Here is a 144,179-nt window from a genome sequence, read left to right as displayed (position 1 = left end):
ATATATTTATATTTAAAAAGACACAAAAATTTATAGTAAACTAAAAATATATATACTCATATTAATATTTTGCATCATTTTGAGGTCTTTCCATTACAGTTTTCCTTAAAAGAAAAAGTTTTTGATTAATTTTTATAAAACAAAATAACCACACCATACGTCTTTGTTTGCAAAAATATTAATTGGTACCATGATGTGATGTTTGTTATAACCCAACTACTAGGACAACTAGTGTCAAACAGAGAAAACAAAAATATCATTATGCATGCAGAATTTATTTGTTGAATAAAAAGTAAGATCAAAAAAAGTTGTGACACACAAAACATATATAACATATAAAACAACAACATACAATTAAAGACAGATGGCACCAAAATTGTTGTATTCAAAGATACAAGATGAAGCATTAAGAGCACGCTAGAAAACAAAAAGGTAAACAGAGCATTCAATAGGATCAGTGTGTGTCTAGTCTATTGCGTGATTAACTGTTACGCTTTTTTATACTAATGCAGCCTTTATGGATTATTCTGCTGCTCTCACTTGGTGAAATTTGCCTCTGGACAGAGGGCCAGGACATATTTCCCTATGCTGAATACAGGACAATGGTTAAAATTACTCATATTCAAGCAAGTTCAATGGCAATCAATGAGAATTATGCAGTACAAATGGTCAAATTAACATCAAGTTAAAAAGAAATACTGTGTAGTTGGATTCTTTTTATTTATTTTCTTATCTTTAAGGCTTTAGGGTTTACATGGGGAGGGGTGACACACATATATTCCCGTACACCTCTCTCACACAGGGAGGGTCACTGACCGATCCGACCCCCCCTGCAAGGCACTCTCCGCCCTCCATGCCTGGCTGGGCCCCAGGGAAGGACCCGCCTCTTCTGGTACCTGGTGCTACGTCTTCCCGAAGCAAAATGGGTGGGGGGCATGTAGGATCACATCCTTCCCCCAGCCCTGATTTCTGCCAGAGTGCACACTAGAATGTGGCCAGCAGCAGCCTTTCTGCACTGTGCAGGAGGGAAGGGATGGGAGCTGCTTCCAGCTGCAGGGAAGGAGGGGGGAAGGTATGACCTGGCCCATGTCTTTGCAGAGCTCATCTCTCCTCCCCCTTCTTGCCCGGTGGTCAGAAGCAGCTTGTTTCTTCTTGCCTGCACAGTGTCAAAAGGTGGCTAACACTTCCAGGCTGCTGCTGGATGTAACCCAGCTGCCTCCTGTCCCTCGGCTACAGAACAGGCAGGAAGGGGTTAAGCCCTAAGGATGCATTGTGCACCAGGGCCCAGGGAACCTGACTGCAAGGGCTTCAGCAAACCCAGCCAGAGAGGTGGCTCAGCAGTGGAGGGTGTCTAGGGGATGGAGCAGCCCTGCCCCCCCGGTGGCAGGACCCAGGGCGGGGGGGAGGGGGCGGGGGCTGGTGAAGAGGGTGCTAAGCCCCTTCCTGGGGGGCTGCTGTGGAGCCTGCATGGTTTTGGCATATGCAGGGCTCGGCTCCTCCTGGCCAGTGCCTTGGGCTGGAGGGTCTTGGGCTTTCTTGGGGCATCAGCCCAGCCAAAGGCAGTGAGAGAAGGAAAGAGCCTGCTGGCCAGGTGGTTCGTGAGCTTAGAGCTCCGACCATGGGCTAGTTCTCTGTACAGCACTGGGAGCAGGACGTGCTTCACCAGGGAGGTATGGAGGAGCACCGGAGCCTGGGGTGGGGGGTTTGAAGGGGCAAAGCAAGGTGAGGACAGTGAGAAAGGGAGCACATAAAGGGCCAATGGGTGGGCAGCAGAGGCGACATGTAACTGGGCACCGCCTGGCACCTGCCCACACTAGCCACCACAGCTTGCAGTGTGCAACCAGCACCTGCCAAAAATGGAACAGGTGGCAGGGTCCTGCTGGCCGAGACCCAGCACTCAGTGGGATCCGCACTGACGGACCAGCCAGGGGAGCGGCCAGCGCTGCATGCTGCATCTTCGCCCCACCACCAGCCTTGCACACCCACTCACTTCTGATGGTGACTGGCAAGCAGCTGGTGGACGGTTGGCAAGCAGGGATCCGGCCAGCAGCAGGACCTGCCAGTACTGATAAGGGGGGAGACAAAAAATATGGGAAAATTTGCCTGTTTTTAAGAAAAAAGTCGGACACCTGCAGGAAGGCTTAAGTATGGACCATCCCGTTGAAAACTGGACGTCTGATCACCCTAAGGATAAGACCTATTTTACCATTTAAATTCCTCTGTAGCTCTAATTTTTGACTGACACTCATAGGAGGACTGAATTTCAGAACTGTCCCAGCTCAAATTGCCCTATAAATTGCTGTCACTCTCCTTCCAATGACCTCAGAAAAACCCACAACATATATTTTCCAAAAATGCTTGTACTAAAAATCTTAAATAAGTAAATACCAGAACAGTTTATATTTTAAAATGTATCACTTCAAATTGTATTTGTCCATGTTCTTGTGGAAGAATAGCCACATTCAGCAGAAAAAATTAAGAATATCTATTTCAAAATCATTGAGTTGGCTGAAAATTAGAGACACTTGGGAAGCGCTTTACACATTGCATACACATTAGATGTTGTAAGTCAGCAGGATTATTATACCAGACAGTCCCAGAAAAGCAACCAAAATGAAAGAGAGATAGAAAGCTCTCTTCTTTTTTAAAATAAAGAGTGTTTACTTTTTGAAGGCTTAGACTCTTGCAGGAATGTTTGGCATGGTTCAGTGTTCAGTTAACTTCTCTTTGTGTTCTTCAGTCATTCTTAAACGTCTGATTTATGGGACCCTAATATAGACCAGAATATCATTTGTAGTGCCAGAAAAATCATTCAGTTTGAAATTTATGACAAATTTCTGTGACCATTAGCTAATGTGCTGTAATTTAGGTAAATTTGGCCGTGTTTCTGCTTCACACAGCAACAATAAATGGTAACAAAGTTCCAGGGAAAGAATTTGCAGAAAAACAGATTGAACTATGTTGTGTGATTTTACAAATCACCACCACATGTCATAGGGAAAAAAACCACAGATCATAAGGAACCAATAAACCCCAACCAAGCAAGCAGAAACATGTCAGCCTTTTCTGGGAGATTGAGAGAGAAATTATTAAGGTCCATAGTCCCAATTCGGAAAGCCAGTGAGCCAATGATCTATATGAAATTACTCATGTGCTTAATGTTACACATCTGCTTAAGTACCTTTCTGAATCTGGGTAGATACATTACACAACTTGGTGCACAGAAATACTATTGAAAACCTAGCATGGAAAGGATGCAAAACATAAAGAAAGGGCAACAATATGGGGTGTTCATGCTTCCATATATGGCAGCTTGCATCTAAAGCTTCACTGACAAAGGAGAAGAGGCCAAGAAATGGGGAAGGAGCCAGGAAACAACAGCTCTAAGCAGTTTTGTCTACTCAGAATTAAGTCTGCCTAAAAATGGGGTTAACTTCATGAAGGTCATAGCAGCATTAACTAGCTAGGCACACATATACTTTGATTCTATCAGCAGACACCCTGATCAGAACTGGTAGAAATTTCTTTTTTGTCAAAAGAGTTTTGACAGAAAATTTGTTTTTTGATCAAATAAAACTTATCACAGAAAGTTTCTGCTTTTCATTGAAATTTTAACTTTTTGATGACAATCTGAAAATTTGAGAACTGAAAAGTGTTCAGTTTGGGGATTTTGGCCAAAAACATTTCATATTTTGGGTTGTTGATAAAAATTGAAAATTTTCCATGAGGAAAAAAATTCTGGCTAGTTCTACAAATGACAGCATAGCCATGAGTCAGCAGCAGATTCACATGGCTGTGATATAGCCATTGCGGTGTGTAGAAGGGGCTTCCATTTTGAATGGTCACTAGCAAGTCTTCTTCATCTGGCAAGTATCAATACGGGAGGATTTCGATTTCTTAAATCCATCGAACTGCATCTTCCTACCTCATTCATGGTCAGCCTCATGCTCTACTTCTTTCAGCCTTCACTCTATAAGCCTTATGTAAAATGTGCTTTCTTTTGCACATTGGATATGACCTCACCATAGCAGTCATCTTGTTCTCAACTGATACAAGACTTAAACTTGCTGGGATCATCTAAGTATTTCCTCATTTGTGACAAAATCAACCCAACAGATGTTAAGAATACACCAGAACTTTTGACACTGAAAACTGTTTACTTTCCTCTCCTCATCTGTTTTTAACTGCCATGTTTTGCTTCACATAACAGAGTTATCATCACTACCACATTGAACGCTCATATCTTAGTTGTCATACAGACATCCTGCCTCCCAAACAGAGACCTTTGAAGATGCTTAAATGCCATGGATGCAAGACTAATATGACATGTTACTTTTTCAGATATAAAACCTCCTGCAGTCAACTGACTACCCAGATAGATGAAATTCACCCATTCAGAGTCATTGCCATCTACATGTAGCATTGGCAGGTCATTCATTTCCATTGTATAAGAAGCATACATAGCTTTGGTTTTTTTCACTATTGATCTTAAGTCTGATAGATTCTGTAGTTTTTCAGAGCTTTTCCGGAATTAGCTGTAACTGATCTGTAGTATCTCCAAATAAGGCAATATTACCCACATACCGAAGATCCTCTAAAGATTAATTTTTTAATTTCACTCCTTTTCTGAAAAGGGATGATGTAGTCCCTTTTCCAATTTTTGGAATGTAACTAGTTTCTCAATCTTGAAAGACAATTCTGTGAAGCCAGTGAATTAAATTTGGGCCTCTGCTCATTAGCAATGATGAAATATTGTCATGACCATATACTTTATCATTATGTAACTGTTTAGTGCAAGTCTCACTTTCTCTAATGTCACCAACCTGTTTTCTCCTGGGTTCATTTTTGGATTAAGTTGTAGATTACATCTTGGTGCAAATCTGTTCATTAATTTAAAAAAATGAACAAATAAAAATGCACAGAACAAGACATAAATTGTACATCAATATCCTAGTAGCATTCTCTATTTAGTAATTTAAAAGCATTATTAATATCTCTAATAATTTTAAACATTTAATATTTGTCCTGATTGTTTATTTCTCTTTAATCAAATCATTACATAATGGTTATCGTTATTGTATTTGATTTGCTTGCCTGTGTGAGTTTGAATTATTTGTGAGTTCAAGTGTGGTAGCCACTTCCTTAGTTTGGCTAACCCCTTGTCTCACTGGAGGCACCTTCAAGTATGTTTAGTCTTTAGCACACTAGAAGGAGGAGTCAGGCTACCCAGTAGAATCAGGAAACTTTGGAACTGTCCAAAGAGTGTGAGGTGCCCCTTTCCTGTTTGCACATCATATAGGTATAAGCTAGTTCCAAAAGTGGGATAACACACATAAGAAATAAAACACTGTGCAGGCCCTAAAGTTCCATCCCACTAGATTGTGTTGTCGTGGTTCCCTTTCTATTTCCCATTCTTTTCCCATTTCTCCCACCTTCCATCTCTCTTGCCTTTGCTCTCTCTTCTTTGCTTCTGTTGGTTTCCCATCTTGATCAGTGTCTCTGTCTCCACTCTTTTCATTTCCCTATTTTTTTTCACCCATTTTTTCTGCCCACATTTGTTCATTTCTTTCCTTTTTCTCCTTTTTATTTTTAGATCCAACTATAACTCTTTCTTCAGACATTCTTTTAAAAAATGTTTTCCCCATCCATTCCTAAGCAGTTACAGTAATTATTCTGATCATTCACTGCAGGTCCACTGCAAGTTTCTGTAATGCAAAGCCCTGCCAGCAGCATAATTGATCCAGTAACATGTGCTATCAGAACAAACAAGGTGACTGGTAATAATTATCTCTTTCTGTTTTTCCATGCTGCAGGGATAGTCGCTGAGTTGCACAATCCATGTGTGTATGAGTATGTGAAGCAATTGATTGAGATCCTGATATTCAGTTACTGCTAACACCACTGATATAGAATATCACATTTTGAGTACTTTTAAAAAAAATTCTGCTAAATTTCATGTTTCATTTGCAAGGATAAATGTGAAATTTCTACTGGGGACACACATATATAATGATGGTACTTTGGGCTTTATGTAACAAATAGAGACACAGCAACAGTGTAGAAAGCAAGTATATTCACAGTGTTTTCTGATCATCATTTTGAAAGTCAGGAAGGAATTTTTTCCCAGGTCAGATTGATAGAGACCATGGGTTTTTTTTGTTTGTTTGTTTTTCTTTTTTGCCTTCCTCTGTAGCTTGAGGCATGAGTTGCTTGCAAATTTCATTTGAATATATGTCACCAAATCATTTTTCTGCCATTACTGGGGCCAGAGGCATTGGTGCACCTCAGCCCCTCCATTTCTCTGCCTGTGACACCAAGATTTTAGTCTCAGTGGCCTGTAATACTTTAACCTAACGCAGGTTATGCTCTCAGTGCAGAGGTAACGGGGTGAGGTTTGGTGTGGCCTCTAAAATAGAGGTGGTCAAACTAGATGATCTGGTGGTTTCTTTTGGCCTTAAACTGTGACTCCTTGCCTACATTAAGGACTTTTGCATATATTTATGACTGTTGCAAACACTGGTGTAAAGGGGCCATGAAAGCCCATTTTGTGAATACCCCCAGCTCAGACACTGTGGGGCTGCCTTCTAAGTATCACCTCTCACATATCATGACATGGAGGATATGCCAGAAGCAAGACTGAGGGCTTGTCTACACTTATCAGGGGATTGACGAGCGACGATCGATGCATCGGCAGTCGATTTAGCAGGTCTGGTGAAGACCCGCTAAATCGACCGCAGATTGCTCTCCGATCAAGTACTGTACTCTGCTGGATAGAGAAGAGTAGGGGGAGTAAATGGGAGAGCACCTCCTGTTGACATTGTGTAGTCTGGACCCCGCGGTAAGTAGATCTAAGCTACGTCAATTTGAGTTACGCTATTCACGTAACTCAAATTGCGTAGCTTAGATCTAATTTCTCCTGTAGTGTAGACAAGGCCTGAGGATGTGAAGGATGTGTCTTGGTTGGACTACAATATCTCACCCCATAAGGTCTCGTGTAAAGAGATCATTAGTTGAAGAAGTAGTTTTAAGCATTGTGTTGATTAGTCCTGTTATAACCTGCAGAGTAATATGACATAAAGCTTAAAACACTGGTACCCTATATATTGGATTCCCAATTTGGTCTTCCTCTTGCTTTCCTATATATTTAAAATGACTTCTTGTTACCCTTTATGTCTCTAGCTAGTTTAATCTCATTTTTTTCCCTTGGCCTTTCTAATTTTGTCCCTACATACTTGTGTTGTTGGGGGTCTTTTTATATTCATCCTTTGTCATTTGACCTAGTTTCCACTTTCTGTATGAATTTGTTTGAGTTTTAGGTCACTGAATATCACCTGGGTAAGCCAGGGTGATTTGTTTTCATATTTCCATCTTTCCTGCACATTGGAATAGTTTGCTCTTGTGGCCTTAATAAGGTCTCTAAAAAACTGCCAATCTCCTGAACTCTTTTTTTACTAAGACTTGCTTCCCACAAGATCTTACCTGCCACTTCTCTGAGTTTGCTAAAATTTGCCTTCTGAAGCCCTTTGTCTTTATTGTGCTGTTTTCCCTGCTACAATTCCTTTGAATCATGAGCTCTATAATTTCATAATCCATTTCACTCAAGCTGCCTCCACCTCCAAATTCTAAACCAGTTCCTCCTTGTTTGTTCAAATGAAATCGAAATTAGCCTCTCCCTAGTTGTTTTCTCCAATGCATTCCAAGAACTTGTTGGATAATCTGGGCCATTCTGTATAATTTTTCCAATGGATGTGTAGGTAGTTGAAGTCCCCCATCACCGTCCTGCGCTTTGGATGAGTTTGTTAGTTAAAAAAAAAAAAAAAAAAAAGCCTCATCCACCTCTTTTTTCTTAGGTGTTTTTTAATCGACACCTAGCATGACACCACTCTTGTGTTTTACCCCTTTTATCCTTATCCCGAGACTTTCAACAGGTTCATATATCGACTTAATTCGTGTTGGGCTCAAGAAGTCTTTTTTGCTTTCTTTCTGTTTCTATTTTGGCTGTGACTGTATCTAAGCTGCATAGAAATGTAACTGTCAAATGTAAAAGCAAACCCCTCTATCCAAAATAAAAAAATTAATCTGACTAACTTAGTTTTGTGTACTGGAGATGCATAGCGTGTGCTGTAGTATTGTGTCTATGGCAGTTTCTTATGCAATTCCTCAGCATAAAATTCAATAACCCAAAGACAAACCTTTTAACAAAATTGTTTAATTGTCAATAGAGCTCTTTTTGTTAAACCTGAGTAACTAAGATCAGAATCTTGTTGTCATAACTATAAAGGGAAGGGGGTAACAGCTGTCCTGTGTACAGTACTATAAAATCCCTCCTGGCCAGAGACTCCAAAATCCTTTTCCCTGTAAAGGGTTAAGAAGCTCAGGTAACCTGGCTGGCATCTGACCCAAAGGACCAATAAGGGGACAAGATACTTTCAAATCTTGGGGGGGGGAGGCTTTTGTTTATGCTCTTTGTTTGGGCGTTCGTTCGCTCTTGGGACTGAGAGGCACCAGACATCAATCCAGGTTCTCCACATCTTTCTAAACAAGTCTCTCCTATTTCAAACTTATAAGTAAATAGCCAGGCAAGGTGTCTTACTTTTCCTTTGTTTTCTCAACTTGTAAATGTACCTTTTACTAGAGTGTTTATCTTTGTTTGCTGTACTTTGAACCTCAGACTAGAGGGGAGTCCTCTGAGCTCTTTAAGTTTGATTACCCTGTAAAGTTATTTTTCATACTGATTTTACAGAGATGATTTTTACCTTTTTCTTTAATTAAAAGCCTTCTTTTTTAAGAACCGGATTGATTTTTCCTTGTTTTAAGATCCAAGGGGTTTGGATCTTGATTCACCAGGAGTTGGTGGGAGAAAGAAGGGGGGATGGTTAATTTCTCCTTGTTTTAAGATCCAAGGGGTTTGGATCTGTATTCACCAGGGAATTGGTGAAGGTCTCTCAAGGCTACCCAGGGAAGGGAATTAGCCTTGGGATGGTGGCAGCGGACCAGACCTAAGCTGGTAGTTAAGCTTAGAAGTCTTCATGCAGGCCCCCACATTTTGTACCCTAAAGTTCAAAGTGGGGATACAGCCTTGACACTTGTTTAGAGGACTTGGAAGGAAATCTGCAAAAATCACATATGTAAGAGGGATATGGCTTATTGCTTAGACCATGGGTGTCAGAGTTAATTCATTACATTCTGTAACTGTTCTGAGATCCTTAGATGAAAGGTGCTCTGCAATATAAAAGAAAAGTACTATTATTTATATTAACATCATCCCTGAGCAGAAAGCCAACGTAACAGTGAAGTCCCATGTGCATCCTGTTTTGAGGAACCTGGCTAGATCTCTTCAAAGGGGTGAATTTCATCTAAAATAAAGGGAAATATAAATAAAACTACAATGCTTACGACACATCTCATATATATGTGTATACTTCTTGATAATGCATGACACCCAACAAGTCTCTTACTCTCTACTTTAAAAAAACAAGCTGGATGCATTATGATTTTGCTGATTCTATTTACTGGAAAAAAGTGAATATGGTGAGTTTCCCAAAAAGAAAATGTATGCATAAAGGGCATAAATGGCCCTGCTTATGCATAGGTTATTTAAATTCTACTCCTATGTAGAGCTTTTAGTTTTTAGGCCAAATTCTCTTCTGTGGGAAACTGGCAAAGCTCCACTGAAGTCATGGAAGCTGCACCAATTTAAATTATTAGAGAATTTGGCCTTTTATAATTAGCAGCACCTTTCTCCCTCTTCCAAAGGTCTCCAGGGAGTCTTACAATACTCATCTTCTCCTTGACAAACTATCCAAAATAGCAGAATCTTAACTGCAGTATTCCAACTAGGTAATGTGTGCCACTGCCTGATAACTTGGGACGCTGTGGTTTGTACGTCAAGAAAAAAAAACATGATGAAGCTTCATAGACACAAGGTAAGAGGTTTTCTGCTGTCACCAATAGGGAAAAAAAAGGAACTCTTAATTTGACTTCAGTCTTCATTATTCACACTTGTCAATATAAAGGTGAAGAGCAAAGGAAATATTAAGTTCCCCAATGGAACTCACCTAGCAACCATGCCTGTCTGGAAAGAGTGTTGTAAATATTGTAGCTAACCCAGACATTTGAAAAAAAAAAGAATGCACTGCAGATGATGTACATGATTCTTACAACTGTTGTTAAACTGATTGTGTTCACAGATGAATTGCACACACTTGTTATGTTATTTCCTCTTTCTATCAGACTATCTATTATTTAAAGAAACAATAAACTATACTTAAGTATGCTTGCTGAGTGCTCTAAAAGGGCACAGAAGGATTTCTTTCTGTAATTTCTGCTATTTTGGAGAGATGGTAAAGTGCACCCACAACCCCATATGAATCATCATGACTTCTACAAATTGCCTCAAGACTCATGACACTCTTACTGTCTAACTGAAACCCTACTGCTTGCCAGTTCCTGAAATGAATTAATGTCTGTGAATGCTAATACTGCATATCTTCACCTTTTAGTCTTGATATTACTGATATATTAGAATAAATCAATTATACCACACCAGCACTTGGCACAGCTGAGGGCAGGGAGTGGCTTTCCACTCTTCCCCTAGTCTTCAGGCTAACCAGATGGCAGTTCGTCCCACAGTAGAATGTAGAGCATCCTGAGTCTTATCAACTGTCCCATAATGCATATGCACAAAAGGGCTAAATTAAGGCACAGGCAATCTTAATTCTGGCATTTCCTAACATTTGAGTGCTTGAATTTGCATTCTTAATAATGTTCTTTTAACCAAGATTTTTGTGTGACCAGGTTGCCTCTGCAGTAACTCCACCTGGCCCATAAGGGGACAACTCACCCATCCTAAAGTTTCCATTGATTCTTGTGAGGTTTCTGGCCAAGGCACACTTCAGTCCCACCCCTGCTATGGTCCAAAATAAATCAGAAACAGAAAACCACAACTCAAAACAGTGTCATCCAACAAGCCCACAGTGGGACTCTACTGTTCTTAGACCGGCACTGGAGGGGCATGAGACACACACTTTGCCAGTGGGTTTCACAACTATTTGTTGACAGCAGAAGAATGTTGGACCTTAGAGACTAACAAATTTATTAGAGCATAAGCTTTCGTGGACTACAGCCCACTTCTTCGGATGCATATAGAATGGAACATATAATGAGGAGATATATATACACACATACAGAGAGCATAAACAGGTGGGAGTTGTCTTACCAACTCTGAGAGGCCAATTAATTAAGAGAAAGAAAAAAGAAAAAAAAAAAAAAAAAAAAAACTTTTGAAGTGATAATCAAGCTAGCCGAGTACAGACAGTGTGATAAGAAGTGTGAGAGTACTTACAAGGGGAGATAGTCAACGTTTGTAATGGCTCAGCCATTCCCAGTCCTTATTCAAACCGGAGTTGATTGTGTCTAGTTTGCATATCAATTCTAGCTCTGTAGTCTCTCTTTGGAGTCTGTTTTTGAAGTTTTTCTGTTGTAATATAGCCACCCGCAGGTCTGTCACTGAATGACCAGACAGGTTAAAGTGTTCTCCCACTGGTTTTTGAGTATTTTGATTCCTGATGTCAGATTTGTGTCCATTAATTATTTTGCGTAGAGACTGTCCGGTTTGGCCAATGTACATGGCAGAGGGGCATTGCTGGCACATGATGGCATAGATCACATTGGTAGATGTGCAGGTGAACGAGCCCCTGATGGTATGGCTGATGTGATTAGGTCCTATGATGATGTCACTTGAATAGATATGTGGACAGAGTTGGCATCGGGGTTTGTTACAAGGATAGGTTCCTGGGTTAGTGGTTTTGTTCAGTGATGTGTGGTTGCTGGTGAGTATTTGCTTTAGGTTGGGGGGTTGTCTGTAAGCGAGGACAGGTCTGTCTCCCAAGATCTGTGAGAGTAAAGGACAAGCCATTTACAAGACAAACTTTGCCTCTCTACAAAGGAAAAAGGACACTAAACTATCTAAACTGCTACATGCCACAAGCAGCCACAACAGTAGTTCCCTTAACCCACCCAGCAATATTGTTAATCTTTCCAGCTATACTCTTAGCCCAGCAGAAGAGTCTGTCCTATCTCGGGGCCTCTCCTTTTGTCCCTCCAGACCCATGAATATGATACAGTTCTGCGGTGACCTAGAATCCTACTTTCGACGTCTCCGACTCAAAGAATATTTCCAACATACCTCTGAACAGCATACTAACCCACAGAATCCTCCCTACCAGCACTACAAAAAAAAGGATTCTGCATGGACTCCTCCGGACGGTCGAAACAACAGACTGGATTTCTACATAGATTGCTTCCGTCGACGTGCAAAGGCTGAAATTGTGGAAAAGCAACATCACTTGCCACATAACCTCAGCCATGCTGAACACAACGCCATCTACAGCCTCAGAAACAACCCTGACATCATAATCAAAAAGGCTGACAAAGGAGGTGCTGTCGTCATCATGAATAAATTGGAATATGACCAGGAGGCTGCTAGACAGCTCTCTAACACCACATTCTACAGGCCATTATCCTCTGATCCCACTGAGGATTACCTAAAGAAACTACACCATCTGCTAAAAAAACTCCCTGACAAAGCACAGGAACAAATCCGTACAGACACATGCCTAGAACCCCGACCAGGGGTATTCTATTTGCTACCCAAGATCCATAAACCTGGATATCCTGGACGCCCCATCATCTCAGGCATTGGCACCCTAACATCAGGCTTGTCTGGTTATGTAGACTCTGTCCTAAGACCCTACGCTACCAGCACTCCCAGCTATCTTCGAGACACCACTGACTTCCTGAGGAAACTACAATCCATCGGTGATCTTCCAGAAAACACCATCCTGGCCACTATGGACGTAGAAGCCCTCTACACCAATATTCCACACAAAGATGGACTACAAGCTATCAGGAACAGTATCCCTGATAATGTCACAGCTAACCTGGTGGCTGAACTTTGTGATTTTGTCCTCACCCACAACTATTTCACATTTGGGGACAATATATACCTTCAAGTCAGCGGCACTGCTATGGGTACCCGCATGGCCCCACAATATGCCAACATTTTTATGGCTGACTTAGAACAACGCTTCCTTAGCTCTCGTCCCCTAACGCCCCTACTCTACTTGCGCTACATTGATGACATCTTCATCATCTGGACCCATGGAAAAGAAGCCCTTGAGGAATTTCACCATGATTTCAATAATTTCCATCCCACCATCAACCTCAGCCTAGATCAATCCACACAAGCGGTCCATTTCCTGGACACTACTGTGCTAATAAGCGATGGTCACATCAATACCACCCTATACCGGAAACCTACTGACCGCTACACTTACCTACATGCCTCCAGCTTCCATCCAGGACACACCACACGATCCATTGTCTACAGCCAAGCTCTAAGATATAACCGCATTTGCTCCAATCCCTCGGATAGAGACAAGCACCTACAAGATCTCTATCAAGCATTCTTAAAACTACAATACCCACCTGCTGAAGTGAAAAAACAGATTGACAGAGCCAGACGAGTACCCAGAAGTCACCTCCTACAAGACAGGCCCAACAAAGAAAATAACAGAACACCACTAGCTGTCACCTTCAGCCCCCAACTAAAACCTCTCCAGCGCATCATCAGAGATCTACAACCTATCCTGAAAGATGATCCTTTACTCTCACAGATCTTGGGAGACAGACCTGTCCTCGCTTACAGACAACCCCCCAACCTAAAGCAAATACTCACCAGCAACCACACATCACTGAACAAAACCACTAACCCAGGAACCTATCCTTGTAACAAACCCCGATGCCAACTCTGTCCACATATCTATTCAAGTGACATCATCATAGGACCTAATCACATCAGCCATACCATCAGGGGCTCGTTCACCTGCACATCTACCAATGTGATCTATGCCATCATGTGCCAGCAATGCCCCTCTGCCATGTACATTGGCCAAACCGGACAGTCTCTACGCAAAAGAATTAATGGACACAAATCTGACATCAGGAATCAAAATACTCAAAAACCAGTGGGAGAACACTTTAACCTGTCTGGTCATTCAGTGACAGACCTGCGGGTGGCTATATTACAACAGAAAAACTTCAAAAACAGACTCCAAAGAGAGACTACAGAGCTAGAATTGATATGCAAACTAGACACAATCAACTCCGGTTTGAATAAGGACTGGGAATGGCTGAGCCATTACAAACGTTGACTATCTCCCCTTGTAAGTACTCTCACACTTCTTATCACACTGTCTGTACTCGGCTAGCTTGATTATCACTTCAAAAGTTTTTTTTTTTTTTTTTTTTTTTTTCTCTCTCTTAATTAATTGGCTTCTCAGAGTTGGTAAGACAACTGCCACCTGTTTATGCTCTCTGTATGTGTGTATATATATCTCCTCATTATATGTTCCATTCTATATGCATCCGAAGAAGTGGGCTGTAGTCCACGAAAGCTTATGCTCTAATAAATTTGTTAGTCTCTAAGGTGCCACAAGTACTCCTGTTCTTCTTTTTGCGGATACAGACTAACACGGCTGTTACTCTGAAACTTGTCAGAAGAATGTTGAGACTCAGGAATTTTGGGTTCCATTCCTGGATCTGGAGGGGAGAGTGCTCTAGTGAGCAGATTCTTCTGTCCATTTCTTCCAACCTGGAGCCTTTCTTTGTTGTCCCATTCATCCTGTTCTTGTCCCAGTCCTGTCTCTTTGCTACCCATGGCTCTGTGTCTCAGTCTCATTCTCTTAGCCCAGCCAATTCTAGTCTTCCCCTCTGGACCCACTGTTTGAATCCCAGTTTCCCCATCAACTTGCAGTCTCTGTCCTCCCCACACCAAATCACAGTCTCCTTTTCCAGCCTATCCTATTTCCCCCCTCCCACCCATCTTGCCTAGCCAGTCTCAGTTCTCTCTTCCCAGCTCCTCGTCTGATCCCTCTTTCTCCCCCCATCCCACGCAATGTCTCCCAGTTCCAGTCACCTTCCCCTGCTTCTTCAGTCTTACCCATTCACCTCTTCTTAGATCCTTTTCCCAGTCCAAGTTCTCCTCTCACCAACTCCCATTCCCCAGCTCCAAGTCAAATCCTTCTCTCCCTTTTTTCTGACCCCATTCCCAGTTCCTAACTTCGTATCTAGCCAGTCCCTGTATCACTCCCTGCACCTCATCTCATATCAGTGTTTACCCTGCTGCTAGTCACAGTGTTTCCCCATGGCTCCAAGTCCCAGCCTAGTCACTTACCCAAGCCCCCTCCAAGCCCAAATTACACTTGTGATCCCCAGCTACCTCAGTTCTAGTATCACAATAATCTTTGTCCCAATCTACTCCTTTCCCTTCCCATGGTCCAGCTTTTGTCCCTCTGCACCTGAATCAGATGGCTTCCTATTCCGTGCTTCCTGGATGCCAGCAGGGGGATCACTAAGGGTATGTCTACACCTCAAAGAAAAACCAGTGACTGGCTAATGCCAGCCAACTCAGGCTCATGGGGCTTGGGCTATAGGCCTGTTTCATTGCTGTGTAGTCATCTGGGCTCAGCCTGGCATTTCAGTTCGGTGACTCTCCCACTTTGCAGGGTCCTAGAGCCCGGGCTCCAGCTCAAGCCCAGATGTCTACACAGCAGTGAAACTGCCTCACAGCTCAAGCCCCTTGAGCTTGAGTAAACTGTCACGGGCCTGTTGTGGGTGTCTAATTGCTGTAGATGTACTCTGAGAGCACAGATGAAACAGGCTCCTTGCTCTCAATTCTGTTGCTAGCCCTACCCCATCTCAGAGCATCTCGGAGCAACCATCACAGAGAAAGTCCTTCTGAGCCCTTGTAGCCGTGGGCTGAAATCACTCTGTGGGGATTCCAGTGCAGTGTAGGTAGTAATGGGAACTGTGAGTAGATGGAGCATGCTCAGTCACTCTATGGGGATGGCACATGGACAGTGCAGTCAGCACTAGGAGCTTTGAGAAGCATAAGCATGCTCAGTGCACGTGGAATCTTCAGAAATTTTAGGTTTTACACTCGAGAAAATCTCTACTGAAAATGTGCAGACTGATTTTTAAAGGCTTATACGTTGGCCAAATTTTGATGGATTTTGCTCAGGGATGGCAAAAGGCACAACTCTAAAACTGAATTCTCTGCTAAATTTCAAGTCCAGGCTCCAAAGCATATGAGTGCTCAAACCTCTCACAGAAAATGTCTCCAGAAATTATTTTTAAATATGGTTAAAACAACATATTTTCCCCTAGCCTTGTTCGCAGAAACAGCTGAACCATTTTGCCTGGAATAAATAAATAAATAATAAAATAAGTGGAGGCAAACACCCAGCTTGGAAACATTCAGTCCAAATGGTTAAAGTTTCACAAAATTATGCATAATAGAAGTGTCAGGCAAATTTAATAGGCAGCACTACCAGCTCTGCCTATAAATGTTTGTGTGTGTGTGTGTCAGATATTTTTGTGTATATAGTGCACAATTAAGTAAGAGAAAACAGTATTAGATCATCCATTGTGGTCTAGTATGACACTTCCCATATTCCTGTATTTTTATATTATTTAGTCAAGCAATAAAATGACTGATAATTATATTTTGTTCCAGAACAGATTCTCAAATTCCCATTTCTCTCCAGTGGGAAAAATTCAAACTTCAGATTAGTAATCCTTGATAGCTGCATTTTTGGCTAGTCTGTAATTTATTTTGCTCACAGACAGAAATTTAATAATTGCTTCATTTGTAATATAGCAATTATGTGGCAAAACAATCAAAGATAAATAACCATTATAATCATAATTGGATTAATTGGCTAACAATAAAAAATTAGATTGTCTCCCATGCTTAAACCATGAGTTTATTTAAAGGTTAGTGTTCCTATCTTCTCTTATGAATGGCTCTGATACTTCCAGTTTGCAACTACTACTGTGTACTTTATTTGTGTTTTTATCAACCACCACCATCTTACAGTCCTGTGCAGTAATTCTATTAACTGTGTCATACAATTATAAGAGACAGAAAAGATCTCTCTTTGCAGAGATCTCCTTGCACCCTGGCTCTGCTTGACTGACTCACTGACACACACACTCACTCTGTCCTACCCCTTGCTCTTCCTTCCTGTGCTACTTTTATTCTCTTTTATTCTCTCAGTTAATAGGTGAATTTGTTCCTTAGCTCTTCCCAGTGCAGGTTAATCTAGTAATTAGCCATTCCTTCCCTCAATCAGGCCCCCTCTTAGGGAACTAATTGGATGTAGAGTGACCAAAGTGCTGGTTTAGTTGCTGGTACTTAGCAATCTGTCACAGCCAGTTATACTATCGTTTAGAGCTGGTATACACAGTGGTCTTACTTCACACTGATTTTTTGTACACTGGCTGATGCATATTAGACAGTCTGAAATAATGATTTCAGTGTAATTCCATTAACCTCAGTGGATCTACTTCTGATTTCCCTTGGTATAACAGAGAAAACCCCTTGGAGGTTGGACTAGATGACCTCCTGAGGTCCCTTACAACCCTGATATTCTATGATTCTATGAAAAATCATCCATAGAGACTCTAAAATACATGCTAGACAGCAAGGACTGCTTTTACTGCCTGGAAAATTTGCAGCCATCATGAACTTTCAGTGTAGAATATACCACACCCTGTGCAATGCCTGAAACACCTCTTGACCATCCAGGACCCACTGTAGAGGGCAGAACTTTCACAGTAATATCGATTAATTGTTGGCTCTCTCCTTTCTGATGCTTAGTCGGCAACTTCTTCTCAGAGACCTGGCCCTTATCATCAGTCACTTGAGCCATTCCCTGTGAGAAGGAAGAATTAAACATGCTCAACCAATCCTCCTCTACATGGGGAGTAGGCTCATCAGTGCCCCAAGCATGTGTCCTCTCAAAAGAAAACCTGCTGCCATGTGGAGGGTAGACTTCCTAACAGGCTCCACAGGGGACCTATTAAAAAAACTGTAAATATTAATTGTACATGTCAGGGTCGGCTTTTCCCTTGATGTGCAGGCATTTCAGCCTTGTATTAAGGGGAAAATAGCAGACTGGGTCTTGAAATATGTATCAGCCCATATGTTTTCCATGTAATCATCTTTTGATTAGAGATTAGAAGGCTGCAACTGAGCTTAATGTAATGCTGCGAAGACCTGGCTTGTATGCTTATCAACTTCTAGTATTACAAGGATGTGACATTAGTTCAGAATCACAGAACAGGCATAATATTTACAATGGGAATCTATTATCTGCTTAGCTTTGTCATATATCCCTTTCTTTAACTAAACTGATAAACTCATATTCTGGGATTTTCTTCCTTTTCGATTTATCAAAGCTCTTTTCAATCAGGTTTCACTGATTGGCATATGTAGGCAACAAGAACAAGAACAATCTTGTTTTTTTCATAGCACCGTTCATCCCAAAGTGTCCTGAGGGCTTTGAGAACTACTGTATAAACAGCACTACGCACAGGGACCATGTCATCCAAAAATGAAATTCAGCCAGCTTAGTATTGAAACCTGGTAAATGTTTCATAATTTACAATACTACACAGTGGGTTGAGACCGGTAGTGAAGAATAGCTTTTCTTTTATAATCTACAGGAGGAAACTAGATAAGTATTAGGTAATTACCTGAGCTAAGTTGGAATTTGGACAGGACATCAGGGTTAGCATATGTAGGGTGAAATCCTGGCTCCGTTTATATCAATTCCAAAACTCCCATTGACTTCTATGAGGCCACAATTTCCATCCTTCATCTTTAGAAAAATTCCATGGGATCTGGGATGGCCATGAGTGATTTCATCTTATTTCTGAAAGACTTTTATGTATCATTCAGTGTTACAGGGTTTCAGCATTATTCTGTCTTGACAAGTACGAGGGAGAAATATGGAAAGGACCAGTTATAGAAGAAGATAAAAAAAGGTTTTTACATTTTATTTTTATTGTTAGGTATCATTATAATTGGAAACTATGGACCAATGGGAGCTGCCGGGTGCTGAGCACATTTGAAATCTGTTATTCTCAAGTTTGGTTTACTATTAAAGTGGTTTGTAACAAATTTTATTTATGTGTCAGTGTTATGCAGGGTCAGCCAAGGTTTGAGATCCAGTTTTCATGAAAATAAATCTTTTTAAGTTGTTCATAAAGTTCAGAAACAACTTATACTAATTCTAACATTTTCTTGGTCTCAGCCTAGATTTGATGTTTTGTTTGTTTGTGTGTTTTTGAAAGGCTGAGCAAAATATAATCCAACATTTTTGAAGGGAAAAAGCACTTCTGAAGTACATTCTGATTAAGAATTGCATTCGTGCATAACTCAAAAATGGCCCAAACAATTTTCTTCAATTTAGTAGATCCTATTGAGATCTAAGAAAAAAGAAATACTTTAAGGGAATCCATTCTGTAGTTGTGATTTTTATGCAAATGCAATAGAATTTGCTGGTTTTTTTCCATTGACTTCAAGCTGCAGAAGTTTAGAAATTTGGGGAATTCTGTAGTATTTTAGTGTGAATTAAAGCTGCTATGATTTTTAAAGACTACTGTAATATCTATAGTGCAGCCAGGAGAAATGGTCTGGACCTCTTATGATCTAGAAGAAAGAGTACAGGGTTAGAAGCCAGGGACTCCTACATTCAACATCCCACTCAGCCGCTCACCATCCTTAACAATATTTTGAATGGTATTCAATATTTTTCAAACATTATACAACTATCCCCACAATACCACTCAGAGGATTCAATCTCCAAGTGGTTAAATAACAAACTCAAGGTGAGATGCAAGTCAGCATCAGAGGTAGGGGCCTCCTGATTCCAAGCTCCATACTTACAATATTATGGTGGCCAACAGCTAAGTCAATTAACCTCTCTCAGTCTCAGCTTCCAAAGTTGAAAAGGTAGGATAAATATACTTACCAACCTGAAAAAAATATGCACCCCTTGGCTCTTCTATTTAATGCAGAGCTGGAGCTTGATTTAGTGGCATTCTCATCTGTTGAGATGGGGAATTATGTGTAAAAGACAATTCATTTCACATCTGACATGTGAACCAGTTACCAGACAACAGACACTAAATGTGTTAGCACATCCTCTGTGTCTGCCTGGAAGACAAAAGCTGGATAAGAAAAAGGAGGAGGGAAAACAATACTGCTGCAGTGTACAGCAAAATCTCATAGCATATAAGCACAGTTTCCAAAACCCCACACATTTGATTCAGTTTACTCAGCAGTATGACTGAAGGAAGGTGATAGATCAGTGCCAAATTGAGTCTCTAAGGTGCCACAAGTACTCCTGTTCTTCTTTTTTCAGAGAACTGGGCCAATCAGATACATGTGGTACTGGACTGACATGGAAAAATTAAGCACTGTGGTCTAATAGCTTAGGCAATAATACCAAACCAGTTCAGGGACAAACTGTGCTCCGTTCTCCCATTGTAAATCCACATTTAGACACCACAATAAATGCCTGATTTTCTGAGGTTCTGAGCACCCATAGATTCTATTGACTCCAGTGTTGATAAATATTGGTAAATATTGATTTCAGTGGAAGCTGTGGTTGCTCAGCCCCTCTAAACATCAGGTCATTGATTTATCATTGTAGAAACCTAATCCTATGCATTGGAGTCAGAGGGCCAAATTCTGTTCTCAGTTCCACCACTTAAAAACAAGGGTAACTTCATGGAAATCATGAAAAGACAATACATTAAACAGATACTTTATTTGAGAAGCAACTACCATATTGATAACTTGCACTCAGTTAAAGAAAACTGATTGTAGGTTATTGTTTTGTGTGACAAAGTTCCTCCTCTATCTTGGTGGGTCCTGTGCTTATTGGCGGATTTTCTTGCCTCAGAGATTCACCATGTAGGTTGGGAAACTGCCCAGAGACCTTCCCCTGTGGAAGAATCCACAGTCCAGGTCAATTGGTAGGTTTGGGGGGAACCCGGGCTCGTCCTCTACTCCGGGTTCCAGCCCAGGGCCCTGTGGACTGCAGCTGTCTATAGTGCCTTCTGTAACAGCTGCATGACAGCTACAACTCCCTGGGCTACTTCCCCATGGCCTTCTCCAAACACCTTCCTTATTCTCACCACTGGACCTTCCTCCTGGTGTCTGATAACACTTGTGCTCCTCAGTCCTCCAGCAGCACACCCTCTCATTCTCAGCTCCTTGCGCCTCTTGCTCCCAGCTCCTCACACTCGCACCACAAACTGAAGTGAGCTCCTTTTAAAACCCAGGTGCCCTGATTAGCCTGCCTTAATTGATTCTAGCAGGTTCCTGATTACTCTAGTGCAGCCCCTGCTCTGGTCACTCAGGGAACAGAAAACTACTCATCCAGTGAACAGTATATTTGCCTTCTAATAGTCTCCGTACCCCACTGGTCTGGGTCTGTCACAATTGATAGATTTAACTTTGTTTAACTAACTAGTTAGCTGTTACTTCTTTAACCATAATTTCCAGCCTATTATTGAACAGAAAATCTAGGTCTTTCATATTTCTTTGGATATATTGAAGCTGCCATTCAATCAATGATGTACTTGAACCAGTCCTTCAGAGTAGTAAATTTCACTTTTATCCCAATTAATTTGGTAATTGACTATGGGTGCAAATTCTTCCATCATAGTTGTATTTCTAGTGGACTCCACACTGCTTTCTCATAGATTAGATTTAGTCTCACTATTGTTATGTAAATAACCTTGATATAGATCATTAAACTAGATATTTTCCTGCACAAAGAATGATATGAGTTTGTGATGGTTACCCATTTAAAAATAAAGTATGGACTATTGACTTTCAGTTCTGCTGCAGATAGCACTTTCTTCATCACATTAGAAATTTTGGCTGAGGCAGTGGTAGTAATAGCAAGGGACCAGAGTTCCATAAGAAATAGGAGTATAGTACATTTTCTAATTAGTGCATACTATGGTATTACTCACTGCAGTCCATTAAATTGATGATGCATCTGTTTACGACATCATATGCTCCACTTGAGCATTTGTACTTTGTGTCTTAAAAAATGAAAGATTAGCATTTTGTAACAATATCTAACATGTCTCTGTTTTCTTTTTTCATTTGTCTTGTAGTCTGACAGGCAGAGAAATTGTCAGTCCACAAGAGACCTTTTAAGTCTTGCAATATTTTTCCTGACATAAGCTTTATATATATACAAATACACAAGCACGAGAAGTTTAATATTAGAATGGAAATGTAGCAAAGCCAGAAACTCTACTGTTTTGCTCACTTTTTTTTGTAATAACTTAACCAAGCATTTGTGCATCAAACATATTTTAAAGGCCCTCCTGATCACAAGTCGCTCTTGTTAGCTCACTACCTTTAGACAGCTTGTGGACTCTGCATACAGTTACAAAATCATGCCTTTGTATCCGGTCAAGTTATTCAAAAGAAATCTGCCATGCAGTAGAGCCATTCAGAACAATTTTTGTTGGTTCCACCAATGGAAAGCTGCACAAAGGTGGACCTTTAATGCAAATGAATTTCTCTATGCCTTTGGACCTTTTCTCTGGTTTAAGGAGGCCAAAATATTAGCTTGATGCCCCCTTTACAGTAATTTTGTTGTAGCCAATGGATAATGTGGCCAAATGCTGCATTAACTGCCATCTGCATCAGCAACTTGTCAGCCAGGTGCAAGTACTCAGCTGGCAAAGCTGGCAAACTTTCTTCTGGTTTAATTCAAAAATATGGGGTCTTTCTCCATTTGACAGAAGCCCTCAATCAATATTTCAACATTTTAAAAGTTTTTAAATGATGCTGGCACTGTTTCCTCCCCTGGCTCCTTAGTGCAGTTCTTTATCACATCTAGTGCAATCCACATGATATTTACCATATTGTCCATCACACATACATAACTTTCAAGAGGAAGTTTGGATGGCACAGTCCTTGCAAAGGGAAGGGAATAGAGTAAAGCTAAAATCCAGCACTGGCATTCAACATGACAGGTCAAGAGCTAATATTTGTATCTTATTAATAAAGATTTCATCTAATGTGTGCCTATTCTGTGGGTGATCTGCGAACAACATTTACAGAATTCACTTTCAACCCTTCCCTAACAAAAATGGCTATTTCTGGAGTTTCCATGTAGCAATATTCTTGTTACAGATATTTTTTTGAAGTAATTGATAACTTCCTAAAGTATATTGCAAAAATTCCAAGGAATATAAAGATAGTTCTGACAACATGCTTCATGTTTCTGTAGTAGAGAGGGAATGAGATTATAAATATTAAGATAAGAAGGAAGGAATATAACTATTTATGAAAAGCAAATAAAATACTTTGAATGAAGAAAATATAGTATACAATTCAGCTGTTCCGGGTGACATACTGGCTAAAATGCACAGAGAATGAACAGATTTATTTACCAAACTATACACAATTCTTTTTTTTTTAAGTTATGGGAAGTAGAAATGCTTTTTGGGCTCCTTTTCCTGTACAGAGATCTGTGCAAGATTAGGCTGGATTGGATAGAATTAGGATTAGGGGAAAATAGCATATTAACATTCTCCCGAATAGCAAAAACAATAGCTTTAGGATTTACCATCCTGTGGCCTTTATTCTTTGTGTAATATAAAGTAGGAGTAAGAGAAAGAGTAGGTCTAAGAATTCCATGGTTTCTAGTTTATATGTTTGGTGCAGTTGTGTATGAGGTTTTCTGATTGTGAAAGTTGGATTTAATATGTGAAATTTGGATCAGATTTCAATCACCCCCAAATTAGTAGATATTTTAAACCTGGTTTTAATTAAACCCATTATAAAAGTGACAGTTGTTTACAAAATTCAGATACACATCATGTTGGGAGTTCAGTTCACACACACACACACACACACACAAATTATGAGTGGGATTATGTGCTGTGGTGTGGGGCTAAGTTCAGTAGTTCTGGTGGACCCTTCCAGTTCGTGTATTACTTTCCTAAAATCTCATGCTTTAAGATTTCAGCCAGTCACCTGTAGGGGCCAGGAAGGGAATATTTTTCCCCTGATGTCTTCTGGAGTTTTTAACTCTTTCCTTTGAAACATCAGAAATGGCCACAGCTGGAGGCAGAGCACTGGGTAAGGTAAGACAGTTCTCTGAGGTGGTGCTGAGAATTCTCTTTCTCAGGTGGTTGGATGGTGGGCCTTGCTCACATGCTCAGAATCTAACTTTTTGTAATATTCAAAGTTGGGAAGACATTTTTTCCTAGGTCAGATTGGCAGGGACCTTGGATTTTTTTCACCATCCTCTGCATCATGGGCCACAAGTCACTTGTGGATCATCTGGAATGTCTGCCATTGCAAAGGCTTCAGGCATTGATGAACCTCAGTTTTTCCTGTTCTCTGCCTGTGGCACACAATAGTTTAGTCTCCTTTGATCTAATTTTGGTTGCTGGGCTTGATGTGGGGGAGGCTCGGTAGTAGCTAGTGACTTCTGAAATAGAGAAGGTAGGCTATATGATCTGGAAGTACCTTCCTGCCTTAAACTATATAACTCTAAAGTAGTCCAAGGTGGCTGGAACCAGGATTTTGTTTTGGGCTCAACTCTGAAATCTGTGGGAGCTGGGGGTTGGGTGTGTTTATGTGTCCTGCTGGTTTACAGAGAACTTTGAAGAACACTGTGTGTGTAATATTTGTTGTTGGACATCCTTCCACTGTTATTTATTACTTGAGATAGTTACTTAAAAACAACACTATTGATTCTTAGGGTTTGTTCCTCATGCTTATTCATGACTTTAAGGCTAGGTCTACACTACCCGCCTGAATCGGCGGGTAGAAATCGATCTCTCGGGGATCGAATTATCGCGTCTCGTCGGGACGCGACAATCGATCCCTGAATCGACGCTCTTACTCCACCAGCGGAGGTGGGAGTAAGCGCTGTCGACAGGGAGCCGCGGAGGTCGATTCTGCCGCAGTCCTCACAGCGGGATAATTTGGCTCCGATAGATCGAATTTGCGTATCTTAAATCGACCCCCCCCCATAGTGAAGACCTGCCCTAAGTCTTAATTCTCCATTTGTGACATTATCTTCCTCTCCAATTATATTATTTATTATTTGGATGATAGAAGTTCCTAGAAGTCCCAGTCATGAACCAAGATATCATTGTGCCACAGTTTGCAATTGTGAGGTCATCAAATAATGATTATGATTTCAAGTGGTATCCTCTGCAGCAGGAGGAACTAGACATGAGGCAGTTGAGGAACAAAGATCTTATGATTGGGAAATTACCCCTTTCAATACACCTGACAGGAAGTGGAATGAAAATATGACATATACGTATTATCTGTAAATGCAGTTTACTGTAAGGTATCAGTGGCTTTTTTTCTCCAAAGAAGAAAAATTAAAAAGCAATGTTACCTTTCTATGGTGGTTGAATATATTATACTTTCTCATATAATAAAATATGGCAAAATAAAAGAAGAGAAAGGTGAAAAGGGACCATGTCATTAAGCAAGTCAGGTGAATAGGGATATTTCCAGATGTCTCCAGCATATAATGATAGATTTTAGGGCTGTCCATCAGCAGAGAATTTTAACAGTCCAATGCAAAAGGCATAAATGTGTATCACACGGAAGTGGCCAGCAACAGAATCATCCAAGCAAGAACAGATAGAAGCCAAAGTTCTTCACTGGCAAAAAGTAGCTCTAGTACATGCAAAATATGATTTTCTAGAGATAAAACAGAATCCATAAATATCTCAATAATATAAAACACATGTTCCAGTGGATTTTTATTCAGATAAAATGCCAAATGGAAATTCTGCACTCTAATAATACTGGTAAGAGCCAACAATTCTCAACCAGAAAATAATAAAATTGTCCCCATTCCTGATCTCTATTCCCCTAGCCGTGAGCTTCATACTGCTGCTATTCAGTATCTACATTTAGAGCTGGGCTGCCAGCTGGAGGCAGTCAAATCAGGAGTAGTGCCAGTAGTTGCTGAAAAAGACCAGGAAAAGGCTGTTGTAGAACAACATACAATACCAAACATACTCTTCCAATTTTTTTTTTCTTTAGCTCAAGCCTATAATTATTCAAATAGCATCAAAACTAGAAAAAGGATAGCCAACCCAGGGGCAACAGGAAAAGCCAACAGCTATAGTGAAGTGTGTGAAACTTCCAGCGATCCAATTTGAATTAGTTCAGATTCTTGTCCAAACCATCCGAACCTTTTCAATCTCCATCATTGAATTTGTCCTCCCTAAAGAAGAGTCTCTCTCAAAAGTTCACTTATAAATATAGACAGACATCACAGTGTCTTCAGAAGCAAGTGCCTCAGGAAAATACTAGGTATTAAATAGAATGACTAGTCTCAGCATGTCTTATAAATTCAGAAAGTTCAACAATTCATTATCTCCAAAATTATCCAGGAAAAAAAAAAGGAAATATCTGGGACTTGTGTTATTAATGAAGCCAGAGATCTGTCATGGCAGGCATACCATTGGATAGCTGGAGGAACACACAAAAGGAGCCCTGAAAGGATCCCTCCTCTCAACATTACTCAGAAAGCTAAAACTTAAAAACATAGAGGAAATTCAAACAATGGCCCAGGATAGACAGGGATGGAGGATCCTTGTCCATGCCCTGGCTTTGATCTCCCATGATGCTTATGGGCATCCCTTAACCACATCCACACAAATCATGGCAGATGTGGATACTTGCTGCACAAATAGAAAGTTAAAGACTGTCCAGTGTGTGACTGTGGTCACCCAGAATAGACCATGGAACATATAACAACTCAATGCCCAATTCACAAATATGAAGGAGGCATCACAACCATTCACTCTGGTACTCCTGACACAATTGTCTGGCTTGACCATCTGAATGTACAATTATAATTGTTGCTCTACATCTACATTAGCCATACAAAGAAGAAGACTGTGTAGGACAAGAAATACCCCGCAAGAAAATAGTAATGTCAAGACTCAAAGATTGCATACAAGTATTCAACAGTTGTCAAGTATGGTGTGTACCAACTGTCTTCTTGGCTTGCCACACAGCACGTTTGAGATGGCTATGTTTCAGTAGTGTATGTGAATCATTTGTAAAGAGCTTGGGATCCTTTGCAATGAAAGATGTTACACTCAGCAATTGTGGATTATTACTTATTCATATACATTTCTTGCCATTTGGCTTAAATGCATTCAGCCTGTTTAGCAACAGCAGAAATCTTGTTCAATCTGTTTTGTTGTGCTGCTAAGAGTGACTAAACATATTTTTGTCAATTGATCAATTTATTGAACCTCCATGGGAAGAGACTATATGTGTTTGTTGTTTTTTGCCATATGTAGAGATACCAGACCCTAGTTTGCATGAGCCCTTCAAATGCTAGTCACATGCAATCCTGCCAATACTGTGGTTTACTTTTATGGAGTCTGTAATTTAACAAAATAACAGGACAGCTTAGAGAATATTTACTTTATTATTTTCATTTGCTTAAAGAACAGACTATAAAACGAGCTTTAAATAGCATCTCCATCTACTTACTTAACTGTGATTGGAACTTCAAGTGTCTATAGAACTCAGGCCCTAAACACCACATATAAATAATCATCTAAAATAATGAATGTCTCCTACCTAGACATCTTGTTTGAGCCTTAGCAAAATTAAGGACTGTGCACTTTCCTTGTAACTGTGATCAGCATCCATAGTCATATCTAAAGTTCAGATATATTATGGTTGTACTAAATACTATATAATTCCAAAACCCAGCAAAGCACAGCATTTGCTGTAGAGTGACCACAATCCTGGGTTACTGACACCTTTGCTATTTATAATACCTGATTTTCAGAGTTTTTTGACATTTCATATAATTAAATATTACAATTTCCTTGAAATTGAGTTGGCATCAATAAAACCTAGTTATTAACTTGTTCAAAGCTCCCCAAACTGTGGCAGCCTGTGAGCATTCAGAAAGTTTGCATTGCTCCTGAAATTACTATGGATTTGTATTTTAAATTAGGGTTCAGAAAGCCTCCCTCACAGTCAACCCATCTCAGACTGTGATCTCAACAGATCTCACCAGCTAAGAAGAGCAGGGGCCTCCTTTATACTTGGAAAGGAGGGTGTTGTAGGGTGACATGATCCCTTTTAGATGCTACAGCTTATCTCCCAGAGATGGTGGAATTAGTGTGAGCCAGGGCTAATAAGAGACATCTGAATAGTAACTGGGGCATAAGTATCAGCTGAAAGTTTTTGCCTAGTTGATGGCTATCATCTGGGGAGAATGAAGTTAAGAAGACAAAGTGTTAGAGCTTGAAAAGAGAAAATGATACTGAAAGAAAGAAGTCAGGAACAAAGATAGTTGGAGACATAGGGAAAAGGAAGTTCTCTGGATGACCAGCCTTGAGAGAAACGCAGTGATTGAAGGTAGTTAGAGTGTAGGGAAAGTCAATTCCCCTGTTTAGTTGACCCTGAAAAAAGGGCAGGACTAAAGAAAACCTGGGCCTTATTGGAAACCAAACATTCCTGTGCAGTGGGACTTGGAAGGAAAAGAGAGTCAGGACTAACACTAATCAGTCTCTATGGGGCAAAGGCCTGGGAGAGGGGATAAGGAGGCCGGCATAAAGAAGTGGTGACTCAGAGACCCTAGTGGCTGAAGGACTGTTCCAGTGGTGGCCAAAGGTTGGATTGATGAGGTAGGATACTATAACATTGGAAGGGGCCTGACACTAGCAGGAGTGTGCTCAGATGGTCAGGTTTCAGTTAAAACTATGTATCTGGGAAGCAATTAGGGAATGCTCTGGACTGTTATGCTTTGTGACAGAGCTTCAAGTAAACCCACATACTTCTGCAGGAACTGTCTTCTAGGTCTGCAATTAATCTGTAACTCAGTGTGAAGCCATGAGTCACTCTACAATTGGTTATGCCACCTTGCACATGAGATCCAAAAGTGAGGTCCCTTACTTCATAAGTATCAGAGGGGTAGCTGTGTTAGTCTTGCATCTGAAGAAGTGAGGTTCTTACCCACGAAAGCTTATGCTCCCAATACTTCTGTTAGTCTTAAAGGTGCCACAGGACCCTCTGTTGCTTTTTACTTCATAAGAACATTAATGGTGCTGTGTGATTTTCCACCAGAAAAGAGACATTAATTCCAGTGCTGTGGCCATATGCCAGCTTAGTTATGTTCTGTCAGCTGTGACAGACCCAGACCATTGGGGTACAGGAGTCTGGTAGAGGGCAAATATACTGGTCACTGGATGAGTACTTTTCTGTTCCCTGAGTGACCAGAGAAGGGGCTGCACTAGAGTAATCAGGAACCTGCTAAAACCAGTTAAGGCAGGCAGGCTAATTAGGACACCTGGAGCCAATTAAGAAGGAGCTGCTAGAATCAATTAAGGCAGGCTAACCAGGGCACCTGGGTTTTAAAAGGAGCTCACTTCAGTTTGTGGTGTGAGTGTGAGGAGCTGGGAGCAAGAGGTGCAAGGAGCTGAGAGTGTACTGTTGGAGGACTGAGGAGCACAAGCATTATCAGACACCAGGAGGAAGGTCCAGTGGTGAGAATAAGGAAGGTGTTTGGAGGACGCCATGGGGAAGTAGCCCAGGGTGTTGTAGCTGTCATGCAGCTGTTACAGGAGGCACTATAGACAGCTGCAGTCCACAGGGCCCTGGGCTGGAACCCGGAGTAGAGGGCGGACCTGGGTTCCCCCCAAACCTCCCAATTGACCTGGACTGTGGGTTCTTCCAGAGGGGAAGGTCTCTGGGCTGTTCCCCAACCCACATGGTGAATCTCTGAGGCAAGAAAATCCGCCAATAAGTGCAGGACCCACCAAGATAGAGGAGGAACTTTGTCACACTGGTGTCAAGAATAGGATCTTGGGGTGCACAGCGCGGCGGAAGAAGGAGAGTGATTTAAAAAAAACAAAAAGGGAGAGGGTTTATTTTTTTTCACCATCATGGATGATGTAGTGCGGGCACTGATGCAAGCTACAGCAGCCCAGCAGGAGGCTACCCGTGTCCAGGCAGCCGCCCAACAGGAGGCAGAACAGCTGCAGCAAGAGACTAGTCACCTGCTGATGGACCAGGCTGCTCAAGACTGAGCTATGTTGCGGGAACTGGTAAACCGGGTAAAGTCCCTTACAGAGCTGAATCATGGCCATGACGGGACACGGCTCATATGGGCAAGCCATTGGCTGCAGAAAATGACATGGGAGGATGATGTAGAGGCATACCTTCTGGCCTTTGAGAGGACAGCCCTATGGGAGGCCTGGGCTCGAGATCAGTGGTCTGGCTTACTTGCCCCACTCCTGTGTGGGGAGGCCCAGAAGGCCTACCATGATCTGCCTGAAGAGGCTGTGGCAGACTACCCCAAGCTGAAAGCAGAGACCCTGGCACGAGTCCTACGATGGTTCTTCTGGACCGGAGTACATGAAGAAGTGCAGAGGTACTGTGCCTCCTGCCCAGAGTGTCAGCTGCACAGTCCCCGTCTCTACTTGAGGGCACCTTTAGTACCCCTTCCCATCATAGAGGTCCCCTTCAAGCGAATAGCCATGGACCTAGTGGGACCCCTGGACAAGGCGGCTCGGGGCCACCAATATATACTTGTTGTTTTGGACTATGTTACTCGCTACCGAGAAGCCATCCCCCTGCGGAACACGGCCTCTAAAACTATAGCCAATTGCCCGAATGGGGCTACCGAAGGAGATATTAACCAACCAAGGAACCCGATTTATGTCGAAGCTAATGAAGGACCTCTGTACGCTGCTCCATATACATACCCTGAGAACTTCAGTCTACCATCTGCAGACTGATGGGTTGGTAGAAAGGTTTAACCAAACCCTCAAGGCTATGATAAGAAGGTGGTAAGTCGGGACGGGAAGGATTGGGACACCCTACTACCTTACCTTATGTTCGCTATCCGGGAGGTACCTCAGGCCTCAACTGGGTTTTCCCCCTTCGAGTTATTATACGGGAGTCACCCCCGTGGCATACTAGATATCACCAAAGAGATCTGGGAAGAGGCACCCCGGGTTAAACTAGCAGCACCAAGCCCCAGGAGGGCCCAAGTGGAAAAAGAGAGATCTGAAGGCCCATCAGAGGCCACAGAGAGTTGGAGCACTGAAGGAGAAGAGGATCGTGCTGTTAGACTGCCCAAACCAAGAGATCAGGGAATGCCTAGGGCTCCATACAGATGTTATGCCTGCGGGGAGTGGGGACACATAGCTGCACAGTGTCCCAATGCTGAGGAGCCTATGCAGTGTAACCTGGGGAACTGGGCAGATCCATGCTCCTTAATCCACCTAGTGAGGGTCTCACTAACACCACATATGTATACCAGACCAGTGAAACTAAATGGGGTAGGGACCATGGCACTGGTTGATTCGGGGAGTGCTATCATGCATATCTCAGAGAAGCTTGTGAAGCGTAGTCAGCTGCTGCAGGCTAAACGTACAGGGATAACATGTGTCCATGGGACAGTTAGTTACTACCCCACCATCCCAGTAAAAATCGAGATCCAAGGGAACACTACTGAGGTAGCAGCAGGTGTAGTGCCTAAACTCCCATACCCGGTGCTCATAGGCAGGGACTTCCCAGGGTTTGGAAACTTACTCCCAGTAGGGGAATTGGAGAAAGATGGGGACCCTAAAATTGGTGAGTCATCCACAGTAGACTATCAACCTGCAATCTTCTCTGAAATATCCCCAGATTTGTTCTCCACTCCCAGACAGGGCAGAAAGACAAAAAAGAGAAAGAAGGGAAGCTAAGGCCTTGGGAACCTGAATACTGATCCAAAGCCAGAGGGTCGCTCTTGTAGGTAGGCGGATCCACGCGGCTGAAAAGGAGGCCACTCAGGAGGGAGAAGCACCTGAGTCTGACCCCCACCCTAATGCGTCTGAACCAGTAGAAGCAACAGAGACTGGGCCCCTAGATCTTGGGCAGATTAGCCCCAGGAGAGGAAATTTTGGATGGGACCAGGCCGAAGACCCAAGGTATAACAACATTAGGAAGGAGGTGACTGAAATAGATGGGGTCCCCATGGAAGGGAAAACCCAGGGACCAGGACCCTACTTCATAATGAAGAAGGATCTCTTATACAGGGTTGCACCAGTACAGGGGAGTAGCTGGAGCAGCAGCAGCTGCAGTTGTGGGGAGAGCCAAGGGACTAGTAGCAGGAGGAGCAGCCCCATCCCTCCCTCCAGAGGGTTACAGGAGAGTGATCCTATTGGGATCCAGGAAGTGGGCGGGCGAAGCCCACCCACTGCTGACGGATCCCCCCCAGCCCAAGGGGGGGGGGGTCCACAGGACCTGGGGACCAAAAAATTATGGGGGACAACTAATAAAAGAACAGGGACAGGAGTGAGGTCAAAGGGTCAAATGAAGCAAACCAGATGGGGATACTGAGCAGAGAACCTCGGACAGCACCCACTGCTCCTCGAAGGCATCAAGGGAGCCAGCGGATGCGGCCCAGAGGAACTCTGCCCGGATACGTGAACGAACGGAGAACCTGAAATAGGCCCCACAGTCACAGGAGACTCCATCGGCCAACTTCCTCACTCTGGTTTTATAGATGGCCAGTTTCGCTAGGGCCAGGAGGAGGTTGACCAGGAGGTCCCGTGACTTTGTGGGGTGACTGATAGGGAGTACATAAATAAAAAGGTGAGGAGAAAAGTGCACCCAAATCTTAACAAAATATCCGTGAGGAGCCGGAATAGGGGCTGCAGCCTGGTGCACTCCAGGTAAACATGCAAAAGGGGCAGGTGTCTGGGATAGGGGTAAACCGCGCCAAGTACACTCCCGTGCTCACAGCTCCGTGAAGGAGCCGCCAACTAATGTCCCCGCTGGGCTTCAGGATCAGAGCAGAATAAAGGCTGGCCCACTGGGGCTCCTCACCCTCCAGAGGTGGCAGAAGGTCCCACCACTGAGGGTGAGGACATGAAGAACATGGAGCACGAGCGTGTATAGATGTTACCTTGGCGCGGTCCGGAACAGAACCGGCTGCAGATCGTGCAGTCGGCTCATGGCGAAGGGATGAGGAGGGGGCCGGTTGGGTCCACAGGGCAGGGGCCTGATGAAAAAGTCTGGAGGGCTCGGAGTGGAGGGTGGGCGGGGCGTGCCCTCTCGCAGGACCCGGTCGAGAGAGTCCCGAGCAGCGGGCGGCAAAGCGGCCCTCACCTCCCTCGAAGGGAGAGACACCCGAACAGTCCTGTCCATTTCCGGAGCCGCTCCAACACCCTGCCCTCTAAACCTAGCCAGTTCTCCGGTGGAGACGGATGCGTGGCAGAAAGGTAAACGCCAAGATAGAGCAGCGGATCCACGCTCCACCTGATGACCTGAAGCACGGGTGGGATGGAGCTCGCCTGCCACCCGTCCCCTACCACCAGGCCAGAGCTCTTGACCCAGTTGACCCAGGCGGAGGAGGCCGCCGAATAGATGGTCTGGCAAGCCTCCACCCACACCAAGTTGTCTGGGTCCTGGACCACGAGGAGCACATCGTCGGAGTACGCCGACACGACCAGCCGCAGCTCCAGCTCCCGCAGCACCAACCCCGTCAACCTCCTACGGAGGAGACAGAGGAAGGGCTCGATCGCCAGAGCATACAGCTGGCCCGAGAGGGGGCACCCTTGACGTACTCCTCGCCCGAAGCTGACCGGTTCGGTCAGGGTCCAGTTGAGCCTGACCAAACACTCTGCAGAGGCGTACAGCACATGGAGAAAACCCACAAACTGGGACCCAAAGCCAAACGCTCGCAGAGTGCCCAGGAGATACCCGTGGTCCACCCTGTTGAACGCCTTCTCCTGATCCAGGGACAGGAGGGAGAATGACAGACCATCCCTATACCCGAGTTCCAAGAGGTCCCGGACCAGATATAATTTGTTGAAGATGGTGCGGCCCGGGACGGTGTAGGTCTGGTCTGGGTGGATCATGTCCGCCAGCACGGACCCTAGCCGCAGCGAGATGGCCTTTGCTAAGACTTTATAGTCCATGCTGAGGAGTGAGATGGGACATCAATTCCGTAAATCGCGGAGGTCCCCCTTCTTCGGCAATAAGGCAAGGACGGCTCGCCTGCACAAAAGAGGGAGGACCCCACCCTGCAAGGACTCGGCCCAGACAGTGACAAGTTCCAGGCCGAGGACGTCCCAAAACACGCGGTAGAACTCCACGGTCAGCCCGTCCATGCCCGGAGATTTATTGGTGGGCATGCGGCGGAGGGCTTCCGAGAACTCGGCCAGAGTGAGAGGCAGCTCCAGCCGGTCTCGGTCACCCGCGCCAACCGTCGGGAATTCATCCCAGAGCATTCTGCGAGCGTTAGGATCGGTCGGATCCGGGCAGAAAAGGCCTGCGTAGAAGGCCCTGGCCCTCCCGCACATCTCTGCCGGATCCGTGAGGGGGGTGCCATCCTCTGCTAGAAGGCAGGTGATGTGCTTCTTGGCCCCCCCCTCTTTTTCTCCAGGGTGTAGAAGAAGCGGGAGCCGCAATCTATCTCCCGAAGGAGGTGGATGTGGGATTGAACAAAGGCACCTCGGGCCCGATGGTCCTCGAGGGTCCGGAGCTCCTCCCGCTTCTCCCGGCACGGTCCACAGAGGGATGGATCACCGGGGCTGGTGGCCAGACGCCTCTCCAGCTCTAAGACCTCCCATTCCAACTGCCCTATCGCCTCATCCCTCCGTCGGCTAGCGCCCCGGGTGTAGTCACGGCAGAAGAGCCGGGTGCGCACCTTCCCCAGGTCCTACCACCGCCGCGCCGAGGGAAAGGGACGCCGCTGCCCTCGCCAGGCCAGCCAGAACTCCCGGAAGGATGCCACGAAGCCCACATCCTCCAAGAAGCTATTATTAAAGTTCCAATAGGCCGGCCCCGGCCTCTCCCCGCAGAGAGAAGCTGTCACGGTGGCCAGATGGTGATCTGAAAAAGGGGCCAGCCAGATGCTGGAGGAGTGGGCCCGGGAAAGATGGAAACGTGACATGTAGATGTGGTCCAACCGGGAGTGGCATGAATGATGGACCTCCACCCGGACAAAAGTGAACGTCGAAATGTCATCCGGGTGGTGGTCGCGCCAGACGTCCACCAGGGAGTGATGTTCAATGATCTCCAGGAGGACGTCCGCAGCGGCCGGGTGCTGATCAGTCCCCGAGCAGTCCCGTTCCTCGAGGTTGGCGTTAAAATCCCGGCCAGGACCAGGCACTCATGAGGATCCAAGGTGCCGAGGAGGGCGGATGCCTGCTGATAAAAAACGCAGCCTCTCTGGGCCCGATGTCGGGGTGTAAACAAACAAACAAATAATGGAGATATCCCATCTCCTAGAACTGGAAGGGACCTTGAAAGGTCATCAAGTCCAGCCCCCTGCCTTCACTAGCAGGACCAAGTACTGATTTTGCCCCAGATTCCCAAGTGACCCCCTCAAGGATTGAACTCACAACCCTGGGTTTAGCAGGCCAATGCTCAAACCACTGAGCTATCCCTCCCCCCCCAGACCCTAGGTACATACTGAGGTAGCATGCAGACCTGGAGGTGCAGCAGGCAGCCTAGTACAGCCTCGGCGACCCCCAACACCTCAGGCCGTAGGTCGGGGGAGAACAGGGTCACCACTCCAGCCGTACGAACTGTGAGTTGGCTAAAGTAGACCCTGTCTCCCCACTCCAGCTGCCAGCTAGCTTCAGCGGCCAAATCTGTATGGGTCTCCTGCAGGAAAATCAGAGTACCCCCCCTCCCGAAGGAAGGAGAGCACCTGGCTCCTGCGGAGACCCATCCTACAGCCCCGGATGTTTAATGTTGCAAAGATGATCGGTGCCATGAGGAGGGCTGGGGGGGGATCCTCGCTAGCAGAGACACCTACGGCCTCCGTCGGGCCGCGCAACAATCCGTGACCTACCCCGTGGGCGATTAAGGAGTCACGGAAGAGGCGGACACGTTGGTAGGCTGCAGCGGCCTGCCTCCCGGTCCTCTTACCCTCCCCCATGAGGGCCCTCGTGGCCCGGAGGATCTGATGAAAATCTCCCCCACCGCTGGAGTGCAAGCTGTACCTTGTTGCGGGAGCCACAGACATCCTCAAGGACCTCCCGTAACTCCTCTCTCAGCGTATGGGGGAGTGGGATTACTGATCTATGGCTTTCCCCCAGTGGGGCCCCTGTCACAACCCCGTGGCCCACCAAGACAGGCAAACAGGGGGAAGACCCTCGACGTGGCGTCCGATGGGCCGACGCCACGTGACCTGCCTCAGATCCTGGCTCAATGGGGAGCGGCGGAGGGAAAATAGCAGCCCCTGGTGGGTTGGGACAGGGAAAAACAAAGGCCGCTCCTTGGGGGTCATCCTCTGGGATATGGAAGGAGACAGCCCCAGGGGCGGCAAAAGCATCACGGGAAGTGGAGGGGACAGGGACAGGGTCGGTGTCAGGGGCAGGGACGGAATCAGGAATAGGGACAGGGGAAGGGGTGATATTGGGATCAGGGGTCCCAGCAGCCAGGCCACTGGGTGTGTGGGGGGGACACCCCGCAAATGGGCTCAGGGATTTGCGGGGAGGGAGGTGGGCCCTCGGCTCCAAGGCAGATGGTAAGGCCACGGCAGCCGTAGGTGGAGAATCAACAATGGGGCCCCCACCCGGAAAGGAGGTCGGCTGCCCCTCAGCCACGAGGGAGTCACCTGGTGACTCGGGTCCCGGCTGCGCAGCACTGGCCGTCGCCTCAAGAGGCTCAGCAGCCGCTAGCGGGGTGCCATCTGTGGCCTGGTTGGTGGAAGAGTCCAGGGGCTCCTCGGAGGCGGGAGCAGAGGCAGTGGATAAGGGGACAGAACATGGGGAAAGGGGGGCCGAGGCGAGGTCGCTCAGATCGAGGCCCGCTGGCAGAGGGTCGTCCTCCCCCTGGGTAACTGGGGTCAGACCCAGGGCCTCGATCTCCTCATAAATGGAAGGGAGATCACCTTCCACCACCCCAGGGCTCTCCCCATCAGCACCCGAAGCAACGCTCGCCTTGCTGCTTGCATGGGCTTCAGACTGTAAGGGAGCGAGAGGGGCCCCATCAGGGCCTTCCATAGGAAGGGACTCCGGAGGAGGGGCAATATTACCTTCCACGGCATCCCCAACTGACACCAGTGAATGGGAATTGGCAGGGGGCAAAGCGGAACGCTCGGCATCCCTGCTTCCCCTGTACTAAGGGCCAGCCCTCCATGGAATCATCTGGGGGCTGGCTAACAGGGGTCGGGTTAGAGAGCAAGGGCGAAGGCTCAGGGAATCGGGGAGGCAATGGTGGGGCAGCATGTAGGAGGGAGGATTCTCCCTGGGGCATGCCCTTTCCTATGCCCGGCGGTATCCCTACCTCACCCTCCTCCACAGGCCCCACCAGATCATAGGCGGCAGAGGCGGGGCCCTCCCACTCATCTGGGCACACTGGGGGAGATACCCCTTGTGCCCGAGTGGAAGCATTGGTGGGCCGGAAAGGAGGAGGGGCGGCTTTGGGCACCGGGCAGCCAAGGGCACCGGCGATGACGGGGCCGGCGCCCTGCCGGGGCTCAGGGGTCCCGGATGCTCCTCCGTGCCGGGCCAAGGGGCAGTCCCTCCGGATGTGTCCCATCGCCCGGCAGAGGTAGCACCGGTCTCCCCCGTCGAATAATGCACCCGGTAGCGGGCCCCCGGTAGGGGACCAAGAAGGACCCCTCGAGCACCTCATCATCACGTGCCGCCGGCGGCAGTTGTAACTGTACCTGCCAGCGGAACGAGAGGACGTGACTGAGGGCGGGGTCTTTGCAGTCCAATGGGAGAGGGCTGACCACGGAGATCGGCCTCCCCAGGGTCGAGAGGGCAGGTAACAGGGCAACATTAGGAAGGAAGGGAGGGGACAGAAGTCAGGACCAGTCGGGCACCCAGGTCTTCTAGCAGCTCCAGGGGGACGAACACGCCCCCCACTGCCAGGCCCTTCTCCACCGCCTCCTGGGCTGCGGCTGCCGATGCTAGGAAGAAGACGACATTTCCCTACATCTTGGAGGCCGCCACAATGGCCGTGGGCCCCACCACCCTCACCAACGCCCGCACATAGGTCTCCACGTGGGGCAAGGTGGGCATCAGGAGGCAACGGACGCCGTGCTTCCTGGACAAGGTGGGGAAGGGTCCCCGGCCACTATAGATGGTAGCAGAGGCTGTGATCGGTTGAGATGATGATGCAGCGTCAGGCAGGGCAGCAGGGGAGGACAAACACTGGAGGGGGCAGGGAGAGGGGAAGCAGGTCGACTAGGTCGAAACTAGGCTGCAGGCAGGGGAGGAGGGCGCCTATAAGGGGATGGGCTGGATGGGGGCGGGACTATCAAGGACTAGGGGTCAGTCACTGACTTGGGGAGGGTTTCCGGCTCCTCTAGTTGTACCAAGGAAGGGGGGATATAACAGCATTGGGGGGTGCAGTGAGACAGGATCAAACTAAAACGGGGAGGGGCACAAGCGCAAGGGAGGGGACATGGGTGCACAAGGGGAGGGGCTAGTCAGGGCAAGGGGACCGCAAGGGGAGGGCAACAATCAGGCTGGGAGTGGGGCAGAGGAACGACGGGGCTAGCTTCAAAGGCTGGGGCAGGTCAAACAGATAAAGGCTGCAGTGGGAAAGGGCGGGGCAGGCAAACAAACTGGAGCTAGCAAGGGGCTGGGGCAACGGAAAGGGGAAAAAGGCTGTAAGGGGCAAATGGGTAGGCAGCAGGGGCAAAGCTGAGGGCTTGCTGCATGGGGGAGGGGGTCAATCCAAAAGGGGGGGCACGTGCACCCATGTGCGCTTGCAACAAAAAGAAAGTCCTTGTAAGCTGGCTGCTGTATCAGGCCCAATGGTGGCAACAGGGCATGGCAAGCCTAGGTGAGCAGCTGAGTCCCAGAGGCAGGAGCTCGAGGCAGATGGTGAGTAGCCAGTGGGGGTGGTGGAGGGGGCAACGATGATGATGGTGGTGGGGGTTGGGGAGGACACAAATGGACCAGGGGTCAGGCTCCACAACACACCACTTGTGTCCCTACAAACACAGTCTAGACCCCCACCACAAGAGCACAGTTCAAAATTACTCACTTCATGAGGGCCCCCTCCATGGTGGTTTGTAGAATTCCTACTCGCTCCCCCACTGGTAGATGGTCCTCTTCTTCTCCTCGGGACTCCAGCAGCTCCCCAGCAGCAAACACAGCAGATTTAGGCAGCAGTCTGGTGGCCAGCAGGAAGGACTCCTCTCAGGTTTTGGTGGTGTTCACAGCAACAGGAGCAATGGCTGGGGTCCCTCCCTCCCCTCCTCTGGGGAATGGGCCAGTACCCCCCCCCAAGGGGCTGTAACTGGAGCAGCAGCAATCAAGGGTGTGGGGGGGGGGGTCTAGCAGCCAGCCAGCAAGCAGGTAGCAGAGAACGGGGAGTGGGGCCTGGCCCAGCCAGGGGAGTAGCTGGAGCAGCTGCAGTTGTAGGGAGAGCCCAGGGCCTAGTAGCAGGAGGACCAGCCCCCTACCTACCTTCCTCTAGGCCAGAGGGCTACAGGAGAGTAATCTATGGGAGAGATCTATCAGCCTCAGATTAAGCAGGTTTTCTGTTCCCTGAGTGACCAGAGAAGGGGCTGCACTAGAGTAATCAGGAACCTGCTAGAACCAGTTAAGGCAGGCATGCTAATTAGGACACCTGGAGCCAATTAAGAAGAAGCTGCTATAATCAATTAAGGCAGGCTAATCAGGGCTGAGGAGCTGGGAGCAAGAGGTGCAAGGAGCTGAGAGTGAGGGTGTGTTGCTGGAGGACTGAGGAGTACAAGCATTATCAGACACCAGGAGGAAGGTCCTTGGAGGAGGCCATGGGGAAATAGCCCAGGGTGTTGTTGCTGTCATGCAGCTGTTACAGGAGGCACTATAGATAGCTGCAGTCCACAAGACCCTGGGCTGGAACCCGGAGTAGAGGGTGGGCCCGGGTTCCCCCCCAAACCTCCCAATTGATCTGGACTGTGGGTTCTTCCGGAGGGGAAGGTCTCTGGGCTGTTCCCCAGCCCACATGGTGAATCTCTGATGCAAGAAAATCCACCAATAAGTGCAGGACCCACCAAGATAAAGGAGGAACTTTGTCACACAGCCTAATTTCCATTTTGTGGATATGGGGTTCAGATTCACTGTTTCCTTTCCTAAACTACTAAATAGTACTGCTTTGCACTTTTAGACATGTTAGATTATTGTGACTTGTCTGCAGTTCCCTGCATTTCACACAAGAAGGCTTATATCCTTGACTTAAATTTTCCAAAGTGACTAGTTGGATGCACAATTGGTGGGTGCGCAATTTAAACCATGCCCAATATTCAGAAAGTGCTGAGTATCTGGCCTCCAAAAATCACTCTTCTTTCAGGAGCATCATCAGTGCACCTAAAAACTGAGGCACCCTGAATCACTAATTATTATGGGCGGTTTGTTTTGGTTTTCAAATTGCCTAACTGCCATTTACTTTGGATGGGACTTATGTTCCTAAGGCACTTAGGTGTCTTTGAAAATCTTACCCCTAGATGTATAAATAACTGATAATATGCATATAATCCATAACTATGTGTATTTTTCAACCTCCTAATACATTCAATGTATGGTAAAAACTGAATGATGTAACTTTACACTACTGTAAAATTACTAACCTAACCAGCTTGAAATAAATAAATAAAAAGAATAATGGAGATATCCCATCTCCTAGAACTGGAAGGGACCTTGAAAGGTCATTGAGTCCAGTCCCCTGCCTTCACTAGGAGGACCAAGTACTGATTTTGCCCCAGATCCCTCCCTCAAGGATTGAGCTCATAACCCTGGGTTTAGCAGGCCAATGCTTAAACCACTGAGCTATCCCTCCCCCCAATATATGGGGTTCAATTCCTTTCTTTTGTTTTGTGTGGGCATTTGTTACTCCTGAGGAAATTCTGCACCAAAAAAATAAAAATTCTGCACAAAATATTTTAAAATTCTGCAAATTGTATTTGTTAAGTAAATGTGGAGGTTCCTGCATGGCCTTGGGGAGCACAGGCCACTGGCTGCACAGAGGTGGGAGATCACTGTGCAGCTCCCCTGGGACATGGACTCAGCAGTGAGGCTGCACCCAACCCTGACACAACGCAAGGACCAGGCCTGTCCCAGAAACACCCCAGGGCCCTGCCCCTCTGTGCCCGGTGTGCCAGGTGTGGGCAGGCAGGCTCAGCAAAGCAGGATCCAAGTGTGGAGGGGCTTATTGTCGGGGGATCCGGATGTGGATTGAGAGGGTTCTGTTTAGGGCAATCTGAGTGTGTGTGGCTCAGTGGGGGATCTAGGTATGGGGGGGATCTGGATGCACAGGGCTTGTTGAAGGGTTCTGGGTGAAATGGTAATAGGACTCTGCATGGGGGTCCAGGTGAAGATGGCTGGGCTCAGAAGGGGTGTCTGGGTGTATGAGGGATAGAGCTCAGAAGAGGGGTCTGGGTGTGCGGTGCTCAGTGGAGGGTCCAGATGCTGGGGTAGTGGGGCTCAGTGGGGTGGGGATCCAGGTGCATCTGGTTGGGACTTGGTAGGGTGGGGATCTGGGTGCAGGTGGCTCATTGGGGTGGTCCAGGTACAAGGGGATTGGGGATGATCGGGGTGGGTTCTGGGTGCAGGCGGTTGAGTCTTGGCAGGAGGGTCTGTGTATGAGGGGATTTGGATTCATGGGGGCTGGACAGATGGGGGACCAGCTCCCTATACAGTAATCCCTCCCCCTGCAGCTGAGGAGTGATCAGTGCAGGAAAAGCAGGGCAAGGGGGAGGGAGTTTGCAGTGCTTCCTACTGCCAGAGGAGAAATCTGGGGGGGTGTCTGACACATCCCCAGATGCCATGCAGGGAAAAAGGAAGTCCCATCCTCCCCAGCCCAGCCAGAACTAGCAGCTGAGCCTGGCGCAGGAGAGGAGCCACCAGCAGTGTCCTCCCCAGTCCTGCCTGCACCCCACAGTGATTTACCTCTCTGCTGGCTGCCCTGGGCACCAGAAACATACTGGTGGGGTGGGTCACGTGACTGCTCTTATGGCTTACCTTTGCTTCCCCATCAGAATTTCATTTTTCTGCAAAGAAGTAAAAAAAATCTGCAGGGGACATAAATTCTGCACATGCGCTGTGGCACAGAATTCACCCAGAAGTAATTTGTGGGCCAGCAGGCTGGGACTTCCTAGGAATGACAAGGTACAGGAAAGCCATGAAGTCAGTCTGTTTTCAGTTGAAAATTTCTACCTATAATACTAGTTTTAAACAAAATGCATCTTAAATAACATATTTTAAAAACTGAAAATAATGTCATTAAAGATCTGATGGATGATACTATATTTCACAAGGCAGAGGTGCCTGGTACAACACAACATTGTAGTATGTCAGCAAAGCCTACAAAATCTGGTGGGTAGAAGATCATATTTACTCTGAAGTGAATTTTAGTCCTTGTCTATAAAGTGAATCCTGTAAATAATGGGAATCAATAGAATACCATAGTTGCATCATTTCATTATATTTTACCAATATGAGGTTTCTTGCAACTACATAGTATCATTGAACTATATGTGAATTGCACATTCTGTGTTTGGACTAGGACTATTTCTGTATATGAATCTTACCTGCTCAAACCTTACTCTAGGTTGCATTTTCCCAGTCTTCAAACCATCTTTGTGTCTTGGTACTGCTTGTAAGGCAATTGATATAAGGTATGTGTGGAGACCTCTACCATAGGAAGTCTGATGACAGAGGTTGCTATTGAGTCAAACACACTGGCCATTTATATAGGCTTAACATACACAGCCACACTGAAAACAGAGGTTGCAATGTGATTGACTGCAAAAAAAGCTGCACATTTGCTGTACCCACAAAAAATACATTTACATTTGAAAAGTACTACCTGCTAATCAGAAAACTGATTAGCATTTATTTAGGTATGTGTAGAGATGCATAGCTCCCGAATCGCCAGTCCACAGGCGCGGCAAACTGCTCCCATGGCTACGAGGCAGGAGTGACCTTCAATCCAGCGTTTGTGTTTGGGAAACTTATTTGGCTGATTTGATTGTACCCTCGCAGCTGGTGTTCACGCGCTCAAGAGATGGGTTCGTTATCTTATGTGCATGTATACTGCCTGGCTCTTCTATGCGCAAGAATGTAACCACTAAGAAGAGTTGTAAACAAAGTAAGGAGAGAAATAAAAACCCCAGGAAAAGTTTTCCTGGGAGGCTTTTTGCAAGAGGCTTGTAAAGCTCTCTAGCTACCACAGACCTGGCGTTCTGTTTCCTTTCCTGCGTCGTCACCACAGCTGGTGACCCCGACGTGATACCCCTCTACTCACCGGCTGGATACGCCGAGCGCGCCCGCGGCTGTTTGCCGCCCCTTATTCGTGAGTATGGGGGGGAAACTTTCCAGTGCCCAGAAGGAGCACGCAAGAGAGTTACAAGAGATTATACGACAGCGATCATGTGTCGCTGTCCCGGTCGCTCATATTGAGGACCTCCTAAGGGAAATAGATCGCCAGTGCCCCTGGTATCCAGACTGCGGGTCATTGCAGCTTTTTGATTGGATACAGATTGGGATCACCTTGTATAGTAAACCCCGTGCCCCAGTTCAGTGCCTGCTGCTCTGGCAGCGTTGTAAGGAGGCACTGGAGGGGATCGGCCCCAACAGCCCCAAGCCGGTCCCCCTTTTGCCCCCAGGTGATGGGCCACCCCCCTCCTGCCCACAGCTGACCCTCCCTGCGCCGCCGCCCGTGGCGGCGCCCCCCTGCCTACCGGTCGGGCAGGGGGGCGCTGTCGCCGCGGCGGTGCGGCAAGCGCGTGAGGCCGGTCTCTTGACCGATGAGGAATCCAAGTGTGGGTTCGAGGCGTTTCCCGTCTCTTGGCAGGATAATGGAAATGGGGGGCAGATAGTGGACTGGGAGGCTCTCCCCTACTCAGTTCTGCGCGAGCTCCGCAAGGCAGTTCGTGAGACCGGGGTGCGGTCCACTTTCACCCTGGGGATCTTGGAAGGTGTGTCAAACGGTTACTTCTTGCTCCCCCAAGATTGGAAAGACATGTGTCGCATGGTGCTGTCTCCCGCGCAATACGTTGTGTGGGATAGCGAGTACCAGCGAGAGGCGCTTGCAGCAGCAGCGCAAGGTGGGGGGGCTTATCTTGCTGAGCAGTTATATGGCACAGGGCAGTTTTCGAGCATCCCCGAGCAGGCGGCGGGCACGCCCCGGGTAGCTTTTCCCATCATTGGCCAGTGTGTCCGTCGCGCGTTCCGCAGGGTCCCCGCTGCAGGCGAGTCCTCTAAGTCCTTTGCGGTTACTCGGCAGGGTGCCACCGAACCATTCCACCAGTTTATTGACCGCCTCCAAGAGGCAGTCCAGAGGCAGATTGATAACCCGCAAGCCCAGACTGAACTAATGATAAAATTGGCTTACGAAAATGCCAATGCAGACTGCCGCCGTGCCATGCAGGCAGTGGTCGGGCGCCCCGGGTATACCCTGGCAGAATTGCTGCAGGCGTGTGCTGACGTAGGCACTCAGACCCATCAGATGGCCCTGCTGGCAGCTGCCCTGCACAAGGGGCAGAAGCCTCAGGGGAACTGCTTTAACTGCCAGAAGCCCAGACATTTTTGGCGGGAGTGTCGGGCCCCTGCGGGGGGCATGTGTAAAAACAAACCCAAGCCCCGGACAGACCAGAGGCCCCGCACGCTGTGTCCGAAATGCAAAAAGGGCTACCATTGGGCTGCGCAGTGTCGCTTGGCCGGGGGTGACAGCCGGGTCTTGGCTGCTAACCGAGACAACCCCCCGGGAAACTAGTAGGCGGGCCTGCGACCAGCCCGAGACCCAAGGCCGCGCCCCTCTCCGTGCACGACGCCCCCGCCGCCACAAGGGGCAGTGCGGGGATTGACCTTGTTAATCAGGAAAATATGGATATCACTCTCCCCGGGGAGGTCCTCCTCATGCCGTCCCAGATTCAGGGCCCGCTGCCGGAGGGCATGGTGGGCCTTGTCCTACCCCGCTCGTCCGCCAGCAAGCAGGGCCTGTTTGTGGTGCCTGGGGTGGTGGATTCGGACTATGGTGGAATTATCCATGTTCAACTGTGGAGTCATCTCCCGAAACGGCTGTTTCAGGGAGATGCCTGGGCGCAACTCATACTTGTGCCCTACTCCCTTCCGGCAGGGGGAAGAAACGTTCCCCGAACCGGAGGCTTCGGGTCCACCGACCAGCGCACTATTCACCCACAAGTGGCAGCAGTTGTTAAAGACATTGGAGCACCCCAACCCAAACGCATTTACTGCCTCAACGATCAGCCGTTCGAGGGTGTTATCGACTCTGGGGCAGACATTACCGTCATTGCCGCTGCGCAGTGGCCCGCCCATTGGCCCACAGAGCAGGCTCCGGCAGTTTGGGGTGTGGGCGGGGCACAGGACTCACAACGAAGTGCCCGATGGTTGGAGGTTAGGGCGCCCCAAGGCATCCGCCGCGCCCGTATCCGGCCTATCATTCTCCCCGTCCACCTCAACCTGTGGGGCCGTGATTTATTGACACAGTTCACTGCCACCATCCATATCAATGATTAGGCATACGGCCCTCCCCCTCCGTTGGCTCACTGACGAACCCGTATGGGTTGCGCAGTGGCCGCTTCCTTTAGAAAAGCTGGAGGCCCTCCAGCACTTGGTTAATGACCAGCTGCAGGCAGGACGTTTGGAGGAGTCCACTAGCCCCTTTAATACCCCCGTGTTTGTGATTAAAAAGAAATCTGGCAAGTGGCGCCTCCTGCAGGACCTTCGCGCCATTAACAAAATTATACAGCCTATGGGTCCCCTGCAGTGTGGTACCCCTAATCCCAACCTTATTCCCTGTGATTACCGGTTATTTGTAATAGATTTAAAGGATTGTTTTTTTACCATCCCCTTGCACCCTGAGGACCGGGTGCACTTTGCCTTCACTGTTCCGGTTTTGAATCACTCCCAGCCCACTCCACGCTATCAGTGGAATGTGCTCCCTCAAGGCATGTTGAATAGCCCCACCTTGTGTCAGCATTTTGTTGCGCAGGCCCTACGGCCCTTCCGCGCAGCACACCCAGATGCCTTAATTTACCACTACATGGATGACATCCTGGTGGCTCACCCCGTCCTCCCTGATGACTGGCTGGACGAACTGCGCCACCAGCTTGCGGCGTGTGGCCTGGTTGTGGCACCGGACAAGATCCAGCGTCAGCCACCCTTTTTGTATCTTGGTCACCGCATGCTCCAGTCATATGCCCGTCCAGTTTGTCCCGAGTTGGTATTGCCCAACCCTCTTACGTTTGTACAGCTTCAACAGTTATTGGGGTCCCTTAATTGGATTCGTCCTTTTTGCCCTCTGACTACCTCCATGCTGTCCCCTCTTTTTTCTGGCCTTCGGCAGGGCCGTCTCCCCGGAGATATCATTCCCGTTTCCCAGGAACAGCGCCAAGCGGTCACCCTCATTAACCAGACCCTGGCCCAGGTGTGGGTCGACCGCCGAGAAAGGGAACAGCCCCTTTTTGCCATTTTGCTTCCCACACTCTCACAACCGACAGCTGTCCTCGCCCAGGAGGGGGCGGCAGCGCGTCTTCGTTTAATTGAATGGATTTATTTGACCCACTCCCCTCCGCATACTATTCAGACACTCCCTCAACAGGCCGCAGAGCTGATTTTTAAAGTGCGAGAACGGTCCCGTACCCTCTTGGGTTGGGACCCCGTTGCCATTATTGTCCCCATCCCGGCTAAAGACTGGGAACGCACTGTCTCTTGCAGTGCCACCCTCCAATTGTCTCTTGCTGACTATGTTGGGGAAGTTAAATATCACATTCCCCCTGACCCCCGTCTTTCATTCCTACAACAACGTTGCCTTCACCTCCGGCCGTCCTTGTCAACCATCCCCATTAAGGATGCACTTACCCTTTTTACGGACGGCGGCCCAACACGAGGTGCGGTCAGCTGGCAGGTGCAAGGCACTTGGCAAGTCCGCTTTACCCTGCCTCAGCGCTCCCCACAGCGCGCAGAGTTGGCTGCTGTCATCCTGGCCTGCCGATGCTTCCAGGATGACCCTTTTAATTTGATTACTGACAGTCTTTATGTTACTAATGTTCTTAAGTCTCTTCCAGGTTCCTATGTGTCGCCCTCCTGTGATGACAATTTGTTGGCCCTTTTTCTTACCCTGCAACAGCTCCTTTCCTCCCGTTCTAGCCCACTGTTTGTGGCACACATTCGCAGTCACACCACACTACCGGGCCTATTAACAGAAGGCAACACGGTGGCCGACCAGGCGGTCAAATCGGTGGCCTCAATTTTTTCCTCCCCAATCGAAAGCCACGCCTTTTTTCATCAATCCGCCAAGGCCCTTGCCAAGCAGTTCACTCTCCCATTGTATCAGGCGCAGGCCATTGTTCGCCAGTGTGACCTTTGCGCTTCTCTCTCCAATAGCCCGGAGGTAGGGGTTAACCCTCGTGGAACCTCGGCCAACCAGCTCTGGCAAATGGATGTTACACATTTCCCTCCCTTTGCCCCCTGGCAGTATTTTCACGTGTGTGTAGATACCTTTTCCCATTATGTGTGGGTCACCCCCCAGAAGGGTGAGGCCTCTCGTCGTGTTATTAATCACATGATTCGCGCTATGGCAATCATGGGTCACCCATCCCATCTTAAGACCGACAACGGCCCCGCCTACTGTAGCTCGGCCTTTGCCTCTTTCTGTACCACGTGGGACATTGTCCACACGTTTGGTATCCCGTATAACCCCACAGGCCAGGCCATTGTGGAACGAGCCAATCGTGCGCTCAAACAAGCCCTGGTCCGCCAAAAACAGAAAGGGGGGATTCCCGTAGGCCTTCCTCCCCGCCAGGAATGGCTGGCTGCAGTGCTTTTTACCCTGAATCATTTGAATTTGACTGACAACTACTCTGCAGCAGAATGTCATTTTCGCAGCTACCAGGCCTTGCCCCGCCCCTTTGTTAAATATCGCAAGGCCCCAGACCCTCAGTGGCATGGCCCAGTGCCCCTTATAACGTGGGGACGAGGGCATGCTGCCGTTTCTCTTCCTACAGGTCCGTTGTGGGTCCCGGCGCGTAACGTCCGCCCGTGGCACGGCGATGGCCTGGCACCAGGGACTATCGAACCCCATTCCACAGTTCAACCTACATCTGCAGGATCCCGAGCGTCCTCGCCAGCGCCCCCCGCGGGGGCCCCCGCAGCGCATAACCTGGGGACAGGTTAAAACCCTTTCATTGCAGGCCGAGCAGCTGCGAGTGCAGCAGCAGCTAGAACCTACCGCAGAAAATTACCTTGTGACATTGTTAGCTTGCCTTAATGCTAATTCACTCCTTATTTTGTGTGTATTGGGGAGTTTCCTGTTGGCCCCTAGCTGCCAAGGCGAACCCCAGATGGAGCAGCGGCTGCAGTTTAACACCTGGGTCCACCTGGCAGAAGTATTAAATCAATCTGATTTCTGCCTGGCCGTTGCCCCGGAAATGCAAGGTCTGTTAAGTACCTGCCTTGTTCCTGTCTGTAAACCACCCAGCAACATCTGGGGTGTGAGACAGTGAAAGAAATGTGCTGTTTTAAGCTTGCTGATAATAGTTTTGTATGCAATAGCAAATTGATATGCTGAAATGCTATGCTTAAGTCATCCGCCAAGACGTTTTTCTTCCTTGGTAGGATTATATTTAGTTATAGCCACCCTTAGAGTGGATGAAGACCCTTTTATAGTATGGGGTCCTAGTTTTGATGTTTGACGTTTTACTTTGCTGCTTTGTTTAATGTATACCCAATCTAGTGGCATTGTGTATGCTACCCTGCGAGAGTGTTTTGTTTAAACACCGCATTTATAAAATAAAACAGGGGGAGATGTAGAGATGCATAGCTCCCGAATCGCCAGTCCACAGGCGCGGCAAACTGCTCCCATGGCTACGAGGCAGGAGTGACCTTCAATCCAGCGTTTGTGTTTGGGAAACTTATTTGGCTGATTTGATTGTACCCTCGCAGCTGGTGTTCACGCGCTCAAGAGATGGGTTCGTTATCTTATGTGCATGTATACTGCCTGGCTCTTCTATGCGCAAGAATGTAACCACTAAGAAGAGTTGTAAACAAAGTAAGGAGAGAAATAAAAACCCCAGGAAAAGTTTTCCTGGGAGGCTTTTTGCAAGAGGCTTGTAAAGCTCTCTAGCTACCACAGACCTGGCGTTCTGTTTCCTTTCCTGCGTCGTCACCACAGGTATGCATTTCCTAGCTCTTATGAACAATTTCTAAGGTGCATTTCAATGCATTTATTACTCTTTCCTTCAGATATTTGATTAATACAGTGTATGAATAAAATCAGTAGTTTGTTATCTCCATAACACAGCAAAATTACTTCTAAAAAGGCAAAATCTTTTTTTTTTCTAACCATTAGGAATGGTAACATGGTAAGTACATGTAAATGGAATCATGCCTGCTGAGGGAAAAAAAAACATTTTTCAGTTTAAAATGCAGCAGTAAAGTTTAATCAACTCCTGATGCTTCAACAAAAGGACTCTTAAAAGAAGGAAACGAGGTATTTAACTTGCAAAAAATCATGTTTCAAACCTGTCTGACTCTGTGGGCAAGCCATTTGTTTCTAAAATATTGACTTCCAAAGTCTACATGGAGTTCATTGTGCATGACTTCTTTCACAAAATAATGTAGCTCTCACCAAAGTAATGGTGCCAATATGTTCAACAATATCTATGGAATCCTCCAGTCACCATATTCCTAGTACAATTGAACAGAATATATTTCACTCACTTAAATCAGTAGAATGAATACATATTGCATTTGTTTCATTATGCCATAGTTGATTTTAAACTCTAGCCAGCAGCAATGTCAAATTATCTAATGCAGCTTATAAAGTGCTTTAACTCAGTATCTGAAAGAATAACACATCTGATTTAAAATGGCTTTTCTAAATTTGTCACCTTTTAGAAATAAGCCCAGAAGCTCTAATATGAGCTAAGAGAGGGGCTTGGGGGAAACTAAGCTCTATAGATAAATTTCACCAGCAAAAACAGATGCAAATCCATCTTTTCCTTCAGAGATGATAGTATATGTGAATCAATATTGCTCACTGCAGTTTCTGATACCCAGCAGAGTAAGTGCCACTTTCAGTGGTTTACACTTTGTACCCACTCAGCTGGACCTAACATTCCTAGATGAAGAGGTCTACTAACTAACTGATGAGAGGTCAACAGTTGTATTTATGTTCTGATTTTGTAAAGTTTCTGGTTTTGTTTTTGTTTTTTTTATTAATAGGGTCTGACCCTGTGAGCTGGTGAGCACCACATACAATTTTGCCCATAATACTTGTCATTTTAATATGTGATCCAAAACTGTAACCTTTACTATCCAGCAATCCGATATGACTGGTTTTAAGGGGAACATAAAGTTATAATTGACTTTTTTCTTGTGGATTATTTTAATAGCAGAACACTGCATAAATTGTCTGCGATTCTTTGCAAAAATCTCTGGGCCACATGCACATATGTGAAAATACTTAATTACTTGTAATTTTAAAATGGCTGAATCAACTTTCTTCAAATTTGGCTTTTTCTTAGATGCACTGAGATTTATAAGAACAATCAGAAGATCTATATAAGCCAAGGTTGGAGCAAAAAAAATGAAGGCATTTTTAAGTTATAATTGCACATTTTTCAACCGTGCATACGTTTCTTAACTTTACACAAATAATTCAGAATTGTTTGAAGTATTTTGCTGAAATTTAACCAAAATCTATGTTAAATAGGTTGAACCTGAGTGTTAGAGAAAGGTCACTTGTCCTTTATGAAAAAAAAGTGTTAATTTATGCTTCTATTTAAATTATTTCTATTTATTATTTAAGTGTTCTGTTACTTATGCATTATTTATGGTTCTGTTTAAAACAACAATATTATTAAATAACAATCCCACAAATTGACAGATGGATATACTGAAGAAAAGAGAAAAATATAGAGACTGCATATAGATATATATACTTGTACACTACCTAAAACTTACTTAAAAATCAGCCAAATGAGCTAAATTACAGATCAAATATGCCTAGTCAATAATATCAGGCTATCCTAACGCTCTTGTATAATTAAACTACTAACAGATTCTAAGATTACCTGACACAAAGATAGCTCAGGCTCCTGACAGCACTGCATTTACCACTGGAGATGACAAATTTTAGCTTTTCAGACCTAAGGATTACAGAGAAATGTATACACACTCACTGTTCAAACAACAACATGACCCACATTTCATAGTATCAGACCTCACTCCAGTGATGGATTATTTGTAGCATGGCATTTTTCAGGAGCAAACTTTGTTGAATTATTGGGCAAAATTCAAAGACTCAAAGATGATTTCCCTGCTTCAGGAAGGAATACTTGTAATAACTTTGCTCCTTTCTTCCCTTTTAGCCTCAGCATTTCAATTTGCCAGTATCCTGTCTCATTCATGATCATCTAGTGCCTGATCATCACACACTGAGAATGGAAAGAATCCCATTCACTTTAGTGGAAGTTGGATTACCTCCTTAATGAAGATAAACATTGAAGTTATTTCACTCCCTGGTACTCTGGCTCTAATACTACCAGCCTTTTAGGGCTTCCACCACCATGTCTTTGGCAGATAGATGAATGCATCTGTACATTATTGCATTTTGTGTTCCCGGGTGTCTGACATAACTTAACATTTCCTGCTTTTAAAACAAACAAACTGGAAACTTGACTCTTTAAGCAGATATTTTCTGGAGCTGATCAGAAAACTACTGACAGAAGTTTTCCATTAAAAAAAAAAATGCAAGTTTTGTCAAAACTGAAACAGTTGTGGGAATTGGAAAAATGACAAAAATAATTTCTTGTTTAATTTCATTATCAAACCGTTTGTTTTAATAATGTTGAAACATCTTTCAGTGTGGTAGAAATATCTTGTTTCTACTGTATCATTTATATTATTTCTATTATATGAATATTTTAATATAATCAAAATGAAAGTTTATTAAAGGTATATATCGCCCTGCCTCAGAGTGTAGGGTTGGACAAGATGACCTCTTGAGGTCCCTTCCAGCCCTACATTTCTATCATTCCATGAAATCAAACAATTTAACATTGAAACAAAACATTTTGATAATCCCTAATCAGAATTTTTGTTTTGTGGGAAATTTAAACTTTTCATTCCCATTTGGAATGGGGAAAAAAACAAATCTCAGAATGAAATTTTTGCTTTCCAGCCAGCTCTAGTATTTTCTGTTGCAATCTGTCAGCCTCTGTGTAGAGCACACTTTTAAAATGATGACACTTAGACTATTTAAATATCTTGTTTTACAGTATGTTTCATTATAGTTTTTTACTGCACTGTCTCCACATATGGTGTGGGGAAGTATGATTATACTCACTTCCCACATGGGTAAACTGTGGTATCAAGAAGTTAAGTGACTTGCCTAAGGTCACACAAGTCACTGGCAGAGCTGAGAGCAAAACCAAAGGATCCTGACTCCTAGTTCCCCATGATGACGTCTGGACAATAATTTCTGAACCATCCACAAAAATGGTATTTTTCACACTCGGGTGTCCAAGGATCAAGATCCCCGCCACTCCCCCCTTCGCCTCTTCCCTTCATGGCAGGGACAGTGTCTAGCTTTGTTGTACAATACCCACCACAACACTTTCGGATCCAGATCAGGGTATCTGAGTGCTCCCACAATATTAGTAACTACATACAAAAAAATAAATTAAAAGAATATTGAGATTATAAAATCAGGCACCCAAAAGTTACAAAATAACCAAATTAAGGTTACAGGTACAAAGTGATGAACAACTGAAACCAGGGTCTTATAATGGGAAGTGTCTTAAAGTGGGAACCTTAACTGTAGGCAGTGTAAGTATTTTTACCTACAATAACTTTCAGGAAATTGTGACTTTCATCAGAATGGCAATCATGAGTTCTACTAGAAAACAAACTAGGTCAACAAAAAGAGGGAAGACAGGTATTTATTTTTTCTCTCTCTCTCTCTCTCCCTTCCCCTCTCCCCCAAACACCTTAACATTGTATTTCCTCACTGCATAACACAGCAGGTACTTCATATGCACAATAAAGTATAGAATGCTACATGTGCCAGAAAAGAACAGAGGAAAAAATACAATTGAGTATCTAATATATTCAGTGCTGAACCTGTTATGTGGGTTACAGTGTTTTCCAAGTTTATACTTGACTAAATTAGCAAGGCCTACAGCCACTCAAATCTAATTTGAATTGTTATCTGCAGCCCTAATTGCCAGGCCCTCTACACCCAACTAGTGAGTGACTTCTGCTTTCATTACCCCACTCTTACTGCTGATAGTAAATTAAGTACTCAACCTAGGATGATTTTCTTCTATTAAAACAAAACAGAGACATACTGATTAAATTTAAACTGTCAGATCTTATTTCATTTATCACTATTACCATTCACTGGAGAGTATAACTAGTCATTTTCTTTTGTGATATTTCCATTTAAACTTTTGTCATCAGATGCAAAGCATGGCAATAGCTGAATTTATTTTTCCAAACTATTAAATTTTTATGGATGTACCTAATGACTGCCAGTAATCAGCATTTTATAAATTCCTAAGTGTAACTTAAGTAGCTTTGAGGACAGTAGTGATTACAGCTAGCTGAAAAAAAAATGTTGACAAAGATATACCAAAGAAATTAATTTTTTCTGCAAAATTGTGTCAATTGGGTAAATTTTCATTTAGAAGAAAAAATGGGAAATTTCAAGTGTCAAAATATTCCATTCCAACAATTTCTGAATGAAAAGTATTGATTTTTCATTTTGAACTGGTGTTTTGTTTTGAAATGTACTTTATATAAAAATGAAGGTCAAACTCAAAACAATGTTTCAAATTTACAAAAAACAATGTTTTGCCTGAATACTTTAACTTCATTTAATAAAAAATTAAAATTGGCTTTACCCAATTCAGTATCATGTCATCCGTCTCCCCCCGAATCTCAATTTTTGATCAGACAAAAAAATCCACTTTCTCACCAGTTCCAATAATCAAGGTCCACCTTGATTTCAATGGACTTTTGACAGGCCCCTTCTGTGGTTATTGCACCTTATGGTCATCCCTTATAGTCAGGACATTCCTTATGGTGGAGTTCAAAAAACACCAGCGAGATGTAGTTGATGCTATAAAAGAAGAAATAAAGCACTCTTTGTCTTGGTCAGATTTTTGTTTATATTTTTAAGCTCATTTGATTATATTTAATATTGGCTGCTTGCTGCTGGTAGCTTCAGGGAAGAAATCATGCTGCAAAATGAAGCCTCAATGAAGTAGCAAATTTTTTCAGCTTACATCAGCAAAGACTGAGGAAACAAATGCCATTTATTAAGGCCTTTTCATCTATGAGTGAGGTATAAATTGTACAGTACATGACTTGCAGAAACTTTTATTTGATCATCAAGAATAATGAAATATTGAATAAAAGATTAGTTTCTCTTCAGAAAACTCTCTTCCCCAAGGTACATATTTGAGAAGTTTGACATTGTTTTTCAAGATGCAGGGAGAAAGTCCATCTCCTACCTGGACAGGATTTATTATTTCAGAGGTAATGAAAGAAAATAAAAATAGACAAACTCAAAAAATTAGTTTCCTGATGAGCATATATAGGAGCATATTTGAACTTCTACACACCTCAGATTTTACCCCCGCAAAATTTAGGCTATTCATGATGATTTGGCATTATTGGTATTGTTGCTAAATTGTATAGTCAATTGCTTAACCACACTTTGGTTTGTTATGAAATATAGACATAAGATCAAATAAACAATGTCAATCAGGTTTATTAATATAATACAGGAAAAAGGCTCTATATGTTACTAGTCTCTGAGAAGCCATCTAATGCAGTGATGACCTTTTGCATGTGTGCTCCCCAAAGTTACACACTTCAGCTGATATTATATTATCAGGACATTCCTTATGGTGGAGTTCAAAAAACACCAGCGAGATGTAGTTGATGCTATAAATGAAGAAATAAAAGGGAATTGGATGGGAAAAGGGAAGGGCTACTCCTAACTGTTTCACTTTATTGTTTGTTTTTTGATGATTTTACAACTTACACATTTCTTTACACAACATTAAAAGCCAACCTGCCAGTTTGTCCCCAGCTACCTCTGTTCCTTCCTTATCTTTGTTTTGGATGCTAACATTCCAATATTATCTGTGAAGGTACTTCCCTCACTTGTACTAAGACATAGAACAAATGTATCTTGATTTTGACAAGTTTCCTACCTGTTCATGCCAAATATTTGCTTTCACCAAATGCAAGGTGTTATGGGATACTTAGCATAAGTGAATAGGATTATGATATAGACCAGTTTAGGCTACATCACTACTACAATATTTGTGCTTCATGCATACTAATGTGTATATATATGGTGTGGATAAAGCATGTTATTGATTTGATATATACAATATGCTCCCAGTGGCAGCAACAAGGGAAGGGCTTGCCATAGGCTTTGTGAGGCCTTGTTCATCTGTGGAAGCCCCACTGAACTTAAGACCTGGTTTTCCTCCCCTCCCCGCAATCATTCATGTCCCCTCTTGACTGAAACTTTCCTCAAGATGTTTAAGAGTTGGTGGCCTCTAGTGAACCACAGACTTTAAATGTTTCTTGAAGCCATGTGAAGACACAGTGCAACTTTCCAAACAGGGAGTGAGAAATAGTTAACTTATTCCTCCTGTTACTAATATCAAAATGGCTATAGATTATGAAATAGTATTTCAGCTTGTAAGCCAGGTGTAAGTATATGATGCATGGCCTCAACCCTACAGCTGTCCTATTCCCACAAAACATCTGGATAGGTGTGTAGGCTAGCCAGCTATGTCCAGAAGATCCTGAATGGAATTAAATGGATCTGATGACTCCTACAGAAACTGGAAGGCAAAGCAAAGGGAAAGCATGGCACAGGGCTGCTTCCCTGGATGACAACACTGACGTAAGTATCATAGGAGTGAGGGGTCTAGACTGCTTGAATAAGGGATGAAGGGTTGGATTTCTTACTTGAGCCCAAAATGTATGAATCATATAGTTATCCAGGGCCAAAAAAATCACAAACCACCTCTAAACTGATGCCCAGAGTTTAGTATGTAGTCATTAGCAAATAAAATGGAATTTATACCTGCAGATGGGATCTGTACTTTCTTACCGGGAAGCCAGATATCTTAACTAACAAATTTTATTTAGTGGAAACAATAGGAGGCAGAGGGGGTATATGACCATTCTTCTGATGGTCTGTTCTTGATGTTTATGGCTCAGAGTCACTATTTAGGATCCTCTGCTACCTCTGTGTGACCGTAGCTATCACTGCATTATTTTTTCTTTACAAGTAGCAAAAGACTAACAATTTCTTTCTGAAGCAGAGCTTGACATATGATCTTTGACTTTGATTACCATGAAGTGCTCTGCGTGGAGCTACCTTTCAAGACTGCTTGGAAAATTCATCTAGTGTGGAACCCATTTTCCCATTTCCTTCAATTAGCACAGAATGCATCTGTACAGGGAGTCTCATACATGACTGCTCCATGGTATGCAATGGTTTTTATTTCCAGGTGCAGTAGCTTTGATTTAAAACTTCTGTTATGGTCTGGGTCCTAAGTACCTAAAAATTTTCCCTCTTAATGCCTAATAATGAAATCAGGGTAGTCAATGGATTTTTATATTGCTTTTAGCAAGATCAGGGTCAAACTTACTGTTTTAACCCATCTGATGAGATCAATTAGGATGCATTACTTGAAGACCCAGCATTTTTATATTAGGAGATGTAGACCGGAATTCTTAGCCTTTGACTCTGGAATGTATTTCTATCCTTGCCTGCTAGCACCAGAATGTAAAAACCTGGCTCCAATGAAATCAATGGGAATTTTGTCATTGATTTCATGGGACCAGAATATCACTCAGAATCTGTTCACCTTTTGGGCAAACTACAAATCTCTTCTGTTTACTTAGCATTTTTGGGAGGTGATGGATTGAGAGGATAGGGTTGTGTTTTGTGGGTGGATTTAAATGAGTTTACAAGGGCCTTCACATCTTTTCCAGTTGTGAATGTTAATCAGTGGTTATATACCATTTTAAAATGTACTTAAAGATTAGTTTATAGGCTCTGTAGATGTACAAAAGAATAAATGCATAAATTACATTTGAATATTTGCACAAGTAAATGTTTATACATGCAAAACTGCACTAAAATGTTGAGGTTGAAGGGAACCCTCTTTAAAATTCTGGTTCATACAATAAGAGTTGGAAATTAATCCAGTTTTCTGGATCTGCAATTTATTTGGTATAAATCATTCACCATATATCCCTGGAACAAAGTGTCAGAGTTAGGGAATTTGGTGAAAAGGTAAAGAAGTTTGGATATTTAACAAGAACGGAGTTTCATTATCTTTGAGATGTACCTGAGGGTAAAAACCCACAGCATGTTCAAAGTAAACTTACTGGGAAAAAATACTTATTATTCAGGGACTAAGAAATAAGGAAGAAACAGCACAAAGAGGATTGTATATACCCTTCAAGGTTTTTCACCTGCAGAAATCGCAGTACAGAAGGAACCAGGGGCAGTCATCATATTTCAACATCATGATGAATGAGTTTCTTGTCCACATGTTTAAAAGACACAGCCAGACACACAAACCAAAACAACGTTAACACCCTGAATAAATATTAAAACAGCATCACTTTTAATTCAATTTGCTGTGATGAAACTATATTGTGTCAGTAGTAGAGGATGGATTAGTCTTTTAATCAGGCTTGTTAAGAACTATTTTGTAGCTTTAAACCACAGCCTCTTTTGTCAGGGGATCACATGGTAGTGCAAGCCCCTTGAGGGGACCTAGGAAGGGGAAAATACAAGTTGTCTATTGATTTTTCCTACACTATTCATTTTATTTATCTCTATCATAAGCATTTTATTTGCTCCCATTCTAAATTATATCATTTGATGATGAAATCCTGGACCTATGGAAGATTTTGAAAAACAAGTCTCATAAAATCCAATGAAGACCTATAAAATCTTTGTCAGAAGTACTGACAGAAATAATAGACTCAAAACAACTGACATGAAACAAAGCTTTATCAGAAACTTGCATTAAAGAGACTACAAATATGAAGGCACAAATCAGCATTCATAATTTAAATCAAATTGATTTAACATTGCCAGTGATAAGCATGTAAGTTCAGACTACCACATGCTGCCCTCAATAACTGTTCACATTAATGTAGCTAAAATTTCATCTTCATTTCTGAATTTATGATACTTTATACTATTGTCCAATTATACTTAATTCAATAATATTAACACCTGCAGAGGAAAATCATGCCTTCAATCTATTACAATTTTGGAGAGTATTAGCAAAACAGTGCATAAAGAAGAAGCAGTCAATATTTGTTTGGACTTTGACCTAATAATCAGATATGTTGATTAGTATTTCTACAATGCTATATAACAAAACATTGTAGAAATGTGAGAATGGTCTGGGAAATCAGGTTAAAAGCTTTTTTTTATCCAGGAAGGAATTAATTGCAAAGTTAGCAGAAGACTCTTCTCCTTTCGCCCAATCAGGACATGGAGGGAACTATGGAAGGTTCTCCACCCAGTCCCACTGAAAATGAGAAGAATCTCCTGCCTCCTTTGCACTATATTCCCCCTTCAAGGGACCCTATAGCATGTCTGGAGAATCCAGAATCTGTTCCTTACAACCGATAACGTAGGGATGGAAGAGTGTGGGCCTTCATCAGGGCATTGAGGGAATATGCATTTTCTGCCCATACCCCTGCATGAAGCCCAACTGAAAAGGGAGAAATTCCTCCCATAGTCACCTAAGTGGTGTTCCCTGGCAATGCAGTTCTGTTGGAGCCAGATTGCCTGGATGTCCGAGTAGGGCAAGGTTCCCAGAGATAGTACAACTGGCCTCCAGTGGATCCCTTAGACCCACATAGAGTTCAGAGAACCTGTCGATTCTGATGCCAGACTCCATGCTTCTTCCACAAGAGAGAAGACAACCAACCTACCGCTTGATAAAATCTGGAGAAAGCTCTCTGAGATTCCCCTCAGATTTCTTCCCTTGCCTTTTAAGGTTTAAGAAAAATTTAGTGAATTTATTTATTAAGCACCAATGGTTTGCTTGATGCTATACAAAACACAAATGAAGGTTCAGTCCTTGTCCAGAGGAGAATACATTCTGAAAATGCCTTCTGGTTGAGTACACAAATAAGGTCTGATTCTTTCTTACACTACAGCCTCTTCGTGCAATACTTCCCAAATCACCAGGTTAATGGACCAACCGCTAGACCTATATTTTCCTTTTCATCAATACTAACTCTGATTTCCTTCTCATTACACACTGTGAAAGCAACTCTCTGAATGATCACCCTGGTCTAGGTTAAGTGATTCCTATTCCTTCCTCACTCTGGCTCTCAAATAGTTGTTAATATTTCCACTGTGAGATCTCAGCAAGACTTGGGCTTAAGCCTACAACTGTTTCAAACTTCATGAATCCCAAGGCTTCCCTACATCATGGGTGTATATCTGATACTGAGGAAGCTTTAAAGAGCATGAAATACCAACATGGTAGCCAGGTTAGCAAAGCTGTCCTAACCTGATAAAGTTTCATGATTAATTTGTCAGCACAATTAGTTCAGATTGTTGTGGGTAAATCACATCATGCCTCAGATACAGATCAGGGTATTTATTCAAACTGATCTGTACCATTAAAGAGGTTTCGTTTCAGGTCTATTTAAGTTCTGAGCTGATTTAGATTAGAAATTAAAAGCCTTATTTTGAAGTACTGGAATAATTGTGAGGACAATAAAGTCTAATGATGAAAATGAATTCCATTGCCGTAAAACTCTCTTTTTAAAATAAAAATGTCATACCTCTTCCTATTAACTCCTTAGATTATTATGAATAATTAAAAAATATAATTTACATTTTACTGCTTACACTACTAGTTAATTCTTTGCATCAGATATCATGTTGAGGAGCATTGTATAAATGCATTGCTTAGATTTGATTAGGGTGAATAGATTCAGCTTGGTTAATGAAAATCGACTGATGAATTTCACTTTTGTTTATGATCAATATATAGTCATTTTCTAATTCTCATGCAATAGCACAAAGTTTGACTTCATAACTTTACAGAGCAATGGTTAAATTATGATACTTGAATCCTGTTTAGTGTTTTTTCTTCAGATTACATTTTGTAAAACATTTTTAAAAAATCAGAATTTTGATCCTAAAATGCCTCTCCTTTTTAAATTGAGCAATTTAGCTACAATACATAATGAACTCAATCCTGTGGAATGGTATGACTTCAGTAAAGCAAGACTAGGCCAGTAAAGCATATATACTAATTTCCACTTTCCCAGGGGCATAAAAAAACAGACTATTTCAGCTGATGGACACCACCTATTCTATATGATAACTGGTAAATTCAGACATTGCACATAGCTTCTATCTGTATTTATTTCGACTACAATACTTCTTCATGACTAAAATATGTGGTTATCTTGGCCACCATCTTTATATATTGCATTATTGACAATGTACATATTTTTTGCAGAATCCTGGAATAGTTGCTATGCCAGTTATGACTTAGACAAGAAGTTTTTGTTAGGACAATGTATTGTCTATCCCATTTAAATTGCTTCTCTTTCAGGAGTTAAATGGAATTCAATAGAAATCACCCAGCAGGGCATAACATCTCACAGAGTTTAGGCAAATTTTAAGTGGACTTCACTCTAGACATCTTTTTGCAATGAGCCCTATAGATGCACTATTGTAAAAGGAACTTTCCTTGGTTATTTTTATTTTTAAAAAGCTGTCCCCAAGTACCCCAGCTAGCAGGCCTTAAAGGACAGCTCCTTTGTATTTCATGCACTGAATGGTCAGCATTAAAAGTGGAGGCATTAAAAAAAAAATCTGTGATGAGCCACTCACTAACTGCAAAGTGGCCTCTTTTAAAACTGGTTATATAATCATGTTCCTCATCTATGCTGCTGGGTGAAAAGTGTCTATCGCTATTGTGCAATTGGCATTGGGATCAGAACAGTTTAGCCTTAAGGGACTATTTTCTCTTCACCTTTGTATGTTTACTATTACTTTTTTTACTATTGGAAAGATGTAAAAAGATACAATGCACAGTGAATGAGAATGATTTACTGGGGAATGAAACACAGGCGTTCTTCTCATGCACAGCTAAATTGAAGTAGCTAAACATGTCTCTTTGCATCCTACACACATATACACACTTCAGATGCACTTTCAGTCTTTCCTCAGATCTAGTCTCCAAAAACACCTTCTCTTCAACTCCCTTTTAGTGCATATGTTTCTCTCAATGTCTAATAGCCCATCTCTCCTCAACAGACAATATTATTTTGGTCAAAGTGCAAATGTATCATTGGATATAACTGTATATTTCTTTTCTCTTACACCTTATCTGCAAATTTGAAGGAAGGGGGTTTTTTTGGTTTTTGTTTTTTAACTAAAGAAAAATTTGGAAGTCATTAACTTTTGCATAAGCAAAAGCTGTTTTGAAACAATAGTAGGTAAATGTGTATAAGGAGGCAGTTTTAAGGTTGTGAGTTTTAGTTGTGCAACCATAAAATTTCATTGACATGGGGGATTAGGTGTTAAAAAATACAATCAACGTTTATTATTTGAAAGAACACTTTGGATTCATGTAGTTCAGATGTTACATTGTTTTAAAGTATTTCTTCTGATATATCCTGCGGAGAATGGAAGGAGTAGAAAATGTATTCCTTTGGACCAAACCCTGTCAGAAAAAGAGGAATTAAAAGCATACTGTATTACTCTTTCAACTCAGTAGAAATCTGACATTTCACTCTGTATAACCAAGCATCCATGGATTTTGGAAGCTTAGGGCTAAAGATGGAGTTTGGAGAGCTACTTTCCACAGCATTATCCTCTTGGAAAAAGAACAAGGGGCTATCCTGAATAAACAAATTGCTTTCGATGTTAGCTTTCATCTGCAGGAAATTTCACTCCAGGCCTTCAGAAACCTGAGTGGGGAATCAGTTCGACCAGGGGAGCACTGAAGACTATGGCAGATCGAGCCCAGGAAATATGACTGATGAGCCAAATGTTCTTCAAGAATACCTGCAGGAATTCCACACAAATGTTAGAAAATCTGCAGACTAGGTGGGCCATGGTCTGTCTGTTCTGTGCATATCCAAACCTGTCCTCAGCACTTGATGTGATGGAATCTTAACAGCATAATACATATAAATTTCACTGCTCTACAGCCAAAATGCTTCTGAAATAAATGTAGTCAAACTTTACTAATTCTGGGTCACTGAGAATGAAAATGATGCTGAAAATTGTTGATTGGCTCTAGTTTTCAAGATATGCTATTGGGTCAGTATATACGACCCTTGAATTGGGAATGGTGGAGGATAAGTGAGTTAGAAAGGGAAGGGATCTCAATTTAAACCAGAAATGACTAAAATACATCTTTGACTGGATCTAGGAATAAATCTATGACTGGGTTTGGACAGTACTTGCTTTTTAGGCAAAACAATGAATGATGCAATCTGAAGCCGGTATTGCATCATACATGATATGAATTGCATCATGTTATTCCTAGAAGTCATGGATGATGCAATCATAACGAAGCTTACATCACTCTGCTGAACAAATTGCCCTATATCAGCTCTAGAAATCATACAGTGTTGTGCTCTCTTATTTGTCAGTGTTTGATTTTGCAAAGGGACACATTTCTGTTTAGCAAAAGTGAGCAGAGATGCCTCGTACTTGTGTGAACAGTGCAGATAACTTCTGCTATGTTTGTGGTGAAGTGACTTTTGCATCACAAAAGCGCAGTATAACCACTATGGTTAAGAAAGCCTATCACCTTTCTTTTGGCTGTAAAATTGGAGATCAGGACAAGAGGTGGGCCTCACACATATGCTGCAACACTTGTGCAACAAATCTTCGCCAGTGGTTGAACAGAAAAAGGAAATCTAGGCCTTTTGCAGTGCCAATGATTTGGAGAGAGCCAACAGATCATACCAGCAATTGTTACTTCTGCATGGTACCTCCAGTTGGGAAAGGTGTGTCAAAGAAGAAAAAGTGGACTGTGCATTATCCAAACATTCCATCAGCTATACACCCAGTACCCCACGGAGAAGGACTGCCAGTTCCTGATGCACCAGAATCATTCTCACTTGAGTCAGATGAGGAAGAGGATGAAGCTTCTGGTCCTGAACCATCAATGTCACAGGACCCACATTTTCTCCCATCCTCCTCCTCTGAACCACACCTCATAACACAAGGTGAACTGAATGACCTTGTCAGGGATTTGGAACTACCCAAGAGTAAGGCAGAGCTGTTGGGCTCAAGACTACAGCAGTGGAAACACCTGGCAGGTGATGTTAGGGTTTCCATGTTCCATGACCGTCAAAAGATCTTGTCCCATTCTTCTTCATGGAAGGTGATCTTGTAGCCTGCAAGAACATCGATGGTGTGATGGCAGCCCTCAACATCGTTCACGATCCAGATGAGTGGAGACTGTTCATTGATTCATCGAAGATGAGTCTTAAAGCTGTTTTACTGCATAATGGCAATGTTTTGCCATCAATTCCAGTTGGTCATGAAGTCCATATGAAGGAAAACTATGACAACATGAAACACCTTTTGAGGTGCATAAACTATGACCAACATCAGTGGCAGCTTTGTGGCGATTTAAAGGTTGTTGCTCTCTTGCTTGGTCTGCAGACTGGATACACAAAGTACTGCTGTTTTCTCTGCGAATGGGATAGTCGTTGTCAAGGCTGTATCTCCACTTTGAACTTTAGGGTACAAATGTAGGGGCCTGCATGAAAACGTCTAAGTTTAACTACCAGCTTAGCTCTGGTCCCGCTGCCACCATTCCCAATGGATTCCCTCCCTGGGAAGCCTTGAGAAACCTTTCACCAATTCCCTGGTGAATGCAGATCCAAACCTCTTGGATCTTAAAACAAGGAGAAATTAACCATTCCCCTCCTTCCTCCCATCAACTCCTGGTGAATACAGTTCCAACCCCCCTGGGATCTAAAACAAGGAGAAATTAACCATTCCCCCTCCTTCCTCCCACCAACTCCTGGTGAATACAGATCCAACCCCCTTGGATCTAAAACAAGGAAAAATCAATCAGGTTCTTAAAAAGAAGGCTTTTAATTAAAGAAAAAGGTAAAAATCATCATTTTAAAATCAGTATGGAAAATAACTTTACAGGGTAATCAAACTTAAAGAGCTCAGAGGACTCCCCTCTAGTCTGAGGTTCAAAGTACAGCAAACAAAGATAAACACTCTAGTAAAAGGTACATTTACAAGTTGAGAAAACAAAGGAAAACTAACACGCCTTGCCTGGCTATTTACTTACAAGTTTGAAATAGGAGAGACTTGTTTAGCAAGATGTGGAGAACCTGGATTGATGTCTGGTCCCTCTCAGTCCCGAGAGGGAACGCACACCCAAAACAAAGAGCACAAACAAAAGCCTTCCCCCCCCCCCAAGATTTGAAAGTATCTTGTCCCCTTATTGGTCCTTTAGGTCAGATGCCAGCCAGGTACCTGAGCTTTTTAACCCTTTACAGGGCAAAGGATTTTGGAGTCTCTGGCCAGGAGGGATTTTATAGTACTGTGCACAGGACAGCTGTTACCCTTCCCTTTATAGTTATGACAGTCGTGCAAGAGATTCCCACTACATCAAGAAAGATTGACCACTCCAACAGTCATTGGAGCCTGGGAGGAAAAGTGTTCAGCATCCACCACTTGTTGAATCAAGGAAGATTTTGTTACCACCCTTACACATCAAGCTGGGTCTGATGAAGAACTTTGTCAAGGTCATTGACAAAACACAAGCAGCTTTCAAGTACCTCCGTGGAAAATTTCCAAGGCTGAGTGAAGCTAAGATAAAGGAAGGTGTCTTTGTTGGTCCTCAGATTCGTGAACTTCTTCGGGATGATGCATTTGACCATGCTCTGCGTGGCAAGGAAAAGACGGCATGGAAAGCCTTCCAGTTACTGGCAATAAATTTTCTCGGAAACAACAAGGCAGACAACTACAGGTTGTTGGTGGAAAACTTCCTCAAGGCACACAAAAGCCTTGGTTGCAACATGTCACTAAAGATACATTTTTTTACGCTCTCATATAGATTTTTTTCCACCGAACTGCGGAGCAGTGAGAGACGAGCACCGTGAGCGATTTCACCAGGACATTGCAACAATGGAGAAATGCTATCAGGGCAAATGGACCCCTTCAATGCTTGCAGACTATTGCTGGACAGTGACAAGAGATGCTCCATTTAATGAATACAAGAGACAAGCCAAGAAGCGCCGACTAGACACTGAATAGGACTAAACTATGTACATAATAGTTTTTTGCCTTTTGTTTCATAATCAATTTTATTTATATAACCCTTTTGCTGATTTTTAAAGTGTTATATAAACAGGACAGGTGAAATATTATCATGTAAAGCAACCATAAACACATGAAAATTCTTACGTTTACAATTTATGATTAAAACTCTACTATCTACACAATATACATAGACATAAAATGTAAAAACTTAAATGTCTTAGAAACAGTAGCCAATCAGTTGTTTTAATTGTCATATTTGGATTCAGCACATCAAAATACATAATAAATAGCACATTTTATCTCTGAAGCAGACAACTTCTCAAAAATTGTAGACCAGTGTTTTCAGCTTTGTTTTGTCTTCAAACAAATTTTTCAAGGACATATCTGGATCTGATTGTTTTCTTTTTTTACCTTGTTTTTCTTAACCTCTAAAGTTCAATGTTGTGAAGAACATATTTTCCTACTATGATATTATTAGTTTTGATATTAGTCACAACGTCAATGAATCACCAATATTAATTTGCTCACATTCACAAAATATAGCTTTTAAAGATCATTCATTCTCTGATTGAAGTTAATTAAGTTAACTGACTTTCACTGAGCACAGAATCAGGTGTCTTGAGCAGCAGAGTTGACCACCTATGGACAGGTACATTTAAAATTTAACTCAAAACAGTGCATGTTTTTCACAACAATGCACACTAAAAGAGGTTCAGAGGAGGCAGTAAATGATGAGAGCCCAAGTGCTGCATTTTCTTGACTGTCACCTCATTTATTCCCTTTATACAAAACTAATATAATAGATGTTAGTGTTACTAAAAATTCCAAATAAACAGGCAACAGACTGAAGATAAGCATGAATACATTACACAGTTGTTATATTTAATGGATGTTCTGTGTATACATTTGTACTGTGTGAATTCATACAAGCCTAAATAAATGCTCACTAAATATGGGTAAATGCTGAGTTTTAAAGTGCTGAACAAAATTACCACTTAACTATTAAGGATATACCAAAAGTCACCTCTTGAGTTGTCCAATTTTAATTAAACTGAATATCTCATGTTGTGAGTTGATAGTTTTGCAAACATCAGATCTGATCATTTAATACAAACCTATTGCTTTCTTTCAGTGAATAGTGAATATTCCAAAGTGAAGTTCAGACATGTGCAATCAACTTGCCATATACTTGTCTCAAAGGGTTAATGGATGTTTATTCTTTGGTTCAGCTCACTACAAGGCTTCTCTTGATTTTTCTAACATAAAGCTTCTTCTACAATATCATTATATTGATATTTTTAAAAAATATATAAAAGGTGAGTGCTTTCATTTTAAAAGCATGGGATGTTTATAATGTATAGCTGAAATGAAAGTATCAGAGAAACCAAGGAGGTATAGAAACAGAGGACATATCTGAGAAATGAGAGATGAAAGATATAGATGAGTTCTGGTAACACTCGCTCTCTGCTAGTTGAATGTAATGGTGGTCATCTCCTCCACAGCATTTTAATCATATACTATTATTTATGAACAAGTACAGCAATAGTGTTCTGTCAGGCAGTCATATTTTCCATTACTCCAGCCTCTCCTGGCCATTTTATGATCATCTGTGAAATCAACTGTGTCTGTGAGAAAGTTGTCTGCAGTAAATTTATTTATTGAAAAGTGGAGGCAAGTCTTTCTATAACAGAAAGATGAGAACATAAAAGGGATCAATTCAGTGAAAAAATATTCCAGCTGCTGGATTTTTTTAAAATAAAAATCAAGCTTTTTTCAACGTGCAGCCTAGCAAAAATGAAACGTGTACAGGTATTCAGGATATTCACCACTGAGGTGTTTGCCAACTGGCAGTAAGCTGCAGTCTGTACCCTCTACCATACATAGCACAAAAAATATACAGGACAGCTAAACAAAATCTAGAGGATATAGGCTCCCTTTGGCGTCTGCCCTAGCAGAACACAAACTGGATTTTTATATCAGGGCCTATTCATTCAAGTTCAACCTGGGGCAAAGCAAATAATTTACAAAATATACTGGGGAGCAGAAGAGTGAGAGAGGAAGGAGGACTTCTGTGCAATTATTCTTCTGATCACAAGTTGGCTGTTGCTGGATTTAAAAATTCACAAGCATAGAAATCTTCCAAGCTTTCAAGGTATTATTGAAAGAAAGACTGTTTAAAGACACAGTTGAAAGACACAGTTTTAAAAAGCATCACCAAACAGCAAAAAACCTTAGTAAAATCATAAATGCATTTTCACATTACTGTGTCAGGCATTGACAGTTCTACATAATTTGTTATTTTTGTTTGTTTGTTGTTACCTTGTTGTCCGGCTATGCCGAAGGAGGACAGGAGACATTTGACATGGGTTTAATCAGGCTGCATCTTTACTAGATGTCTGGAACTACCTGGCAGATAAAAGTGTATAGTGCAGGTAACCCCATGTTTATTCTGTAATTACCCGGGGGGCTTTTACCAGGTCTCCCAATTTTTCCATCCAGGTCCCTCCAACAAATCCATTGCTGGGACCTTATCATCCACCCCACCTTGTAGGAGTGTTAAAGTGGGCTACATGAATGGGGGGTTGGCTCCCTGTTGTACCAAACATAGGAGTCCCCAACTGCCCCTCCCCACCCCATTTGTTCCTTTAATGAATGCCCCTTTTTAAGTCCTTTTCCAAGCCATTTATCCGGTCACTGTATACCTTTCCTATGGAGTACCTGCACTGGACATCCACCACAAGGAGGTGCCAGCAATTAGCCTGTTCCCAGACATCTCCTAATGCCATCTTTTATATCAGTTAAAAACATGACAGCAGTTGGACAGGTGAATCCCATCCTCTCGAAACAACTCTGCTGCTCCATATACTATGCCAGCCTGTGAAATTACTGCCCCTCCTATGGTCCCAAGGAATGTAGCTACCTCCCTGTTTGCATACTTTCTTTCCTTGTCCACCCTGGGGGGCAGGGGGAGGGGACTCATGGCTTCAGGCAAGACCCGGCGCTGAAGCATGTCTGACAAAACAATGTTAACTCCTGGAAAAAGTTCCAAGATGAGAGCAGGATCCAGATTATTAATGTTATTACTGGAACTGGTTGAAACTCAAATTTTGTTTTGTGAGGAAATTTTGACATTTTGAAATTTGGTTCCAAAATGGAACAAAATTAAATAATTTTGAAACTTTTCAGAAAACAAAAGTCCCTTCCTCCTTCAAAAAAAAAAAAAAAAAAAAGTGTTTAGACACTTTTCATCTTGAAAAAACTTAATACTTCATGTTTACATATATTTAGTCTTATTTATTGTATTTTTATATTTTCATTTAATATTTATATTATTCCTTAACAAGTCATCAATAGTGTTATGGAACCCTGCTTTTGATTTACCACAAGTTTGTTGACCCCAAGATGTTTCTGTGAAATATATTAGGTTCTATGAATTAGCATTTTCTGATAAAACTCTGTCCATCCTCTGGTTAATTCTGATTTGTTGATTTTTCTCTATGAACATAGCTCTTATATTTTGGTTTTCCTATATGACCTTTTCTGATCAAGGGTTCTTGGTGTTTATTTTATGTCTCTTATTTCGTTTTCCTGAGTTACTGCATTCTCACAAATTTACAACCTGCCAGTACCAAATCATTGCTAGAAGCTTCACTTGACGATTCATTTTTGTTACTCATCCAGATAGGATTGAGGACTTTGAACTGTCACAGACAGTGGTTCAAAGGATTGCATATGAAAGAGAGGCCAATCCTGATGTGACAAATAAGAAAAAGGAATGATCATCGATTACAGAGAGATTGCTTCAGAGAGATTAGAATATAGATGTCTAATCTTCTATATGGAAAAAGGACTCAAAACAAACAAAAGAAAACTTTACCCTTAAATTAAATATCCTAATCTCCCCTTTGTATGGACAAACTATGTCCTGACAAATTAGGATGACACAGCAGCCTGAGTTTCTTATGTTCCACGTAATATCTAATCTTTGCTTTTCTTTCTTTCTTTCTTTCTTTCTTTCTTGCTTTCTTTCTTTCTTTCTTTCTTTCTTTCTTTCTTTCTTTCTTTCTTTCACATGCTAATATTACAAACTCTAAGTACTTCTATAGTTATAAAAGCACCTACTAAAATCGTACACTGGGACAATAGTCATATCACCCTCCATTAATAAGAGACTTGTCTCCCTTTTGGAAACTACTCATCTCACTTATTCATGGAAGGCCCTTCCAGTGTGCCCTGAACGTTATTAAGTGGAATTCAGTTAGGCAATGGGGTAAAGTATTGTGTAAGAGACATAGGTATTAATTAAAGGAAAGAGCAAAAGGTCTCTAAAACACCTTATGTATTCACCTGTGTCTTTAAGGAAGAGTTTTGTGACCCTGATGCATTTTTGATAATGTAAACCAGCTCCGTATATATTTATAGATTTTATGAATAAGAGTAAGCAAGAACATATCACTTAGCTAATTAGAAATAAACAACACAATGATGAAATCAAAATCACAATTAAAATGGAAACAATAAATCATTAGGTTCAAAATATCCAATTACAAAATCAATACAGCATGAAATTAAATTACTTTTCTTGACCCTGAAATGGGAAAATTTAGGCAGGAGCCAATGTTATAGTAATGGTCCATTCTTGTATTAGTCCCTTTGTGAATGGAAATGGCTCATGGTAGGTAATCTTGTCTCGGTTCACCTTACAGACGTACACTGATTAGAGTATTTCTTGGTATCCTCAGTTTAATACTTCATTTTAAATTTCAGAGTCAAGTGTTATGATTTCACTGACTTTGCTTACACCTTTCACAGAATAGCATAAAATTATTTTTACAAATTTAACACAAGTATAGGTTAAACCATACACAAAAGCCGTTTTCTATTAGATTACATTTTAACCTCGACTGCGGGACTGCTGAGCCCTCTTTCCCACTAGCCTGGGGTGTCCGTCTCACTCTGTGATGCTGTTACCAAGCTACAATTCTCTGGCAAGTACTGCACTTACACAGACATCCACAGGCACGGACATACCCAACTGAGTTACATGAATGCATCTCCCAGCCACTCCCAACAATAAAGAGTCTCTAGCCAATTCCCCTCAGCTCCCCAGGCTTGCACCCCAGAACTATATCATCCTGAACTGGTCAGGCTTCTGACCAGTGTATGTTCATTGCCCAGTCCACTTCTCCCTCAATGTGGAGAGTACACACACTAGCCTTTGTAAACTGAGCTGAGATTTCGCAAGCATTTCAACCAAACTTCATACGGTAAATTAACATCCAATGATAGCACTTACTATCCAAAAGGATATTAATATTCAACAAATCAAGACTTTTAAAATGATACTTCTCAAGGCATACCTTGTACGAAACATATCATAATTATATGACAGTGGTGACTATGGGGGTTTCAAGGTGCTAATTTGAGATACAGAGTGCCACAGTGTAATCTGCAAATTCTATAAGCATACACTCCACTCCATTATCCAAGTCTTTAATGAAAATATTGAAAAATACCAGACCCAAGACAGACCTCTGTGGGGTTTCAAGAGATATGTCCTTCAATTTGAAGGTGAACTATTGACAACTATGCTCTGAGTATGGTTTTTCAAGCAGTGTTACACCCATGTCATAGTAATTTTATCTAGACCACATTTCCCTATTTTGCTTATGAGAATGTCATGTGAAATTGTGTTTAAAAAAAAAATTTACACAAATCAAGATATATCATATCTAAAGCTTCCCTCCTAGCCACTAGGCCAATAACCCTGACAAAGAAGGAAATTAAGTTGTTTTGGCATGATTTTTTTCTTGCTGACTGTTACTTATAATCCTGTTATCCTCTAAATGCTTACAAACTGAGTCTTTAATAATTGTTTCCATTATCTTTCCAAGTAACCAAGTTGACTGACTGGTTTTTAATTCCCTAAGTCCTCTTTGTTTCCCCTTTTAAATATATTTACCATGTGTGCCCTTCTTCATTCCTTTGCCACCTTGCCTGTCCTCCAGGAGTTCCCAAAGATAATTGCTAATGGTTCCATGATTGTTTCAGATAGTTCCTTAAGCACCCTTGGATGAGTTTATCAGGCCTTGTTGACTTGAATACATCTAACTTATCTAAATATTCTTTAGCTTGTTCTTTCCCTATTTTGACCTGTTTTCATTGTTGTTAATATTTAATTGTGTTAAGTGTCTGGTTGCCATTAACCTCTTAAGTGAAGACTGAAACAAAATAGGCATTGAACACTTCAGCCGTCTTGATTTTGTCTGTTATTAACTCTCCTTCCCTGATAAGTATAAACCTATACTTTCCTTTGTCTTTTCTCTTGCTCTTTGATATACTTATAGAAACTCTTCTTACAACAGGAGACAATTGCATTACTCAGTATTCAAAGCCTCTTTTTTCATCCAGCACTCCATACAAAAAGATCTCTCTCTTAGCTTCCTTCCAGGATCACTATACAAGTGCTTCTCTGACTGCTTGACTGTTTCTGCTGCCATCTTGGTCTTCTGTGTTGTTTCTGGCTACAGACACAGACACTCACAAACTCCACCAAAAAATACCCAGTAATCTGTGTTTGCATTTAGCTCCCCATGGAATGCTTCCACCCATTTAGCTTACCCACCCACCATCAACCTCAGCCTAGATCAGTCCACACAAGCGGTCCATTTCCTGGACACTACTGTGCTAATAAGCGATGGTCACATCAATACCACCCTATACCGGAAACCTACTGACCGCTACACTTACCTACATGCCTCCAGCTTCCATCCAGGACACACCACACGATCCATTGTCTACAGCCAAGCTCTAAGATATAACCGCATTTGCTCCAATCCCTCGGATAGAGACAAGCACCTACAAGATCTCTATCAAGCATTCTTAAAACTACAATACCCACCTGCTGAAGTGAAAAAACAGATTGACAGAGCCAGACGAGTACCCAGAAGTCACCTCCTACAAGACAGGCCCAACAAAGAAAATAACAGAACACCACTAGCTGTCACCTTCAGCCCCCAACTAAAACCTCTCCAGCGCATCATCAGAGATCTACAACCTATCCTGAAAGATGATCCTTTACTCTCACAGATCTTGGGAGACAGACCTGTCCTCGCTTACAGACAACCCCCCAACCTAAAGCAAATACTCACCAGCAACCACACATCACTGAACAAAACCACTAACCCAGGAACCTATCCTTGTAACAAACCCCGATGCCAACTCTGTCCACATATCTATTCAAGTGACATCATCATAGGACCTAATCACATCAGCCATACCATCAGGGGCTCGTTCACCTGCACATCTACCAATGTGATCTATGCCATCATGTGCCAGCAATGCCCCTCTGCCATGTACATTGGCCAAACCGGACAGTCTCTACGCAAAAGAATTAATGGACACAAATCTGACATCAGGAATCAAAATACTCAAAAACCAGTGGGAGAACACTTTAACCTGTCTGGTCATTCAGTGACAGACCTGCGGGTGGCTATATTACAACAGAAAAACTTCAAAAACAGACTCCAAAGAGAGACTGCAGAGCTAGAATTGATATGCAAACTAGACACAATTAACTCCGGTTTGAATAAGGACTGGGAATGGCTGAGCCATTACAAACGTTGACTATCTCCCCTTGTAAGTACTCTCACACTTCTTATCACACTGTCTGTACTCTGCTAGCTTGATTATCACTTCAAAAGTTTTTTTTTTTTTTTTTTTTTTTCTCTTAATTAATTGGCCTCTCAGAGTTAGTAAGACAACTCCACCTGTTTATGCTCTCTGTATGTGTGTATATATATCTCCTCATTATATGTTCCATTCTATATGCATCCGAAGAAGTGGGCTGTAGTCCACGAAAGCTTATGCTCTAATAAATTTGTTAGTCTCTAAGGTGCCACAAGTACTCCTGTTCTTCTTTTTGCGGATACAGACTAACACGGCTGTTACTCTGAAACTTGTCATTATGCAAGGCACTGCATTTAGCCGTATGGAATGGAAATCCATCAACCTCATGAAAAAACTCGTACAGATACAGACAGACATCATCTTCCTTTCCAAATGCAAGCAGATGGACATCATACCAAAAGGACTAAAGGTAAAAAATCCATTACAATCTACATATCACACAGACTATGCTGAGAGACTGTGTCACACACTCTCAAAGAAACTGCGAAACCACCTGATCAGCATCCTATACAGCAAACAGGGAAAGATTAAGAATGAGCTCTCAGAACTGGATACTCTCATAAGAAACCAACCTTCCACACAAACTTCCTCATGGATAGACTTTACAAAAACTAGACAAGCCATTTACAAGACAAACTTTGCCTCTCTACAAAGGAAAAAGGACACTAAACTATCTAAACTGCTACATGCCACAAGCAGCCACAACAGTAGCTCCCTTAACCCACCCAGCAATATTGTTAATCTTTCCAGCTATACTCTTAGCCCAGCAGAAGAGTCTGTCCTATCTCGGGGCCTCTCCTTTTGTCCCTCCAGACCCATGAATATGATACAGTTCTGCGGTGACCTAGAATCCTACTTTCGACGTCTCCGACTCAAAGAATATTTCCAACATACCTCTGAACAGCATACTAACCCACAGAATCCTCCCTACCAGCACTACAAAAAAAAGGATTCTGCATGGACTCCTCCGGACGGTCGAAACAACAGACTGGATTTCTACATAGATTGCTTCCGTCGACGTGCAAAGGCTGAAATTGTGGAAAAGCAACATCACTTGCCACATAACCTCAGCCATGCTGAACACAACGCCATCTACAGCCTCAGAAACAACCCTGACATCATAATCAAAAAGGCTGACAAAGGAGGTGCTGTCGTCATCATGAATAAATTGGAATATGACCAGGAGGCTGCTAGACAGCTCTCTAACACCACATTCTACAGGCCATTATCCTCTGATCCCACTGAAGATTACCTAAAGAAACTACACCATCTGCTAAAAAAACTCCCTGACAAAGCACAGGAACAAATCCGTACAGACACATGCCTAGAACCCCGACCAGGGGTATTCTATTTGCTACCCAAGATCCATAAACCTGGATATCCTGGACGCCCCATCATCTCAGGCATTGGCACCCTAACATCAGGCTTGTCTGGTTATGTAGACTCTGTCCTAAGACCCTACGCTACCAGCACTCCCAGCTATCTTCGAGACACCACTGACTTCCTGAGGAAACTACAATCCATCGGTGATCTTCCAGAAAACACCATCCTGGCCACTATGGACGTAGAAGCCCTCTACACCAATATTCCACACAAAGATGGACTACAAGCTATCAGGAACAGTATCCCTGATAATGTCACAGCTAACCTGGTGGCTGAACTTTGTGATTTTGTCCTCACCCACAACTATTTCACATTTGGGGACAATATATACCTTCAAGTCAGCGGCACTGCTATGGGTACCCGCATGGCCCCACAATATGCCAACATTTTTATGGCTGACTTAGAACAACGCTTCCTTAGCTCTCGTCCCCTAACGCCCCTACTCTACTTGCGCTACATTGATGACATCTTCATCATCTGGACCCATGGAAAAGAAGCCCTTGAGGAATTTCACCATGATTTCAATATTTCCATCCCACCATCAACCTCAGCCTAGATCAGTCCACACAAGCGGTCCATTTCCTGGACACTACTGTGCTAATAAGCGATGGTCACATCAATACCACCCTATACCGGAAACCTACTGACCGCTACACTTACCTACATGCCTCCAGCTTCCATCCAGGACACACCACACGATCCATTGTCTACAGCCAAGCTCTAAGATATAACCGCATTTGCTCCAATCCCTCGGATAGAGACAAGCACCTACAAGATCTCTATCAAGCATTCTTAAAACTACAATACCCACCTGCTGAAGTGAAAAAACAGATTGACAGAGCCAGACGAGTACCCAGAAGTCACCTCCTACAAGACAGGCCCAACAAAGAAAATAACAGAACACCACTAGCTGTCACCTTCAGCCCCCAACTAAAACCTCTCCAGCGCATCATCAGAGATCTACAACCTATCCTGAAAGATGATCCTTTACTCTCACAGATCTTGGGAGACAGACCTGTCCTCGCTTACAGACAACCCCCCAACCTAAAGCAAATACTCACCAGCAACCACACATCACTGAACAAAACCACTAACCCAGGAACCTATCCTTGTAACAAACCCCGATGCCAACTCTGTCCACATATCTATTCAAGTGACATCATCATAGGACCTAATCACATCAGCCATACCATCAGGGGCTCGTTCACCTGCACATCTACCAATGTGATCTATGCCATCATGTGCCAGCAATGCCCCTCTGCCATGTACATTGGCCAAACCGGACAGTCTCTACGCAAAAGAATTAATGGACACAAATCTGACATCAGGAATCAAAATACTCAAAAACCAGTGGGAGAACACTTTAACCTGTCTGGTCATTCAGTGACAGACCTGCGGGTGGCTATATTACAACAGAAAAACTTCAAAAACAGACTCCAAAGAGAGACTGCAGAGCTAGAATTGATATGCAAACTAGACACAATTAACTCCGGTTTGAATAAGGACTGGGAATGGCTGAGCCATTACAAACGTTGACTATCTCCCCTTGTAAGTACTCTCACACTTCTTATCACACTGTCTGTACTCTGCTAGCTTGATTATCACTTCAAAAGTTTTTTTTTTTTTTTTTTTTTTTCTCTTAATTAATTGGCCTCTCAGAGTTAGTAAGACAACTCCACCTGTTTATGCTCTCTGTATGTGTGTATATATATCTCCTCATTATATGTTCCATTCTATATGCATCCGAAGAAGTGGGCTGTAGTCCACGAAAGCTTATGCTCTAATAAATTTGTTAGTCTCTAAGGTGCCACAAGTACTCCTGTTCTTCTTTTTGCGGATACAGACTAACACGGCTGTTACTCTGAAACTTGCCATTTAGCTTAGCTCCTGACCGGCATTGCATGTGGCCTGTGTTTTGAGTGTTGACTACTATTGTTTCAGCTGACTCATTTCAAAAGGAGTTTTACTGCTTCTTACATTTATCCTAGAGGAAGGGTGGCTATTATGCCCACCAGCTTCCATGACCCACATAACAATATGTTCCACTATGGAGAACTCCTCACCTTCCCTTCTCATTTAAACAAGAGGACTGTTAGCTCGAGCATCTGTACTTATGGCATTACCTAAGGGAAGTGGTAGTCACTAAGGTAGGTTGGACCAAAAAACTTTATCCAGAAACCAATTGGAATCCAATCTACACTATGGAGCAGAGGTATAATGTTCATCCTCTGATAAACACTGCTTAATATGTAGTCAGCTGAATATTGCCCTAGTATAATTTAGTTGCGGACTTTCCAGTCACAATGCTGGACTGACAGAAATGAATCAACTGTGGAATTGGATTTTTTGTAAGATATCAGATTGGTATTTTTGGATAAATCTTCAGTTCTAAATTAATCAATGAGATAGGTCTCAGATCAAGGTCTTTTAGGCACATTAAACAAAGTACTGATCTCATTAAGTGTTAAGAAACTTTATCTTCATCATGGTAGGAAGGAGACTTCGGAAAAACAGAACAAGTTTGAAAACCAAATAATTTATAAAACAGGGAGGGAAAAATATCTGTCCCTGGTGATTTACTAGAATCGAAGCTTTTAAGAGATCCTTTGATCTTCTCAAAAGAGATGGGTGTTTCTAAATATTCCTGTCTAAATTCTCAAGTGAGGGGAAGGGCAATTATGAAAGTTACATGATTTACTGCTTCAGGAGGTGCAATAGACATAACTACTGAGGCAAAATAAAAATTACAGAACTGAAATATCCAATTACTTAGGACAGACAAATCCACCTTCAAGACTTTCCTATTGTGGATTGTCTTAAGGGATTATTAAGAAACAAATTTAATAGCAAGTACTGTCGTTTTCCATTTGCTTCCTCTGTTCATAATATTACTGACACTATCTAAAACAAACATGCTGTATTTAGCTTTTTGTTAAATAAATAATTGAAGGCCAATTTTGCTTTGGTTATCTGCTCCCTGGGGGTCATATCAGTAAATAGGTTTTGAGCTTTGCCTTTAATTCCACAATTACTTCCTCACTTTCCTTTAAACAATTTACCACAAAGACTAATAATATGTACTTGTGATGCGACAAGATTCCATCCCAGCCAGGAAAGGGTTAATGAGCTCCTTTGGTTGCTATCAGCTCAAGTGGGAGTATGTAGATGTGTAGGCCATTTAAAGAGGGGTGGTTCTTTGTAAGGGAGGATCCAAGCATAGTGAGAAATAGCACATAGACCAAAGCAGAGTTACAGAACAGAGATTCTAAAAGCCAGAGTGTGGAGATGGCTGACTAAGAAAGTTGCTGAGGGATAATCTGCCTGGACTCTTTAGGTAAGTAAAAGGACCGTCTTCACTTTGTTTCTTTTCTCTGGCGTTAGTGACCCAGCCCTTGCTCAAAGACTATTACTCCATAGCCTTACAAGTGTCATGGGGTGAAGTCAGACTGAGCAGGGGTCAATGAGACCGACAAATTGTTGCCCTTTCCATTTGGACTACTGAAAAACTCCAGAAAGAGGGGGGAAACTGCTCCTAAGGCTTGTTTCTGGAGGGACATGTATCTGCAGAAGACTAATTCTGTGGTAACACTGGCTACCAAAGCTGGTGTGGGAGACAGAGTAAATGCACATTTGTACCTGGGAGGTGCTCTAGGGGCATAGCCTATGACAGTACTTAGTATCAGTTTCCTTTATATGCCTTCCAAAAAGTCATGAGAAAGGAGACATAATCTGTGTTTTGTTCATGGAAAAATCTTAAAATCTGTACCCCTTTTGATAGCATCTGGATCTTTTAGCTGATTGAAGTTATATCCACACTCTGGTGGATAATGGGATTGGGACATTAAGAGTGAAGGCAATCAAGCTGCATTGGGTCTGAAATTGCAAAAAAACATTGTATCACAAGATAAAATGTCCTGCAAGAGCATTTGGAACACCAAATTCAGATCTAAATGATAAAATAATGTATGGGTCTGAGTAAATCTGCTCATTTAATCAGAGGGATAAACCTCCACATATGATGGTGACATTCCATCTCTCTCCAGGTATGCACAGAACTGCTAGTGTAATGTATTTTTGAATAACTTTCACCTAGACTATAGCCCTTATACCAACCTCTCAAAAAGCAATTAGAGCTGCAGACCCCCACCCCCAACATACTTCCTTTTTGAAGTCAGAAATCCTACCCATTGCCCCCAAGAAATCTTATGAATGTTGTTTGGAACCAATCCTTTTAATTCCCTTGAATAACAGAACTGTGGAAGGTAGTGGGAATTACCTGTTTATGAACCAGAATTTACCCTCAGATGTATGTATGAGAAATGTATTCATTGGAGGAGAGAATGTAGCCCTTAATATTTAAAAGGATTCATGCATGTGTGACTGAATGAATATTTTAAAATATTCTATGTTTCAGAAGATGAGTATTTTTTAATATTTTGCACAGTTAGTCTGAGATATTGGGATGACAGCTGTCTATCAGTCAGTATATCCCATCAAAATGGACAAGCAAGAGAAATATTAACTTTTAAAGTTGGAAAAGTATTTTACATTTCATTCAATAAGGGTGATTTAATACATAACAAAGTGATGATCACATCTTAGCCACAAGAAAAGGGAATAGACATATTGTATTAGATGAATAACAAAAGGTACAGGCAGGGAAATAAATAATCAGAAAAGAACAGTGGATGGGGAAACAAACAAACAAACAGTGTCTGTGACTGGGAAAACCATCATACCAAAAAAATCAAACTCCACATATTTTATCTTGAAACAGAAAGACCAGCCTCTCTCTCTGGTCATGATGCCCAGAGGAGTAGGAAAGCCTTTTCAAAGTGTCCCAAGACAATATCCGATTGGCATGTACAACCAAAGCCTAGAATAATAAAGTACAAAACAAAAACAAAGTACAAGCAGCTAAATGATTTGTAGTCTGTCGGGGCTAAGCATATCAGTAGCTACAGAAAACACATTTAGTCTTCACGACTGCATGTCAAAATAGCATTGAACATTGAAGTCAGTATTATCTCAAAAGTGAAAAATTAGATGTTGGGCCAACATTGTACACTGCTAAGTACAGTTGTAGGGAAATAGCCTAAGTAACCCAGTCATCTGTCAAATTCTCTGTAGGTAAAGTCTAGTCAATCATGGATGAATAGATGGCTCTAAATATGATTGCACCAATGCAACAACATCTATGAAAGGCTTAATGCCCCAAGGCTACTAGCAGATAGCAACAATGTCATACCACCTGATCTGCCAATAAAACTTTGTACTAATGATGTAATGTTTGTAGTTAGATATCCTGAAGGGGAGATCTGAAGTGTAAAGTTTCATGGAGCCAGACAGGACTGGAATCTTCCCTCTCCATTTAACCCATGCAGTTTCAGTGGACCTAAATACTCTCTAAAAACATTCAGCCTTTATTTTTCTAACTTGTCTTCAAACTCCTAAATACCATTAGTTGACATACCACAGTGATGAGAGAAGGATGGAAAGCACCCAAACAAAATGTTTTAATATTAAGCAGCCCTGGATTCGAATGTGAAGTCCTCAAAAGCATATATGAAAACTGGCTAGAGTGTGGCTGGCCTTACACAGCTGTTTGTATGTGGAGAGGGGGAAAGAGGAGGAAAGAGGGAGGGACTTTGCCTTCTATGCAAGGACTAGCTATGACTCAGTGTGGAGAGTGCAGGAATTATGCACAGTGAACTCTGTCAACAGCACTAGCCTCCACAAGATGCAGGAGGTGAAGGTGGAACTACAGTTTCACCCTCAGAACTACGAAGACCAGCAGAATTGACTGAGTGTGGAGGAGAATGGTTGCTACACCCTCTGCCAGGTTAGTAGCACTGCCAGACAAGCAGACACTCCCCAGAAGGTATTCTGGCTGGCTCCACTTGTTGCAACTCCCCATCAATGTGATCTGTTGCTAAGCCTCACCAGACCATAATAGCAAAACAGTGGGCCAACAAAGGTTGCTACCCATACAACTAAGAATAGAAAGCCTTAAATGTGCTACATAAACAGGCACAATATGGAACATACTTCCCATGAAGGTCTGCATTACCAGTTACTTTAAAAATGAAAACTTCATTGCCACAAGGAAAGATGATGAAGTGGGCTGTAGCCAACAAAAGCTTATGCTCAAACAAATTTGTTAGTCTCTACAGCTATGGCTACACTGGCGCTGCAACTTTCTCGTTCAGGGGTGTGAAAAAACACCCCCCTGAGCGCAGCAAGTTACAACACTGTAAAGCGCCAGTTTAAACAGTGCCCCAGCGCTGGGAGTGCGGTCTAATCCCCTCGTGGAGGTGGAGTACCTGCAGCGCTGGGAGATCTCTCTCCCAGCGCACGACCACACTCTCACTTCAAATCTCTGCCGCGGGAGCCTAAGATGCCACGGCCTAAGATGCCACAAATACTCCTGTTCTTTTTATAAAAGAGATTGTGATTACACTGTTATCTTCCCATAAGCATTAGAATGAGAGCATATCATTTTAAAGCATTGAAGTCAACATTAACCTCTAGCCAACTGAGAATGAGACACAGTACAAACTTGGGTTTGAGTGAAAAATCTCTTTAAAAGAGAGTAATGACACCTACTTACGATGAAGGGGAAGATCAAATGTTCTTCTCTAGGCATTGCTATAGCTGTAAAGGAGCAGTTGTTTTAGCATGGTGGAGAGATGCTGCCTCACCCACAAAAATAACAAGTTCAGCTGAGATGGTCAACTTATATTTAGAGTAATTTCTGTAGGTGCACACAAAGGGCCAGATTCTGATCTCAATTACATTATGGACTAGCTCCAGATTCATACTAATGAAGTCAACAGAATTCCTCAAGATTTACACGGCTGTAATTGATTAGCTCAGGGGGCCTATCAGGTGACTTCATAAGCAGCTATCCAGCAAAACAGGGGAAAATACAAAAGATGTTCACTCTTGTTCAGGTTGCTATCCTGGATCATTAATAGCAGGGCTTGGTACCGTTATATGTAGAGGTGGGAGAGGGTGTAGCGTGTAGAATCCTGTTTCTGGTCTCTTGCTCACTGGAGTTGAGTCACCTCTGGGTCCAGAAGTTGTCTTTCATCTCTTAACTCTGTCAAATGAAAAGGGGCATTATGGCTTGGAAAAGAGCTCCAAACAAAATTCTTTGGTTTTACTGTGGGTCCTCAAGGGGGGACGTACAGGTGTGAAGAATGAGAAGTCCTCACTTCTCTGACAGGACCATTGAGAAAGAAGAAAATGATTAACTTTCAAATGCCTTACCCTGGTATTTTGGCACCAGTCCCTGAAGGTTAAATTGCCCTGTGGTCCCTTTGCATAGACGAGGAGCCAGCATGACCAGCTCAGGGTAAACCTTTTTAGAACTCTCTGTTGAAGGCGTTCCATGGGAGTTTGGGGAATGGACAAGGTACATCTATACTCCGGCTATTCTGCTGTGCTACAACAGCCCTCAAGGGTCATTGCAGAAGGTATGCAAGTTAAGGCAGCGCTCAAGGTTTCCCTTCATGTTCTCTACCCTGGGCTGTTTAAAGGCACAGGGATAAATTTAGTCTTACAGAAGTTGAATTTCTTTCCAGATGCTGACTTTGGGAGAGCCAGCATAGTTATTAATGAGATGTGCCACTTTCAAAATAAGTTTAAAGAAAGAACCAAGTCTTAAACTCTTCTGAAAACCATGTCTAAATTGGCAACATTCAAAAGGGATCACTCAATCGTACCTTTCCTCCATTCAGTTTGGAATGGAACAATGAGAAGCTGGGTCATACTGCTTCAGTGCTGTCTACCGTATAGACAAGATGATGAAAGAGTCCCTCCGAGATTCATACAGTGTGATGTCAGGAGAGCACAGACCTCACAGGTGTGGTTATGTGTGAAGGTTTTCACAGGCAATGTGCAAACAATAGGTTGCAAAGCCATTCACTGGATTGTTCAGGGAAGTTAACCTTAACTATTCATACAGATAAAATCAGATAAGAACATATCCAAGCCAGCACAAATGTTAAACAATTTAGCTTCCTTACACTGCAGTTACAGCAAAAAAAAAGGGGAAATAGCTAATATTTTCAATAACTGCCAATAATATCAGAGAGGTCTGTAATATATGGAATGCAGTGACAAGCACATTTTAAGCCATGTAAATCAGATCTCTTAATTCACAGTTATAAATGACCAAAAAAAACCCACCAGTCATGTTCACAGTGAAAGCCTCTCTGAAAAAATGGCCAAATATTGCACAACATTTCTCAAATATTCCTGTGAGTCACAGTGAATGTGTAAATGAACTGCTTTGACTTATTTGCTTTTCATGTTTGCATTCTAACAAAGTATACTAAGAGTAGTATTCACAGAAACTCAATTATAGTGAATACTGCAGAATACGCAAAGTATTTTTTGAATCATAAATGAGTATTTGCATCAGAAACCAATCAAGGAGCAGAAACACTCAGTGACCAATGTCTCCATCAAAACTAATAATCACAACTCAAATGTAGAATTTTGACTATCAAATGTTTGCAACTGGCTCCTTATGAAAAAAATATTTAGTGACAAATTTTCTATAACAAATAAATTCAAGAAAGTCAGTCTATGTGTGGACACTTTGCAAATGGAAAAAGGCAAAAAGAAATAACACCAACACTGCTTCCCTGCCACCCTCCCTCCCCCCATTGTCCAGGTAACTGAGACAGAAAAGTGACTGACATCTTTGAATGTAAGATTGGGCTCTCAGGTTGCACATCATATGGACAGTATGACTCTATAGGCCGCAAGTAGTTAAGGAAAGGATGACAGCCTGACACATTCCATCGTCTCTGAGCTGACCTTGCAAAATGTCCTCGAGCTGAGTTCAACTTGCCTCATGCAGCTGGATATAAGTGCTTTCTGTCCACGGAACTATGGCAGAGAATTTGAGAGCAGTGCTTTTGAAGTAACTGGCATATCCTGGCCTCAGAATCAGATTTTTTTTTTTTTGTATCACTTCTGTTCTCCTTGCACACTGTGATGGAGACAGTGAAGTGGTTCCAGTGTCTTTCAAAGAGCCACACTATCAATAAATGTTATACAGTTCAGTATGAATTTTTTGCTATGAAATATCAGAACAGAAACATAACATTATAGTTCCCACTCCTTTGAAGTCAATGGCATATTATTTCCACTGCTTTAAAGCTGTTACTTCTAACTCAAGATACTGATCCTTGTACTATTCATCTAGGTCACTGAAAGGAAATTTGTATTTGGATTGTATGCTATATGTGTTTCAAATCACTGAATAGTTGTCTTGATCTGACTTTTCCTGATAAGGTTAAAATGGAGTTGGTGTGATAAGAACAGTGTTTTGTATCCTGTTATATATTAATAAATCTGTGTCATAATGGTGAATGCTGTATCTTATTAAAGGCTCTGTGGTATGCAAAATATGTTGAAATATGAAAACTAGGTAAGACTACAACCAAAAAATAAAAGACTGTGCAAGAATTGATGTTTTTGTGCCATTTGGACTTTCAAAATTTCATTGAACAAAGATGACCATTTGCACTACCTTGCTTCCTATGAATGCATGCCCTGAATTTATATTTCAAAAATCCATTTTAAAACACTTACACAAGTTAACACCCGCCCAAGCCACCTCATTTAATAGTTGTATACACATTTATTGTGTAAACAATCGTATTAATAAACAATGGAATAAAAATATGCCTAAAATATTTTCTCTGAAGGTAAAGCTATGAGGGAGTCCTGTCCAGAAATTACTGCAATAGCCTAAAACTCAAGAACCCCAGGTTCAGTTCCCTGGTCTGCCACAAACTTCTTGTGACCTTGAGCAAGTCACTCAGCCAGATTTGAAATCTATGGGCGTTAGGTGCTTTTGAAAGTCCCATGAGGCACCCATCTCTAGGTGCCTAAATACCTCTACAAATATGTCTCTTAATCTCGATGTCTCAGCCCTTCATGTATAATGAGGATAATAGGTGTTCCCTACCCCACAGATGCTTTGTGGTGATAAATATCTCAATGACTATGAGGAGCTCAGGTACAAATGTAGTGGGGGACTATACAAATACCTTAAATGGATGAGGTTTTATGTAGTCTTCAGAGAAGGAGATGGGAGGTGGAGGACATGCAAGCAGCTGGTGCAGGGGGAGGTCGGGCCTAACAGAATGAAAGCTCTGAGAAGGGTAGCAGAGGTACCATAAAGACAGGGATGAAGCTGCAGCAAATTGGTTTTAAATGTGGGTTGCTCTGTGTTGCACTTGATTTTAGGAGCATTTTGAAGCCTCAGTAATTGTTTTGAATTAGTTTGGGAAAGGGGAAATTTAATTTGGGAGAAGGGATAGATCTGGGGGAAAGGGTGCAGAAGGAACGGAATTTTAGAAGTTGGGGAGCATGGGATGGAGGCGGAGGAAGGACCAAGAGATTTGGAGGTCAGGACACATTCCTGGGAGCATTGGGTGTAGAAGAATGGAGGCTCCTGGAGAAGAAAACAGGGTTCAGGTTGTAGAAGAGTTGTTCCAAAGGCTATAGGTTGAAGGAAGCAGAGATGTGTTTCAGATGAAAGGAGCACTAAAAGCAGGACTCAAACAAGGAATTCACCACTTTACACTTTATCCCAATCCCAGATGGGGGTGCTGAAAAAGCAGCTTTGACCCTAAAAGTTGGTTTGTGGACATGTGCTAGGAGCTGCATTGAGACTCCCAGTTCGATTCTCAATGAAGTGGGGAGGGGAGTGGGGAGGAATTACGGCTTTAAACTGCTTCTACCATCCCAGTTATGGCCCCTTCCCATTTTGAAATATTGCTTTTGACACTGGGGCTGAAAAGGTGGGACACCACTAACCTAAAATATATCCTATATATGGATGCATAGGGGTGGACTCTGAGATGATTTGAATTTATTATACGTTACACAACCACAATATTTTTAAGTTTGGTATTTAATGTTGTGTTATGTAATATACACTTAGTGAGAATCAAGCGCTTTATAATAGTGAAACCTAACAACCCATGGGGAGGAAAATATCTTCATTTACAGGTAAGGAAACAAATATGTAGAGAAGCTATTTGCCTAATGGCCCACAATAAGAAAATGTGAGTCAGGAATAGAACTCCATAGAACTGAGTAAATGCCTCATATTTTAAAAAAATCAAATAATAGTCAGCTATGTTTGGCACTTTCATTTTCTGTGAATATGCCAGTTAAATGCTTAGAGAAGCAGAGAATTTTTAAGTATGGTGTTTTCAATTGCTGTCAGTATTGGTCATGCTGCTCCCATTGAGGTGAACTTCTATTGACTTTCTTGGGAGCAGAATTAGACCAATCCTGAATGCTTTTGAATATCCCACCTCAATGTTCATTAGCAAGTATTTATGAAAAAAAACTCAGTACTTAATATTCATATTGAAAACCTTATTACCAATTGAACTAGGAACAAAACTGACCAGCGCCTCTCAAATTTTGAAATATGTGCAATTAGTTTCTTTTGTGAAAGCTCTAGTTAATCACTACAATTATTTGTCACATAAGTTTGAATAACAAATTCACAAAAATCACAACTCAGTTCATGAACAGAAAGATGAAATTAATTGAATACATTATTCATTGTGAATAATCTCAGATTTAGAACCCAAATCTCTTGGTTTCCAATCTGTGATTTAAGCACTCCCAGACTTACTCCAAATCTATATTTTAGAATTAGAGTTGGTGGAAACATTTTGAAATTTTGAGATCATGTTCATAAAAGGGGTCCACATCCAGATACACATCCTTCTGTGTTCAAGGGAACTGCACAGCCTGCAGCATCCTCCAGAGTCCACACAAATACTAAATAATATTTTAGGGGATGAAGAAAGGAGGGATGTTGTCTCATTTAAATTGCATGGAAGATGTAGATAGGCAATTTCCAAATTTCAGTTTGGCCAGGAAATCTGGGCTAATATACCTTCTCTTACAAAAAGTACTATGGTGCCAAGTGACCAGGACTTCAGCATATTTGTCATCTAAATGACAACTCTAACAGTGCAGTGTCCCCTATCATTTTGCAAAAACATTGGTTGAGTACTATCAGGATAGAAGATGGTCACCTATTGATTAGAGCTAGGTTAATTTTTGCAACACAAACTTTTTTTCCATGAAAAATGCAGATTTGATGAAACTGAAACATTTAGCAAATGTTTGTCATTCACCTGAATGTTTTTAGTCAAAGGAGAAAAACTACAAAAATATGGAAAAATTAGACATTTTTATCTTGATATTTTCAGAATGAAACATTTCAATTTGTTTTATTCAAAATGACATCTTATCTTGAAATGTTATTTAATTTTATTTTTAGAAAAGTAAAAAACAAAATGCTTGAAATCTAAATTGTGTTGTTTTGGGTCAAATAATGTTCCATTTTTGTTCCAACTAACTTTTTGATTCACAGAAAATTTTGAAAAGTTTTGGTTCAACCCAGAGTATATGCCTCGGCCTAACCTGCCTTAGATTATAAGATCCACCAAGTTCAGATTCTGAAATGGTATGAGTATGCACTTGTAAAAAGATCTTCAAGTAAATGATATTCACAATAGGCTTAATTATTGCCACTCATTGGGTCAGATCTTCAGTTGGTGTAAATCCGCTTGGCTCCTCTGAAGCCTATGAAGGTATGTCAAATTCACAGCAGGTGGAGATCTGGCCTGTGATATCCAGGGATAAAGCTATACTCACCAATGAGGTTCCAACACAAAACACAGCAGCCTGTCTGCTTTTTTAGACATTCAGGTTGCTATGAATTTATCACCACCATGCTCTACTCTCTGCACTGGCTCCACAGTGAATATAGACACGTACAAGTTCTCTATCCTGATATTCAAAGCCTGAGGAAGGATTGGCTGTAGTAGCCTGGAAGATTACTGTCTCTTCTCTGACTGACTTTGGACAGTAGCTATGTTGTACTGGAACAATGAAACTCTCAACCTATATGGGGAAAGACTGTGAATGAAAGACAAAGACCTTTAAAAGAATGGACACCTAGACCATGGAACTCACTCCAACAAAATATAAGAATAACCTGAGTACTAACCACTTTCAGAAGTAAATGCAAAACTCACTTTGTCTTAGTGTCCTCTCAATACATTCCTCACACAATACACCTACTCAAATATTACCTAAGGCACATATATGGTCCCTATTGCCATAGTATCTGAATACCTTTAATGTACTTATTCATACAACACTTATGTAAGAAAGTACTATTACTCTTAATTTATAAATGGGGGAATTGAGGCCCAGAGAAACTAAGTGACTTGTCCAAGGGAAAACAGGGATTCTGGTATAGCAGGGAATTGAATGAGACCTCTCAAATTCCGGGCTAGTGCCCTAATATATATAGTATATATTCACAAATATAATATAAATTTAAAATAAACACAAACAACAAAAACTCTCAAGTATTCAAGCTGTTTTCCTAGAGACTGGGAAGAAAAAAATTGTTATTGATGTTTTTTATATATTTGGAAGGAACTGAACTACTAAGATGATGGGAGGGTGGGGGATATAAGAAGATAGGGTAAAAAAAATGTAAGGCATATAACATACCTGCATACATTCTTATTCCATCTAGAGTGTCATGATGAAAGCTTAAACCAACCTTTAATTCTTTTGATATAGGAAGAAACCTCTTATGTTTGAAGCTTGTGGCAAAATTGCCCCTTATCTTTCTTATATATACTCATGAAGTCTCTGATATGGACCATTTTTGATAACTGGATCCTGTATTAGATATCTGATCTGGCAGTGTCTGTGCTGTAATGTAGACTTTGTTGATAGCAAGATACACTACCTGCTTCAACCCACAATTAAAGGAAGCAAAATCTCTTCATCCACCTAAGTGTCTATTCACTCAGGCTGGCACATTGCAGCAGGTATATATAGGTGTTAGGATTGATTTTTTTTCTAGAGACCTTCATTTTAACTGCATATATTAAATCTGTGTTTTGGAAACAATTATTTATCTAAGCATTTCTTAAAAATATTACCCTGGTGTAAGAATTTAAAATTTTCTTATAGATTATCCAGGTTAGAGTTTATGGGTTATGTGATCTGTTTAACTATGTGCTTTAGTAAACCTGACTTCAATATAGGCTTGGGAATAATATTAAAACCCTATTCTTGCAGTGCTGACTTTGAGCATCCTATCTATTTGGCCACGTGAAACTTAGGTGTCTGTATAGAAAGGATAATAGCTAATCCTCTCTGCTATTTAGTTATAGCTAATCCTTTCTGGTACTTATCCTATTAACACTTTTTTCTTTCTCCTGTACCATTGCACTGTACTCAAACTACTTATACTTATTGCCATCCTTGTGAAATATTTACTTCAAAAGGGTGTACTCCCAGAATGTTCTGACAGCTCAAGAAAGAGAATGCATCTTTGATTCAATATTTATCATGGTATGCTTAGATTGACCATCGTTAGCTATTTGCTATTTTTTGGTAGCAGGAACTCAGGTCCATGTAACTTAATGGTGGTTCAAAAAGCATAGAACATATTCCTCCTATTTAAGGTACATTGTTAAGGGTTTTGACAACAGCTCTGTGACTAATGCAGAATTAAAATCAATGCACCTGATGTATCTATTTATGAAAGAAGGCCATCTCTGACTTTCATACTGAGCAAGATCAGTGATGTCCACTAAAGTAGAAAGCCTCTTAGAAGATAACTTACTACATCACTATAACACATCATCCTGAAAGTGAAATGCACAGGCTCCTTTATACTAGACTGTGCTGCGCTTAAAAACAAAAATCCATAGCCTGGCCAATGTATTAGCCCAGCCCAAGCTATTAATCTACTCCAGTTAATTGGCACTAGTAGAAAGACACAGATGATCTATTCCCGTTCTTTCTTCTTCTTTGCCTGTCCTCTATATTATTAGGGCTGTTTCCAGGAAGAGAGAGCAAAGGTTTTTATTTTCTTTTGCCCCATAGGAAAAAGAATTGGATGCTCTCTTGTTGGCTAACTGCTGTCTTTAAGCAGCAAGTACACAATTTGAGACTTGCTCTTTTTTTCAGATTCACTTATTTGTGGTTCAGTATGTCCCCAGGTGCCATGGCTGACACAGGTTTGCCTGTAGCTATACCTTCCACATACATATATTTTGACAGATAATCACTGTTTGTCACAAGCATATCATTCACTCACATTAAATAAAACTTGTTTTACTGGAGGATCAGAACTACCTATAACTTATCTTTTCCCCCTTCCATTTCTCTCTGCTATTCAAGTGTTTTATTTTCCTATATACAGTAAAGGCCATATTTTCAAAACTGGTGTCTGATTTGTGCATGGAAACCAAAATGAGTAATTGGGCATGTAGAAGGGGCACTTGTTTATACGCTACCCATATTTTGTATGTACACATTTTAGGTGGTGCAGCATATGTAATATAGAGTGGGACCAACTTATGTCTCTGCTACTGGTGGAGCCTTGTGTCATCTGGTGTGATTATCATATATTTAGGTGGAAAATACTTTGTTAGTGAGTCCAGGTTTGAAAAAAAGCCTGAATAGTCTTATAGAAAGAGGAGCATCCATGTACCAGCACTGGAGATACAGGTGAGCAACCGTTTTCATGTTCTCTCCACAGGTACTAATACAGAGAGTGGAGTAGATGATACATCTGAGGGAAGGGAGCAGAAGGAGACTCCACCAATTGGAAGGCATGAGATGCACTGTCCTAGGGATGTGGGTTCCATGACCACCGCTCCCAAGAGAAGGAGGAGGGTGGTGGTGGTCGGGGACTCCCTCCTCAGGGGGACTGAGTCATCTATCTGCCGCCCTGACAGAGAAAACCGAGAGGTTTGCTGCTTGCCAGGAGCTAGGATTCACGATGTGACGGACAAGTTTCAGAGTAACAGCCGTGTTAGTCTGTATCCGCAAAAAGAAGAACAGGAGTACTTGTGGCACCTTAGAGACTAACAAATTTATTAGAGCATAAGCTTTCGTGGACTACAGTCCACTTCTTTGGATGCATATAGAATGGAACATATAATGAGGAGATATATATACACACATACAGAGAGCATAAACAGGTGGGAGTTGTCTTACCAACTCTGAGAGGCCAATTAATTAAGAGAAAAAAACTTTTGAAGTGATAATCAAGCTAGCCGAGTACAGACAGTGTGATAAGAAGTGTGAGAGTACTTACAAGGGAAGATAGAGTCAACGTTTGTAATGGCTCAGCCATTCCCAGTCCTTATTCAAACCGGAGTTGATTGTGTCTAGTTTGCATATCAATTCTAGCTCTGCAGTCTCTCTTTGGAGTCTGTTTTTGAAGTTTTTCTGTTGTAATATAGCCACCCGCAGGTCTGTCACTGAATGACCAGACAGGTTAAAGTGTTCTCCCACTGGTTTTTGAGTATTTTGATTCCTGATGTCAAATTTGTGTCCATTAATTCTTTTGCGTAGAGACTGTCCGGTTTGGCCAATGTACATGGCAGAGGGGCATTGCTGGCACATGATGGCATATATAACATTGGTAGATGTGCAGGTGAACGAGCCCCTGATGGTATGGCTGATGTGATTAGGTCCTATGATGATGTCACTTGAATAGATATGTGGACAGAGTTGGCATCGGGGTTTGTTACAAGGATAGGTTCCTGGGTTAGTGGTTTTGTTCAGTGATGTGTGGTTGCTGGTGAGTATTTGCTTTAGGTTGGGGGGTTGTCTGTAAGCGAGGACAGGTCTGTCTCCCAAGATCTGTGAGAGTAAAGGATCATCTTTCAGGATAGGTTGTAGATCTCTGATGATGCGCTGGAGAGGTTTTAGTTGGGGGCTGAAGGTGACAGCTAGTGGTGTTCTGTTATTTTCTTTGTTGGGCCTGTCTTGTAGGAGGTGACTTCTGGGTACTCGTCTGGCTCTGTCAATCTGTTTTTTCACTTCAGCAGGTGGGTATTGTAGTTTTAAGAATGCTTGATAGAGATCTTGTAGGTGCTTGTCTCTATCCGAGGGATTGGAGCAAATGCGGTTATATCTTAGAGCTTGGCTGTAGACAATGGATCGTGTGGTGTGTCCTGGATGGAAGCTGGAGGCATGTAGGTAAGTGTAGCGGTCAGTAGGTTTCCGGTATAGGGTGGTATTGATGTGACCATCGCTTATTAGCACAGTAGTGTCCAGGAAATGGACCGCTTGTGTGGATTGATCTAGGCTGAGGTTGATGGTGGGATGGAAATTATTGAAATCATGGTGAAATTCTTCAAGGGCTTCTTTTCCATGGGTCCAGATGATGAAGATGTCATCAATGTAGCGCAAGTAGAGTAGGGGCGTTAGGGGACGAGAGCTAAGGAAGCGTTGTTCTAAGTCAGCCATAAAAATGTTGGCATATTGTGGGGCCATGCGGGTACCCATAGCAGTGCCGCTGACTTGAAGGTATATATTGTCCCCAAATGTGAAATAGTTGTGGGTGAGGACAAAATCACAAAGTTCAGCCACCAGGTTAGCTGTGACATTATCAGGGATACTGTTCCTGATAGCTTGTAGTCCATCTTTGTGTGGAATATTGGTGTAGAGGGCTTCTACGTCCATAGTGGCCAGGATGGTGTTTTCTGGAAGATCACCGATGGATTGTAGTTTCCTCAGGAAGTCAGTGGTGTCTCGAAGATAGCTGGGAGTGCTGGTAGCGTAGGTCTTAGGACCTCTCTGTATGTGTGTATATATATTTATGCTCTCTGTATGTGTGTATATATATCTCCTCATTATATGTTCCATTCTATATGCATCCGAAGAAGTGGACTGTAGTCCACGAAAGCTTATGCTCTAATAAATTTGTTCGTCTCTAAGGTGCCACAAGTACTCCTGTTCTTCTTTTTGCGGATACAGACTAACACGGCTGTTACTCTGAAACTTGTCATTATGCAAGGCACTGCATTTAGCCGTATGGAATGGAAATCCATCAACCTCATGAAAAAACTCGTACAGATACAGACAGACATCATCTTCCTTTCCAAATGCAAGCAGATGGACATCATACCAAAAGGACTAAAGGTAAAAAATCCATTACAATCTACATATCACACAGACTATGCTGAGAGACTGTGTCACACACTCTCAAAGAAACTGCGAAACCACCTGATCAGCATCCTATACAGCAAACAGGGAAAGATTAAGAATGAGCTCTCAGAACTGGATACTCTCATAAGAAACCAACCTTCCACACAAACTTCCTCATGGATAGACTTTACAAAAACTAGACAAGCCATTTACAAGACAAACTTTGCCTCTCTACAAAGGAAAAAGGACACTAAACTATCTAAACTGCTACATGCCACAAGCAGCCACAACAGTAGTTCCCTTAACCCACCCAGCAATATTGTTAATCTTTCTAGCTATACTCTTAGCCCAGCAGAAGAGTCTCTCCTATCTCGGGGCCTCTCCTTTTGTCCCTCCAGACCCATGAATATGATACAGTTCTGCGGTGACCTAGAATCCTACTTTCGACGTCTCCGACTCAAAGAATATTTCCAACATACCTCTGAACAGCATACTAACCCACAGAATCCTCCCTACCAGCACTACAAAAAAAAGGATTCTGCATGGACTCCTCCGGACGGTCGAAACAACAGACTGGATTTCTACATAGATTGCTTCCGTCGACGTGCAAAGGCTGAAATTGTGGAAAAGCAACATCACTTGCCACATAACCTCAGCCATGCTGAACACAACGCCATCTACAGCCTCAGAAACAACCCTGACATCATAATCAAAAAGGCTGACAAAGGAGGTGCTGTCGTCATCATGAATAAATTGGAATATGACCAGGAGGCTGCTAGACAGCTCTCTAACACCACATTCTACAGGCCATTATCCTCTGATCCCACTGAGGATTACCTAAAGAAACTACACCATCTGCTAAAAAAACTCCCTGACAAAGCACAGGAACAAATCCGTACAGACACATGCCTAGAACCCCGACCAGGGGTATTCTATTTGCTACCCAAGATCCATAAACCTGGATATCCTGGACGCCCCATCATCTCAGGCATTGGCACCCTAACATCAGGCTTGTCTGGTTATGTAGACTCTGTCCTAAGACCCTACGCTACCAGCACTCCCAGCTATCTTCGAGACACCACTGACTTCCTGAGGAAACTACAATCCATCGGTGATCTTCCAGAAAACACCATCCTGGCCACTATGGACGTAGAAGCCCTCTACACCAATATTCCACACAAAGATGGACTACAAGCTATCCGGAACAGTATCCATGATAATGTCACAGCTAACCTGGTGGCTGAACTTTGTGATTTTGTCCTCACCCACAACTATTTCACATTTGGGGACAATATATACCTTCAAGTCAGCGGCACTGCTATGGGTACCCGCATGGCCCCACAATATGCCAACATTTTTATGGCTGACTTAGAACAACGCTTCCTTAGCTCTCGTCCCCTAACCCCCCTACTCTACTTGCGCTACATTGATGACATCTTCATCATCTGGACCCATGGAAAAGAAGCCCTTGAAGAATTTCACCATGATTTCAATAATTTCCATCCCACCATCAACCTCAGCCTAGATCAATCCACACAAGCGGTCCATTTCCTGGACACTACTGTGCTAATAAGCGATGGTCACATCAATACCACCCTATACCGGAAACCTACTGACCGCTACACTTACCTACATGCCTCCAGCTTCCATCCAGGACACACCACACGATCCATTGTCTACAGCCAAGCTCTAAGATATAACCGCATTTGCTCCAATCCCTCGGATAGAGACAAGCACCTACAAGATCTCTATCAAGCATTCTTAAAACTACAATACCCACCTGCTGAAGTGAAAAAACAGATTGACAGAGCCAGACGAGTACCCAGAAGTCACCTCCTACAAGACAGGCCCAACAAAGAAAATAACAGAACACCACTAGCTGTCACCTTCAGCCCCCAACTAAAACCTCTCCAGCGCATCATCAGAGATCTACAACCTATCCTGAAAGATGATCCTTTACTCTCACAGATCTTGGGAGACAGACCTGTCCTCGCTTACAGACAACCCCCCAACCTAAAGCAAATACTCACCAGCAACCACACATCACTGAACAAAACCACTAACCCAGGAACCTATCCTTGTAACAAACCCCGATGCCAACTCTGTCCACATATCTATTCAAGTGACATCATCATAGGACCTAATCACATCAGCCATACCATCAGGGGCTCGTTCACCTGCACATCTACCAATGTGATATATGCCATCATGTGCCAGCAATGCCCCTCTGCCATGTACATTGGCCAAACCGGACAGTCTCTACGCAAAAGAATTAATGGACACAAATTTGACATCAGGAATCAAAATACTCAAAAACCAGTGGGAGAACACTTTAACCTGTCTGGTCATTCAGTGACAGACCTGCGGGTGGCTATATTACAACAGAAAAACTTCAAAAACAGACTCCAAAGAGAGACTGCAGAGCTAGAATTGATATGCAAACTAGACACAATCAACTCCGGTTTGAATAAGGACTGGGAATGGCTGAGCCATTACAAACGTTGACTCTATCTCCCCTTGTAAGTACTCTCACACTTCTTATCACACTGTCTGTACTCGGCTAGCTTGATTATCACTTCAAAAGTTTTTTTCTCTTAATTAATTGGCCTCTCAGAGTTGGTAAGACAACTCCCACCTGTTTATGCTCTCTGTATGTGTGTATATATATCTCCTCATTATATGTTCCATTCTATATGCATCCGAAGAAGTGGACTGTAGTCCACGAAAGCTTATGCTCTAATAAATTTGTTAGTCTCTAAGGTGCCACAAGTACTCCTGATGTGACGGACAGACAGCCAACACTCATCAAGCCCTTGGATCGCTACCCCTTCCTGCTTCTCCATGTGGGCACCAATGATACTGCCAAGAATGACCTTGAGTAGATCACTACAGACTACGTGGCTATGGGAAGAAGGATAAAGGAGTTTGAGGCGCAAGTGGTGTTCTCGTCCATCCTCCCTGTGCAGGGAAAAGGCCTGGGTAGAGACCGTCGAATTGTGGAAGTCAACGAATGGCTACGCAGGTAGTGTCGGAGAGAAGGCTTTGGATTTTTTGACCAGGGCATGGTGTTCCAAGAAGGAGGAGTGCTAGGCAGAGACGGGCTCCACCTAACGAAGAGAAGGAAGAACATCTTTGCAAGCAGGCTGGCTAACCTAGTAAGGAGGGCTTTAAACTAGGTTCACCGGGGGAAGGAGACCAAAGCCCCGAGGTAAGTGGGAAAATGGGATACCGGGAGGAAGCACGAGCAGGAGAGTGCAAGAGGGGAGGACTCCTGTCTCAGACTGAGAAAATGGGACAATCAGCGAGTTATCTTAAGTGCCTATACACAAATGCAAGAAGCCTGGGAAACAAGCAGGGAGAACTGGAAGTCCTGGCACAGTCAAGGAACTATGTCATTGTAATAACAGAGACTTGGTGGGATAACTCACATAACTGGAGTACTGTCATGGATGGATATAAACTGTTCAGGAAGGACAGGCAGGGCAGAAAAGGTGGGAGAGTTGCATTGTATGTAAGAGAGGAGTATGACTGCTCAGAGCTCCGGTATGAAACTGCAGAAAAACCTGAGAGTCTCTGGATTAAGTTTAGAAGTGTGAGCAACAAGGGTGATGTTGTGGTGGGAGTCTGCTATAGACCACCAGACCAGAGTGATGAGGTGGACGAGGCTTTCTTCTGGCAACTAGCAGAAGTTACTAGATCGCAGGCCCTGGTTCTCATGGGAGACTTTAATCACCCTGATATCTGCTGGGAGAGCAATACAGCAGTGCACAGACAATCCTGGAAGTTTTTTGGAAAATGTAGGGGACAATTTCCTGGTGCAAGTGCTGGAGGAACCAACTAGGGGCAGAGCTCTTCTAGACCTGCTGCTCACAAACCAGGAAGAATTAGTAGGAGAAGCAAAAGTGGATGGGAACCTGGGAGGCAGTGACCATGAGATGGTCGAGTTCAGGATCCTGACACAAGGAAGAAAGGAGAGCAGCAGAATACGGACCCTGGACTTCAGAAAAGCAGAATTTGACTCCCTCAGGGAACTGATGGGCAGGATCCCCTGGGAGAATAACATGAGGGGGAAAGGAGTCCAGGAGAGTTGGCTGTATTTTAAAGAATCCTTATTGAGGTTGCAGGAAAAAAACATCCCAATGTGTAGAAAGAACAGTAAATATGGCAGGCGACCAGCTTGGCTTAACAGTGAAATCCTTGCTGACCTTAAACGCAAAAAAGAAGCTTACAAGAAGTGGAAGATTGGACAAATGACCAGGGAGGAGTATAAAAATATTGCTCAGGCATACAGGAATGAAATCAGGAAGGCCAAATCACACTTGGAGTTGCAGCTAGCAAGAGATGTTAAGAGTAACAAGAAGGGTTTCTCCAGGTATGTTAGAAACAAGAAGAAAGTCAAGGAAAGTGTGGGCCCCTTACTGAATGAGGGAGGCAACCTAGTGACAGAGGATGTGGAAAAAGTTCATGTACTCAATGATTTTTTTGCCTCTGTCTTCACGAACATGGTCAGCTCCCAGACTGCTGTACTGGGCAGCACTGTATAGTGAGAAGGTGACCAGCCCTCTGTGGAGAAAGAAGTGGTTCTGGACTATTTAGAAAAACTGGACGAGCACAAGTCCATGGGGCCGGATGTGCTGTATCCGAGGGTGCTAAAGGAGTTGGCGGATGTGATTGCAGAGCCATTGGCCATTATCTTTGAAAACTCATGGCAATAGGGGGAGGTCCCGGATGACTAGAAAAAAGCTAATGTAGTGCCCATTTTTAAAAAAGGGAAGAAGGAGGATCCGGGGAACTACAGGCCAGTCAGCCTCACCTCAGTCCCTGGAAAAATCATGGAGCAGGTCCTCAAGGAATCAATTCTGAAGCACTTAGAGGAGAGGAAAGTGATCAGGAACAGTCAGCATGGATTCACCAAAGGCAAGTCATGCCTGACTAACCTAATTGCCTTCTATGAGGAGATAACTGACTCTATGGATGAGGGGAAAGCAGTGGATGTGTTATTCCTTGACTTTAGCAAAGCTTTTGATACAGTCTCCCACAGTATTCTTTCCAGCAAGTTAAAGAAGTATGGGCTGGATGAATGGACTATAAGGTGGATAGAAAGCTGGCTAGAATGTCGGGCTCAATGGGTAGTGATCAATGGCTCCATGTCTAGTTGGCAGCTGGTTTCAAGTGGCGTGCCCCAGGGGTTGGTCCTGGGGCCAGTTTTGTTCAATATCTTCATTAATGATCTGGAGGATGGCGTGGACTGCACTCTCAGCAAGTTTGCAGATGACACTAAACTGGGAGGAGTGGTAGATACACTGGAGGGTAGGGATAGGATACAGAGGGACCTAGACAAATTAGAGGATTAGGCCAAAAGAAACCTGATGAGGTTCAACAAGGACAAGTGCAGAGTCCTGCACTTAGGACGGAAGAATCCCATGCACTGTTACAGACTAGGGACCGAATGGGTAGGAAGCAGTTTTGCAGAAAAGGACCTAGGGTTTACAGTGGACGAGAAGCTGGATATGACTCAACAGTGTGCCCTTGTTGCCAAGAAGGCTAACAGCATTTTGGGCTGTATAAGTAGGGGCATTGCCAGCAGATCGAGGGACGTGATCATTCCCCTCTATTCGACATTGGTGAGGCCTAATCTGGAGTACTGTGTCCAGTTTTGAGCCCCACACTACAAGAAGGATGTGGAAAAATTGGAAAGAGTCCAGCGGAGGGCAACAAAAATGATTAGGGGGCTGGAACACATGACTTATGAGGAGAGGCTGAGGGAACTGGGATTGTTTAGTCTGCAGAAGAGAAGAATGAGGGGGGATTAGATAGCTGCTTTCAACTACCTGAAAGGGGGTTCCAAAGAGGATGGATCTAGACTGTTCTCAGTGGTACCTGATGACAGAACAAGGAGTAATGGTCTCATGTTGCAGTTGGGGAGGTTTAGGTTGGATATTAGGAAAAACCTTTTCACTAGGAGGGTGGTGAAGCACTGGAATGGGTTACCTAGGGAGGTGGTGGAATCTCCTTCCTTAGAGGCTTTTAAGGTCAGGCTTGACAAAGCCCTGGCTGGGATGATTTAGTTGGGAATTGGTCCTGCTTTGGCCAGGGGGTTGGACTAGATAACCTCCTGAGGTCCCTTCCAACCCTGATTTTCTATGATTCTATGATAGTCTCAGTTCCCTCTGCTGTCTGGTCAGATATGTTGTCATAGTGGGTGTATAAGGGAGCCAACTTACCCAGAATAAATAAATCATGAGATGGAAACTTTTATCCTGGATTTCATTGGTGAGACCCTGGTATTACTTGTAATTATACTGGATTGCTCTGTTCCAGTGGGATTCATTTTTCAAACATTGATTCAATGTGTTTATCTTCGATAACCAGACCTTGCTAGATGGGGAGTTTCAGCTGAATGATTTGGTTGGATGCCAGCTAAGCAGTTGAAAGTGGGGTCAAATGGCAAGGGACTTCTTACAGGAGAAAATTCAAGCCAACTGGCATCTAAGCTTCGAGGGAGATGCTATTGTCTTCCTTCTTGGTAAATGGAAGATGTTCCAGAATAGTGAAATCCAGCAGTGATGGCCAGGCATTTCCCTGCTGCTTCTCTAACCCTCTCTTTAAAGATAGGGTGCTGGCTACTTTACGGTTTTAAGTCAGTTGGACAGGGCATCATAGGCATTATGGCATATCATTCTGAGGACTTGCTAGCAGAAATATTAGAGATATCATTACTACTGCTTGGAACAAGGGGCAGCCAGTGGACCTTAAATTCAACAGATATCATTTCAACAATCAGTGTCTTTAAAGTTTTCATAATAGTGATGTACTGTTAAGTTCTGTATAATCAGAGCAAAACTCATAGCAGAATTCTTCCAGCAGTTTTACGGATTTAGGTTTGCCCAACAGCTAGTAAAACATTACATTAAAAATAAAAGCTATGTAACAGTTTGCGGAAGACTTGATGATATGATGTGTATCACACCCTTCCTCAGTGGTCCTGGAAAAAGGACAGAATGTCTTCAAGCATTTTCTAGAAAATATTAGAACATGTCCTGCCTTTTTGTCCAGTTAGAACATTTTTTTACATTTTCCCACTGGCTCTGGCTATCATTACCACCTCAGATGGACTCTTTATATTTTTACTATAAATCATAGAATAGCAAATACTGTCAAATTCAAAAGCATCAAATATTTATTATACTCCAAATTTTTGCCAACTCTAGAAAGAAGCTTGCTGAAATTCTAAACTGCCTACTCAATTAACTTCTATTATACTATTGAACTTTTCTGGAAATAAACAAATCTTTTAGTAGAGACAAAAGTGGATCTTTACAACTTTCAATTTATGAGCTTGTAGTCAAGAGGGCCCTAAACAATATTTTCTTTTCATTATCAATTGCTAATTAGTCCACTGAACTTGTCCATCTGTATCACAGTTGTTACACTTAAGTGCTTTTGAGAAAATCAAGGAACAAGCATATATGTATGATAATTGGATAATATTGTTCTCACATGGAGTAATTGGTCTGGAAATACATAATAATTTGTCAGTCTGAAACTGTTGGAGGTACTGAGTCTAAATGCCAGTTTCTCATGCTTACTTGGTAAGTTGGAATTCAGTATACCTAAAGCAGTAAATTAAACCCCCACAAATTGAATTCCAAACTCATGTCATGGGAGCAGGACAATATCAAAGCATTAGCAATGTTTAAAGAGATGCTCTGCAACAGTGTTTCCCAATGTGGGGGGTCATGACCTCCCAGGGGGTTGGGGGCAGGGTTTACAAGGGTCATAAGCAGGGTTTGGCATTAGGGGGTAGGAAGATTTTTTTGTTAAATTGTTTGATATTGGGATGGCAACTTGCCATAATGTCACTTATTTTAAAATTCCGGTCTAGTTTAGTTGGTTTTGACCAAACTCTTATGATGTGGTTGTGGCCAGGAGTGTTAGCAGAAGCCATTTTAGTTCTTTCTCACAGAGACTACATTTTGTTTACATTTTCTAAGCCAGTCAGAAAACTACTGCTTGATCCTGGGAAGTGATGAACAGCCACACCCTTGGCTGTTCAACAGTTTTCAGGATCTAACCCCAAGTGCCTAAGTCTGGGATGGTAGAAGTTGTGGGGGAAAGGGAGGCTAGAACCCCTGAAATGGAGCTACTGGGCGGGCTGATATATGTATTCCACTGTCACAATATCTCATAGAGATGAGAGCAGGACTTGGTTACGTTTCTTCCCCTGTGTGAACTAGCATGGGGGTGGCAGGAGGAAGCGAGAGCGGGTTCTGGAGGAGGGGCTGGAGAGGCCATTGTAACACATGAGATCAGGCTGACCACCAGGGAATGGGTAGGAAGTGCTTTCCTTTCCCTGCCTTCCAGCGACCTCAGGTCCTGGCACAGGCACCCAGACAAGAGAGGGGCCAGGAGAATGCACAACAGCTGCAGAGGATGACAGGGAACAGGGAACTGGCAGAAGATGCCAGGGGCAGAGCCGGGATCGAGGGGAGCATGGGACATCAGACACTGAGGAACAGCAATAGGAACTGCTAGGATGCCCCTTCCCTGCCTGGAGCTGGTCTACACTATTTGAATTCCCTGGCAACCACTTACAAAGACTTATGGGGCATGTTTCTGCCCTAGTTCCCTGTGAACCAGTAGCAGCAGACAGATTGATCCTGCAAACACTGACAGCAGTGACAACATTTCCATTGACTCCAATGGATGCAGAATGAAGCCCAGAGAGTGACTATTTGTAGCTCCCTGTTGAGGGAAAAGCTTTCACCTGAAAACCATCCAGCATTTGAGATGATAGTGGGCCCTGCCAAATATACCAGAGAAGTGTAGTCACTAAAGATATTAGAGAGAATTATCAGACTCCTAAAATTTCTATACAAGAGTAATGATTTCTTAGATATTTGGAGGGAAGAGTCACAATATATAAGTGTTTCTATGGGAGCCTGGCAATCATTAGGAAAGGAATTGTGGGGACTGTATTTTGTTGTTTACTGTTTGCAGCATATTATTAAATTCTACATTATGCTTTTTTATTAAAGCAGATAGTTCAGGGTAGATTTACACCCCAGCTTCCCATGAACTAATTGTTCATGTAGATGAGCTCTAAGCCTTCTAGTTCTGAGACTTACCCATATATTAGCGTTAATAGCTTAAATAAACTAAACTAAATGATTCCTTTGGAGGGACCACAGAGTTATGATAGTTCTTTACTAACATACCAAATGGAGGAGTAACTTGAAAAGCAAGATATACATGCTATTATCCACATCTGAAAGAACAGCAGATAAGCCTATGAAAGTTAGATTCTTATACCGTTCTCTGAGCCAATGAATTCTGGTTTGCTTATTTATTTATATATATATACACACTCCTCTACCCCGATATAATGTGACCCGATATAACATGAATTCGGCTATAACGTGGTAAAGCAACACTCCACAGGGGGCAGGGCTGTGCACTCCGGTGGATCAAAGCAAGTTCGAAATAACGCGGTTTCACCTATAACGCGGTAAGATTTTTTGGCTCCCAAGGACAGCGTTATATCGGGGTAGAGATGTACATATATATATATATCAACAGGTACAGAGCAAAGCAGAATAGGTGTGTTTCTTTTGGGGAGGGAGGATCCACTGCTGTATTACAAGTCAAAAATATATGTTATGATGCTTCTTCATACTTCTATATGGCAAAAGTCAGATGTTTTAGTTTTCAGAGTAGCAGCGTGTTAGTCTGTATCCGCAAAAAGAACAGGAGTACTTGTGGCTAATTAGCCTCTTAGAGTTGATATGGCTACTTCCACCTTTTCATGTTCTTTATGTATATATCTCTCCTTACTATATGTTCCATTCTATGCATCCGAAGAAGTGGGCTGTAGCCTAGGAAAGCTTATGCTCAAATAAATTTGTTAATCTCTAAGGTGCCACAAGTACTCCTTTTCTTTTTGCAGATGTTTTAGTGTAACTACATCTTAAGTAACTACATTTGTTTGACACAGATAAAATAAAAGGGAGCAATCATAGATCAGCAAAGACTTTTTTAACCAAATTATAAATGTAGAGTATCCTACCAGGCAAGATAACAGAGGCAAAGCACTGAGTTTTTTTCATGAAAACAGATGGCATCCAGAGGGATTGAAGTATAGAAAAGGAAATGATCCTTGTTGGGCTAAAAGGTCTTTACTTGATCCTGACCTGAACACTTTCTTCCATTGGTAGGTTGATAGAGAATAAAGGACACAGGGACTCTCAGACTGAAAAAAGCTTGTTTTGTGCCACTGATTCTCTTCTTTTATCTATCAAACACATTACACATTGCTGCAGCACAAATGTCTGTTTAGCAATAGCTGGAATTATGAGTTGCCGTTATGCATTCTAGCAGCTCACAATACACCTGCAAACTTGACCTATGTTGAAACAGTGTTTATCTGATCATCTTGACAAAACACTTGTTACACACACACACACACACACACACACACACACACACACACACACACACACACACACAGAGTTTTAAGAGACTCATTTTGACCAGCTTCAAGCTAGAGTAGGGTGAAATATGCAAGAGGTTCACAGTGTGAATGCACATTTTCTCCTGTAATTAAAAATAGGGGGGAAAGGCTTTTAAAATAACAATTGATGCTGTGAACTCAATTTTTCATCTGAAAATAAAAAAACAGATTAATTTACTTCACTGATTGTATTTCTCAGAAAAATCCAGCATCTGGGCCTGATTAAGGAAAACATCCCTATTCAGTTAAGCACATGCTTAAGTGCTGTCCTGAATCAGGGATTATAAAAGCACACTATAAAACAATAGAAAATAAGATTAACATTTTAGCTTGGTAGCCTCATCTGGAGTATTAGCATTTCAAGCAATTCCAGTTTATTCCTCCAGTTATTTTAAATGTGTTGGCAATAAAAGTGATTGGCAAATGACTAATATCATTGGAGAATTGGATGGTACACTAAGTATTTGTATTTCTAAAAATTCCATGACAGATTCTCTTCTAGTTTTCATTCATCAGAGGCGCCATTTTAATGCATCACTTAAGTAAAACAAAAATATAAAATGTTGCATTAAACATGTCAGTATCTAAACAAAGATCTACCTTTTCCAAAATAATTCTATTTATCTAGGTATGTTTAGGCAGTGTTGCCAACCCAAAGAGATGAAAAATATGAATCTGGCCAAAAAGAAATTTCATTTTTTTAAATCACTATATTGTAATTTATAGTTTCTCTTGATTTCTTTTAAACTTCTCTGCCCATCTCCAGCATGTGTGACAATTAGTGTTGCTCAGTCTCCCAAATTTATTGAGGTGATTTTTTTTTTTTGCTCTTGGTAAAGAAGCTCTCGACCCCACATCTATCCATCAATTAATTCTGACCCCACCCAGCCACCAACCCTATAAATTCAACCCCTACCTATCAATTCAGCTGCTCCTCCTAAATTTCTTCATGCCCCTCTCTTGGGCCTGGGAGGACTACAGTGGAGTCCTTTCTCTACTTTTTAAGCTATTTAAGTTTTCACACACCCCTGCCCAAGCCAGATGCTGCAAGAATGGAGAGGGGGAGAGCAGAGGCATCTTCCTTTCCCTGGTGCTCACAGGAGTGGAGGGGGGAAGAGTGAGCAGAGTTACCTTAAACTGCTGGGCTCTTTAATTCCCTCCTCCCATCCCCTCCCCTCCTGTGAGAATGTTTTTAGGTTGCTATGGGGAGGGTGAGAGTTTTACCTGTAGCAGCTCTGATTGATTATTCTGCTCTAGGATGTAGGAAAGTGCAGCAGGCAGCCTGACACAGGGCTGAGATTCACTAGAAGGATGGAGTTTCTCATATAATCAGCTCCTGCCTCAACCACAATCATGTCACTGGTTTAAAAATAAAAACAAAAACATGAGAGTTGGCAACACTTGTTTCCAGTATTATGGTAAAGGGTGTCCTAAACATCACCTTGAACTCTCCCTATTCCATTACCTTAGTGGGCTATGAATATATTTATATAATGAGTGGAATACAAACATAAAAAAATATTAAATTATTTCAACTACTCTCCACCATTGTGGGGGTAAATATTCAGAATGGCCTGTTAATCTGTGTATTCAAGTCCTGTATTTACATATGTGTAAGCAAGCTTTTGTGCATGCAAACAGGTAACTGTGTTCTGTGGTCCTTTGTATGTGCAAATGCAATGTTTGCATGTGAAGAAAACTTGTCCCTTGTGTCTTTTATACTTTACATAGCAAATTTAATATGAAGGAACCACACAGCGTAACTTACTATATACAACACAAAAACCTATATATATGTCTTGCTGATGTGTTAGAGTTCTGGGTGCTTCTGAAACATCCGTGATGGTGAGGACCACTAGATGATTTGGAAACTAATTAAAGTGATATTACCCAATTCCTATCCACTCCAGACCTGTACACTTTGTTCTTTTGTTGTCATTATGACTAATAACGTCATGCAGTGTAGTTGTAGCCATGTTGGTCCCAGGATTTTAGACAGCTTGAAAGCTTGTCCTTCTCATCAACAGATGTTGGTCCAATAAAAGATATTACCTCAACCATCTTGTCTGTCTAAAATCCTGGGACCAAGTTCAGTATATATATATATAACAGTCATGCAATATATTAATTGTATCAGACACTATATATGATGATATATTTAATGATGACATTTACATTGCCCTTCTTTTGGTGCATGCTCTTCTTCCTTCTTTTGATGTATCTCATTTATTTCTGTCTTCATGCAGCTAATTTCAGTGTATGGATTTTTTTCTTCTGCTCCCATTCTATTTTTTGTGTACTTGGGCCCCAACCAATCAGTACATCAATGTGACTTAAACTGATGCTTAAAGTTAAGCACATGCGTAAGTGCAGTACTGAATAGAGATAGACTTAAGCAAATCTTGAGACTATCCTGAATTGAGGTCTTGATCATTATTACATGGATTTTTGTAATGGAGTTCAGTGCACGCACTCCTCCCTCACTTCAGCACCTTGTTTTAGATAAGTAGATGCCCTCTTACCTGATAGATATTGATCTATTTATAGAGCTGGCCAGAGAATGACAATTGTTTCTCAACAACTTCCAAGGATTTAAAATTTGTTTTTATTCCACTAGAACAAAACCGAAAGCTTTCAAACACTTTCACAAAACAGAATTGTCTGTAAATATCTGATTTCAGATTGAAAAGGTCAGGCTTTTGATTCAGCTCTTTTTTCTACCAAAATCCATCCATCTCCTTGAAACATTTCAGCTGTGACAAAAACAAAAACCCATTCTGACCAAAATGTATTTACTGGAAAATGGTCTGACTGGCTTTATTTACTTATTTGTATTATAGTAACCCGATGTATTTTTGTGTCCTAATATATTATGAGTGTTCCATGAACTGTAAGAATCCTGTAGAGCACATGAACCTAATCTTGGTCAACATTTTGTTTCTAAGCCTCACTTAATCTGCTCAGCTAGAAGAATCCAATATATATTCCCCTTTTTAAATTTGCATTTTTTAAAACAATCGCCACAGTTGAATATGAGATTTCAGAACAGCAATTAATGTTTCAATTATTAAAAATGCCTTGCAGGCAGTTTAGAACAAAAATTCCTTCTTTACCAGTATCAGGGTATATTATATTCAGTGAGAAATGTGAAATGCTTTGATTCCTAATTTACAGAGTTTATCCTGAGAAGTTCCATCCTCCACGTGTAAGAGAAATTCCTTTTGTTTTTGTTTCCTCAGCAGTAGGGGTTGCATATGAGTATGCATGCAAATAGAAGATAATCAATTCTGTGCGAATCTATACAGAAATCTGCCAAAGGTGAACATTTGTACTATTGTTCCTATTGAAAGCTCTCAAAAGTTTCACAGAAATGATTCCGTTACTTCTTTTCTCTCCATGTTTATATTTCCTTTCCTTTGAAAGTATATGTAGAACACACTGACAAAAGGCAAGGATTACAATAGTAATTGTCTCCACAAGTCATATAACCTACATCTTCAATGATTTCCACTATTTGGATGGGGGCGGGGGGCAAAATTGAAACAGCTATGATCTTATGCAAAATTTACAATTTGAGATAAAAGATAGTCTCATTGGGTTAAAGCACTGGGTTGGGATTCAGAATATGAGTTCAATTCTTGACTCCATTACAGATTTATGTGGTCTTGGGCAAGTCATAAACTAGCTGCAAATGTCCAGGAAGAATTCCTCTGTCAGAAAACTTCTTGCTGGTGCATCTGTTCAAAAAGACCCAGCACTCCAGACCCTGCATCCCACTCCTCCCCCCTCCCCACACACATTTCTAGCATAGAAGACAAAGAGTAAATATGTCAGGGTTATAGCAGTTGAGATAAAGTAGAGATCTGGCACATCAATTCTCCTCTGGTGTAGGGTTCACAAAAGACCCTAAGACAGTGGCAGAATATAAAGGCACTCAGGAACAGTTCTAAACATCATTGTGACTATTGTGGCCTCAAGACTTAGGGAGCTGGACATAGGTGCTGGAAGTAGCTGCTGGGGGTGTTACCACATCCCCTGACTTGAAGTGGTTTCTCTCATATACAGGGTTTACAGTTTGGTTCAATGGCTCTCAGCACCCCCACTGTAGAAATTGTTCCAGGATCCCTGGAGCTGGAACGAAGCAGACTGATAACACAGGAGGGAATCTGTCCTAATGTATTTTCATACAATCCCTAAATATGCATGCAATAGATTTAGTCCCCTAATATGCACTATTCATATGTAACGAATGTATAATAATAATACCACCTTCAGTTTGGTTCTACTCTGAAAAATGCCCCTGAAAAAATGACATAACGTGGTTTAGTATTTCTTACCCATTAATTGCCTTTTTAAGTCCATTGGATCCTTATTCTGCTGCTCTCATTCCTTCTTTTCTCATTTTCTTGTTGTTGTTTCCTTGTGCTCCTCTTGTCTGTTATCCTCCTAGTATCTCTTATTTCATACATAAATTATGTTAGCTTTTTGGGACCATTTTATTGTTGTGTTTTTACCATGCCTAGCACAATTGGGCCCTGGTCCCTGACTTGGGACGCTTAAGTGCTACTGCAGCACAAAAAATTATCATTACAAAACATACAATTCCAAAGATGGTAAACTCTAAAAAAGGCCCCTTCACCCACAGAAACAAATAGCACTCTTTCTGTTCACCTCAATGCCCTTGTAGAAAATCAAACAAGCCTTGTAGTGTGTCAACAGGGCATCATTTTTTTGCTTTAATAAACCAAGGGGGTGGGGGAGGAGGAAGGACAGTCTATAGTTGAGGACCTCCTCCCAAAGGGAGTAGAAAGAAAACCAAATACAGAGAAACTGATAGAATAGCACCAGAGAGATAGAGAGAACACCCAATTAAAAACAAACAAAACCATTATGTGCATTATGTATACTGGTGATGCCCATAACAACAGGTGGTGCTGTCTTCCAAATCCTCCTGCAGGCACAAGCAAGTTTTGACACTTGGGAAGCTATGAATGTTGTGGGGTTTGCAGGGTTATACAAGGGTAGAGGCAGCTTCAGGAGTGAGGCAGCTGTGCAAGCAGCTGGAGAATTTGGTTTTCTGCCTTGTTCTCAGCTCAGAATCAATTCTTGAGGCAGAGTTGTGTTTTGGAAAGTGGACATTGGTGTTGGGCTGAGATTCCGGGAAGAAAGGATTGCCCAGCATGTGGTGTGACCACCTATGAGCCAGGACTGGTGTGGGTGCTGAAATAAAGCATCTTATATCACTAATTTCTCCTCCACTGGGAAGTGCCCTATAAGGCCGTGGCCACCAGCTAGAGCTCAACAAAGGAGCAACACCGATGTCAGAATGGTGTCAGCAAAAAGCGACAACAATATTAAAGGGGCCACATTTAATAGGCCATAATCTATCGTTCCCTTCCTCCCCACTTCCTTTAAAGCATAGACTTAGCCATAGTTGGAAAAATGTTTGTCCTTTAATTGAATCTCCCTTATGAAAATGAATATAAACTACAGGAAATGTGTCAGCGACTCAACTAGTTTTGCAAACCTAATTTTTTTTGGAGAAATTTGCAAACTCCCACGAGCTTGTCCATCCTTATAAATACATAGTATCAGAAATGAATTGTGGATAATAGCACCAGAGTCTCTGCTGCATAAAGCTGCCACTGTCATGCAACTGTTTATGGCTCCCTAATTCTTTGTCAGGCCCCAGACACAGGTTAGAGCTTCCTGGACCTTTTGCCAACCAGGAATTGCCAGAGCATATTGTGCTGGTGAGTACAGGGCTCTGCCACCTCTGTCTGCTGGGACTCCCCATGATGGGCATAATCTTCTGTACAGTGGTCAATGGACAATCCTTGTTCCCCTTGCCCTACCTGGGAGGTTCAAAGTGAGCAGTGCATTGAAATTGGGAACAAACTCAAGGTCTCCATGGAACTTAAATATTGATGAATATTTATAAATATATATATAAATGAAAGAAATATTGTATGTAACTAGAGGCATTTTAGACAGAAGTTTGATCTTTAGCTTCCAGCTATTGGAACAGAGGGGACGTGGTTTACTCAGACTACTGTTTTCATTGTCGGGTACATTGTCAGGTACCTACATTCAGGTTCAGATGCACTTGAGGTCTATAAGACTTTCACAGGAAGACAAGAAATGTATGAAACAATTATTACAAAATGTGAGGCATATTGTACTCCTAGAATATTAAAGGATAAGGTAGATTTACTTTTTAAAGATCCAGAGAGTCAAAAATACATTAAACAATTAAATTTGTTTGACAGACCTCAGGTTAAAAAGCCAGTTTTGTAATTTTGGCACAATCATGAAAGCTCCCATTGTAATGGGGGTCAGTTATAGGGACACCAAGCATCTGCTTATAGATAAAATAAGCTCAAAGAAGATGTAAAATACAACCATTCTGATGTGGCCACATTTATAACCATTTTGCACTCTCTCTGCATAGCTGTGAGGTACAAAAGTGAAGAAGCTGGCCCATTGTTTTAACATTTGAAGAGCCAATTTTGAACATATGTCCCCTACATACTTCCATGTGCTGCAGACCCATTGCACTTTGGACAATTCCATGGCCGGGTGGCCCATACAATTGGTACTTAATACTAGTTGGACGGGGCAAATCTACCCCATGCAGACGCTTGCCACTGTGAACATCTCCACCCCCCTGCAGCAGCACCAAGTGCAACCTAAACATGGAAGGTAAGGAAACAAGAGGAGGGGGACAGAGACATGCAAGAGTAAGGGAGTTATGATTTGGAACTGGTTTCACTGTTAGTGCTGTTCATGCACTTTGCTTTTGTTAAAGGTTTTAGTGTTGGTTTATTATTGGTGTTTGGGTGTGCTAATGGCAGCTGGCCTGCCTGGCAGTGATTTAATATTGTTTTTTTTTTAATATAGGTTCAAAAATAAAGTTTTTTATTTTAACAGATTCTATTGCCATTACCACATTATATAATATTTCAAATAATAAAGGTAAATGCATGATAAGGGATAACTGGGAAGTTGTTTTGAGAAAGTATTTGCATACATTTCTCTGTTAAGCCATACTGTAAATCCATAGTTCTTGCCACTTGCCTCATAAGTTGTCATGTCATTCACAACTACAATGTATGGCAATCTGTCCCCCTACACATGTACGGTTCATTGCATGATGTGACAGTAAAGTTCTACAAATACATTCATAAATGTACTATTCTCCCTAATCCATTGGCCCATGCAAGTCCATGGTAGCATAGAACATCCCTGATTTTTTGTTACCCAGGTGTATGCTGCCCCAGCTAGCATAGGTGCACTTTCTAGTTGATTGTGCTGGTTCAGCAATCCATTATTGTCAGCTCCATTCAGGGGCAAACGGATCATCTTTGGCTTTACAAAGATTAAGAAGAGCACACTAATGCAGATAGTATTGATGGCACAAGCATCCAAATGTCTCTGTGAAGAGCACCAGTGGGATTTCAGTCTGTCAAACACACATTCTGCACCTGCAGAATGTAATTGAATGTTCTTTGCCAGGCCCTCTGAGATCAGGATATGGTTTCATAACCTGGGGGACTCACATACCTGCTTTTGCCTTGACTTAATGGTGAGGACAGTAATTCCATTATGACAATGACGTTTGGTGGGAATAGCTTCCCAGTGACCTGATGAATTTAGACTCCTGATCAGTAGAAAACTCTGGCATCATGAACTTTTCCAGTGCAGCCCACATTGGCATCCATAAATCAGTGTGGTGCACAAAGCCCTGAATCAGAGTAAAGTATATAAAATTGCCATTTGTGTACTCACATGCTCCTCAAGGAGGGCAAACTATGGACTCCTGAGTCCTATCAATGGCCCCCATGCAGGTTGGAAACCCCATTATCTTAAAACCAGCAGTTACTTCAGGGATATTGTTTATGCCCACCACCTATGGTAAATCACACATCTGATTGCCCCCAAAACCATTTTAGCCATGGTTTCAAGTATCAGAGGGGTAGCAGTGTTAGTCTGAATCTGTAAAAAGCAACAGAGGGTCCTGTGGCACCTTTAAGACTAACAGAAGTATTGGGAGCATAAGCTTTCATGGGTAAGAACCTCACTTCTTCAGATGCATGCTTATGTAGACCGGCATTTCAGGAGTAGGGCCACAAGCATAGAGTGATGGGATCACATTGTCATGCATCCAGTACAGAAGCAGGTTGCTATAACCATCTGGAAGCTGGCTGCCCCCGACCATTAATAAGTTCAGCATTGGAAAGTCAACCATGGCTAAAGCAACAGAGGGTCCTGTGGCACCTTTAAGACTAACAGAAGTATTGGGAGCATAAGCTTTCATGGGTAAGAACCTCACTTCTTCAGATGCATGCTTATGTAGACCGGCATTTCAGGAGTAGGGCCACAAGCATAGAGTGATGGGATCACATTGTCATGCATCCAGTACAGAAGCAGGTTGCTATAACCATCTGGAAGCTGGCTGCCCCCGACCATTAATAAGTTCAGCATTGGAAAGTCAACCATGGCTAAAGCAACAGAGGGTCCTGTGGCACCTTTAAGACTAACAGAAGTATTGGGAGCATAAGCTTTCGTGGGTAAGAACGTTGCATCTGAAGAAGTGAGGTTCTTACCCACGAAAGCTTATGCTCCCAATACTTCTGTTAGTCTTAAAGGTGCCACAGGACCCTCTGTTGCTTTAGCCATGGTTGACTTTCCAATGCTGAACTTATTAATGGTCGGGGGCAGCCAGCTTCCAGATGGTTATAGCAACCTGCTTCTGTACTGGATGCATGACAATGTGATCCCATCACTCTATGCTTGTGGCCCTACTCCTGAAATGCCGGTCTACATAAGCGGCATCAGTGGCTACACCGAGAGTCATAAGCAGTGCCAGCAAGTTTGTATCATTGTCATCCATTAGGTATATTTGGTAAGTCAGAAACCACCTTTGGAATTTCCATCAGTGTCTTGTGTAGGCTCTGCCCATTTTCTGAAATAGGAAGAAATTAGCCCTAGGAAAAGAAACTCTTCAAATGGTGATTCCTCCTAGCTCTGGTTGCCAGGAGCATGCAGACCCAAAAACTTGATAGGATCTGTTGGGAACTTGACATGCTGTGACACATTCCTAGAACATGCAAGGTGGACAGCTAAGGTGTCTCACACTGCACCACAAATAAGGGCCTACAGCACCCAGAGCTGGCAAGGGTGCTAGGAAGCTGGTTTTACTGGGTCTGTGTGCGGCAGTGTGGATCAGATATTCTAAACCTGGGATCAATATGTGGACGCTCAAGCCCAGTGTGCAGTATGGAAGCTTGCAAACCCAGGGTCTCCAGACTTGAGCCCCACTAACCCTAGGCTTACATTGCAGTCTAACCCTACACTTAGAGACCACTGTTGGGAGCTGTTGCCTTTTTAAATTTATGGTTTGATTATTTTACCAGTTTTATCATGTACTGCACTTAGAGCGCTTAGTGTAACAGAAGGGATTTGCTTACATACTGCTCCTAGCATAAAGTCATTCTAAATTAGATGGAGTAGCAGAGAAATTCTCTTAAAATCTCCCCAAGCAATATATTGTTATCTCTCTCACTCAGTAATGAGAGCAAAACCACAATGGAAGATTTATGAAGATATTAAACATAACAAGTGAGGATAAATTTCTCTTATCATACAGTCCATACTATTTAGCATGTTTGGTTCAACCAGAAGGAAAGAAACATTACCTTATAGCCTCTCAGGAGAATGAGAGTACAGTGCCTACTTCTCTCTCTCTCTCTCTCTCTCTCTCTCTCTCTCTCTCTCTCTCTCTCTCTCACAGACACACACACTTCTACATAGTTAATGATGGAGGTGCTGGGTATAATCAGAGTCTCTGGTTTCTGTGAATGCCTGGATGTATGTGTGTGTGTGTCTTAGAGGCTGGAATCCACCACAGTTTTCGCCTCTCCAAAGAGGTCAGGGAATGGAATGTGCAAGGAGGAGAGCATACTTGTTCTTGAAACAGATGAGCATATTGGCCATAGTCTTCCTGTGCACCTCACAGTGATGGGCAGCATTGTGGCTGCCAGAAGCTCCATACACCCCACGTTCCCACTGGGGCAGTGTTCCCTATGCACCACCTCCCAAAACAGGCTGTGTCTTAAAAGCTCAACCAAAGCCTGTAGATTTGAAATTTATGCTCCTCACCTTCCTGTATTTCCCTAGCAAAGTATTCTCCGTGGCAAGTAATCAATGGGAGTTTTGCCACTGACTTCAGTGGGGCCAGGAGTTCACCCATGATTTTCATAAGAGCTGAACACAGATAACTCCAGCTGAAGACAATGGGGTCTGTAAATGCTCACCACCTCTGAAAAGCAGACCTTAAGTGACATGCCCAGGGTCACACAGGAAGTTCGATGTACAGCTGGGAATTAAACCAGATCTCCTGACACCCAGTCTAGTGTCTCAGTGTTACCTGGGGTTCTTTCAACCCAAAGCTCTTGGTAACTGTTACTATGTGTGAGGTGGTGTCAGGAAATAAATAAGGGGAGACACGGCTGTCCGACCGATAGATGGCTGGCACAAACAGGACAACACAAGAGTGCTCTCATTTAAAGCTAAACTTTACTTAGTCTCAAGCACTTACACACATCCGCAACAAGTTAGTAAAACACTCCCAATCCTTGATAATTACCAAAGCTGAGTGTGGCTCTCGGGTCACAGTGGCAGGCTTCCGGTGGCCAAATCTTCCGTCCGCTGGTGGCCAAATCTTCCGTCCGCTGGTGGGGACTGCAAGATATATCCATAGGGAGAGTCCAAAAAGAGTCCAACTACCTCAAACGTTTCCCCCTTATTCATACATTAGTAATAATGACATGTCCCTTAAAGAAAACTTGTTAAGTAAGCAGTTTAAATGGTCTAGCAAGAGGTTCCTTCTGATTATTGACTAACCAAGTGTGGGTTTTTCCAGAGTTTGCAGCCTGGAAACCCCAATAGACATTCTTGGGACACATCCTGCTCTTTTAAAATGCATGTATCAGCAACTTCAACACAATTTTTATCAGGAAGGACGCAGGGTCAAGCTGCCCTTTCTGTGGCACCCCAAATCCCCTCCCCTCCTGCCTTGGTCAATCTGAGACTGCGTAATAGGTTGCTTTTAACAATAAGCCATAGTGGTTTCAGGCACTTTACTGGTTTGCCAAAATGTCCCCATACATCAATTACACAATCATCCTTCCTAACAGCCAGGAATTTATTTTTGTCAGATAGGTTTGTATGTAACCTACCATACACGTTCTTGCCAAGTAATTTATTATAGTCTTGTAGTAGCAATGTTAGAGTTAACATCAAGATGTTTCTTTCATATCAGTCCCTTACTTTCAGTTGCTTTTAACTTCTTCAAAAAATATAATTTGGGTTGCTATGTCTCATACTAGGTCTCATCCCACCCTGTTCATACGAAGCATCATTTTGTTTCAGTTGTTTCATTTCAATTCTCCCCTTGTAACTATCTCTCTCCTAGTGTTCATCTCCCCTTATTTTCCTCTCTTGTCTTTGTCCCCTACTTCTCAATCTCGAAAATTACTTCCTCTCCCCTATTCATCCCTTCCCCAGAACTTAAACAGGTCTAAAAAAGTTTGACAGTCTATTTTTTCAGTCAGCAATAAAACTGAATGAATTCAAAACAACATGATGGGGATCAAATAACTTATTGCATTTTAGGCATAATTGAATACTTTAAGGGAGGCAGGAAAATGTTGTTGACTACTTGAAAACAGAAATAAAGTGGATGCCAACATGGCTTGGTCTGCCTATATTTTTATATTATTGCAGACCATAGGTCAGATCCTCATTTGGTGTAAACTGGCATAATTCTATTGATATCCAAGAGGCACACTAGTTTACACAAGCTGAGAATATGGCACCATATATATTGTATAATGAAAGATCTTCTTTGGAATGCATGCAAAAAACAGAATTCAGAATGATGTAGAAACCTTAACCCTTAATATAATTACGTTGGTACCATTAGATTTTCAAACCTCACTTTTCAATAACTTTGAGTTTTTTGGATTTTTCCTTATAAGCACTTTGTTACCTCTTCTGTTTGTATTTGAACTTCTTGTAATACTAAAACTCGAGCACTATGAAACCAGTCACTTCATTAAGTTGATCTCCCCAAATTAGATTATTTTGAATACATTCTCTTCTCCTAAATATGTAATAAACACTTTTTGCTAATTATCTCACTGATTGTGTGAGTGTTTATTAAAATATTCTTAATGATATTGTGCAATTATTAGATAAGCAGTTACACCAGAAATTACATTAATTTGTACCTTTATTAGCTGCATGGGTAGATTTACCAAAGGTCAAATTGACACGTAGATTGAAATATGATACTCAGTCACCCATACGGGTGTATCCTCCAAGTAGGGATCAGGCATATTAGTAAGGCGATGTGAAAAAAAGCTGCCACTGTCCATCGTGTGTCTGTTCTGTGCATAAATAGAACCTCATTTGCCATGACTGTTAATCAGTCACTTTTCATTAGCACTAAACCAAAGGTATACTGATATTAAATCTCTTTTGTTTCAACTATAGTAAAAAAAAAATCTAAGAAATTCTGCCAGAAATTCTGGGCTATAATACCTTTTGATCTAATCTTGGTGATTAGATTTAGTGTGCAGGTGCTGGGTGGCTGTTGGTGGCCTATGATATACAGGAAGTCAGATTGGATGATCTGGTGGTCCCTTTATGAATAATACAAACACTAGACTTGAAGCTATCCTTTTGACTTGAAACTATCCTTTCATATGTGCATTTTGTCATACTGGACTATTAAATCATTTCATTCATATTTTAAAAGAATAATCATGATAGACATTTACAGGATGGTCTTAAATAGCCACATAATTCCATATTTTTAAAAAAAAATTGAGACCAGAGTGCATTTTAGCCAGGGTTTCAGAGGTGCTCTATAAAATTCTTTATCTCATGATAAAGATCACTTTACCCACCAGTATAATGCAGTTGCCTCTTTTGTATGGAACATCTGCAATTTAATCACATCCCACAAGGCCAAAAGTAAAGAATTCTTATCCAGTTGAAACAGAAGGGGGAATGTAGGGAGGCAGAGTATAATCACTCAATTAGAATGTAGCCAGAACAATGCAATGCTGCTGCTAATTCCCCTACTCTTGCAAGAAGTGTGATAAGAACTTTAATGGCCACATGTGGCCAGAACATTACAGTTATACAGAAGGCAGCACTTCCAACAGTACTGTTCCCCTGACACCATGCTGTTGCATTGGCTCAGTGGCCATTTATTGAATCCTCAATCACAACTTCTCTTTAAAAGTCTTTCATATAATTGAATACCCCAGCTCTCATCCTGCATAGTTAGAACACTGAGCAATCACAGAGCAAAGTGATATGACTACAGGCATAAGTGAGCTATGGCAGTGGTTAACATATTCAGGTCATGTGTTTGGAGTAGATTTGGGGCTTATCTGGGTTGCTCTGCATGCATAAATCAACTCTTAAAATCACATGTCCATCCAGGGGAGGATAACACCTGCTGAGGGGAAGAGGGGGTTACCTGATAGCACTGTGTTGTCATAGTGACACCAACCTTACTCCTGGCACCCAGCATAGAAAATGTGGCCAAAGAAAAGTAAATGTGGTTCAGGCATGTCCTTGTCCTGGCAATCCTGAACTGGTGCAATGTCCCTTTGGTGTCACTATCAGGCAGAGTAAATTACAGCACTAAGCTGTGGATCAGGAGTGAGGGGGTCATAAAAATGGTTTAAAGCTCCCTTTTCACATGCAAGTGTGGTGCACACACATGCCCTACATCAGGGGTCGGCAACCTTTCAGAAGTGGTGTGCCGAGTCTTCATTTATTCACTCTGATTTAAGGTTTCGCATGCCAGTAATACATTTTAATGTTTTTAGAAGGTCTCTTTCTATAAGTCTATAATATATAACTAAACTATGGTTGTATGTAAAGTAAATACGGTTTTTAAAATGTTTAAAAAACTTCATTTAAAATTAAATTAAAATGCAGAGCTGCCCAGACCAGTGGCCAGGACCTGGGCAGTGTGAGTGCCACTGAAAATCAGCTTACGTGCCGCCTTCAGCACGCATGGTGCCTACCCCTGCCCTACATCATGGATTCCTCAGCTGCAGCTGAAGATTGGGACCTCCTAATAAAAAGGTGCTTACTGGATTACAAGCAAGGTATAAAAACAGATAGAGACTTTTATTTAAAGGAAGAAATGGAGTCATGAGTGTTAAAATCTTGTAAATACTGCTATAAACTATGTTATTGCTTGAATGTGTTGAAAGTTATTGTGTTCTGAAACACTCTTAATAGCTGTACCTGTTCTTAGCAAGTAATAGTGATTACAGTTTAAATGTGCATTACCTACACAGAATAATGATTCTGACACATAGTGAGCGCCTCATTGAGTTAGCACTTTGGCAACGCTTATAATACTGCAGTCTTAGCACTGCATGTAAACAACAAAACAGTAATGCATATTTATAAAAAAGAAAAGAAAAAAGAAAAAGAATCCCTACAATTGCAGATTGCCTGTATAATGTAATTGCAACAAACACCTTCAGATTCTCTTTATTGATAAGACACTACAACCAAAAGCTATTAAAATATCTCACAACTGGGACTGCATTAAGTCAGGAAAGAGTCGTGTGGACATTCCTTGCTGTATCCAGTCCTACACATTCCATGTACATAGCTACTTGGTTGCCTATCTTCAAGCTCATCCATTATGTACACACCAGTTACATCTATTTCACTAGGGTGCAGGGGCCAATGTTTTTTTTCCCCTTCACAGTAGCATCTTTCCTTCCAAGTACCCAGGCACAGTTTCAGTCACATACACTGTCTCTACCAATCCCAAGTGTGTCACTTTGTTAAAGTATTTTCAATCTACCAGCTATTTCTCCAGCAGGAAATCCACCCTCTGACTCTTAGTTCACACCCATAGATTTTATGTGCCAAAATAAATAAATGAACAACTAACCATTTGGGAAAAGCAAGATCCAAAGTGCCTCCTTTCTTTTATTGCTAAAAAGACGGGTTGTATTGCAACAAGTGCCTTAAATATCATAAAATGCTGAAAACATGGGCCCAAATCCAACAAAGTCCTTGAAGTATGTGCTTAGCTTTAAGCATCTGAGCAATTACATTGAAATCAATGGGACTATTCACATCCATAAAGTTAAGTATGCAATCAGAGCCTTTGAAAGCAATGTATAGTGGCTTGATCCTGTAAGCACTATGGCCCCATCCAGTAAATTGGTTAGGCACATGCTTAACTTTAAGCCCATGAGTATTCCTATTGACATTCCATTTTAAGGACTTTGTTGGATCTAGGCCAGAGAGCTCAGCAACTTGCTCTATAAGAAGAAATGAAGATATCAATTCCATGACATAAAGTGACACAAAGCCAAAAAGAAAATGACTAGCATCTGGCAACTATTTATTGTATCTCATTCCTGAGAAGAGGATAGCTTTTTTAAGGTTTTTGTGGGGCTTGTTTTATTAAGCTTTTAAAAATTATTTTGTAAGGTGGATTGTGCCTAGCACAATCTAAGCAGCTCTTCTGGTGTGACTTTAAATTAGCTGCTATTTTTGGCCACAAACATATTTTTTTTTTAAGTTTTTAGTGCTTTTTTAAACTTAGGGTGCCCTTCTGCCAAGCTTTTATGCACCCAGCTTAGGAAAGCTGTCCCACTTTCCTGAGGGCACAGCATTACCGGTTTTTGATTGCTAGAGCATACCAGATACCTTTTTTTAGTTTTATTTTTGGTATATGCTAGGCTTTAGGTTTGTAATGCCTATTAGTTTTAAATTAGATTTTTGTAGTTTTTAAATTTGATTTTTTTTATTTGTATTTATTTTATTTTTGTTATTATTGCTAAGGGCATACTTGGCTGTGATTTCCATGGCCATTGGGGTGCCTCTATTGCAGCTCATTTTGCTTTCATATTGGCTAAGTTATTTTATTTTTTTTATTTAGGGGGCCTGCTTTTTTGTGTGCTTTTATTTTTATTATGTTGATTTGTGTAAAGCAATGACTTAGCTTCTTTACCTGTCCCCACCAATTAGCATGTTTAATAATGGAGCCACTCATTGCCTTAAACCAGTGGTTCCCAAACTGGGGTTCATGAACCCCTGGGGGTTCGCAACGTGTTACAGGGGGTTCTCAGGAAAAAATTCCTTAATGGTGGACAGAGCTGTCCCTAGGGATCCCAGGCAGCACGGGGCCAGCAGCCCAGAGCTCCTGGACTTCCAAGAACTAAGCAGATCAAAGCAAGCATATCTGTCACACTGAGGAGATTTAAACTTCAAGACTTCTTATAAGAAATGGAAAGGGAGGTGGATTTTTTTTTTGCTGATTTTAAAATTAATAGGCAGCTAGTATTGTTTTTAAAATTATTATGAAGAACAAGTTTAAGCTTTGTTGTAACATGCGTTGTTTGCCTGAACTGCTCAAGACCTGAATGCTTGTGTAGGAGGAACTCTTGAGTTGGCTTCTGAAATACCTTCATGCTGTTTCACATCTGATACTCCTTAATGAAAAGGAGCCTTGTCTTATAACTGGCTTATTCAAAGTGATACAAGCTATGAAAGTGAGATCTTGGAAGAGTGTTGCCATTTTCATAATGTAATAAAAATATTGTAATGATAAATAATAATTAATAACAAATTCGGTGTAATAAGCATGTCATAATTTTTTTTTTTTTTTTTTTACATTTTCAAGATGACTCTTTTCATAATTTATACTCAGGTAAAGGAGAATATCCCTGGAAATATACATTTTTAGGAGGGGGTTTGCAAGACTTGACATTTAAGTGAAAGGGGTTTACAGGTTGTTAAAGTTTGGGAACCACTGCCTTAAACTGATTAATTGCCCACCATTTTAGCATTAGTGTGGTTTTACAAAACAATAGTCCGCATTTACTATTACCCAGCATTTTGTCTTAAATTTGGGATTTATTTTATTTAATGCTGTTAGCCAGGCTGCCAATTCTGCTTTTTGGGCTGATTGTGTCTCCAGGGAAAAGACACTAATGCTGATTGTTTTGGGTTTTTTTTATTTTTATAACAGCTGAGCCTGCAGTTTTTTGCACCTCCTTTCCCCCCGATACATACAACTTTTAAGACCATACTAGAGATTTTTTTTTTTTTTTACCTAGTTGGGATTAGCTGCTTGAAATACCTGATGTTGGGTGTAACCCGAGTGGATTTCACACTGGTGTGGGGTGACAACCAGATGCAGTTCCGCCACCCAAACCATGGATTTCTTTAATACCTTTGCTTTGATATGATTAGTTTGTAATGCTAGCAGCTACTTTGTAATGTGTTGTTTACTTACTTGTTTTTGTAAAATACTTTGCATGTTTAATAACTGGAGGGGATCATGGTGGGACTGGATGATTACCTCCTGCATACCTGTAAGATATTTGAACTTTTTTACTTTTTAATAGGTATATAGTAGCACTTTTTTATACCATTTGTACTTAACTTTTACAGCACTTAAAAGCCGGGAGGCAAAGGCCACTGGTTGTTTTTTTGCTTTATACACCTGTGTTAAGGCACACCCAATAGTAGTGTTAGACACTAATGGGTACAGGAGAAAGGGCTTTTCCCCATTTGAGGAAGCCAGTACTGGGGCACTGACCAAGTGTTCCTTGAGTACTTTTACTGCCTTAATATACTTTTTTGACCATTTTTAAGTTGAGGCTCAGGCTAGGTTGAATAGAGGGTGGGCCAATTTTGCATAGTTAGCTACAAACTTTGCAAGCTTTTAAAATTGATGGACAGTGGCAGGGCTTGTATTAACTGCACCCGTGGGTTTTTTTTTTTTTTTGGCTTGGGATAGTTTTACCCCCAGGTAGGTTACTTTTGTTTGTTTTATTTGGGCCTTTTTTTTTAATTTACCTTTAACTTCGCCTTTGCCAAAGCTTTTAAGATCTGATTAGGTCATTGGGGCTTTGTGTTTGATATTAATAACAGGCTATTTACATACTGTATACACCATGCTGGGTCCACTCTCTCCATGGCCTGCTTCATGTATTGATGGAAAATAGCAGTAGAATCCTGATGCCCTTGGGGTACGACTGTTCAGCAATATTGCTTGTCCTTTTATGTAAATGCAGTTTTATACTGGCATAAGGTAGCCAGTGGTAGGGGCCAGAATTCATTTGCTATATTTAGAACAGTAACATTTTGAAACTGGGGTCCAATGCAGGCCAGCATTTCAGGGTATGCTGCCACCACTGAGGCCGGTGAGTCAGCTAGAGCATTTAATGCACTATAATTAATAGTAAGACGCCACATACTGTTTGGCTTCTTTACTGTCCATACGGCAGCATTACAAGGGGATGCAACTGCTTTAATTCGTTCTTTTTGTTTTAGTTTTATAATAGTTGCCCCTATTTCTACCAGTGCTTTTTGGGGAATAGGGCACTGTTTTTGTGGGGGAGGGTCCATTTCCTCTAGCAGCACTTTTATATTGTTTACAATTTAAATTATTTTTAGCTTATACAGAAATATGTTTTTACCCCACTGGGGTTGGTGGGAGGGCATATGCCGTTTTAATGGTTACAGTGGCCATTTTTATAGGGATGGTATGGCCCTGTTCATTTTGTGTTTGTTTTTGCAAATATGCTTAATTTGCTAAGTTTAATACAAGTTTTATTTTATTTATTTTTTCCTTCTAATAAATTGGTTTATTATAATTTTTCATATTTTTTTTAAATTGTTTTAATGGTAATTGTAGGTTTTCTTGTTGCTTTTATAATGTTACAGTCCCCTTCATAGGTTTTTTTTTTTTTTAATGTAGTTAAGCTGATTGCTCCTCCAGTATCTACCAAAAAATCCTTTATGGGACTTTTCTTGATTGCCCCCTGGAACCTGGGGTGACCAGATGAGTCCCGTTCTAAGTTGAGAACTTAGAGGAAGCACTCACCCATACGTCCCTATGCTGTGATATCCCCCTCTATCTTTTTCAGGGGGCGGGGTCAGGGTTTCTGACACCAATAACATTCCTGTTTCTTAGGAAAATTATGTGCCTGACACTCCAGGCAATCCCTGTCCCCAGCCTTCAAAGCCACTCTCCCTCCATCCAAGTGGTATCCTGGCCAGCTAATTTAGCCTGAAGCTTCTGTATCTGTTGCTTTATTTCAGTCCGCTTATTTTTAACTAACCACCCCCCCAAAACCATGGCCCCATCCTCTGGATTCTCCTCCATGAGCTGGCCCACCTTTTCCACCCGGTACTGACCCCCCGGGGCAATGGCATGAATCGGCTTCCCCTTCTGATGCACTTGTCTCCACACATTCGCCTGCTTCAGGACCTGAGGCAGTTGGTTCGGAACAGGTTCAGGGTGCTGCAGCTGCAAGTGTCCCATAAACTGCAGGTCACTCACTTCAGCCACTGCTCAAGTAACTCTCCACCAGACCAGGTCCCAGCCTCCCCTCCTGGGACATTGCCCAAGGGTCATCCAGGGGGTCTGACCAGCACTGTGCCAATGCCTGTATGCGATTGAGTATATCCCACCCCATTTCTCCAGGGATCCTCTTCATTTTGTTCATGCTGCACTATAGGAATACACCCAAACAACTGTTTCGCCACCTGCCCTAGGATTAAAAACATATTTGCCAACCCTGCCACATTGATCCCCAATGTGCCTCTGTGACGGGTTGGATCACAGAAAACCCCTTGGGAACTGCTAACTGATGTGCCGAGACTACCTCTGAGCCCGTTTTCCCTGGCATCTTGGGACTTCAGTGCCCTGCCTGGTCTCCAACACTTAGCTGCCCAGCTCCCAATTGGGTCCAAACCTCAAATAAATCCGTTTTACCCTGTATAAAGCTGTCCCCCCCCCCCAGGTATTAATACATACCCTGGGTTAATTAGTAAGTAAAAACTGATTTTATTAAATACAAAAAGTAGGATTTAAGTGGTTCCAAGTAATAACAGACAGAACAAAGTGAATTACCAAGTGAAATAAAATAAAACATGCAAGTCTAAACCTAATACAGTAAGAAAGTGATTACTGATGAAAAGCAATAGAGTCCTGTGGCACCTTACAGACTAACAAACGTATTGGAGCATAAGCTTTTGTGGGTGAATACCCACTTTGTCAGACATCCAATACTCTTTGATGCTTTTTACAGATCCAGACTAACACGGCTACCCCTCTGATACTTGATTACTGATGAAATCTCACCCTCAGAGATGTTCTAGTACATTTCTTCTATAGACTAGCCTCCTTCTAGTCTGGGTCCAGCAATCACTCACACTCCTGTGCTTACTGTCCTTTGTTCCATTTTCTTTCAGGTACCCTGTGGGGGTGGAGAGGCTATTTCTTGAGCCAGCTAAAGACAAAATGGAGGGGACTCCAATGGGCTTAAATAGATTTTCTCTTGGGTGGAGTTCTCCTCTTCTCTCCTATGCAGAATCCAGATGCAATATGGATTTTTGGAGTCACATAGGCAAGTCACATGTCCATGCATGACTCAGAATTTTACAGATGGCAGCCATTGTTCACATGCTACCTTAAATGTCCCCTGATAGACTTCTTATGTGGATTGGAGTCTTCCAAGGTTCCATTGTCCACTAAGTGTTTCTTGATTGGGCACTTAACTTGCAAATTCCTTTCTTAAGAAGTTGACCAAATGCCTTACTAAGGCTACTGAAAATCAAACAACTACACAGCCAATATTCATAAGTTCGAATACAAAAATGATATATGCATACAAATAGGATGAATATATTCAGTAGATCATAACCTTTACAGAGATATGTTACATGGCATATATAGCATACAACATATTCCAGTTATGTCATATATGCATTCATAAGCATATTTCCATAAAGCATTATGGGATGCAACGTCACAGCCCCGTTCCAATAGGCTGTGCCATATGGCCACCTGGTCTTCTCGAGTTAAACCCTCCAGCTCCCTGCTCACTTCCACAAGCCACAGAACAAACTGATCCCAGTCATCCCGGGGTATTTTCCCCAGCCGGTTCAATAAAGCCTCATGATCCTTTAAGGGCAAGGGGAAAATCTCCACCTATACTACTATTTGTGGGGCTTGGCCTTGTCCCCAACCACCTTTAGGGGCTACTATGTGTAGAGATGCATAGCTCCCGAATCGCCAGTCCACAGGCGCGGCAAACTGCTCCCATGGCTACGAGGCAGGAGTGACCTTCAATCCAGCGTTTGTGTTTGGGAAACTTATTTGGCTGATTTGATTGTACCCTCGCAGCTGGTGTTCACGCGCTCAAGAGATGGGTTCGTTATCTTATGTGCATGTATACTGCCTGGCTCTTCTATGCGCAAGAATGTAACCACTAAGAAGAGTTGTAAATAAAGTAAGGAGAGAAATAAAAACCCCAGGAAAAGTTTTCCTGGGAGGCTTTTTGCAAGAGGCTTGAAAAGCTCTCTAGCTACCACAGACCTGGCGTTCTGTTTCCTTTCCTGCGTCGTCACCACAGCTGGTGACCCCGACGTGATACCCCTCTACTCACCGGCTGGATACGCCGAGCGCGCCCGCGGCTGTTTGCCGCCCCTTATTCGTGAGTATGGGGGGGAAACTTTCCAGTGCCCAGAAGGAGCACGCAAGAGAGTTACAAGAGATTATACGACAGCGATCATGTGTCGCTGTCCCGGTCGCTCATATTGAGGACCTCCTAAGGGAAATAGATCGCCAGTGCCCCTGGTATCCAGACTGCGGGTCATTGCAGCTTTTTGATTGGATACAGATTGGGATCACCTTGTATAGTAAACCCCGTGCCCCAGTTCAGTGCCTGCTGCTCTGGCAGTGTTGTAAGGAGGCACTGGAGGGGATCGGCCCCAACAGCCCCAAGCCGGTCCCCCTTTTGCCCCCAGGTGATGGGCCACCCCCCTCCTGCCCACAGCTGACCCTCCCTGCGCCGCCGCCCGTGGCGGCGCCCCCCTGCCTACCGGTCGGGCGGGGGGGCGCTGTCGCCGCGGCGGTGCGGCAAGCGCGTGAGGCCGGTCTCTTGACCGATGAGGAATCCAAGTGTGGGTTCGAGGCGTTTCCCGTCTCTTGGCGGGATAATGGAAATGGGGGGCAGATAGTGGACTGGGAGGCTCTCCCCTACTCAGTTCTGCGCGAGCTCCGCAAGGCAGTTCGTGAGACCGGGGTGCGGTCCACTTTCACCCTGGGGATCTTGGAAGGTGTGTCAAACGGTTACTTCTTGCTCCCCCAAGATTGGAAAGACATGTGTCGCATGGTGCTGTCTCCCGCGCAATACGTTGTGTGGGATAGCGAGTACCAGCGAGAGGCGCTTGTAGCAGCAGCACAAGGTGGGGGGGCTTATCTTGCTGAGCAGTTATATGGCACAGGGCAGTTTTCGAGCATCCCCGAGCAGGCGGCGGGCACGCCCCGGGTAGCTTTTCCCATCATTGGCCAGTGTGTCCGTCGCGCGTTCCGCAGGGTCCCCGCTGCAGGCGAGTCCTCTAAGTCCTTTGCGGTTACTCGGCAGGGTGCCACCGAACCATTCCACCAGTTTATTGACCGCCTCCAAGAGGCAGTCCAGAGGCAGATTGATAACCCGCAAGCCCAGACTGAACTAATGATAAAATTGGCTTACGAAAATGCCAATGCAGACTGCCGCCGTGCCATGCAGGCAGTGGTCGGGCGCCCCGGGTATACCCTGGCAGAATTGCTGCAGGCGTGTGCTGACGTAGGCACTCAGACCCATCAGATGGCCCTGCTGGCAGCTGCCCTGCACAAGGGGCAGAAGCCTCAGGGGAACTGCTTTAACTGCCAGAAGCCCGGACATTTTTGGCGGGAGTGTCGGGCCCCTGCGGGGGGCATGTGTAAAAACAAACCCAAGCCCCGGACAGACCAGAGGCCCCGCACGCTGTGTCCGAAATGCAAAAAGGGCTACCATTGGGCTGCGCAGTGTCGCTTGGCCGGGGGTGACAGCCGGGTCTTGGCTGCTAACCGAGACAACCCCCCGGGAAACTAGTAGGCGGGCCTGCGACCAGCCCGAGACCCAAGGCCGCGCCCCTCTCCGTGCACGACGCCCCCGCCGCCACAAGGGGCAGTGCGGGGATTGACCTTGTTAATCAGGAAAATATGGATATCACTCTCCCCGGGGAGGTCCTCCTCATGCCGTCCCAGATTCAGGGCCCGCTGCCGGAGGGCATGGTGGGCCTTGTCCTACCCCGCTCGTCCGCCAGCAAGCAGGGCCTGTTTGTGGTGCCTGGGGTGGTGGATTCGGACTATGGTGGAATTATCCATGTTCAACTGTGGAGTCATCTCCCGAAACGGCTGTTTCAGGGAGATGCCTGGGCGCAACTCATACTTGTGCCCTACTCCCTTCCGGCAGGGGGAAGAAACGTTCCCCGAACCGGAGGCTTCGGGTCCACCGACCAGCGCACTATTCACCCACAAGTGGCAGCAGTTGTTAAAGACATTGGAGCACCCCAACCCAAACGCATTTACTGCCTCAACGATCAGCCGTTCGAGGGTGTTATCGACTCTGGGGCAGACATTACCGTCATTGCCGCTGCGCAGTGGCCCGCCCATTGGCCCACAGAGCAGGCTCCGGCAGTTTGGGGTGTGGGCGGGGCACAGGACTCACAACGAAGTGCCCGATGGTTGGAGGTTAGGGCGCCCCAAGGCATCCGCCGCGCCCGTATCCGGCCTATCATTCTCCCCGTCCACCTCAACCTGTGGGGCCGTGATTTATTGACACAGTTCACTGCCACCATCCATATCAATGATTAGGCATACGGCCCTCCCCCTCCGTTGGCTCACTGACGAACCCGTATGGGTTGCGCAGTGGCCGCTTCCTTTAGAAAAGCTGGAGGCCCTCCAGCACTTGGTTAATGACCAGCTGAAGGCAGGACGTTTGGAGGAGTCCACTAGCCCCTTTAATACCCCCGTGTTTGTGATTAAAAAGAAATCTGGCAAGTGGCGCCTCCTGCAGGACCTTCGCGCCATTAACAAAATTATACAGCCTATGGGTCCCCTGCAGTGTGGTACCCCTAATCCCAACCTTATTCCCTGTGATTACCGGTTATTTGTAATAGATTTAAAGGATTGTTTTTTTACCATCCCCTTGCACCCTGAGGACCGGGTGCACTTTGCCTTCACTGTTCCGGTTTTGAATCACTCCCAGCCCACTCCACGCTATCAGTGGAATGTGCTCCCTCAAGGCATGTTGAATAGCCCCACCTTGTGTCAGCATTTTGTTGCGCAGGCCCTACGGCCCTTCCGCGCAGCACACCCAGATGCCTTAATTTACCACTACATGGATGACATCCTGGTGGCTCACCCCGTCCTCCCTGATGACTGGCTGGACGAACTGCGCCACCAGCTTGCGGCGTGTGGCCTGGTTGTGGCACCGGACAAGATCCAGCGTCAGCCACCCTTTTTGTATCTTGGTCACCGCATGCTCCAGTCATATGCCCGTCCAGTTTGTCCCGAGTTGGTATTGCCCAACCCTCTTACGTTTGTACAGCTTCAACAGTTATTGGGGTCCCTTAATTGGATTCGTCCTTTTTGCCCTCTGACTACCTCCGTGCTGTCCCCTCTTTTTTCTGGCCTTCGGCAGGGCCGTCTCCCCGGAGATATCATTCCCGTTTCCCAGGAACAGCGCCAAGCGGTCACCCTCATTAACCAGACCCTGGCCCAGGTGTGGGTCGACCGCCGAGAAAGGGAACAGCCCCTTTTTGCCATTTTGCTTCCCACACTCTCACAACCGACAGCTGTCCTCGCCCAGGAGGGGGCGGCAGCGCGTCTTCGTTTAATTGAATGGATTTATTTGACCCACTCCCCTCCGCATACTATTCAGACACTCCCTCAACTGGCCGCAGAGCTGATTTTTAAAGTGCGAGAACGGTCCCGTACCCTCTTGGGTTGGGACCCCGTTGCCATTATTGTCCCCATCCCGGCTAAAGACTGGGAACGCACTGTCTCTTGCAGTGCCACCCTCCAATTGTCTCTTGCTGACTATGTTGGGGAAGTTAAATATCACATTCCCCCTGACCCCCGTCTTTCATTCCTACAACAACGTTGCCTTCACCTCCGGCCGTCCTTGTCAACCGTCCCCATTAAGGATGCACTTACCCTTTTTACGGACGGCGGCCCAACACGAGGTGCGGTCAGCTGGCAGGTGCAAGGCACTTGGCAAGTCCGCTTTACCCTGCCTCAGCGCTCCCCACAGCGCGCAGAGTTGGCTGCTGTCATCCTGGCCTGCCGATGCTTCCAGGATGACCCTTTTAATTTGATTACTGACAGTCTTTATGTTACTAATGTTCTTAAGTCTCTTCCAGGTTCCTATGTGTCGCCCTCCTGTGATGACAATTTGTTGGCCCTTTTTCTTACCCTGCAACAGCTCCTTTCCTCCCGCTCTAGCCCACTGTTTGTGGCACACATTCGCAGTCACACCACACTACCGGGCCTATTAACAGAAGGCAACACGGTGGCCGACCAGGCGGTCAAATCGGTGGCCTCAATTTTTTCCTCCCCAATCGAAAGCCACGCCTTTTTTCATCAATCCGCCAAGGCCCTTGCCAAGCAGTTCACTCTCCCATTGTATCAGGCGCAGGCCATTGTTCGCCAGTGTGACCTTTGCGCTTCTCTCTCCAATAGCCCGGAGGTAGGGGTTAACCCTCGTGGAACCTCGGCCAACCAGCTCTGGCAAATGGATGTTACACATTTCCCTCCCTTTGCCCCCTGGCAGTATCTTCACGTGTGTGTAGATACCTTTTCCCATTATGTGTGGGTCACCCCTCAGAAGGGTGAGGCCTCTCGTCATGTTATTAATCACATGATTCGCGCTATGGCAATCATGGGTCACCCATCCCATCTTAAAACCGACAACGGCCCCGCCTACTGTAGCTCGGCCTTTGCCTCCTTCTGTACCACGTGGGACATTGTCCACACGTTTGGTATCCCGTATAACCCCACAGGCCAGGCCATTGTGGAACGAGCCAATCGTGCGCTCAAACAAGCCCTGGTCCGCCAAAAACAGAAAGGGGGGATTCCCGTAGGCCTTCCTCCCCGCCAGGAATGGCTGGCTGCAGTGCTTTTTACCCTGAATCATTTGAATTTGACTGACAACTACTCTGCAGCAGAATGTCATTTTCGCAGCTACCAGGCCTTGCCCCGCCCCTTTGTTAAATATCGCAAGGCCCCAGACCCTCAGTGGCATGGCCCAGTGCCCCTTATAACGTGGGGACGAGGGCATGCTGCCGTTTCTCTTCCTACAGGTCCGTTGTGGGTCCCGGCGCGTAACGTCCGCCCGTGGCACGGCGATGGCCTGGCACCAGGGACTATCGAACCCCATTCCACAGTTCAACCTACATCTGCAGGATCCCGAGCGTCCTCGCCAGCGCCCCCCGCGGGGGCCCCCGCAGCGCATAACCTGGGGACAGGTTAAAGCCCTTTCATTGCAGGCCGAGCAGCTGCGAGTGCAGCAGCAGCTAGAACCTACCGCAGAAAATTACCTTGTGACATTGTTAGCTTGCCTTAATGCTAATTCACTCCTTATTTTGTGTGTATTGGGGAGTTTCCTGTTGGCCCCTAGCTGCCAAGGCGAACCCCAGATGGAGCAGCGGCTGCAGTTTAACACCTGGGTCCACCTGGCAGAAGTATTAAATCAATCTGATTTCTGCCTGGCCGTTGCCCCGGAAATGCAAGGTCTGTTAAGTACCTGCCTTGTTCCTGTCTGTAAACCACCCAGCAACATCTGGGGTGTGAGACAGTGAAAGAAATGTGCTGTTTTAAGCTTGCTGATAATAGTTTTGTATGCAATAGCAAATTGATATGCTGAAATGCTATGCTTAAGTCATCCGCCAAGACGTTTTTCTTCCTTGGTAGGATTATATTTAGTTATAGCCACCCTTAGAGTGGATGAAGACCCTTTTATAGTATGGGGTCCTAGTTTTGATGTTTGACGTTTTACTTTGCTGCTTTGTTTAATGTATACCCAATCTAGTGGCATTGTGTATGCTACCCTGCGAGAGTGTTTTGTTTAAACACCGCATTTATAAAATAAAACAGGGGGAGATGTAGAGATGCATAGCTCCCGAATCGCCAGTCCACAGGCGCGGCAAACTGCTCCCATGGCTACGAGGCAGGAGTGACCTTCAATCCAGCGTTTGTGTTTGGGAAACTTATTTGGCTGATTTGATTGTACCCTCGCAGCTGGTGTTCACGCGCTCAAGAGATGGGTTCGTTATCTTATGTGCATGTATACTGCCTGGCTCTTCTATGCGCAAGAATGTAACCACTAAGAAGAGTTGTAAATAAAGTAAGGAGAGAAATAAAAACCCCAGGAAAAGTTTTCCTGGGAGGCTTTTTGCAAGAGGCTTGAAAAGCTCTCTAGCTACCACAGACCTGGCGTTCTGTTTCCTTTCCTGCGTCGTCACCACAACTATGCCCACCCCCTGAAGCTCCTGCAGAGTAGCTTGTCTTGCAGGAATTGTGACTGTGGATCGCTGACTTGCAATGTCTACTGGTTGTGAACTCAATATAATCTCAGGGTAACGGGGAGAAGATACTTCTTTAAATGTCATCAGTTGTGCGGACGGCTTGGGGCCCCCCTCGCCCATCACTCCCACACTTACATTGCTACAATCCATTCTCTGAATCTGACATTCCCCCCACCAGTTCATCCCTCTCTTTCTGAATTGCCTTACAGGACTTTTCTGCCCATGCAGCACCCCATGTCTTTAAATCTGCCACCTCTACTGCAAGTACAGATTTTTCTGTTAGAATTCTTTGCTGATCTACTATCTTCTCCATAGACTTAATATGCTGGAGGAGCTCAACCTCCCCGTTTACCCAGTACGCTATCTTAGCGCATAATCATAACACCGTCCCTTTTTTTCAATATTCCTTTTCCTTGGGGTCCCCTAACACCTCAACTACCTCCTTCTCAATCTCATTCTAGGTTGAGTCCTGTATCTGGTATGGGCTCTGACTCCTCTGTATCCACCTGTTTAAAAAATCCGTTACCCCAGTTTGCAAGAACCGGCAACTCCCTTCATGAAAGCCTGCCATAACACATCAAACGGCTGCACAGACAGTTGACACGGGGGACTTACCTGGCTGCTACTGTATTACTTACCCATCCAGTGAAATGTATCCGAGTCACGGCACCAAGATGTTGGCGGGGGTTCAGCTCCTTCCTCCCTTTTAGTTCCCAGACACAGTTTGCTGGAAAATAAGAGTGCAAAGTCCAGTTTGCAGGCAATTTGGTGGGTTTATTGGAACGAAACAAGCAAGGATATTCCGAATCCCTTCACACCGGTTGGGCTATTTTTATACGCCAATCGAGTTTTCCTTTTCCCCTCCCCCAACTACAGTTCTATACGCTGATATAACTCCCTTCTTCTCCTAACCCCTGGCTTTGCACACTAACAGAGATCCCTCTTTTCCCCGCTTTTCTTGGCAAACTTAATTATACTTGTAGTGCCCCTCCCCTGGTACCACCCCTTCCAATATGTGGTCATGTTCCGTTTTGGGAGGTCCTGAGTCTGGGTTGATAAGACCACCTTTTTTGTACCTGATGGGAGAGATATGGAGTGGGGTTTCTTTTGGTCATGGTTACTTTTTTGCAGACTCTGCATCTCCTCCTTACACCCTCCCTTCCTCTCCAGCTACTTGGTAACCATTGCAACCTCTTGCTCAATTAGCCCCTTTTCTTCAAGGCTACCAACTGCGGGGAAGGAGAGGGAGCTGGGTGCAGACTTGTGCTTTCACTTATATTCTTTTACTTGCATATTTAGCCTGTTTAAACTAAAAGCAAGGCCAGAAACAAGATTATTATTGTTTAATTTTTACCCTATTTACTTCACTTCCTCCTAACACAATCCATGGGGCAGAGCTAGTCACTGTAGAGTATAGGGTGTTAGGATATCCTTTTACGTGGTAACAAATGTTTGTACAAGACTTTGATGGTGTTGTTTCTGCCTCAAAACCCCAAGTAAGAGGGAAGGTATTTTCTCAGACAACAGAGTTCTGAGAGTATTGCTTATAATATGGTAGAACCTAAGAGCCCCTCTCATAGACATGGACCCTATTTTGCTATACACAGAACAAAGGGTGTACAATCTAAATGTAAGGGAAGAGACAACAGGTGGATACACACAGATGGGGGAGCACAAGAGACAATATTGGACAATATGAGAAGCAGCAACCTCAGCACACCAGCTGCTTGACTACTGTTAATTTTTGTATGCTTTGTGGCAAATGGGAGTTTTAAAGTTTTCTTGCATGTTTCATAGATATGATTATTCAGTGTGATCCTTTATTCACTTTTCAGCTGAGCCCATTTGCAGTGAAGAATGAGCTCGCAGGGCAGGCAGTCTGTGACCTTTTCAAGACTGGTTCAGAGTTCATAGCTGTGGCATACAGTTGGCTGCTGCTTTATTAAGGATGGTGATTAAGCCTTATATTCCTTGGTTTTGCAACTTACATCACAGGCTTCATGTAATGTGAATGCAGCCATTTTGAGTTAATTTATTTATGAAGTGTCTGAAGTCACATCCTGTCATGAGCCTGGTGGCATTTATTTATTCTGAAAGGCAGGGGTGCATATATTAATTATTGGCTCCCTCCATTCCCCAAGCATTGTGTTTTGTGTGAATATTTCTGTTTTGAGAATAATGTGACTTGAAATTCCATGCTCTCTTTTACTGTCCACCCTCACACCCCCGACCCTTAAATAAGATGACAAATATGTAGTTTCAAAGGGACGGTCTTTTCTTGCTGTAAGATGCCTGGCTTATCATATTTATTTCTTCATCACTACAAATATTGAAATTCCACTTGGCACATACTGAGGTTATGAAAGGTTAAAATAAACATGCATATTTGCATCATGGTATATAAGGGGCATAAGAAGACATTTCTTTCATTGAGCCATGTAAAATTTCAGAAACAATTATGGCTAATAACTGAATGTCTCTAATTGCTGCATGATAGTGGATGCTCAGAGGCAGAAGTGGAAGAGAGACTTCTCCCCACTCAGTGCCTAAGTGGAAACAAAACAGACAAGGAACCCCTGAGTGTATCAAGAGGATCAGCAATCCCTGGGAGGTTCATCCCTAATGATAAGGTCACGGAAGGGGCAGATTCATCTAGCAGTGTTACTCCCTCATTAACTCCCACTGTCCCACTGTGCTGGGAGTCCAGCCAATGTATTTAGTATGGCAGGCTGAAGAGGCTATTGATTAGCCGGAAGTTGAGGTATGCAAAGATTGATTGATGAATTGATTGATTGGCTTCCAGCATGTGATAGGATATTTGTACCTTCAGAGTCTTGTTTGCAAATATTTCAGGGTACATACCAGTGATACTTTAATGAAGGGAAAGACTGTCTAATTAGTAAAGTAGTTCCTACTAGCTCTGCTGTAGATTAGGGCTTGTCAGAGTGTCCACAGTAGTTTAAGCAGTACATTCCAAAATTCTATCATGCTTCTGGAATATCCCAAGCCTATTAGTATATTTAGAACTGCTAGTTAGTCCCACAGTAAGATCCTTAATCCTTAAAATAATGTTTACAGTGTCTCATTCATCCCCTCCACCCCCCGCCGCATCAGATCTTTAGCTACGTGATGTGGCTGTGTAGAATAGTGTAGAGAAGGAGCCTCATCCTTTTCTGCACTCTGCATAAGAGAAAACAGGTATACTGCAGCTCTGGGTGAACATGCCAATGGTGTTATTTTTCATTATTTTGTTAACTGCATGATTATTTATTACTTTTGCAGCAGTGAGATTGTATTTACCTATTTCTCTGCACAAACGATGAAGTTCTAGCCAAACACTTCAGCAGACATGATCAGCACCAGTGGATTGGAAAAGCAGCTTAAAAACTGTCAAAATATTCACAGTGACTGGAGAAAAACCAACACCAGAGTGATGACCTACCCAAATTTGCAAAATTTTAACCTTGGCAAAATGACTCAAACCACCCTCCCTCGCCCCAAAATTACAGCAAAAATATTTGAACAATTTGTCAGCTTTTATTTATATTGAAAAATGAAAAGTCATCCACTCCAGTGAATTTTTCTCATGAATAAAGTTTTTATATCAATATTATTATAATAGCACCAACTGAGATCAGGGCTTCCATGTATGATGAATTGTCAACATATAATAGGAGATAGTCCCTGCCCCAGAGAGTTTAGGGACAGATTTTTAAAGGCATTTAGGCACCTAAAGATATAGATAGGTGCTATATGGAATTTTCAGAAGTACCTCAGGGCCTGAGTCCTATTGAAATGAATGAGAGTTAGGCATCTAGGGACTTCTGAAAATCCCGCTAGATATCTATCTTAATTTTCAGACACCTAAAAACCTTTAAAAATCTGTCCCTTACAGTCTAAATATTTATTTCCTTCCACATCTTCCTATTTGTATGTAAACTTTGAAATTTTCCTTAGTCAATGAGCTAATCTTCACCTTCATCTTCATGATATATAATGCACTTAAGTGACATCATTTCCTTCTGACACTAGCTAAGAAGCAAGCAAGCTAACTGTTTGGAATCTATCTGGCATTAGAAATGGGGTATGCATTTTTTAATTCTTATCTAAAATGGTTCAGAGCAACCAATGGCCCATTTTAAAAAAAAAATCCTCATGCAGTTTTTTCCTTGATAGCTGTGGGAATTTTAGTCTTCCATTAACCCACAGAGCAGGTACACACAGAAACAATGACACTTCTCTATATTCCACATCACATGTATTCATCCTGTTCTGGAGAAACAGCCTCAATTTGCTAGTTTCTTTGTGGTTTTTTTTTTTTATTTTATTTTAAAAAATCAGTTATTCAAGGCTTTAGGCGGACACTGTGAAAGGACACTCAGTCTCCATGGTTCATGCAGTATTTTAGCATCTGATGAGAGACTGCCAACAAAAGTACAATTAGCATCATTTTTGTGCCATGGACACTTGTCCATTAAGAGCTGCTTTCAACCCAACAATTTATTGCACATAGTACTCTAAACACAGGTGCACTGTATCCAATCATAGATATCCCATTATCTAATTTCTATGCTCATAACTAATGTATAGTTACACTTCTTATGTAGCGAGAATGCCTGTGTAGTAAAATGGTGTTCATTGTATGATATTATATCACATCAACGTGTGCTAACGTTAATTTTTTTTTAAATAAATGCTAGTAATATTACTTATCAGTAACCAGCAGCAGCTTGCAGATCATTGCAGACATCACAAAGAAGTTGATCTGAAGTGAAACGGGAACAGCTAAACTGAAGCTAAATAAGCTACATTGCTCTCTGGCATTTTAACAGACTAGAAAAAAGAACTATTATTTTCCTCCTTGTGGAATAAACAGAATACATAATAAGCATTTGTAGCACTGTGTGGAATCGATTTCACTTGAGAACAAAGACATTTATAACTCACTTGTGATGCTGGCTTGAGTTGAATTATGAGGTGTTCCCATTACTTGTGGAATGTGTTTGATACTCTACAAGTGACCGTTCACCCTAATGTGTGTGTGTGCATCAAGCCCTGGTGCTCATCAGATGAAATGCCATTAATCCAGACTATAGGCTAACTAGTCAGAACACTTATTTACCCTTAAAGAATCAAAGATCGATAACTAGTTTAGTGTACCCCATGGCGAGGCTTTTATCAGATATAGTAGTAAAAGAGTAGTAGGAAATTACATATGGATATTAATACATATTAATACAAATAACGTTTTGTGCTTGACTTTCAGTTGAGGAACTGAGAATCTCAGCACTTTGCATGTTCTCTTTAACAAAGCCCTTAGGCACATGATTAATTTTAGGCACATTAGCACACCCTTTGGAACTACATTCATGGAACTACTTACATGCTTAAAGTTAAGCACATGCTTAAATGGTTTGCTGAATAAAGATGGATTTACTCATGTGCTTAAGGTTAGCATACTTAAGTATGAATTGTACAGCCTGAAAATTCAGTTAAAATGGACAATTTAGAATAGCTTTGTGTGCCCAAATATTACATATGGTGCTTAAAGTGACCCTTAAGCACCTATCACCCATTTAATAGAATTTTAAAATAATTGAATAAAACATTAATTTAGAAGATTTGGGGGACACAATATAATCATTATTCTTGAGAATAGAGCCCCTTTCCCCTAATTCATACCATTACTGAAACAGATTAAAAGCAATACAGCCTTACAAGTTAAGGGCAAAAGCACAGTTTCTTAGCTGGTGTAAGTGGGCACAGTTCCATTGACTCAGCAGAGGTATGTCCATTTATGCCACCTGAAATCTGGCTCCAAAAAGTGCTCTTAACTTTAACACATTGTGCCCTTTTTGGGGTTTGCCAGCAGTTTAGTTATGTTTGTTTTTACAATTTAGAATTTTGGATAGTGCCCATTTTTATTTTTGTATAAACCTGAATATATAAATAAGTAAATATATTTGCTTTCTAAATATTCAAAACAAAGGATGTAAGTATACATGACATTATTTACATGTCACATTTAGTAGCTTCAAGGACACAGACTAGTTAGAAATCATATACTATATACTTTTCTCTGACAGAGGGAAATGTTTAATTAAAGAACAAAACAGCAGCCCAGGCCTGTCTGCAGGGAGATGTAGGGCGTGTTGTGAATTTACAGTGTACTCACATGATGCTTACTAACTCACCAAGTGGGCCCTGCTACTATGTATTAAATTTCAGGGCACACTAAGGACTTTTGAGTATGTAATAAAGGGGCCACATGGTGAGTTAATTTGTGACATGCTAGTGCGCTGTAGAGTCGTGGGTTGCTGCCTACCAAACTGCCATGTAGACATGCCTCCCAAAAAAATTTATTGGATGTATTGTATTACTAGAATATTTAAAATATTATTTATCTCCCCCCACATACGCACTCCTCATGACCTCCATTTAGACTCAGAATATCTTGCTTTAAATCTTTAATTCAAATTTGGTTTTGATTTGCAGAAACACAAAAATGTGTTCTGTTTTCATTTTGTTTTCCCATTTAGCCAAGTAGTTCATAAATGATTTTTTTTTTCAAACTCGGAAAAACATATTTGTTCCTCAGCTGGGACATTCCACGCAGTCCTTTGCAACTGAGATATAAAACCTTTGAAAAATATGAGGTTATTAATGTAAGTGCTGACACAATCTTAACAGTACGTAATGGCCTGAAGGCACCTCTACAATAGTTCAGATACACCAATATATTAAAGCCTTCTTTCTTATTTCACTTTTGTATGTTCTGAACAGGTTTTTTTTTTCTTCAAACTTAACATTTCTTCCATAAATTGTCCTTTCATGTACACTATTACTAAGAAATACCTAGGCAAATGCTATTTGTCTCAGATCTCTCACACTTCCATACAGTCAAAAGGTGTGAGTCGCACTTTGATTTCAATAGAATCTCATCAGCAGCAGTGCACAGAAAACAATTTCCATAGGACTCTCTCCTCCTTGTCACTTTTCTATTTATGGTAGTTACCAATAATGTGACACAAACATAATTTTTACTCTACAGCTGACAAAGACAGACTACTCCACAAGCAGCTAATATTCAAAGACCAGGGGGAGAGGAAAGGGGAGAACTAAAGCAGCACATTGAAAAGTTTTCATCCAACTGTTTGAAAAACAAAACCCATTGAGCTAGGATGAATTATATGCTAAATTTTAGCTTTGTGATACTGATGTGTACTTATTATACTTCACTTTTTAATAGAAATAAAACTAAGTAGAAGCCATGATTATACCAATGTAAATAAGAAGCAACTTAATAATTATGGGCTTTGTGTCACAGAAATTCCATTTCCACAGCTCCCAATCATGCACTTTAACCCTAAAACAGGAGACTAAAACTAAAAGCTACGCCAATGTCTTTCTAAGAAAGTTGAAAGTGAACTATCAAAGCTGCTGTCCTGAACCTGTAGGAGAGCTCAAAAGAGACACAATGATAGAGGATCTGAAATAAGAACTATTCCTTATGGGGGCACAGGTGCACACCTTCAGTAGCATTTGATGAATTAGGCAACTCATTGGTTCAAGCATGAGTCAAGAACAATAAGAAAACTGAACTGTACTGCCTGAGAGGGTACAGACTTGGGTTTGTAACAGTGCCACCCATAAGGCTTTATGGAAATATGCTTAGGTATGTGTGTGTGTGTATATATATATATATATATATAACATAACTAGAATGTGTTTTATGCTACATATGCCATACAAATATCTCTGTAAAGGTCATGATCTACTGAATCTATTAATCCTATTTGTATGCATGTATCATTTTTGTATTCGAAGTTATGAATATTGGCTGCATACTTGTTTGATTCTAAGTAGGTTGTAGTGAAGCAGTTGGTCAGCTTCCTGAGAAAATAATATTCTCAGTAATTGCCTCATCAAGAAACACTTAAGTCAACAATGAACTTGGAGACACCAATGCACATCTGGACTTTCCCAGGAATGTGGCTTGGCTGGTAAGGAACTCAGTCATGCATGGACATGTGATTTGCCCAGGTGACTACATTTTGTAGCTGAACTTTGCATAGGAGGGAGGAGGGGGTCTCCATCAACAAGAGAAAGTCTATTTAAGCCCAAGGGAGACCCCTCCATGTTGTCTTCAGCTGGCTAAAGAGAGAGCCTCTCCACCCCCAAAGATACCTGAAAGAAACTGGAACAAAGGACAGTGACTGCAAGGGGTGTGAGTGATTGCTGGACCCAGACTAAAAGGAGATTAGTCTGTAAAAGGGAGCATTCTGGAACTGATGAGGATCTTATCTATATTCAGTTTGATTAGACATAGATTTGATGTTTTATTTTATTTTGCTTGGTGACTTACTTTGTTCTGTTTGTTACTGCCTGGAACCACTTAAATCCTACTTTCTGTATTTAATAAAATCACTTTTTACTTATTAATTAACTCAGAGTATGTGTTAATACCTGGGTGGGCAAACAGCTGTGCATACCTCTCTATCAGTGCTATAGAGGGTGAACAATTTATGAGTAAAATGGATATATTTGGGTTTAGACCCCACTGTGAGTTGGGCATCTGAGTGTTAAAGACAAAAACACTTCTGTAAGCTGCTTTCAGGTAAGCCTACAGCTGTTAGGGGGACGTGATTCAGACCTGGTTCTGGGTTTGCAGCAGGCTAGCGAGTCTGGCTCCAACCATACAGGGCACTGAAGTCCTAAGCTGACAGAGCAGGAAAGCAGAGGCAGAAGTAGTCTTGGCACATCAGGTGGCAGCTCCAAAGGGGGTTTCTGTGATCCAGCCCGTCACAAGGTGAACCAGCACTAATCATCCACATTAGCAGAATTTGGGCAGGAGACTTGATTAGTTGAAAAATCAGCTTAAAAATGCCCTGCCACCATTGCAGCCAAACACCTATTGTGTGAAAAAGTGAAGGGGCTTAGGGACTCCAAAAGGGAAATCAAAAAGGACAAGACAAGTCATATCTGGGGTTTGCACCCCTCCAACTGTCAATTTTTCATGTGTTCAATAAATGCACATAAAGAAGGTGTGTCCCTATAGGGAGTGTGACTATAAGGAGGGATTTTGATTTATCTTCTCCACAGGTTAGGTAGTTTGTAGGGGTTGGGTATCCAGTAGACTCAAGATGTGCCCAATTGTTAGTGTGATGTGGTTTAGTAAATTCTGGTGTTATTCATGTGGCCAAACTTTTTGAGGTAACATGCAGCCTTAGATACTCTGTGATATATGCCTCCTCCAGGATTGAAGCTAGGTATACCATTCATTTCCCTGGCAAGTCGTTTTGGGGAAAACTGAGAACACTTACAGTCCCTTGTGGGCAGTAGGATGCCTAGAAAGTCATGGGACTGGCTACTGCCATTGTTAGTGAGAATATTAAAATGCTGATATCATCTCTTAGGAAGGAGAGAAAAGGTAGCCCTTGACAGATGGGTCCACAGCCCCATCTTGAAATAAAGGTGCGCCCTAGGCGAAACTTCCACCTTGCGCCCCTCCCCCCAGCCCTGCGGCAGCTCCCCACCACCCACCCCTGCCCTGAGGCACCCCCCCGTGGCAGCTCCCCCCTCCCTGGGGAGCCGTGCAGCAGCTCCCCTCCCCAGTTCACCTCTGCTTCGCCTCCTCCCCGAGCACGCTGCCTCCACTCTAATTCTCCTCCCCTCCCAGGCTTGCGGCACCAAACAGCTGATTGATGCTGCAACCCTGGAAGGTGGGAGAAGTGGAGCGGTGACCGCGCGCTCGGGGAGGGGGCGTAGGAACGCTGTAAAAAAAAATTGGGGACACCGCTTTTTGGTGCCCCCAAATCTTGGCGCCCTAGGCAACCGCCTAGTTTGCCTAATGGTAGCACCGGCCCTGCATCTAGTCCAGCCCTTTGTACTGAGGCAGGACCAAATACATTTTGACCATCCCTGACAGTTGTTTGTCTGACCTGTTCTTTAAAACTTCCAATGATGGGGATTCCACAGTCACCCTTGGAAACCTGTTTCAGAGTTTATCTATCTTTATAGTTAGAAAGATATTCCTAATATCTAACCTAAATCTCATTTACTGACATTAAGCTGTTGCTTCTCATCCTATCTTCAGTGGTCAGGGAGAATAATTGATCCTCATACCCTTTATAGCAGGCCTTAATATATTTGAAGTTGTTATCAGGACCCCCTCAGTTTTGCTTTTCTCAAGACTAAACATACCTAGTTTTTTAACCTTTTCTTATAGATCAGGTTTTCTAAACCTTTTATCATTTTTGTTGCTCTCCTCTGGATTCTCTCCAATTAATCCATGCCTTTTGTCCACACCCTGGAACTGGACACAGTACTCCAGTGAGGCCTCACCAGTGCCAAGTAGAATGGAACAAGTACCAGCTCCATTTTACATACAACACTCCTGTTAGTATAGATCAGAATGATATTTCCCTTTTTTGTAACTGCATCACATTGTTGGCTCATTCTGAATTTGTGATCCACTATAGCCCCCAGAGCTTTTTCTACGCATTTCTACTTCCTAACAAGTACTTCTTTCAATCAGTTATGCACCCACATTAAATCATTTTCATCTTGACTACATTTCTCCAGTTTGCTTTTGAGAATGTTCTACCCTGAAGATAGGGACTGAAACCAGACTCACCCCTTAACATCTGCGGGCAATATCAAGTCTGGAGTGGCAATAAAAAACAGATGAAGCAGGCTTCAGAGTCTGGTGGAGAGATTTGTGGATTAAGGCAGAGAAAAACCTTTAAGTAAGCAGCTCTGAGGTAGGAACACAAGCAACCACACCAAGGGAGATGACTTATTTTTGTCATATTGGTCATTTATTTGTAATAAGGTCAAATCCCAGGAATGAGTGACTTTATATAAGGCTAGTGGGACAGCTCTTAGACCAGGTGGGACAGTCACCTGCTGAAAGGACAAAAAGTGTCTGCTCACCAGAAAGTTAGGTCTGTTATTCTGTTATTTTGGAGCAATTAGTTTTTTTTTCTTTATGAAAAATCAACACAGTTATACAATTAGTTTTAAATCTTTCACTGTTACACAAATATTCTTGTAAATCTAAAGCAAAACAGGCCTCATTCAGTTAAGAAGTGCAGCCAGACCATTATTTCTCCCATTCAGAAGTCAACATATAGCATTAATAAATATTGAAGATGCTTTTCATTACAGCTAAATACACAAAAATAACAATTGTGGCAAAAGACACTTCATGAATAATCCATGAAGTCTGAATTTACGTTTATCATTTAAAAAATCTGCTTATTTTCTCTGCTATGTAATGTGTTTTTCTTTAGAAAAATAATACAAAAAGCTTTTTTTTTTAAATTCTGCTCCCTTGCTCCTGAAAAAGGTCACTGTTTAACCCTACGAACACCATTGCTCCTTAATGATATCTTTGAAAATAAAGCACTTGTAATGAAAGGGGCAGTCAGTGCATTGTATAGGATCCTGCTGTACAAATGACTCATTGATTAATGGCTCCTGCATCTACCAAAGCACTTGTAGACTTACTCAATTAACCACAATTGCAAACAAAGACTTCTTCATGTTGTTTCCCAGCCATGAGTGTTGTTTCAGAAGGAAATGAATATTTATGAGGATAAATGATGAACAAATAGAGAAGAAAATTGCAGTACTTCAGTACTGGTATGAAATTTCACCTTTTTTCTGGGACATTAAATTATCTGCTTAAATTTGCTTCTTTAAGAAACTTTATTTTTTAAATGCCAAAACATGCCATTTCTAAACTGTTTACTTCAAAACAACCTTATCACTAGATGCTTTACAACTGCCTTTCTGCAAATCAGAAATGTCATCTAGTATCCTGCCAGGTTGATTGCAAATATGTCCTATTTTCATGAATTCCAGAAAATGTTGCCTTCTTTTCATATTTAAAGGCAATTATTTAATTTGGATTCAGATACCAAACACCTGCAATGCTTATCACATCTCTAGTTCTGAGGAGTGTTCTTAAAGGATATAGTAGTAGTTACTTAGATTTGTTTTACACTTTGAACATAGGCATTAATATTAGGGGACAGAAACAGATTAAGGCTGAAAACAGCAACAATGCCACTGGGGAAAAAAATTGGTTGGATGGAAGGCAGATGAAACAACCATAAGGGGTGAGAATGCCCTCTTTCAAGCACAGGGCTAATTCAATCATGCTTTAATCCATAACCGATAAGGGTCAACTAATAATTGCCTGCCACATACATGTCTTGATGTCTGTCTCAGTTGATTAATTGAAAAAGTAATTCATAGTAAGTCATCATGCAAATATATTCATTAGGTTGGATGAATTTGTCTGGCTGAATTTCAAAATGACTTGAATATAATAGAGCATTTCTGCTTACAAGAAACTGTGAAGAAGGGACAGAGAGTGGACAAAGAGAAAAGAGCCAAGGAAAGAATAGTGTGAAAAATAGAATGGAGCGTGGAAAGCATGTGCAAAAATAAATAAATAAATAAAAGACCAGAGTAGGATGGGAAATGTTAATGAAAAAATACAAGATGTATTACAGATGATCCAAAACTAAAACCTCAGGTCCAAACACCTTCACATGTCAGGAATGGATTGTTTTGGATTGAGATCCCTAAATCTATGCCTGCCTCTTTGGTTTTGGTTGCAAATTAGATTTAAAAATCAAAAGGGGCCATTTTTCTGCTTCCTGTTTGGAATAAGCCAAATGTAACAAGATTTTTTTTCATCTTTTTGTGAGATCAGGCAACATCACGTGACAGCCTGATTTGCCATCCATTCTGTGCACTAAATGAGGCACAAATCAAATGGAAAAAAATAGCATGTGACTATTTGTAGATTTTAGAGCCAGAACGGACAATTAGATTTTTGTAATCTGACCTCCAGTATAACACAGGACATAAAATTTCAGCAAGTTACTCTTTACTGAGCCCAATAACCTGCTTTTGCCTAAAGCATATCTGTCAGAAAGTTATCCAGTCTTGATATAATAAGATGGGGAATCTACCTCTTCCCTTAAAAGTTCTTTTCCAATGATTTTCTAACCCCCCACTGTTAAAAATGAGTACCTTCATTCTAATCTGAAATTGTCTGGTTCTAACTTCTAGTCACTGGTTTTAGTTACAGGACCCATTATCTGCTATTTTCTCCCCCTCAAAGTACTTACACATTGTAAACAAGATACCACTTGATCTTCTTTTTGATAAGTTAAACAGTTTGAACTCCTTAACTCCCCCTGTAAGGGCTAGTCTACACTATGTGGACTTTGCTTATACAACTGTACAGGTATAGCTGTACCAGTAGAGCCCTCAGCATAGATGCTGACTATACCGATAGGATTTTTTTGGCCAGTGTAGTAACACCACCTCCTTGACAATATCAGCTATGCCATCAGAAGCACACTGGAGATTTTGCTGGCCAGTAAAACTTTGGAATATAGACCTGGACTGAGACATTTTTTCCAGCCCTTGATTCATTTTTGTGACTATACAAACATGACCTGCATTGTTTGTTCCTAGATATATAACTTTGTATTGGGCAAATGCATTTTTTTTGAATGGCCAACCTTACCAAGTGATCTTGATGGCTCCGTGTGACTGTATTTAAAGACTACATTATAATGCATGTGCATGAGGGGAGAGTATTCAATTCTGTGGACAACCCTAATTTTGGTATTGCCTGACTTTTGAGTATTTGACTCAACCTGAGGAAGGAAACAAGCATGGAACATATCAGCCAAAAAGATTACAGTTTTTTTAAAGTTCCAAACAACTGGAAAGAAAGGATTATAATAGAAAGTGTTAGTCAACCTCATCTATAGACATCACTGTTGCACTAGCTATAACAGCTTGTGCATCCTAACTTTCTAGATATTCTTCTCTAATGTC

The sequence above is a fragment of the Malaclemys terrapin genome, chromosome 5, assembly GCF_027887155.1.
Source record: "Malaclemys terrapin pileata isolate rMalTer1 chromosome 5, rMalTer1.hap1, whole genome shotgun sequence".
NCBI classification, from domain to species: Eukaryota; Metazoa; Chordata; order Testudines; family Emydidae; genus Malaclemys; species Malaclemys terrapin.
This window is presented reverse-complemented; position numbering follows the sequence as displayed.